Below are 144,179 nucleotides of genomic sequence, written 5' to 3'. Positions count from 1 at the left end.
ACACACATGGCTTGGAAAAATGTTAAAAACCTTTTCTAAACTTAAAAACACATTGTTTTGCATCCTATAATTAGCACATATTTAAATAGAATTTCAATAGAAAATAAATGAAGAAGGGCGGTTAGTTGGCGTAGCGGAGATTGCGTTTGTCACCAACCCCGGAGCTGTGAGCTGGATCACAGCTCCGGGGTTGTCACCAGCTTGGCTGGCCGTTCACACTAATACAATTGGCTGTATTAGAGGGTGGGAGAAGCTGGCGGGGTGGGTCCGGGTCGTTGTAAACAGCGACTCCTACAGTTCGGTCGGGGCGCCTGCTAAGCGCGGATAGGACCTGAGGGGGATAGTGTGATCCTTCCACACGCTACGCCCTCTCAGGGAGGATCCGCGTTGCCAGGTGAAAAGAAGCGGTTGATTGGCTGGACGTGTGTCGGAGGAAGCACGTGATAGCCTCCACTCTCCCAGATGATCTGACTGTGGGGGGTAAGTGCGCAGCGACCAGGAAGGGATTGGGAATTGGCATACGACTAACATTGGGATGGGAGAAAATCGGAGGAAAATGGAGGGGGAAAAGATCAATAAAAAAATTATAATAATAATAAATGAAGAATAAAATACAGTGGTGGAAGAAGTACCTGTACACAGTTCCTTTACTTAAGTAAAAGTAGAAATACTCAGATAAATTAGTACTCTGGTAAAAAAAACAGTCCTCCATTCAAATTCTACTTAAGTAAAAGTTCAGAAGTATTTGCTATTGAATGTCCTTAAGTATCTCAAGTAAAAGTACACATTCTACATGACGTGTGTGTATCCATTGACCTCTATAGGTTATGTTAAAGTGGTATGTGGTCCAGTTATGTTTCTCTGATTACATCATCTTGAAGTTGACAAGCTTCAAATGTGAAAGTATATAATCTTCATACATTTTTTATTTTGTATATATTATGTTTTCTATTGCAAAATCCTTTTCTTCAAAGTAACTAGTAACTGATGGGTTCAGATGAATGTAGTGGAGTAAAAAGTACAATATTTTCCTTGAAATGTAGTGGAGTAAAAGTGGAAAGTTCCCTAAAATGAAAATACTCACATAAAGTACTGTATAAGTAGCTAAAATGTACTTAGAATAGAATAGAATCTTTATTGTCATTGTTGGTACAACGAAATTTTGTTTGGAACATCATCCACTGGCATACAAACATAAAATATAGCATGTGCAAAATAATAATGTCAATAATAATAATAATAAAGTATCAATGTCCCAATGTCCTCAATAATAATAATATACCATCAATGTCCCAAGTGCATTTAGTGCTAGTGCTATAAATAAATATTTCAGTGACAGTCCAGTGAGTTAATGGAAGGAGGGGGGGGGGGGCGTTGAATGGATGAAATAGTGTATAGTGCAGCATTGCAGTTATTGTTGTAATAATGGAGAAGTGGGAGTTATGGCACCGGAGGTTGGGGACGGGGGGTGCAAGGGGGACGGGGGGGGTGGTGGTGTGCGGGGGGGGGGGGGGGGGGCAAGTTGATGTTGATCGTTGAGCAGCCTGACAGCCCGTGGATAGAGGCTGTTGGTCAGTCTGCTAGTTCCGGACTGGATGGATCTATACCTTCGACCAGAGGGCAGCAGTTGAAAAAGATGGTGTGCTGGGTGGTACTGGTGTTACGGATGTGTTGGCAGAGAGCCCAAGCGCAAACAGATACGAGGGAGAGGTAGATATGGATTGTCAAAAGTGAGCACTGCTCCTTTAATCTTGAACACTTCGAGCCAGGGGTGAAGTGTAACAAAATAATCCAATTCAAACAGAGGGCAGCAACAAAGATATTTACAAAAATACGTCCAAAGGCAGCAGCAAAAATACAAAAACAAAGAATAGCACAGCTGAAGAACTGGCAGAGGGCTAAATACGAAAAACAAATAATAATCTCATAAAGAGAGCAAGTCCAAAAGGCACAAACAAAACACTGCAAGGCAGGCTAGGAAAAACATTAACAACTGACTACAAATTAAAACCCTAACAAACAAAATGAACATTCCACGAAAAACAACGAAGGGAGGAACAAACAAAATAAACACTAGGAACACTTACTACAAAAATACTGGAAGGAGTAACAGGATCACAGGAACAGAGGAACTAGACAGCAAACACTAGTAGGGAATCCAAACAATGAACCGACAAAGAGAGAATGGCAAACGAGGCAGATATACACACACTGATTGACACAAGAGGGTAATTGGGAACGAGACACACCTGATGGGGAAAGCTGAACTAACACACAGGGGTAAGGAAAACAAAAGGCCAAACACACACTGGGGAATAAACTAGACTAGAATCAAATTTACAATTAAAGAGAGAACACCATACAAGGGACAAATAAAACAATTACAAAGGGAATGAGACTAAAGACAAAACAAAGTTAAAATACACGGGAGACAATACAAACGCCAAGAGTACAAGAATGTCCAAAGGTGGGGGCTGGTGAAGAGTAGAGGAGAAAAGTCCTCGCAAGGGTGGGGGCTGTTGAGGAGAGGAGACAGGGAAAAAAGGTCCAGGGACAGGCGAACCCTCACAACTGGTCCTGTAAGATGTTATTTACACGACGTAGGCAGCGGGAGGTGAAGACTGTGGAGATATCTGGGAGGCTAGCTCCAGTTATCCTCCTTGCAGCCTTGACCAGCTCTGTGGAGGGCCTCCTTCTCTGCCCTGGTGCAGCTGGAAAACCACACCAGTAGTCCGTACGTGAGTACACTCTCTACTGCGCAGTGGTAGAAGTTGGCCATCAGTCCCTGTGGGAGTTTAGTCCATTTAAGCTTCCTCAGATAGAAAAGGCGCTGCTGTGCTTTCCCCACAGCAGAGGTAATGTTGATCCCCCAGGACAGGTCATCAGACATCGTCACGCCAAGAAACTTACATTTTGAAACCCTCTCCACCTCCTCATTTCCAATGAGGAGTGGAGAGTGGCTGAGGTCACCAGTCCTGCGGAAATCAATGATCATCTCCTTGGTCTTCGTGGGGTTGAGAGCAAGGTTATGACCATCGCACCACTCCACTAGTCGCTCAACCTCCCTCCTGTATGAGGTCTCATCATTTCCTCTGATGAGGCCAAGTACTGTTGTGTCGTCTTAAGTACAGTACTTGTACAGTACTTGAGTAAAAATACTTAGTTACTTTCCACCAGACACCTTTTGACTGAGGGTAACAGGACAGGTGCTCTGTGTGTTGCACGTGCCTTGGTTTCACAGCAGAGACAAAGACATGGATTGACACTCTATATACCGCAGACTGGATTTCACGTAACTTAAGAGGTTATTTACGTAAAGCTCGTATGGCTATGGGAACAAAGCATGTGTTAAAACAACCCTTTCTGCATGTAGGGAGTCTATATGGCCAGAAGGAAGAGGAACAAAGTGCTGGTAGAGTGGGTGGTCTGGGTCATGTATGATTGTATGAGTGCTTTGTGGATCAGGGATGAGGTGACAGAATCAGATACGTTGGGCGTGGGAATAAACCAAAGGGTTTGAAGTGAGTTATCTTTTAAGAGCACAAGTTGTCGCTCTTGAACATTTGATTCAATTTGAAACCTTTATTTATTTTCTAAAAGGGACATTGAGGTAGGAAGGTTAGTGATCGTGTTTTAAATTAAAAACAGTTACACACTGACTGAGGTAGGGGGTTTGTGATCATGGTTTTAAAAAGAAAACTTTAAAAAACAGGTACATACTGAGGTAGGGAGGTTAGTGATCATGTTTTACATTAAAAAAAAAAAAAAAAGGTACATACTGAGGTAGGGAGGTGATCATGTTTTAAATAAAAAACAGGTAGGCCTATAATATTGAGGTAGGGAGGTTTGTGATCATGTTTTAAATTAGAAACAGTTAGATACTGAGGTAGGGAGGTTTGTGATCATGTTCTTAAATTGTCCATAGGATAGTGGAGTATTGATTTTTAGTGTATTTTAGAGTTGAAAATCATTCCAGGAATGGTCAATTATCCAAAGCGCTTTAGAACTTATGCCTCACATCACATTCACCCACTCCCTCACTGGTGGCAGAGGTGCCAACCTGCACATCGGGAACAGTTAGGGGTTAAGTGTCTTGGACACTTCGACACGCTACCAGACGTGCGCACTACCTCCTGAGCCACTGTCTCCACATACCAGGAAGCTGGTGCATCAAAACAAAAGGCTAGACCTACCAAGTTCAGACTGAACTCGTGGGACCTCAAGTGTAAGTCAATCATTTGAGCGGGTCAGATAAGGTCCCAAGGGAACTATGAAAATGTTCTGTCTTTTGTCTTTTCTAGGAGCTTTCAGAGGCCTATGAAGCTGAAAGTGGAGGCAACGGGAACAACCGTTTGATCCTCTCAGCTGCCGTGGCAGCAAAGCAGAAGACCATCGAGAGGGGATACGAAATCGCTGAGATGTCCAAGTAAGACTCACCTTTATATCTGATCAAACTGTAGAGGATTTCCTCATTGGTCGATTGCATGCTGATCTAGTGACACGCTACGGCACGGTGGTGCAGTGGTTTTAACACTGTCGCCTCACAGCAAGAAGGTCCTGGGTTCGATTCCCACTTGGGGACCGGGTTGCCGGGTTGCCGGGTACCCAGGTGGGGTATCTCCCGGGGCTTTCTGTGTGGAGTTTGCATGTTATCCCCCCCGTGCTCGCAAGGGTTTCCCCTCCAGAAAAAGAGATAAACCCATGCCCATCTTGCATGTGTGTGTTCGCTGCATGACAATGTAGCAATGTGTGTCTTCTTCATACATCTTCATGTCCAGTTTCACATGTGTGTGTGTGTGTGTGTGTCTAGGTACCTGGACTTCATAACTGTTAAGACCTTTGACCTGCATGGTGATCAGTATGAACTTACAGTGCACCACAGCCCGCTGTACCAGGGAAGACTCGTCAGTGGACACACGGCTAACATAGTAAGGAAATGCTACATTTTACATTAAAGGAAACCTATTGGGAAAATTGCATTGTTTTTACAGAACAAAGGATTGTCCCAACATGGAGAACATGTTAAATATGTGCATTGTGCCTATTCTCCTGTGAACCCTCCCTCTGGAAACGAGCCATTCAGAATTGCAGCTACAATCGCCGTGGTTAATAACGTGCGTGTGAAGACATCTTCATAAAATGTGTGTTTACAAGATGGTGGCTCACCAGTGTAAATTTTCAAACAACATTGCCTCAAAGATTCCAGATATTATTTATCACTGAGAGATTTGAGTTAATATGCGCTTGTTATCAGAAACGAGTACCACGATATCAACACATCATAGAACTTCATCATGACGTCATCCCATTGAAAGACAAGCAATGATAATATTGGATTATTGCCAAGCCCTACATCCACATGATAACAAATATATCCACTTGTCTGTCTACAACACTTTGCTATGAGATTGTTGCATCGCGAGATAAGACCTAATTGTATTATGATCACGTCATGCCAACACTGTAGACCTACTACCATGCAGGGACGTAATAGAAGTGGGGGGAAAAGTGGAACCGACAACCCAGGACCCTGAGCTGGGGGGGGGGGCTCAGAAATGTGTGCATGTGTTGTGGCTGGGGGGAGGGCAGAGACACATGCTGTGCAGAGGGCCCAGAATCTCTTGCTACGTCCCCTGCTTACTGTCAAGTTAAACAAATGGTAATAAATACTCTACTCTTCCTCCCCTGCCCTCCAGGACTATGTCATGCGATACTGGCGTGACCGCGGGGCCCCCGCAGGAAAGCTGTTGGTGGGCTTCCCCACCCATGGGCGTCCCTTCACACTCTCCACAGCAGAGACGGGCCTGGGCGCTCCCATCAGCGGCCCTGCCCTGCCTGGACCTTACACCCAGGAGATAGGCCTCTGGTCCTACTATGAGGTAAGGGGATGTGACAGTGGGGGCAACAGTGGCTCGGGACTAGGTCTGGTAATTCGGAGGTTCCCGGTTAGATTCCGGCTCCTCCCAGGCAGCGTGTTGAAGTGTCCTTGAGCAAGACACTTAACCCCTAACTGCTCCTGATGAGCATGTTGCCACCTTGCATGGTGTGTGAATGTGTGAGTGAAAAGCACTATATAAATACGGTACCTTCCTCGGTTTTGAAGTCAAGGTTCGATACGGGTTTTCGGTACAGTGGGGGAAAGTAACTAATTGTACTTGTAGGGCTGTCAACGAATATTCTATATTGAAATTAATAATCGACTTGTAAATTTTCTTTTTTAATAATAATTATATTAGATTGTGAAAAAAAACAGCCCCCGGTGGGCGGTCGTTAGTGGTTAACATACCGTTGTATTCGTTCGGTACACTACACAGCCGTTCGGTACGGTACGGTGCACACTGAAACGGTTCGGTTCGGTACGGATATGTACCTTTACACCCCTAGAACCCACCAATCGGTGATGTAACTGGGATGTAAAATCTGGGGCTCAAATCTGCTCAATCGACAACTCTATGAGACCATACAATGTTTGTGTGAGCTCATAAGGTAAGATAAGATATTCCTTTATTGATCCCCTTGTCGGAATTCGTGCATCATATAGCAGCATGGGGGAGGGGGGTACAGGTATGAGCAGGGAAATAGAAAATACATAAATATAGGCAATAAAGTTAAATCTGAATATAAAAATATGAGAAGAATGAATAATTATTGGATACAATATACATGACAATATATTTTATTACTAGAAATGTTATGAGGGCGGGGTGGGGGGTAATGAATCTGTGGCTCAACGTGGCCCTCGTCTTGGCTAGCTCCTCATTACGCCCAAAGTAGTTTTGTATTCTAGTACTGCTAGGTCTGAATCAGAATGAAAACCTAATTTGGGTGTAAGAGCTCACACAAACATTTTATGGCTTCATACATTCAGAGCCCCATTCATTGTCTCTAGTCTAGACTCTATGGAGTCTGAGTAGCCCCAGATTTCCATCCCAGGAAGGCTACATCACCGATTGGAGGGTTCTCCCCATAGATGGGTTTGTAAACACAATGTGTTCAAGCCAATCAGCAATACCCTCTGAATCATGTGACTGGGTTGCCCCCTACATATCTGCGTTGAGCTGCGGCACTAAACATTTACTATGGAGAAACCGTGGCACTCTACTGACTAAAAGTTGTTTCAAACAAAAAAACGTCTGAATGTCATTTAGCCAATGACAGCATGGCTATGCCGGTGAGTCTTTCACCTTATACATATCTAGCTTTGGCATGGATTGATTGTTTAGATCGCTAGCATGGCTAACAAATGTAAATATATTGTAGTCTGCCCCATTGTTCTAACCAGGATTATGTTCCTTTTTGCCTCCTTGATGTGTCTGATGTCGATGAGAGATGTCTCTGCTTTCTCGCTTTACGAGAGAGTAGTGCATGTTCACAAACATTGACTGAACATTTGTGAACTCTTCAAATGGCTGGCATTGCCCTTAAAATAACCTCTAACATTTTCATGAGATATTTATTAAAACCCGCCTCTAGGGAGATACACTGATACTGATACAAGATATCTAGTGAATACCAGGCTTAAATAGGATATTGGTGTCATAGAATTTGTAATACCAGCAATACTAAAACCATTATCAAGGGCTACATGATACCGCAGGCAGAACCTGATGTTCTACCTATTTCACAAATCTCTATTATGGAGAACAATGGAATATGTTTATCTAAATAGTGTTTGTCCAATGAGCCTAAACTTAAAGGAACATGCCAACAGAAGGGAGTTTCACAAGGGCAACCTTATTGTTCACAAGTCTAGAAGAGAATTATCTGGCTTGGCAATTGACCAATCCCACAAGCAACACAATGCAGTCATCAAAGGTGATGAAGGAGCCATTGAATTGACAGAAGACCCGGTAGCACTTCGTAGACGGATGGTAGCTGAACCCGAAGTGAGTCGTCTACTGGATAGTGAAAGATGTGAACAATAGCAGCAGACATCATGAGCAGACACTGAGTGCCCAGAGCTCTGTCTTTGAGAAGGTGAAAGTGCTCTCTGTAGTGTTGCAGGAGATGGGCAACCCATTCCAAGAAGAGTCAGCTGACCTACTAGCACTAGACACGAAGAACGTTGCAGACCCAGCTCTTGAAATTAGAGAGTAAAGATGAAAGTTAATTCTATCATCCAATCAAGAAGAACACAGTTTATATACAGTTTTAGTACTGCCATCCTTACAGGACTTGGTCTTGAGAACATGTAGATTGTCTTTGGCCAAGGAGCAAATGCACGATGGATTCCGGTCCATGAGGTAGTTCCTGCAATAGCGCCTGAGAAAGCCAGTGCAATTATATACTTTCATGCGTTCACTGGATGTGATGTCATGTCTGCCTTCCGCAGTAAAGGGAAGAAGACTTGGAACATCTGTGATGAGGTTTCTGAAACCTTCACCAATCTCAGCCAGCATCCAACATCAGTTAGTGATCTTGACCTGAAACGGCTGGAGAGATTTGTTGTCCTCATGTATGTCAAGATCAAGTGCATCCACTGGTGTGGACAAAGCAAGACTGGATCTCTTTGCCCCGCAAGTAGAGGCTCTCAATTTCCCCAACACAGGCAGCCCTCAGACAGCACACCAAGCATGCTGCTTATCACACTGGGATCATCTGGGACCAGGCTACCATCTCCAGGCCAGACACCAGCAGTCCTGCTGACTGGGGGTGGACACAGGAAGGAGAGACACAGCACTGCAGATATATTATGTTGGTCAACATTACCCCCAATTGCAGCCAGCTGTCAGGAAGTGACCAAGTGTTCCTGTAAGAAAGGTTGCAACTACTTTGAAGGGCCAATTTAGTGGCCATCTTGGAAAATGGCCACCATATTGGATTTTTAAGCCCTGGAGAACAACCAAGCCAAATGTAATGCTTGTATCATATTTTGCACCATCTGTATCATATTTTGCAGTCCACCATCTATCTGTTATCCGCTCCACTATAACGGGTGGGATCTGTACTTGATATCGGCTGATACTTTAAGACACCGAATCAGTATCGGCAGTGGCGGCGACAAGGTTGAAAACATCCCAATCAAACAAGCATAAAGTCATATTTACACCTCTCCCCTCCCCTTTAGACCTGCTCCTTCCTGAGCGGCACCTCTGCCCAGTGGATCGATGGACAGAGCGTCCTGTATGCCGTCAAGGGAGACGTGTGGGTGGGCTTTGACAACCAGAGGAGCTACGCTGCCAAGGTACTGAAAGACGTCCTTTAAAATCCCTCTTTCTAAATGAACTGAGTGTAAAGGTAATGGAATCAATCCCATCAATCCAATCAATCCCATCCTATTTCTATCTATCTCAACAAGTGATCGCCGGATTGCCATGCAATTTGCTGTGCACATTCATGACCCCGAGAGGAAGAAACATCTTGGTTTCGGTGACCCTGTGACCTTTTCCTCTAGTGCCACCCTCAGGGCAAATATTTCAAATGAACCCATTTGTCACACAGTCACAAAATGTATCGTGAGCATTCATGACCCCTAGAGGAAGACCCCTATTGATGTTGGTGACCCCATGACCTTTTCTGTATAGCTTAACAATCTCCACACTTCTCACTGTTACTTTCAACCTTAAAGGTGCTATAGATAACATTCAGCCACTAAAGCACCAGCATGTCATTGATCCAACCAGGTGCGTTCCACATGGGGAAAAGAGACCCTCTTTTTTAAATGATAAATTATGGGGTAAACCTAGGTAAATGGAATATTATATATATGGAATATATATATCCACTTCTACAAGGTCCATTAGCATATTCTAGGTATCTAGGGACATCTATGGACCTCAGTGAATGTATTCCCAGTGTCAGAAATATTGTGTCTATTACTAGGCTTGCTTAAATTGTGATGAAACAGAGGAGAATATGAATTATGATTTTTGTTTGCATATTTGACAGTGAATAACACCATGCTAATAATGACCAAACATTAAAAACTGCCACTGATCTCGTTCAGTACCTTCTTGACATCATGTGTACAAAAAATCGAATAAAGGGAAGATGATTAAACAGAAGGTTCTGTAGATACAGTACTGAATTCTCCCATCCGGACCAATGCAATTTGAAATATTATTATAGAATAGCAGGCTTATAAATTACCTTATTATAGCCAATTCGCACATTTATATATATACATATATTATCTTTCAAATGCCCGAGTTCAATTTGGATTTAGTATCACCAGGCGTGCATAAGAACAGATAATGAAATCTACTGTAAATACAGTAGCTTTTTTATTTTGATTAGGGTGCAACCGTTTTGAAACTAATTCCAGATCTAATTGTTGCTACATGCTAACAATAGGGAAGAGAAACTAACTACGTTTCAATATTTGTCATAAACGTTACCTTTTGTGGTAGAATTATCCCGAATAATAGCAGTTATTGAAATAATTCATAAAGTACTATGAACCTTGAACCCAATATAATCTTCCAGGAAGTGTAGTTTAAAAAAAAATCAACACAGAACCAGACCTGTGGAAGTCCGCTACAAAATGGCAGCAAAAAAACAACAATTCCCATTCTCCCGGTTTTACAAAATGGTCGCCTCTCGCGGATTATACAGACATTCCAAAGAGGAAAATCTATCTATATAACATTTTAACCTATTCCTAAACTAACGTATTGATGATAATATACATTCTAAATGCTGTTGTGACATGTTTATGATGTTTATACTTGAATACGTTTGAAATTTAAATCGCTAGTTTTTATAGAACAGTCTGAAAAATATTGATTTATGACCAGATGTCATTGGGTGGAAGCAGGGGCGTTTTTAGGGTTAGAAAACATTGGGGGCTTCAGCCCGGGGAGCGGAAATACGCAATTTTAGAGTAATTAGAGACGAATACTGAAGAACTAGATTCAAGTTTTTTAAAGTGAGGTCCAGGTCCATGAGAGGGATCTGGGCAGTCCCCATAGAAAAGTCTAAGTTAACAGGACCAAATCATCAGTTTCTTATTTATTTATTTAACCTTTAATTAGCCAGATAAAACATTGATATGATCCAAGAGGCCCCAACGAGGGTACAAATATACATATACATACATACATACATACATACATACATACATACATACATACATACATACATACATACATACATACATACATACATACATACATACATACATACATACATACATATATATACATATACATACATACACACATACACCAATAACAAAATAAAAACACAGTTAAGAATCATACACATAAGCAAATAAACAAACAAACATTATGCACAGCCTATGTACAAAAGAAATAAACAGTTAATCTCTAGTCTTTACAGTTTTCTTTGATTGCATAAACACTCAAATCAAAAGTATTACACAATTATCAAAACCTTACACCCAAGGAGCAAAACATATAGGCCCAGATTTGCACCCCTATAAGCACAAAGTTAGCCTCACACTTTTTGCAAAACAATACACACAGTGATTTGCAAAACACTAAACACACTTGCATTACATTACACATAGAATGTCAAATTACCACACATATGAGCCAATTGGTTAAACACAGCAATCAGATGCCCAAACACACCATTGCTTAATTGTAGATACACCAATCAAGTTTAAGCACTATAAAAATGCAGCAGGTGAGTTCACCTGCCTTCAACCAAAATGGAAGGAGAGTGAAGTAATGTACACAGAGAATGTGAAAATATACAATACCTTCACCAAACACTACACAAGACAACCAATGATGCAGACTGATGAAAATATAAATTTTCTCTCCATATACCCAAATCAGTCAACATGTCAACATGGAGAATCACAACAAAATAATCTCTTGCCAGATCCAGCTAGGCAAAGAGATAATGTCTCGTATTTTCTGTACTCTATTTAATCTTTTTCTATTTTTGTTTTTGTTTTACTGTAATTTTAACCTGTACTGGATACAGTATTTTATGTTTGTCTGATATTTGCTGAGCTTACTGTGTTATGCACACTGTAGTAGCATGAAAACTGGGACATGTTTTGTTGTGATTCTCCATGTTGAAATGTTGACTGATTTGGTTATATGGAGAGACATTTTTTATTTTCATCAGTCTGCATCATTGATTTGGGTATATGAAGATAAATAAATTATATTTTCATCAGTCTACAGCATTGGTCTTGTGTAGTGTTTGGTGAATTTATTGTATATTTGCACATTCTCTGTGTACTTCACTTACAGTACTCTAATCACTGAGAAGTAGAATTGCTAAATGTGTTTTAGGTTAAGCACAGCAGTGTGTAACTGGTTCAAACAGAATTAAGTCATATGAAACGTGTGTTTCATATGGTAACAAAATGTAGTTTTTATAAATTAGTGTATAGTTTTCTGTTTAATTTAGCAAAGGATCTGAGGTGTTCTGATAATTGTGTGTGTGGTTGTGCTAATTGTGTGTAGTGTTTTGAAACACCGGGCCCTGTTTTCAAAATCGTGCTTAAGCAATCGGAAAAATTATATACATAATGTTTCAGTCTTCTCATAAAAAAAACATTAGATTTTGGGGTATTTTCCTGCCTTTGGTCCGCTTTGCATTCACATCTCAAATGAACCGCAGCAGGGTTCACTTGCAAGAGTGAATGAGCTTTCACACCACCCCAAACCAACCGGACTATCCGAGGAAATGAACCAGGGTTAGATTAAAGCTTATTATAGTTTATCACAGTATCATGAGCATGTCTTTGTCAGTGGACACTGGACATGGGTATGGATGGCTCCAGGTGCTGCTGCGTTAAAGTGCACATCTTCAATACCTATCTGTACTATTTAAAAGCACAGTGCAGGACACACTCAAAGGTTATCGCACCTCAGAGATGGCAGTGGACATGTATGACAGGACAAAGGCCATATGTAATGGCCTTGGGATTGAGGAATATACTACCAGCCAAAGGAGGAAGCAGAAAAGGATGGATGAGTATGTAGTTGAGTCATCTTGTTGCCCCTTTAATGAAGTAAGGTCCACAATTTCAACAAAGATAAACACAAAAAGTCTTCACACCTTGTCATCAGGTGAGCTACCTGAAGAGAATGCAGTTTGGAGGAGCAGCTGTGTGGACTCTGGACATGGACGACTTCTCTGGAATGTTCTGTGGACAAGGCAGATACCCACTGACATCGTACCTGAGAACCCATCTAAATATAGGTCAGGCTGACAGCAATGTATGTGTTGAATAATTTTTGGTCACATTGCTCCCAGACAAATTCAAATATATTGAGAGTTGATTTAGAGTTTTGTACACCACTTTCTAACAATACCTTTATTGTTTCTCTACACCTAATATAAAACCAGCTGTGTTCCCTTGCTAAATCACGTGTTTACAAAACATTTCTTCAGAGTTAGGTTTAAGTTAGACTTCATTATCCCCTTGGGGAAATTCACCCGGAACAGCGGTGGAGAGAGACAAACCGCACCACAAGGATGCTCACTTCTAAATCTCTTCACAGCCACGTTACATGTGCACAAAATGTAAAGAATAACATAATTTTTTTATCCGCCAACATTATTTTAATGATAAATTCATTAATCAATCAATTCTTGGGGGTAAAAGCAATACTTTTATTCCACACCTTTCTAAAAGCTTTGTGGATGTATTCTTTATGATTATTATACATAGAAATCTATAGAAATCTATCTATAGCACCGTTAAAGTCATAATCTCAAACATTTGCATATAAATAATAATAATAATGTCTATTTTGCCACTCTCTATCGCCAACTGATATTACAATAGTGATTCTACCTATAACAAGTTCATGAAGGTTTTTACATTGGTTGTTCTAAACACTGTTGTCTGGTAGGACATTCCTGGGGAAATCATCACCAGCAGTTTATCTGGAAGATAAGATTGTTGTTGCATTTTCAAGATGGAAAGCAAGTCAATAGGCTGCAGTGCAAAACTACAACAGCAATGACAGTTTATCACCACTAGATGTCACTAAAATAAACTAAAATGAGGATCTTAACATTGTGATTTCCGACTGAAAGTGATCAGACATTCACATCACATCACAGACATTATCATTACTCCACATTTAAATCAATGTTAGATCAATTAATCATAATAATTCAAACGGTTTTGACTGGATATGTGGTTAGAACTACATTTACATTTAAATTTTGTCATTTAGCTGACACTTTTATCCAAAGCGACTTACAAGTTCTGTACGACAAGTCAGCAGGAAGGGTACAACTCTTAGAATATACAGAACACCTTTAGAGGGATAGACCACCGCAACACTTCCGGTATTCTGAAATCATGGGAGAGAGAGCGGGGGGAGAAAATGAATGAATGTGAATGAGAGCCTTGACATTAAGTGGTTGTAGCTATGGCTGTGGGAGTGCTGGAGACATGATCCAATAGACTGTTATACGCCTGAGTCTCCTGAACATGGAGCAACCAATCCCAAGTCGATCTGCACTTTCCTGGCCGAGCTATAGTCACTTTTCCGCACCTACTCCCAAACTCTGCATGCGCAGATTGCCCACGGAGTCTCTCTGGATTGTCCAGAGATCTAGATCTGTGCATGCGTAGTTCGGGGGAGTAGGTGCGTGAAAGTGACTCGGCAGAGAAAGTGCCGATCGACTTTGGATTGGTCGCTCCGTGTTCAGGGGACTCAGGCGTATAAAAGTATATTGGATCTCTCGTCCATGAACGCAATGTAACGCGGAAGTGCAGTGTACAGGTTTTATCTTTGGAGAAAAGATATTGACTTCATTGTCCCGCATATTCCTTCTCAGACTGGACGTCGTCATCCCAGCAGACGGCGCACGCTGTGACTGTCCTTGCGAACTCCAGCGCTCTGGAACGTCTCCGACCCACACAAGCCTCCTCCGAGGCCAACACCACTGCGGGACCCGGAGACCGCTGCACCAAAAGCATCACCATGGTCTACCCCGACGACAGCTTCTGCGCCCACAAACCCGACGGGCTGTACGTGAGATCGGAACAGCCTCGAAACTCCTACCGGTGTGTGCACGGCCAAATGCGCGTGACGATGTGCCAGCTCCCCGGGGCAGAGGGCAGCGGTGGAGAGAGACACACCGCACCGCGAGGACGCTCACTTCTAGCGGATCTCTTCACGGCCACGTTACTGCATCTCTCGTGCGTGTGGAGTAACAGGTGACGGCCTCGTGCGTCTTACTACGGACACTCGCGCGGAGGACGGACAGGAGACGGGATGGTATGGGAAAACATATTTGAAGACCAAGTGCCAATGCGGTTTGATACAGCAGATCAGGGTTCGAGTTATGGGGGGGCCAATGGGGGCTTAGCCACCATAGATAGAGTCTGGGCCCCCATAGTCAACAACACCTGTGGGGGTCTCTCTCAAAAAATATGTGTTGATAGATACTATTTTTCTAAAAGAACCGAGTAATTAATGTTGTGGAATAGTCAGAGGTGAGTAAGAAAATTAACAAATATTGATGGTTAAGAATGAGACTGAATAATGACATCACACAATAGTCTAATGATTAGACTGTTGTGTGATGTCATTACTCATTAGTATTAGACTCTAAACCTAATGAGATATTTATCTAAATATGACTAAATATGACTTCGAAAACGGCCACAATTTCCGGAAAAATGTGTCAAATATATTTCCGGCGGTGTGCGGTTTCGGGGGGCCCCCATAGCTCTCAGGTTATAACTCGAACCCTGCAGCAGATCTATCACTCAGGTTTAACAGCGGACGAGCACGGTATTGGAGACTTACCGTACGCTCTGATACAACGCAAAGAGAAATATTGTCTCGCTTTATTCAAGTCGGTTTGACAGGTGATAACTTGAAAAAACGACGCGTCTCAATCGTGGCATTGTTGACGTTTAGAAAAACGAGACCGTTACTAAATGTGACCTATTCAATATCTACAGGCTACAGAGCATTCATAGCAGTCTATTTCCTATCCATTGTTAGATATACCTATAGATGGGTTTCTTGTTTATAAACGTGTTCGAGCCAATCAGCATTACCCGCTGAATCACGTGACCAAGTTACCCCCTACATGTGTTTTGAGAATCCATGGCACTCCCCTGACTAAAAGTATAATGGAGCTCTATGGAGAAACCATGACACTCCCCTGACAAAAAGTTGTCTCAAATGAAAACGGCAGGATGTCATTTTGCCAAATCAGCATGGCTGTGAGTGTGAGAGGATGAGAGTCTTTGACCTTTTACATACTGTATCTAGTATCTAGCTTTGGCATGGGTTGAATGTTTAGATCGCTAGCATCGCTAACAAATGCAAATATATTGTAGTAAGTCTGCCCCGTTGTTATGATCAGGATTACGTTCCTTTTTGCCTCCTTAACACATCCTGCGCCAAAAACATTGTACAACGTGTTTCAAGATCATGCTAATTCTGCCATTCCACGGCATACGACGTTATTGAGATCATATTTAATTTTTTCGCCATGGTATTCAGAATGCCCTCACCCAGCCTCGGCTGATACAGTGGGAGCCTGCACAACTCTGCAATGCTTCAATACTGCCGCCTGGTGGTGATCGGGCGAGTTACAACCGGAAATGGATCTCTGGTGATCTCAGTGTACCGGGGAAATGCGTCCGGCACTCACATATTGTTGCAGGACTCTAGACACACATCGTACATATGGATCGCTGCCATAACTCAATAATCGATATGATTTGGGCGTTTATTATTATTATACAAACCGGAAATGGATCTAGTCGGGCCACGTCAAATAAGTGGGATATTTTTCCTCCAGTCTCATCGGCGAACGGTAAGAGGACGCTGACGTCATTTTCAGTGTGAGTGTTTATTATTATTATTGCAAACTGCTCTGATCAATATATCACCCATACTACATAAAGCATTTACTGACGATCACGGAATTATAAACGACCCCCCCCCCCGGTTCATCCGCGCATGATCAGTCATAACGTTTAGGATCATGTACAGTTGAAATTTTTTATATAGCGTGTATTGGCAACAAACGGCAGTTGATAATCTATATATGCGTTTATCCTACATCCTGAACGATAGATAATCGATGTTGAATGGGCCATAGTAATGTCAATTTAGCAATACAATTTAAAAAGTTATAGCCCTGCAAAGAAGGTGAACATCTCCATAGACTTACAGTGCTGGCAGAGAGTGGTATGAGACGGGCAAACGCTGTGGCAGTTAATGTGTTAATGCCGGCGTATACTGAGTCTGAGGCAGATGAGAAACCTGTCTATATTAGCTCCATCACACCTGGCAAATTTCTTGCTCAAGTTGAAATATCTTCAACTCAAGCGAACACCGGTCGCACCGCCTAGAGTGAAGCTGCGTCTGTTGACACCACCTCAACATTTAGCTTCATGTTGTATTTGAACATACCATTAGGCTGATAAGTCGTCACTTTCATAAGTCATTTTCTCTACGGACTCCTTTTACACAAAGAGCTAAAGCAGGATCACTTGGGCATGAGTTCAACCAATGGCCATCTCGAATTTCAATTGGCCAGCAAATATAAACCTTGGAGGTAAATACAATCTATATTGCATTGACTGTGGCAAGTGAATATGTGTTGCATGTGTGGCAGCCGTGTCTTACTGAATGCATAGTAGACTACTGCCCTGTCCTGCAACGAGAGAGGGGGCGAGGCGAGTGCATTTTCTGGCGACACGTGAGACATTTGCAAGTTCAACAACAATCACAAAGCCCTGTTGCGGTCCAGTTTTATATAGGTCTGTGGTTGTGGTAGACTACAGTAAACAGACGTCCCCTTTATACGAACCCATTACTAATGTTAACAAAGAAGGGGGACAAAACGTTGAAGCAGCAGTACTAGCAAAGGAAACAGAAAACAAAATCGATATTTCAGTGAGGCAACCGGTATTAAGTACACAGGACAATCTACACTACTTTATGTTAATGTAACGTTAACAGTATATTAACATGAGACTGTCCGAAGGAGTCCGTCTGCCAACAAAGATAATTGTTAATTTTGTTATATCAGCGAATGAATATATTCACAAAATAGATCACCGTTCAACGTTGTTGAAGATTCCTGCCTGTGACGGTACTTATGATTAACGTTACATTGATCCATTGTGTCCGTCTGTCTACGTCGGTTTTTAATTGATTTTCAATGAGGAGCATCCGTCTGTTGAAGCTGTGTCAGTTTCCGCCAGATTTATGTCCGTTTTGACAGAGAGACAAGTTCAGAGAGGATGAACTTTAGGAACTGACGGATACGTTACGAACAAACGGACAGTAATACCTTACGTCAAACTTCTGTCCGTTCAGTGACGGATCAGCGTAGCCACAGCCTAACAGTGTTTTAATGCATTTCTCTATGATCGCACGTGTGTTACATGATTTGGCCGTTCGATTTTATACTTGGCCGGTAAATTAGAATACCGTCTGCCACTTCGGCCGGCCAAAATAATTGCTAGTGGAAACCCTGCCGCACACAAAACAATATAAAAAGTTGTCACCGATTTGTCTGCACACAATAACACCCAATGGCCACACAAGTAAAGATTTGAAGTGGAAAAACACCATCCACCAATGGGACACTGTCGATACCTACTCACGCTCTTAATTTATAAGCCATTCGCACAGTACTGCTGCTAGGATCATGAATGGTGTCTAAAATACACTACGCCTACCTGGTGAAATCCACCTAACTAAAAACGAATATGGGATGGGGGAATTTGGAAAGAGACAAATGTGGAGAGACAGCTGATGAGGGGGGAAGGGGAAAAAAGAAAATGGGTGCACGTTAAAGATGCTACAGATAACATTCAGCCACTAGATGTCGCACTAGAGCACCAGTGTGTAATTTATCCAATCAGGTGTATTCCACATGGGGGAAATGGGAAATAGGGAGGGGATAAACGGCTGCAACATGTAAACAACAACATTCATTTTGAACCTGCAAATTTTTTTGATCATGATAAATTCATTATTCAATCATTGTTTTGGCGGAAAAGCTATATAGTTTTATTCCACACCATTCTAAAAGCTCTGTGGATTATTATTTTTTTATGATTACTCTACATAAAATGGTATCTATAGCACCTGTAAGGACAGTTAGTCCTGTCAACCTGTGACACTAACACGCCACTATATCAGTCCCAAGTCGATCTGCACTTTCTCGGCCTAGCTATAGTCACTTTTCCGCACCTACTCCCGAACTACGCATGTGCAGATTGATGAATCTAGATCTCTGGACAATCCAGAGAGACTCTGTGGGCAATCTGCGCATGATGCGCGAGTTCGGGTGTAGGTGCGGAAAAGTGACTATAGCTCGGCCGAGAAAGTGCCGATCGACTTAAGTAGGTGCGCAAAAGTGACTATAACTCGGCAGAGAAAGTGCAGATCGACTTGGGATTGGTCTCTCCGTGTTCAGGAGACTCAGGTGTATAAAAGTTTATTGGATCATGTCTCCCGCACCCCCACAGCCGTAGCTACAACCACTTAATGTCAAGGCTCTCACCCACATTCATTAATTTTCTCCCCCCGCTCTCTCCTTCATGAGCTCAATGTAACGCAGAAGTGCAGTGGTCTATAGCCTCTGATGGTCTGGTGCAACCAGCTTGGTCAGCCAATCATGGAAGGGAATCTCTTTGGGGCCCAGGGCCCTCATCACCATGGGCCTGGGCGTAGTACATCCCCTGGATTTACAGCCCTGGCGCCTCTGACTGACCTAACTAACCTATCCAGCAAGTCACTGGTATGCATTAAAAGATAAATCAGAAAGCTATAGCCCACAGTATTATGTTTGCAAGTTTCTTAGTTAACTAGCTTGCTAACACATAGCTAACATTAGCTTGCTAACAGCTAACTTGCCCCATTGTAATTTCAGTTCAAAACTATTTTAGCCATAAACATATTGACAGTATATGAGATATTGACAGTATATTGTTTGTCAATATACCTTGCTCTCTGGTAGACACAGGGTGCTACAATAATCCTTGAAGGTGCTGATATTTTATGTTTTTAACTATGTGACTCATTGCGCTGTCTATACTTTCCAAAGCAGTGTCGCCATTAGTTTGCTCGCTCACATCCTGTCACGAATAAGGATGCATATTTTCTCAAGCATGTACGTTTTGTCTGTGTTTATTGTTGTGGTGGGTTGACAAGACATTCTACTTAAAACGTACCATTATCTTTATCAGGTGTGAAGGGGGCTTTAATGTTTGGATGTTGATTATTCAATTGCATCCACCTGTAACTTGTTCAATTTTGACTGTGTAGCCGCTGTTGGTGTTTGTCTGGGTATTCCTGACAGCTCTTTGCGGTGTAATTATGCATCATACCAGTAGATGGCACAGTATGGTCAAGGAATAAAAAGGGGGATGCTCCAAGTAGAGCCTCAGGCTCACACAAGCTATGCGATTATTGTATACAATGGTGAATCTTGTTTCTTTTGTATTTATTTTGTATTTTTATATAAATGTGGCAATGGATTTCCTACTAAATATAAATAAGTTTCAAATTGTCATTCCTTTTCCCCCAGACAGATCAGTCCATTTAGTTGGCATGCACCACAAATGACAGGCCTAAGTCAGAGAGAGAGAGAGAGAGAGAGAGACCGTTCAATGTAAATAACATTGAATCAACGTTGACATTTATTTGGAATTGGGGGTGTCTCATAATTATTGTAAACCCGGTTCTTATAGGGATGTCCGATATTATCGGCCTACCGATATTGGCATTAAAATGTGATATCGGAAATTATCGGTATCGGTTTTCAAAAAATATATATTTTTTATTTCTATATTTTTTTTAACATTTATTTAACCTTTATTTACCCAGGCAAGCAAGTAAGAACAAATTCAGATTTTATTTATTGTCAAAAGTATGCATAATGTTGTGTTAATTCCACGACAAGAGATATGTAATGTTAATTACCTGAAATTATTCAGTTATATCGGTTTCGGTTGATATCGGTTGATATCGGTATAGGAAATTAAGAGCTGGACAATATCGGTAAAAAAGCCAATATCGAACATCCCTCGTTCGAGTCGTTGGGTCAGCCTGTATACCACCAAACTCTTGCCTAATAAAGATATCCTGTCTGTATACCGTCAACCTGTGTATTTCATTTGTTTGCGGTAGGTGGAGCCTCCATGAGACATTATGCATTTGGTTGTGTCTGTGAGTGAGTGAGTGAGTGAGTGCGTGAGTGAGTGAGTGAGTGAGTGAGTGAGTGAGTGAGTGTGAGTGGGTGAATCCGCACAATATCTCGCAAACTATAGGGTCAATCAGGCTGTGCTTTGGTGCAGAAAGTTACAGAGGCACAAGAGTTGAGTGTGTGGGAATTGATTTCCAGCATTCTCCATTGACGTGTTGGTTGTAGTACACCTTTCTACCGCCAGAGGGCAACAACAGCAGCTTCAAATGCTGCCACAGAGACTACTGCAGGGGCAGTACAGATTGATTGATTGATTGATTGAAAAGTTTATTAACAGATTGCAGAATGGGTACAGTACAGTACAGCTCAATACATACAATTGTTAAGGGGATGCAGACCAGAGAAAGATTTTCGTCTTGTTTACATCAGGGTCCCCCATTTTCAATTCATCGTAACATATATGACATACATGACATACAGATAGACAGTACTGCTACATCTATACATTTATGACATACCAGATTTGCAAATACAGTACTCAAGTTCAAGTTCAAGTTCAAGTTTCTTTTATTGCCACACGGCCAGGCCGGTGGAATTTGAGCACGGTGCAGGTGGTAGCTGCGACAATACACCACATGGATGATGGAACACAACATAACATCAACAACAACATAACATAACATGCCTAACATAACATAAACAGCAGGGGGTGAAATTAGGATGAGTTGGAGTTGAGTAATTGTATGGCCTTGGGGAAGAAACTGTTGTTGAACCTAACCGTGCGACTACCTAGTGACCTAAACCTTCTACCAGAGGGGAGCAGTTGGAAGAGGTGATGAGCTGGGTGCAGGGGGTCACTGATGATTTTGTGTGCGCGTGTGATGGTGTGATGTTTGTGTATGGAGTCCAGGGTGGGGAGTGTGCAGTTAATGATTTTGGATGCCCTAATGATGATCCTGTCTAGTCTGTGTAGTGTGTGTTTGGGTGTGTTGCCGTACCAAACAGTGATGGAGAGTGAAATGATGTTTTGTATGATGGCTGTGTAAAATTGAATCATTAACGTCTTCCTGACCTTGTACTTCCTGAGTTGTCTTAAATGAAATAATCTTTGGTTGGCTGTTTTAAGTAAATGAGTGGTGTGATGATCCCAGTTGAGTTTGTTGCTGATGTGTGTTCCTAAGTATTTAAATGTGTCTGTGGCTGAAATGGGTTGGTTATTGATGAGCATGGGTGTTTTGGTGGGTGTGATTTTGCGAAAGTCAATAATGAGTTCCACGGTCTTGCTTTCATTGAGTATCAGGTTATGTTCTTTGCACCATGTGAGTGTTCGCTCCACCTCCAGCCGGTAGTCATCCTCCTTGTTGTTGGAGATCAACCCTAGGATGGTGGTGTCGTCCGCGTATTTAAGGGTTTTGACTGAGGGGGATGCTGAACGGAGGTTGTTAGTGTAGAGGGAAAAAAGCCATGGGGAGAGAACACACCCCTGTGGTACCCCAATGTTGGTGGTCAGAGGGAGAGAGGTGAGGTTGTTGTAGCGGACTACCTGTTTGCGGCCCTTCAGTGTGTCCAGCAACCAGAAACAGAGGGAGGGGGCAATGTTCATGTTGGTCAGGGTTTGGAACAGTATGAGGGGGTCGATGGTGTTGAAGGCACTGCTGAAGTCAATCAAGAGTATCCGGGCGTAACTGTTTTTGGTCTCCAGATGCTGGAGGGTGTAGTGCAGGGCCAGGTTGACTGCATCATCAGTAGACCGGTTTGTGCGATAGGCGAATTGTAGAGGGTCCATCAGGGGAGATGTGAGTGTTTTTAAAACTGACAGGACTATGCGTTCCAGCACCTTCATGGCTACTGCCGTCAAGGCCACGGGTCTATAGTCATTAAGGCTAGATATTTTTCCTTTCTTGGGTATGGGGATGATGATGGATTGTTTGAAGAGGGCTGGGATCTGCATTTGCTGGAGTGAGGTGGTGAAAATGCCAGTGTAGACTGGTGCTAGCTGGTCAGAACAATAGCTGAGGCAGGCAGGTGAGATGTTATCCGGGCCTGCTGCCTTGCCCTTATCCAGCCTCCGGAAGAGGTTCCTCACTGTATCTATATCAATGGTGAGTGGGGTGGATAGGTGAGGGGGTGGGGTGGGCCAGCTGTCTTTAAGAGGCTTCTCAAACCTGGCAAAGAAGGTGTTCAGCTTGTCTGGGAGGTGGGGGTCTGCGTCGGGGGGGGGGGGGGATTTCTTTTTGTAATTGGTTAGTTCATTGAGAGTTTTCCAGACTGCCCTAGTGTTGTTTGAATCAAATTTATCCTCCAGTATAGTGGCATAGGTTAAGGTTAAGGTTAATACCCTGTTTGTGATACAAAAAGAGTCCAGAAAAAAAAGTATATACATTTGACGTAGAAACTGTACATTGGATTGGGTAGGTGGGGGGGTGGGGGGACTGTACATTGGAGGTGGTTGGGTGGGTGGGGGGGGGGGGGGAGGTTGGGTAGGAGTGGGGTACACTGTACAAACAAAACTGTACATTGGAATATTGACAAGACCATACTTGGTAATTTACTGTACATTGGAGGGGGTTGTGTTCGGACATTTACAGTGGCCAGTTTCGAATTGCAGTCTCCCTTAGGTGTTTTTTGAGAGTGTTTTTGAAAGTGGGTAGTGATTCACATTCCTTTACAGCTTTGGGTAGGGCGTTCCACATTGATGTGGCATAATTGCGAAACGTATTTAGTCCCTTGTTTGAGCCGAATCTGGGTTTAACATGATTTGTGGAGCTCCCTCTGGTGTTGTGATCGTGGTATTCACTGACCTTTGGGAAGTATTTTGACATGTACATGGGTACCTTGGTCGTGTAGTGTATCTTGTAGACCAGGCCCATTGCAAGTTGCTGTACTCTGTCGTCTACTCTAAGCCATCCTAGGTTGTCAAAGTGGGCAGGGGTGAGGTGGGTTCTAGGAGTAAGGTCAAGCAGTAGTCTGACCAGTTTGTTTTGTTTGTAATTTTGTTTTTAGCGCCTTTGAGGTGCTTTGGTACCTAAGGTACAAGCATAGATACAGCGCAATACTAGAGGCACTTGGCCAGAGGATCAGCACAGAATAGATATTAACTATATTAAAACAAACACAAATAAAAACAAGATAGTGAGAGCACACAAATATATATATAATATATATTTTTTAAATGTCTTCACATTTAAAATAAAACAGACAATATATAAAAGGTGTCCAATGTTGTCTTTAAAACGAGGGAATCTAGTTTCAAATAAAAATGCCATGAGAGACGACATAAAACGTATGGCATAATACGTCCTTCATTAATTGGAGGGAACTAATTGATGACCCACTCCACACAGACAGGCCCAGGAGATACCCCACCTGGGTACCTGGCAACACGGTCTCCAAGTGGGAATCGAAACCCAGGGCCATAGCTGTGAGGCGACAGTGTTAAACACCACCTCAAAGTCTTTGGCCAGTACAGGTATGGAACCCACGACCTTCGCGTTATTAGCACAACGCTCTAACCAACTGAGCTAACCGGCCACATGTACTGATTAGATTAGATTAAAATGTATTGTCATTATACAGCACAAGTACGTAAATATGTTTGGCATCCAAATAGGGATGTCCGATATTATCGGCCTACCGATATTATCGGCCGATATTGGCATAAAAATGTGATATCGGAAAATATCGGTATCGGTTTACATTTTTTTTTCTTTTTTTTTTACATTTATTTAACCTTTATTTACCCAGGCAAGCAAGTAAGAACAAATTAGTATTTTATTTATTGTCAAAGTATGCATAATGTTGTGTTAATTACACGACAAGAGATATGTAATGTTAATTACCTGAAATGATTCTGTTTTTTGGGGGGGGGGGAACCCTACATATATCGGTATCGGTTGATATCGGTATCGGAAATTAAGAGTTGGACAATATCGGTATATCGGTATCGGTAAAAAAGCCAATATCGAGCATCCCTACATCCAAACCAATGTAACAGTAAAGTGCAATAGTGCGGACTTCCGGTATGCCGTTAGAGGGCACAGACGCATAGAAGACCGCTCTCCCGGGCGGAAGATAATTCTTCCACTTCAAGAATTCAATGAACACAAATATCTAAATCAAACGGTAGATGAGTGGAAGAAGGAAAGGGAAGGACTGAAAAAGAAGGGAAAAAACTTTTAAAAACTCGAAAAACGAGACCACAAAGGAGTTCAACATCGAAGCTAACGTGGTCGCTAGCTTAAATAAAATGTGGCAAGGAGACAACGTGCCGACAAGTCACGAGAAGAGCATGGAACACGAATATACAACCAAGGAGCTGGTGCCGAGAGAAGCATGCATTAAAAAAGCACTGAAGATAAAAGGAACCCGCTTCCAGACCCCACACTCCAACATGAAGATTCAAAGAAGTACTGGAAGGAGGCGAGGAGGGAACCGGGGCCTCAGGCGCCTCGGAACGCGAGAGACGGGATGAGCCGACGGCACCAGCACCAGGCAGACAGAGGGGCCGCTGCACTGAGAGCGAGAGAGAGGCTCAGCGAGTACACACATCCTTAAAAAACAATGAGAAAGAAACCATAGGACCAATGTTTACTAAGTGCCCGGGAAGGGTACGGTCATTTTATTAGCGTAGGTTTTCTTTAGCAGCCAACGTTGGACCAAGGGATGGAGGGGTTTTGGATAGACGCCTCGTCACACACCCTTAGGGCCCCCCCCTAACGAGGGGCTCTCCGTCGCACACCAACAGGGTTTATGCCAAGAGGAGCGGGTGTTTCCCCCCTCGCTTGGAGGTCGAATTCAATAACGTGTTAAATGTTATATGTTAAATGTTGGGAAGAAGGTAGAGTATGGGAGGCAGCTAACATATGCAATAACTGGGAAATGAATGTCAGGACCATAAACGGACCAGACCAAACAAGAACGAAAACGGCTATCCCTCATATACCAATGCCCTGTCCTGTGAGTCTTGTTTGTCTTGTGGTGGTGGTTGTCTTATTCTAGAAAAATTTGTAGATTGGCTATGTGTAGCAGGGTGGATTATCCCTGCTTCGTGGGAACGGTTGCTGGCAGTCACGAGGTAGCTGGACACAGTAGAACTCTGTCTGACTGCACCCTCGTCTTTGGGCCTGGGGCGTCGACTGGAGGCTGGTAGTGTGAGTGGATGGGGCCCGGGATTTACCAACCTGGTCTGGTACTCTGATCTTCCTTCCCTGCAGCAGGGCGGTCAGCAGTACTCCCCAACACGCTCCCACTCCCCCCAGTTGCTCCTTAAACCCTCCCACACCTCGGGACTGAATTGTACTTAAATACTCTGAGTTCCCCCCACAAGCAGTACCCTCCCTCAATGACCCTAGAAACCTTACAATGAAGAGGGAAAGGTGGAATAGGAAAGGGTTAATTATATTAACGTTACCCACACCAAAAGGATTGTCAACCGGCCCATGGATAGACACACACACAAATCTCCCATTCGATTCTTTAATGTTATGTACTGGTCAGTTACAATGATCTACTACTAGTGGCCAATTGGACGGAAGTCCCACTATAGTACCGTTGGTAACTCCATACCTCATAAACACGTATATTATACACCCACCTCTGGGTTAATATCAGGGATAATATACTTCACTGTGTTTGACTCATCACCCACGTCTGGGTCTTCACCCTGTATAATACCTCAAAAGGCTTTAATTATACGGCCAGAATAATACCTCTCTAGGCTTTAGTTATAATACACCAGGTCTGTAACTTCCCCACAGGGAAAGGGTTAATTGGATGGGAAAATATTATTAAACACACATGTTATCACACTCAAATGAAAGGAAAGAAAACAAACGTGTGGGCCCACTAATACCTTGCAAAAGCCCTATTCTAATGCCGGCATCTATTGTTTGGGGTTCCCCTTACGAACTATAATAGCAACGCTGCCTTCGCCCGCGGGCTGCACCACACTGTGTACGGTGTAAGTCTCCGGAGCATAGACGCTCGTTTATACTCATCCAAAATGGCCGCCTCGCCGCGCCACTGTTGTCCGGAAGGCAAGATGGCGTCGAGCACTCTCGGCGAGGACACTAGCAGGCGGAGCTGAGCAGGGAGGCAGTGCTGGCTGAGAGTGTGTGCTGGGCGATGACGACCTCTGCTGGACGGAGCGAACTCCCGTGCTGGCTGCTCCCAGCCGGTGCAGAGCTGATGCAGAACGCCGGTGAAGACAGCTGCTGACGGCTGGAGCAGACTGTTTGTAGGTCCCTGCACGTATCTGGGCTCGCACTCTATACCGGCACAGTAACTACTATAACCCGACTACTAAGGACTCAGATATGTTATTAGCCGCACGCTACTTATACCGCACACAGTAACTACTATAACCCGATACTGTTAGTGCTTTGTTCTGCACCGTTTGCTCACACACTATCGCTGGTACTTCTAGGATATCACGTCAACTAGCCAGTACTTCCTATCACCCGTCGCTATCCCACGGGGCCCTTCAACGTAACTTCTGCAACAGGGCTCGTCCAGAGCACACGCCTGTTGCGACCGTTCGTGGTCAAGTTCACTGCCGAAGAGGACGTCTCTCTCCTTCTGCTCCCATATATCTCCTTCCATCTCTCCCCGACACTCTCTGCCTGCCACCGCCCCCTGCTGGTCGCCCACTAGCTCCACAGGGAAAAGGACTGCAGAACAGAATCCAGTAATGCCGTTTATAATCCATATTCCAGCGATAGAAGAAGGAGGCGCTTGTGTCATTGTTCGTACGAATATCAATGAAACTAATTAGAATGTCTTGGTGCAGAGAGGGGAGATAAAAAGACAAGTCAGCAGCTCTGAATAATATACAATATTTTCAGGCTGCTACATATGCAAAAACGGAACATAATACTGTAAAGAAAAGAAAAGGTTGTTGTAAAATGTGAAGAGGTGATTTTGGAAAAGAAAAGGAAAATGTTTCAAATGTTTATGCAAACTTTCGTAACCACTGAAACAAAATTGTAAATTGTCTATGAAAAAGTGGAATTCATACTGTAAAGAAAAATTGTATATGTGAAAAAGTGACTTTGGAAAAGAAAAGGAAAATGTACATGCAAAAATGTAAAAAAAAAAGTTACTTTGGAAAATATGTGAAAAATTAACCAAAATAAAGAGTTATAAAAGAAAAAGTACAATAGTAATATTAATATAATATAATAATATACAGGTGATTAAACTGAGTGTAGTGCTAATCAGATGTATGTACAGAGTTGTAGTATTACAGTGATACAGGTATAAAGACACTATGGTAGTAGTATGTCGTACTGGCCAGTAGCGTACTGTAACTAGTAAGAGTAGGTGATGTAATAGGGTAATAGTGTACTAGTGTCATACTGTAACAGTGTGTAATAATGAAATATTGTCAAACTGTAATAGTGAAATATTGACAAACTGTAATAGTGTGTAATAGTGTCATACTGTAATAGTGTGTAATAGTGAAATATTGTCAAACTGTAATAGTGAAATATTGTCATACTGTGATAGTGTGTAATAGTGTGCAATAATGTCATACTGTAATAGTGTGTCATAGTGTAATAATAATAATGTTAATAATAATAATAATACATTTTATTTGTATTGCACTTTTCGTTCACTAGGATCCCAAAGTGCTACAGGGTTAACTCATTCAGTGCCAGACCCGAGGATAGTCGGGTTAACTCGCCAGCGGTTGAGCGCCATACCTGAGTATAGTCGGATTTTCATCGTTATTTCTTTTATTCGATTTTTTTATTCATTTCAGGTTCACGGACCTCAGTGTTACTATAGGAAATCATTCTGAGATCGCTAGAGTGCAATACCGGCCGCATCCTGCTAGGTGGCAGTATCGCCCACCCTTTGAAACCTTATTGCACACCGTGTGTTACATCTAAACCTCTCTGGGCGCAGAATTTTGGTTCAGGCAAGTCTAGTGGTTCACCCGATCACATTGAAACGCATCCAATGCCCCTCAATGCATGTGTTGTGCCGGATTATGTCGGGGACCCAATGGACACCAATACTGGAAATCACGATCAGACAATTGGAATATTCTTTTTGGGATACCTCCTAGTAAAGGTAAGGACTATATATATGACATCAAGCCTACTTTGATCCAACCATGATTTCACATCGATCGCAACGATCATATGTAACATACTCCAAAACGTATGCCGTTGCTGACGATAAAAGCATCAAAAAACGACCCCCCCCCCCCTCTTTTATGCATTCATGATGAAACATAATATACCTATTATATGCCTTTGAATTGGAAATAATAGTGTGTCCAGGCGAGCAACGCCAACGCTTTTAGAAAAATTCACGTATTGCTCCATAGTGCCGTTTTCAGGAATTAGCCAGGATCACTCTGAAACGATACAATATTCACCACGGTATAACACGCGAACGTATACATGAAAACATTTATTCTTTTTCACATGTTGAACGATGGATAGTTGATGTCAAATGAGCCATAGTATTGTCTCCATAGCTATAATATAGAATATAGATATAGCCCTGCAAACACCGCCACGCATCCCTATCTCTTAAAGCCGTGGCCCATTGAGTACAAGGATGGCTTACACCGCTGGCGTCCAAAGTGTTAAAACATAGTTAAAAAAAAGATTATTATTATTAATAATAATAGAATAAAATACAGAATACTTTTTTTTTAATAGAACATAGTTAAAAACATAGTATAAACTGAAAATTAAAGACAATAGCACAAGAAAAAAAACACAAGAAAACAAAAAGAGCTAGCAATCAAAGGCCTTTTGGAATAGATAGGTTTTCAGGCCTGCTTTAAAAGAGGCCAGGCTCTGTGGTGCCCTCTGCTGGATGGGGAGGCTGTTCCACAGGCGTGGTGCAGCCGAGCATGAGTGTAATAATGTTTAACAGTGTAAAAGTAGTGAAATAGTGTCATAGTGTAATAGCATTATAGTGTGCACACTCACAGTGCATAGTGTGTAATAGTGACGCCTACAAAATGCTGTTTCCGCCCGGTCTCGAACTGTGAAGTCAACTTCACTCGAATGGTGAAGGAATTACAACGGTTTCTACATGTGCCCCCCCCCCCAAGCAAAAATATTAGGTGTGGCCAAATTAACTGTTTGGTACATTCTTAAAAATAAAGGGGAGCCCCAGTGGCGAACCACATAACGCGCTGAGTCGCGGCACGGCCGACCCGGGTTCGATTCCCGGACCCGTCGTTATTTGCAGAATGTCTTCCCCCCACTCTGTCTCCCGTCCCTCCTCTCTCTCTCTCTACTGGACTGCCCAGTAGCAAAAAGCGATAAACGCAAAAGAAATAAATCTTTAAAAAAAAATTAAATAAAGAATGCACTGGTGAGCTCTACAACACCAAAAGACCCGGAAGACCATGGATATCAATTGTGGTGGATGAAGAATAATTATTCCCCTGGTGAAGAAAAACCCCTTCACAACAGTTGGCCAGATCAAGAACACTCTCCAGGAGGTAGGCAAAGTCAACAATCAAGAGAAGTCTTCCCCAGAGTGAATACAGAGGGTTCACCACAAGATAAGTAAACCACTGGTGAGCCTCAAAAACAGGAAGACCAGATTAGAGTTTTAAAAAAAAATCTAAAAGGCCTGTACAGTTCTGGAACAACATCCTATGGACAGATGAGATCAACTTATACCAGAATGATGGGAAGAGAGGAGTATGGAGAAGGAAAGGAACTGCTCATGATCCAAAGCATACCACCTCATCAGTGAATAGAATGATCTTTATTGTCATTGTTACAATGTTACAACGAAATAATGCAGCCCTAGGTGCTAGCCGTCACACAGTCCTAGATCATAAAAACACAGTCCTAAACACAGTATTGAATATAAAAACAAGAGTAAGGCATTAGGCATAACAGACATAACATAAACAAGATAATTGCACTATCCCTTAGTGTTGTGTGTGTGTGCGTGGGGGGGGGGGTGCAGGGGAGATTGTTGTTTTAAATTTTAGCTGAGTTTAGTGCACATATGGCCCTGGGATAAAAACAAAATTTCAGTCTGTTAGTCCGGGTGGGCATGACGCTGAAGTGCCTGCCTGAGCGCAGCCGTATGAGGTGTTTGTTGCCAGGGTGGTGTGGGTCCTTTAGTATTTTCACTGCTTTTTTAAGACAGCGGGAGTTATAGAGTTCTTCCAGTGAGGGGAGAGGGCATCCAATGATTTTTTGGGCAGAGTTGACGACCCTCTGGAGCGCCTTCCTCTCTGCGGCTGTGCAGCTGAGGAACCACACATTGATGCAGTAGGTGAGGATGCTTTCCACGGAGCAGCGGTAAAAGGACACAAGCAGGTCTTGTCTAAGGTGGTAATTCCTGAGTATTCTCAGGAAGTAGAGTCTCTGTTGTGCCTTCTTCACGATCGCCTTGGTGTTGGTTCTCCAGGTCAGGTCATCCTCCAGGTGGACGCCCAGGAATTTGATAACGAGACTCTCTCCACGCATCCCCCGTCGATGTACAGTGGCTGTATGTCGGTCTTCTTCCTCCTGTAGTCCACGATCATCTCCTGGGTTTTTAGCTTATTCAGCTGCAGGTTGTTATTTTTGCACAGGGCTGACGGCTGCTCTACCTCATCGCGGTACGCAGTCTCGTCACCTTTTGAAATACAGCCCACCACGGTGGTGTCGTCAGCGAACTTGATGATGGTGTTGCTGGGGTGGACTGCGGTGAAGTCGTGGGTGTAAATAGAGTAAAATAAGGGACTCAGCACGCAGCCCTGGGGTGATCCGGTGCTGAGGCTGATGGCTGTGGAGGTGTGGGGGCCTATCCTGACCCTCTGGGGGGCGGTCAGACAGGAAGTCCTTGGACCACCGACAGAGGGGATGGTTTAGTCCAAGATCCATGAGTTTGGGCACTAGTCGGTCAGCCAGGATGGTATTGAATGCAGAGCTAAAGTCCACGAAGAGCAGCCGTGCGTAGCCCCCCCCCCCCCCCTCTCCAGATGGGACAGGGTAGAGTGGAGAGTTGTGGCGATGGCATCCTCCGTGGACCTGTTGGCTCTGTAGGCGAACTGGTGGGGGTCTAGTCCGGGTGGGAGGCTAGAGATGATGTGGGGCTTGAGTGTCTTTTCAAAGACCTTCATGGGTATGGAGGTGAGTGCGACTGGACGGTAGTCGTTCAGGCAACTGATGGAGTTCTTCTTTGGGACCGGGATGATTATGGAGGTTTTCAGGCAGGGTGGGACGATGGCTTGGGACAGGGACTGGTTGAAGATCTTAGTGAAGACCCCCGTCAGATGGTCAGCACAGTCTTTCAGCACCCGTCCCACGACACCGTCCGGCCCCGCTGCTTTCCTTGGGTTCACTCCCTTCAGTGTGCGTCTCACCTCGTGCTCCGTGAGGATGATGCTGCTGAGGGCTGGTGAGCGTTGATGTGCAGTGTGGCTGTTTCCGTCGGCCTCGCTTCGAATCGTGCGAAGAAGGAGCTCAGCTCCTCTGCCAGCTGAGGGTCACCCTCGTTGGCTGAGGAGTGGCTGGGTTTGTAGTTGGTCATCTGTTGGACCCCCTGCCATACCTGTCTGGTGTTGTTGCTCTGGAAGCAGTCCTCAATCTTCCCCTTGTAGTCGGCCTTGGACCTCTTGATACCTCACTTCAGGTTGGCTCTGGCAGTGCTGTATAGCTCCTTATCACCAGACCTGAAGGCGGTGTCACTCTCTCTGAGCAGACGCTGCACCTCTCCCGTCATCCACTGCTTTGTATTGGGATAGACCCGGATACGTTTGTCCACGGTGACAGAGTCTATGCAGTGCTTGATGTATCCCAGCACTGATGAGGTGTACAGTTCCAGGTCTTCATGTTCAAAGACCTCCCAGATGGTGTTCTCAAAACAGTCCTGCAGCTGTGGGGTGGCGCTTACCGGCCAGGTTTTAACTGTCTTTGGTATGGCCGGGGCACTCTTTCTAATGGGGATGTAGGATGGGATTAAAAGCAGGGATACATGGTCTGACTGACCTAGATGGGCTAGTGCTTTGGCTCTGTAGCCCAGCTTAATATTAGAATAGACCTTGTCTAGTGTGTTATCTCCTCTTGTGGCACATTTTACGTGCTGATAAAATCTGGGAAGTACTCTCTTCAGGTCAGCGTGATTAAAGTCCCCCGCAATAATGTGAACAGCCTCAGGGTACGTATTTTGTTGGTTGCTAATGGTGCTATGTAGCTGACCTAGCGCTGCGCTAGCATTAGCATCTGGTGGAATGTACACTGCGGTTATCAGAACGGCATTAAATTCCCTTGGAAGGTAAATGGGTCGGCATTTGACAGTCAAATAGTCTATGTCGGGTGAACAGTGGCTACTCACAATGTTTGTGTTCGTCCCCCAGGAGTCTTTCGTGTAGATTAAAAGGCCACCACCACGCGATTTCCCCTTGCTCTCCTTCATTAGGTCTTGCCTGTGATGCATGCGCCCTTCTAGCTCGATAGCTAAGTCCGGAATGGATGAATGGAGCCAGGTTTCTGTGGTAATTAGCACACAGCTATCCTTCACAGTGTTGTTAGTTGCAACCTGTAGTCTCAGTTCGTCCATCTTGTTAGCGAGAGATTTGGCATGGTGGTGGTAATTTTAACGGTGTGAGCATGTATGGCTGCCAATGTAACTGGTTCCCTTGTATTTATTAATGTTGTGACTGCTGACAAAAGCAGCAGGATGAATTCTGAAGTGTTTCGGGCTATATTATCTGCTCATATTTACATTTTGTCATTTAGCTGACGCTTTTATCCAAAGCGACTTACAAGTTCTGTACAACAAGTTTAAGTTTATTTGGATCCCCATTGTGTGGCTATTCTTCCTGGGGTCCATACCACGTAAAATACAGTTACAGACTTTATACACTCACAGCATTCACATGGCATACAGACAATTAAAACAACAATAAATACTCTTTATACAATACAACAATACATATATTAGGAAATGTCAATTTCTTGAAAATGTTGTTTTACCAAGATTCTGAACCGACATTTACTATTCTCCCACTTAACATGTCTGGGAAGAGAGTTCCATTCCTGCATACCACGGAACATGACAGTTTGCTTCATTGCATTCAACCTCACTTTTGGAAGTGTAAAACCTCGTGCAGAAGCATGTCTGGTGGAATGGTTGTCTGTCAAGACTTATATATAAATTGTTATATAAAATTGAGGGGATCTTTGTAACAAGGATATTCCTAGTGAATACAAGGAGTGAGCAGAGTAACTTATGTTTGACAAGTAACCAAGTTAAACAACTGTGCATCGCTGCAACATTAGTTCTGTACTCACAGCGAAGTGCTATACGCCCTGCTTTGTTTTGTACCATTTGCATCAGTTTATTCGTCGTTACATTCGACCATACTGCAGGACAATAGTCAAGATTTGACAAAACCAGAGCTTGAATGACCTGTTTGATAGAATTTAGTGGTAACAAATGAGCACATCTTTTAACAACAGATATCCCTCTTCCCATTTTCACTACTACAGTATATTGTTTATATGGTGTGACCATGACAATTTACTGTCTAATGTTACTCCTAGGAGTTTAGTCTCCTGGACTTGATTAATTACCACATCACTTATCAAAAGTTTCAAGACTGGGTTCGAGTATGGTTTGAACCGAAAATGATGCTACTTGTCTTTGATATGTTTAGAACTAGTTTGTTATTCTTTATCCATTCCATCACTGACTGCAACTCTGCCTTTAGGACCGTATTTAATTCATTGGCTGTAGAGGCTGATGTGTAAATCGTTTAATCATCTGCATACATTGAAATATAGGACTTATTTAGGACAAGAGGCATGTCATTTGTAAATATGGTGTAGAGCAAAGGCCCAAGGCAACTTCCTTGGGGTACTCCACACCTTACCGTTTTAACTTCTGAGTAACTCCCATAAAAAATGTATTTGTTTCCGGTTTGCTAAATAAGTTTGAATCCAAGATAATGCAGATAAGGATAACCCGTAACATTCAAGTTTTTTAAGTAAGAATTTGTGATCAATGATGTCGAATGCTGCAGTAAAATCAAGCAAGACAGCGCCAACCATTTTCTTTTTATCTATCTCTTTCAGCCAATCATTAGTCAGTTTGGTTAAAGCAGTCGCTGTTGAATGTCCTTCACGATATGTTGAAAATCAGTGGTTAATGTGTTCAAAGAAAAATAGCATTTAATCTGTTCACTTACTATTCTTTCCATCAGTTTACTTAAAACTGGCAGTAAATTTATGGGACGACTATTAGATCCTGATAATGTCATCAGGAAGGGCACAACTCTTTCAGCTGAGTAACAATGTTCATCAAAGTGTTGAGTGCTACAGTGCAGGTTAGTATATTAGGACAAGTGCATGACAGTAAGGTTAGTTAGGGTTAGATTTTTTACCATTGACCGGAGGTAGGCGGGAGCGGTTCCCTTTGTTGGACGGTATGCCAGGTCGAGGGCCTTGAAGCGGATTTGTGTGGCAATGGGGAGCCAGTGCAGGTCCCTAAGAAGTGGGGTGACATGGGCTCACTTAGGGTAGGTTTGAGATTAGGCGGGCCGCTGCGTTCTGAATGAGTTAAAGAGGCTTGGTGGCAGTGGTTGGAAGGCCAGCAAGCAGTGCGTTGCAGTAGTCAAGGCAGGAGATGACTGTTGATTGGAGAAGGAGTTAGGTGGCTTCTTTTGTCAGGAAGGGGCGGATCCTTCTGATGTTGCTCAGGAGGAATCTACGGGTTCTGGTTGTCGCTGCGATGTGAGCGGAGAAGTTCAACTGGTCGTCGAGGACAACACCAAGGTTCTCGGCAGTTGGGGACGCTGTCACAGCTGCATTCTCGACTGTGATGGAAAGGTCGGTCAGGGGGGAGGATTTGGCCAGCAGGTGGAGCAAATCTGTTTTGCTTAGGTTCAGTTTGAGGCGGAGATGTCGGACAGACAGGCCGAGATTCGCTCAGAGACGTGGATATCTGAGGGAGGGAAGGAGAGGAAGAGTTGAGTATCTTCGGCATAACAATGATACGAGAAGGAATGAGGTGATAATATTCAGCTAAATGCTTCAGAACTCATTGGACGGAGCTTCACAGTGTAGATGGACAATGACCCGAAGCATACTGCGAAAGCAACCAAAGAGGTTTTTAACTCATTGACTGCCACGCTGTTTTCCCATCTTTACTCAATCATTTTTGCGATGTTTGTGGACCCATCGTGAGTTCTGTATTATAGCTATGGAGACAATAGTATGGCTCATTTGACAGGCATTGTTTATAGTCCAAATCGTTTGGGTTACCTGCCTGAAACCTATATTATTTCCAAATCAAAGGTATATACCATAGATGTTTCTTCACAAAATCATCAATCGTTGTCGCATGTCGTTTTACGAAGCTGCATCGTTACCAAAAGCATGTTTTAGGTTCGGTAAAAGACGACGCTGTGATCGACACAAAAGCATGTTTTAGGTTCGGTAAAATAGACATAGAATAGACCTTACCTTAGTCAGAAGGTACTCCAAAATGAATAATCCCATCGCGATCGCAATTATTTGTGTGCATTGGGTATGGCTATAATACGGGAAGCGATAGGTTCCAGGTGATAGAATAGCCCTGTTTTTCAATGTGTACATAATGTAAATATCTATTAGATGACATCATCTACTCTTAGATCTCAGATGAGGACAGTGCAGCCAGTGAGTGTGTGTGTTTTCACGGTAGAGAGTAGCAGCCAGCCGAGGCTGCATCAACAAAAGATAGTGGGTCTGCTAGGGAGGGGAGTTAATATCAACAGAGAAGCCGTTGCCATGGGGAAGAGATAGAGAGACCGAGAAATTTGGGTCGTAGGTCAGGAGACATAGCGGTTGCTATGGGCGGTCAGCCGTTGCTAAGGACTATAGTTTATAGCTGTGAGTTTCTTCCGGTGTAAGTTAGACTAAAAAACGAAGCTGAGACGTATAGACGTGGACAGGGAGACAGATCACTAGTTGGAGGGTGGGGGAGGGGCCTCCTGGGGGGCTAGCTTCGGCTAACAGGAAGGTTTTTGGCTAACGACGAGGCCTCAACCACCATCGGACTAATAGCAGAAGAGACAGTAGAGATAATGAATTCGATATATTTTTCAAGGACCTTTCAGAACTGTGTTTCCATTTTGTACAGAGTATGTTTATGAGAATAAACGTCAACACCAGGAGAGGTATCCTGTTTCCAGTGTCTCGTTAATTCTTTTGGAGATTAATGTACCAACGGGGAAGATATGGTGTATCAGCTAGTACGATGAGAAAGAGATAAACACAACGCAGAAACTTCACGATGGAGAGAGAGAGCCACCAGATGACAAGGTGATTACTGGCTGATATATACAAATCCAACACAGGCATTGTTGTGTGTGATTCACTTTGAGGGGGAAGGGATTCGTGCAGCCGGAGGTACCTCAGTACTGAAAGACAACTTAGATCCCCAGTTCAAAAGTTAGGCAATACTGCCACCTGGTGGGATTCGATCTGCATTGCAATTTTAACGTAGGCAGCGGTGCAAGGGAGACACAGGGAGGTCCGCGCGAGTGTTTAGAATGGGGATCAAAGGAAAAATATCAAAGGATCTAAACCCAAGAAATGTCGGTATGGCGCAGAAAGAGTTAAGGCAAAGTGGAATGTTATGCAATGGCCAAGTCATTCACCTGACCTGAATCCAATTGAGCAGGCATTTCACTTGCTGAAGACAAAACTGAAGGGAAAATGCCCCAAGAACAAGCAGGAACTGAATTGGAATACTGACAAAGCCATACTTGGTAATTTACTGTACAACTGGGTTAGGACATTTGTAGGGGCCAGTTTCGAATTGCAGTCTCCCGTAGGTGTTCTTTGAGAGTGTTTTTGAAAGTGGGTAGTGATTCACATTCCTTTACAGCTGTGGGTAGGGCGTTACACATTGATGTGGCATAATTGCGAAACGTGTTTAGTCCCTTGTTTGAGCCGAATCTGGGTTTAACATGATTTGTGGAGCTCCCTCTGGTGTTGTGGTCATGGTATTCACTGACCTTTGGGAAGTATTTTGACATGTACATCGGTACCTTGGTTGTGTAGTGTATCTATTGGTGTATCTATTGTGTATTGGTGTATCTATTGGTTCCAAACTTCAGGCTGTCATTGACTGCAAAGGATTTGCAACCAAGTATTCAAAGTGACCATTTGATTTATGCTTGTTAGTTTGTCCAATTACTTTTGGTCCCTTAAAAAAGGTGGGGTGGCACAGAAACTGTTGTAATTCCTACACTGTTCACCTGATTTGGATGTAAATATTCAAATGAAAGCCTGAAAGTCTGCATTTTTTATTGTTTCATTTCAAGTCAATTGTGGTGGTGTACAGAGCCAAGATTGTGTCAATGTCCAAATATTTATGGACCTCGCTGTTAGGGGTGTAACGATGCATTCATTAATCGAAATGCATCGATTCTAATGTGTCGATTCAACTGCATCGATTTGAAAATGTTAGAATCGATTATAATCTAAATTAATCGAAATAAAAAAAATCTTTTTTTTAATGTTTTTTTTGTGTGTATTGTTTTTATTGACCTATAGTCCATTCATGCTGAGTGAATCAGTTCCCCCAGCCACATTTGTGTATTCAAAAATGATTGGGGAATTAACTGAAACTGAAAATGTATCGAATGGAATCAAATCAAATCGTGGTCAAATTAAGAGATTTCATGATGCATTGAATCGTTGCCTGAATAATTGTAATCGAAATGTATCGTTGTGAGGTCACATCGTTACACCCCTACTGGCTGTACATCATGGTGCTTTGAAATTAATGTTGAAATCCAGCTGCATCTGCCTTTCTGATCTGTAAAATTCACAATACTCAAATATATATATATATTTTTTTAATAAATGCATTGGCTTATTTGGCTAACTCTAACCCTGGATCAGTAGCCATGCTGTACACAAGGCACCCACTCATTAACCCTAACCCTGATCCTGGATCAGTAGCCATGCTGTACACAAGACACCCACTCACTAACTCTAACCCTAATCCTGACCCTGGATCAGTAGCCATGCTGTACACAAGGCACTCACTCACTAACCCTAACACCATGACCCTGGATCAGTAGTCATTCTGTCCACAAGGCCCTGGTACTGCAGCATGAGGTCAGACACCTCAAGACGTAGCAATAACTACCATGCAATAACTGGTACCAGACATGTTAAAACGTCGTAGTTATTAATTTAAAATGTATTGGATGTGTTAGTTCTTGTTGTCCTGGTGTTTGTTGGGTCTACAATCATGGATCTTATACTTAGTCATGAAAAACCTGGAAAAGTCATGGCATTTTAAAACATAACCCTGGGTAATGCAAGTAGCGTTTGACGGTAGCCGGCTACAGTACCTTGGTGCACATGATGGTAAATGTGGGGGCGACTGTGGCTCAGGAGGTAGAGCAGTCGTCTGGTCATTGGAAGGTTCCTGCTTCGATTCCGGGCAGCGTGTCGAAGTGTCCTTGAGCAAGACACTTAACCCCCTAACACGTACAATGGAGATTATAGAACCAATATGAAGGATAGTCACAGTGTACAAGACAAAGGGTGGTTGAATAATACTTGTCAGGGAACTTGTTACAGATTGTTTTAGATATTTCTCATGATTTGATTTTTTATTTTTTTTTAAGAAAAGACACCTTATTATATTGATAGTTTATTTTGTTTTAACTGGATAAATGGAAAGGATTTTTGCACTAAAATATTTCAGCTAATTATGGATGGACATGTATTCATAATGGGTGACATGTATTCATAATGGGTTGACATATATCCAGAATGGTTTAAGAAATGTAACAAAAAGAAAAAGTAGTGTACTGTGGAAGAAAATGTATAAATATGTAAATGAATAAACATGTATTGGTAAGGTGAAATCTGATGTTTTATGTTTTAATTTAAAAGTATTTAATGTGACTACAGACAGAATTATTATGTGTCCTATTTGTGAACTCATTTACGTCTATGGAAAAACAAATGGCTTCTTGAGTCTACAGCTCCACCTGGTGACATAATGATATATTGCATGCCGCCGGGTACAAGGTTTCCGGTGTTATGGCGACCTGCAACATCAACGTTTCAGAGTCTGAACAAGAAGGTAAGCAGCACATATTTGGTACATTATATAATACACTTAGAATTACCCGTATTGCAGGCGTAATTTCATAATGAATGTTGAGGCGAGCGCGACATTTTCACAGTTGTTGTGTGATGATGGAATTCTTCCCTCCTTGAACCACTATCTTCCCTAGGGCTGATAGTCAGAGCGAAGTTAACGGTGCAGTTGTCACGATTGAAATGCTACATTGAGTTCTACTAGTAATGATATAATTTACTTATCTGGTGAAAAACTAAGCTACGCTCATTTCCAACCACACAGACATCGTCTTGCAACTTGACTTCTGCAAAGCAGTGCTGCAGACGTGTTTATAGTGTCCCGTTCCATCACTCACTTCAACATGTTAGTGGTTGGTATATTACATTGCTATGTGATGACCATCGTGTGCAGCAATTATTCATACAACGCCATGTTGTGTAGTAGTGCACAACCGGCTGGTTTATTTGATGGCTTTCAATGAGCGACAGGGACAAACTTGTAATGATGCTGCTAATACATTGGAGCTAATAGTCCATGCCCGTTACGCAATAAATGTCTCACTATGCATTGAAAATGGGGGACCCTGATGTAAACAAGACAAACGTCTTTCTCTGGTCTGCATCCAATTAACAATTGTATGTATTGAGCCGTACTGTATTGTACCCATTCTGCAATCTGTTGAATAAAGTTTTCAATCATTCATTCAGTCATTCATTCGTTCGTTCATTCATTCATTCATTCATTCATTCATTCATTCATTCATTCATTCATTCATTCATTCATTCATTCAAAGAGATGTGCGCGTGGTGCAACTTGCTCTGGTGAAATGTTCCCACACGCACTCAGAAGAAGCATGTCAAATATTTGTCTTCAAATACAGGATGGTAACTATATGAATAGCAGCTGCGTTCTAATGATTGGTTTGGAGTAGTGAATAAATGCTCTTGGCTCTTAATGACTCTGTCATTATAACTGAGCAATGTTTTCCCGAGTCATGCTATAAAACAATATGGATCACGGGGGGGAAATGACTGGGGTGTTATGCATTGAATGAATGAATGAATGAAAACTTTATTTAACAGATTGCAGAATGGGTACAATACAGTACGGCTCAATACACACAATTGTTAAGGGGATGCAGACCAGAGAAAGACGTTTGTCTTGTTTACATCAGGGTCAATTTTCAATTCATAGTGACATTTATGACATACACAACATACATGACATCATGACATTTATGGCATTTATTGACGCTGGATAACCACTAGTTTGCCCACCTGGACATGCGTGGGCCACGTCATAACAGGTCAGCAGTTACCCCCCCCCCATCCCATCTATGATGGCTCAAACAATGGAAGGAAACGGGTCACTAATATTTCCTGCAACAGGACCTCTCCTACATGCTGGTCTGAGACGGGTCGGTCCGGTTCCCACACACTTGATTGATTGATTGATTGAAAACTTTATTTAACAGATTGCAGAATGGGTACAGTACAGTATGGCTCAATACATACAATTGTTAAGGGGATGCAGACCAGAGAAAGACGTTGTCTTGTTTACATCAGGGTCCCCCATTTTCAATTCATCATAACATATATGACATACATGACATACAGATAGACAGTAGGCCTACTGCTACATCTATACATTTATGACATACCAGATTTGCAAATACAGTACTGTTTGTGATACAAAAAGAGTCTAAAAAAGAGAGTATATACATTTGACGTAGAAACTGTACATTGCAAATATGCAATACTCAGGTGGAACCAGATCCTTTGACTGCGCTATTTGGTGTTTCCTCACCCTTATTACAACTGACAAATACTAATAAAGAGGTCTTGGCTTTTGTTACTTTGTTAGCGAGACGGTTAATCCTACTTCAGTGGAAATCCTCCTAAACCCCCTTCTCATGCCCTTTGGATTAAATCTATTCTTAACTGTATTAAACTAGAAAAAATCCGACACACACTCCGAGGATCTACAGACAAGTTCTTTTCTATGTGGGCTCCCTTCTTTTCCTATGTTGAGAGGACCCACCTTCCCATAGTCCCAGACTGATACTCACTCACACAATACCCTTGGTACACTACTCACCCATCCCTCCCCTTCAAACTTTCTTCTTTGATGCACCAAATCAACACCAGAGTTGGTTGACCTATGAATCGCTGTACTCACTTTTTCAAAGGTATCTCCTTATTAAAAAAAAATTAAATTAAAAAATAAAAGATTTTTTTATTTATTATTTTTACTTTATTATTATTATTATTATTATTATTATTATTATTATTATTATTATTATTATTATTATTATTATTATTATTATTATTATTATTAATATTATTATTATTATTATTATTATTATTATTATTATTATTATTATTATTATTATTATTATTATTATTATTATTATTATTATTATTATATATTTTTTTATATTTCTTATTACCATTACTATAATCTCTCTCTGAAACTGTTTTTTTGTTTGTCTGCCTGTCACTTTGTCTTGATGTCTGCTGTTCTTTGTATTCTGTTTTTGTGTGGGGGAACTACATTGGAGGTGGTTGGGGTGGGGGGTTGGGTAGGCGGGGTGGGGGAAACTGTACAACTGTACAAGCAAAACTGTACATTGGAATATCGACGACACACTCTAGCCTGTACCCACATGCATGCAAACCGTGGTCTCCAGCTCTCAACCAAGATTATAGAGGGCAAGTCTGACTCTCTCGTCTCTCTCTCTTTTACTCTTTCACTCTATTACTCTTTCGCTCTCACTCCTACTCTTCTCTCTATTACTCTGTTTCTCTCTCTTACTATCTTATTCTCTCTCTCTTTCTCTATTACACTTTTATTCTCTCTCTGTTACCTGTGGCTCTGTCTCTCTCTCCCTCTCCAGACTATGCTGCTGCTGATAGCACTGGCCATCGTCTGTTCTTCCTCCGTGTTGGTTACTGCCGAGCAGGCTGAGAACACCGGCCACAACCCACCACGGGCAGCATCGCTCAGCTACCATCGCCTCTCCCTGCCGGCAGAACACGTCCCCTACTTCCTCAGGAACAACAAGAGGGTGGCCAAGCTCTGCAGCCGAGACACACTCTGCCCTTTTATAGTAAGATATGCACTTCTGTCTGTTTCGTTTTCTTTCTAGTCGAGATCGTGGTATTTCTAGTTGTGTAATATTCCTATTTCCACAAAACAAACAGAAGATGCTTGCATACGACGTGTTGATACGACAATCAGTGTAGTTTAAAGAGATGACATTTAGGATATAACCTTTAAATCTTGACTGCGGGGGCTGTCCTTGGGGGCAGGCTGAGGGTGAATTGGTCTGTTTGAATCTACCGAATTCTAGTTTAGTTTATGTGACGATTATTAAAATACATTACATGTTACAACAAGTCATGCATCCTAAAATTATCAAGGATAGCACACACAAAAGTCATACTGTACTTATTTCCATTGTGGTCCTTGGTCTCAGCAGCACATAGTATTTACATACACATTTATTACACATTATTATCAGCCTATTGCAAAACATTTAATAAAAAAAGTAAAATACAACTTTATTAATATACTTTATTATTAATGTACACAATGTACAGATCTCCTACACTAAAGCAGGACGTCTCCTGAGTTACTCTGGGTCATTTTCTAGGAGCCGTTTCCTAACGTTCACCTTGAAACTATACAGGTTCAAGCCCTGTTTGGTGGTCAAAGGCAACTCATTCCACTCCTGTGCTCCTGTGTGAGCAAATGAGCACTGTCCCATCTTTGTTCTACACCTTGGAGGATGCCGGTTTGCTGAGCTAGATCTGGTTCTGTGGCTGTGTGATTCCCTAACACTAGGAAAATAGTTACTAAAATATTTGGGGGCCCTGTAGCCAGTTGAGCTCCTGAAAATGACTCCTCCCAACATGTTCACAAGGGCCGCCCTAGGCCCAGTACAATGTACAACCCTGATCAGCTTATTCTGTGACACCTGTAGTTTCTTCTTTAATTAAATTGACAGTCCCCCATACCAGGCTACACTAGCATAATCAACTAGCATAATGACACTGCACTAGGCTGTTGGCTAGTAGTCTAAGGCGTTCCCTGTCGAGCAGATTGGCCTTTCTAGCCAAAAACTTTGTGCAGGCATTTACTTTACCCAGCACCTGTAAGGCCCCCCGCCCCCCAGACTGTCATCCAGCATACAGCCCAGGTACTTCACTGCTGTTCTGTATCGTATCGCTCTCGCTCGGCATCGCTCTCTGCACTATCTCGCATATGTGCACGCGCACTGAATAAAGACCACAATGTACCTTTAATCCCAATATTCGTCTGACCACACCCCTATCAGCTTACCCATATAAGCAGGGGTGGGGCCACCCACTCGCCTCCTTCTCGCTTTCACCACAAGGAAGAAGTGCCTCGGTAGATCCCCACACTTGACACCATGATGGAAGAAATTGGATTAGGAACAGCTTTGGGAAGCAAGGATACGTTGACATCATATCTTTATTTTCTCTCTCACTATTTTCGAGAAAATACGGCGATATTGTCTTCGTACTGGAGTGTCTGGAAGATGTTGATCATTCTAAAAATCCTCCACCGGTTTTCGTATTGGGAGCACGCCGCTGCATGCTTCTCAACTGCAGTTCCTTGCTGTGTTTGTTGGGGTGAAACCTGTCAGGCCACAGCTGAACTGTCGGACATGCCGCTGTTGTGAGAAGCGGTGCGTTCCAGGTTGGGTGAGTAGTGTTTTGCTGGCAGGCTCCACTTGTCTGTTAGTGCTATGGGGGCTACTTGACAATGTTTATGGAAACCGGCCCCAGGCTAGGGTCCTTTGTTCAGCCACCTAGGCGACAGAAGGCCTTGGTCTGAAGACCATTATAGTTTTAACTAGTGGGCCGCGACCATTAACACTGGTGGTCCCTGTGTGTTCTGGACGAGTGGATTCTCTCTGTCACCGTGTTAAGGCCCCATCTTTCATATCCAAATGAGAGTATTCCTTCACGAGGGGATATGTGCATGGATGTGCGATAGCGGCAGATCCATGTTCAAATCAGCTACACAGGCCAGTTTGGTATTGTGCTGATTCCGTCGGGTGTTGGTAAAATCACCGTTGTAAAGCAGTGTTGACATCTTGTTTCTCTGTTCTCTTAAACAGTGAGGAGAGGTTCAGAACGGCGGCCTGTCTGGGTGAGTGTTATGTCATTGTTTACATGTTCAGTTGATAGCTGCTTAGCTTACGGTTAGCCAGTCAGCTGTTAACTGCTGCGTTAGCCTGCTGGATCGCTGCATGGCCTGCTTAGGGCCTACTATTAGCCAGTCAGCTGTTAGCTGCGGGGCTAGCATGTCGTGGTCGCTAGGTAACGTTAGCTTGCTGCTATAGGCCGTGGCTGGCGCGGGGTAGCTTAGCTTCTCGCGCGCCGCCGTGAGCTCGCTTCTGATCGCGTGCGTCGTTAGCTCGGCGTCTCGCAAGCAGAAGCAGTAGCACCCGAACGGTTGGAGCGGCCGTTAGCTTGATGCTATTCTGTTGAACGTGCTTTGATTTTAACATGTTTTACACTCTTGACCGCGACGTCATCCTTGACAGGGGATGTTTCGTCGACCCTGCCCTGAGCCTGGACGGCAAGGTTGCATCAACGGGGGACTGTAGTACGGGTTGGGGCGGTGACGCTACCCAGTTCGGACAACACAGGAGCGGCTGTGTTCCTACGGTGTCTGTGACTGCACTTCGCTGATCTGCGTTCCGGGTAGGAACGGGGTTGACCAGACCTCATAACACGTCTTCTGGTTTTAGTTTGCTAAATGTATTGTGAATAACGGTGTTTTTTCCCAAAACGTGTGTTGTTGCAATGCATTTAGGATACGTTGCGGGTTATGTGTGAGCTGTTTTTTGTCACCGTGTACTCACAACTAAGGTAACTAACCTATGAAGCTATGCTTGGTGACAAGTGAGTAGAAGAATGTTCTTTCTCAGACTGTAATGACAATGAACAGTGTGTTCACACATTAACAGGTTTTCCTGTTTTAACTGGCCGTATTGAGGGTAAAATAGGAGGATTGTGTTTCCCCCCCGGTTCCCTGGGGACTTTTTCATCCTCCTATCAGACATGTTGTGCATTAATTGTGTCTTTTGTGTGGTAGGGATACGATGTAACTCTTAGCTTGATTGCTGAGGTTGTGCTGAATCTGCTGGAGAAACTTATTTCCTAAAGGGAAATTGGTTTGGTTGCTGTCATGTGTGCTTAGCAAGGCCTGTGGTCGATACTAATCGAGAATGATGTATTCTCTCATTGTGAAAAAAACGGCGTTCCTCTGTTGAGTGTTTTTGCCATTTTTTGTAGGTGATGATGGGTTGTGTGTGTCATGTGACCTACAACTGGGTTGTACTGGCCACAGAAGCACATGTGTATGTTGGACCGGGGTTCTTAGAGCCCTCTCTATTCTGTGTTTTTCCTTAGTAAAAATCAGATAGCAGGTTGGCTCATGCGCTGTGTGGAGCTGTGAAACGCTTCATAGAGCTGACTATGACTGTGTCATATTCTCTTTTTGTCGTTACATCGTATCATGGGTGTGGGGTCATAAAGGGGTGAACTGGTAACCTTTCCTCTCCCCATTGTTCTGTCGGTCAGGGGTACACCCCCTGTCCTTCAAGGTTCCCGTCACGTGGCGGTTCGGCACGTTACGGGGGGGGGGGGGGGGGGGGGGGGGGGGGAGGGAGTTCCTGGTCCCACGGCCTGGTATATTGGGCGTGTGCACCGCAGGAATTCCCCCGCCATAGAGTACGTCACCGTGCGCGTCTCTGTTGGTAGGACTTCCGTGTGCTGTTCAGGTCCATGTGATGGATCTGTTTTCAGGGGGGGTGGTCAGGGCTCCTCCTCACCAAGCGCCTATTCAGGCCTTCTGTGAGTTCGGACTCCTTCTTCCATGTGAGGAAGCCTCCATCAGAGTACAGAGCCTTCCTCCTCAGATTGTCAAAGTGAGTGGACCCTCTAGAAGGGTCCTTTTCTATTGTATGTATATTCGATTCAATTCGTTTATTGAGTGTGTATGGGTTCAGTGCCTCTTCCCCGGAGGCCCTAAAACCAGTTTTTTACATGGCTCAAGGTGCAATATATTCTTTTCAATCTGTACAGCTCGCATGGGAAGTCTCTCTGGGGATCCCCGTCTCTTTCCTATGGGAGGGTGGTGGGATGTAAAAATGTGAACATTTTTTACCCCGGCTGTGTAGACTGGGATACATACTGTTGATGCTTCCTTCTTTCTATTCCAGAAGTGTTGGAGTTAGGGAGTGTCACACCCCTCTTGTCGTTCCCCTGGGCGCCTTGGGGATTCAATGACAGGTCTAAATAGCCTGTTCATTGATGGGGGTGTGTCCCGACGCACGTATAGTGCTAGCTCGCTGTAGACAGGCGATTGACTGGCACGCCTTGGTTGCTTGTGGTTGAAACAGCGTTTTTATAAAGCAACTGAGATGGGGGTTTTTCCTCTTCCGACGACCACATCCCATGACCTGGGTGGGTTGTCGACGGATTCTCGTTCATGTCTGGGGGATGATGACGGGATGGATCTGAACATATGTGGTGGGGTCTCACGCCCTTGGGGTGGGCCACCAGGCGCGGTTCGTCCGAACATCTGGGTGGCGCCTTCTTTTCATGTTAAGATCAACACGCATATCTGCCCTTCTCCTGGAGTAGGCATGTCGGCGTGGTTAGGGCACGGGACTGGTTCTGGTCACGCTGGTCCAGATCAGTTGAACCCGTTGTCCGCCGGGGATGCAGATCTGCTGTTCTGGTACCCTGAGGGACTTGGGCTTTTTTTCAGGGGGAAAAATGCCAGGTCGGTCTGGGTGTCACAGGGTTAAGCGCTATGGAGACCCTGGTTGGGTATGTTTTTACTCAGCACTGTCGTCATGGCTTACAGCCATGCCATTCTGTACGCGCTCGATCTCGTCGGATCTCGGCCGCTACACAGGTTGGTCCTGGTTAGTACTTGGTTGGGAGACCGCCTGGGAATACCAAGTACGGTGTGCTTAGGGGCTGGTTCTCCATTATTTTTCGCTCCTCTCTCACGCATGGCGAAGAGGGGCCTGTGGGGGTGGTTTTTTGACCTCCTCTGGTGACCCTGTGCTTCCCGTACCGCCAGGCCCGGTCCGAAGTGATGTTTGCGACCCGTAGGCCTGGGTTAACCCTTTTTGGAAACTGAAACACTTGTACTGCGGTATAGCCGGTGTATACCCGCAGGTGTGTTTTGGAGTTTTTTCTTGAGGGGTTATGGGAACAACCACCGCATTGGGTAACACCGAGGTGGTTGATTCCCTGGTGTGTTGGTGCAGTGTCAACTCCCGGGTTCACCGTTTGAGGGTGCCCCTGCACGTTCATGACGTCTGCCAATCGTGTCAGCCTTCTCTGCCTCGACCCCTCTGGGTGGGGGTTTTTAAATGGAGGCTTGGTCATGCAACAACGCCAGCATACGCCCCTTCCGCCGGGGCGGCTGTGTTCAGCTGTCCCCTCTGGCGCCTGTCTCGTCCGCAGTCTCCAGGCTAGGGTTAACAGCCTGTTGCCTGGTTTTTCCCCGGTGCGCTGCCTGCTTCCGTTGGTTAACCTTTTTTGTGTGCTTACGGCCATGCTGACTGTCTGTTCTGCAGGGTCAGTGTGCCAGGCGGTGTACTGTTGGGGGGACGGGGCCCGCTCGGCTTACGGCCATACCGACCTGAACACGCCCGATCTCGTCCGATCTCGGAGCTAAGCAGGTTCTGGCCTGGTTAGTACTTGGATGGGTTTCCGCCTGGGAATACCAGGTGCAGTAACTGAGGGGCCTTTGTCCGAATACGCTGGCGATGTGGGGGGCGGGGCACTACGTGCCCACCTGGTGGGGTCTTGATGCTGGCATCATGGACTTCTCCGGGCCCCCATTCTAGGGAGTCCAGTCCTTTTGGTGGGTCTGGGTCTTCCTTCGTGCTCCGCTGCTACGGCCTTGCCATGGGGTTGGGTTTGCCCTTGACCCCGTGATTCTGGGGGCAGTAACGAGGTTGTTCCTCCGTTCGTTCCCGGGTGGCATGCGGGTTGTGCGTGTGTGTAGTCGTGGGGTCAAGCCACGGTCTGCTCACCCTGTGCGTTGAGTTGCTTGAGTGCCTCTTCGCACGGTCGGGTCCGTCGCCCTCCCGTGAAGCCCCTAATAGGGGGGGTGCCCGCCATTAGGGTGGGTCGGGGGGGCTCGGCCCTCCCTGTTCTGATGGTTTGTGGGGGGCTGTCAGCGGGGTGTATTTGTCGGCCGTTGGCTCTCGCTCGGCCTCCCTTGTGCAGAGAGCGATGCCGAGCGAGAGCGATACGATACAGAACGTTAGGTTATGACTATAACCAAGTTCTGTTAGTATAGCGACGCTCGGCATCCGACGCCGCTGCAGCCTTTGACCTCGCCTTGTGGCGAAAGCTTGGGAAGGAGGCGAGTGGGTGGCCCCACCCCTGCTTATATGGGTAAGCTGATAGGGGTGTGGTCAGACGAATATTGGGATTAAAGGTACATTGTGGTCTTTATTCAGTGCGCGTGCACATATGCGAGATAGTGCAGAGAGCGATGCCGAGCGTCGCTATACTAACAGAACTTGGTTATAGTCATAACCTAACGTTCTTGCTGCTATGACCTCTGACCCTAATTCTACCTTGAGTTCAGGAGCCTTTTTTTTTTTTTATCTTGGTTTAGATCCGAACAAAATAGACTCTGATTTGTGAAGTGAGAGCCTATATTGTCAGACAGCCAATTGTTAATCTTAGAGAGTTCCTCTCCTAGCATTCTGGAGCGTAATCAGATCCTTATGGGAGATGAGTAAAGCTGAATCATCTGCAAATAAGAATCAATTACAAGAATATGCATCTCTCATATCATTTATGTACAATAAAAATAGCAATGGTCCTAAAACACCTCCTTGCGGAACCCCACAAACTATTGGTTTAGCATTTGACATAAAGCCATTGACCTCTACCCTCTGGTCTCTGTCTGTCAGATATGAGGCAATCCACTTTACAGCTGTATCATTCAGTCCCAGAGCCTTCAGCTTATTAAGCAGTAGACCAGGGGTCAGCAACCTTTTTGACATGGAGTGCCTGTTTGAAATATAGTTGTAACTAGTGTGCCTCAACAATATTCCATGCATCGTATTTTTTTTTCTTCTCATAATCAGGTATTTTTAATGAAAATGTTTACATTATTACATCATTATTGTTATTGTTATTATTAACAATATTATTATGATGGTTGTATCAACCCTAAATCTGAGTTGGGGCGGGGGTGCAATGCAGACAAACAGTTTTGCTTTACTGAGCTCTGTTATCTGGGGGCTGTAGTTGGTCACTTTAAGCTGCACACCGGAGCATCTTTTAATCCAGCTGTTTGCTGTTCTCTGATATTTTCTGACATTTCGTTGATGCGTCGCTCGACACTTCAAGCTGACATGGGGATATATTTTATACTTGATTTGATTGTCTCTTTGTTTGGCAAGCCTTCAAACAAAACATCTGAGCCTCCTTGATATACTCGACTTACAAAAAAGAACCTGTGGGAGGATTTCAACAAGATAAATGCGACAACAGTGCAAAATATTTCACTATAATATTTCAAAGCAAAAAAAAAAAAAGTATAATTTTTTTAATTTGTTTTTAATGCTGCCCCCTGTGCCAATGAAAATGCCCCTGCGTGCCTATGCAGGCACGCGTGCCTAGGGTTTCTTACCCCTGCAGTAGACCATGATATACTGTGTCAAAGGCTTTTTGAAGATCAAGTAAGACCATTCCACACAGTTTCCCTTCATCCATCTCCTCTGTCTTTAAAAGAGTCATGACAGCTTGATTTGTCACAATACTGTAGGTGTGAAATAAAGTGTTAAGCCTCTTAAACCTCTCTCTCTCTCTCTCTCTCTCTCTCTCTCTCTCTCTCTCTCTCTCTCTCTCTCTCTCTCTCGGCATGCACACATTCCTCTCCTGTTTTTTTTTTTACAACAGGATGCTCTGCAGGATCTGTCAGCCTGTTGGGGTTATGAGAAGGACTGCTCCCCAGAGAAGCGGTTTGGCTCTCCTGTCTGTTCCAAGGCAGACTCTGGACGGTACAACATCAAACACAAGCATCTTTACATCACATTCTGTTTTCCACCGCAGAAGGCCGTTTGGCTGAGCCTATTTGGCTGCTTTTATTTATTACATTTATTTTTTTTATTGTATATCTCACTAGCCCTCCATCTTTTCTCAGATGCCAAATTTGCTTTATAAAGTGATGAACTATACACTGAGGATTATCTGTCAGAAGTAAACATTTGTCTCTAGTGATTCATTGAGAGCATGAGCCCTCCCGTTCTCTGGCTAAACAGATACGGTGAGTGAATCCTGTCATTTCTCAGGGCCGGCTCAGTGGAGGCAGCCCAGGACCTGTTCTGGAAGCAGGCCGACTTTGGCTACGTCCAGGAGCGTCGCTCGGAGATGAAGACTCTCTGCAAGGCCACCAAGCCTGTAAGTTCCCACGCTGATTCAACCAGAATAAACACTGCAGGCCTTTTGTAAATATATCCATTCGATTACAATGCCAAGTCCTAAGACCACTGCCCTGCATTTGATTCAATGATAACTGCAATGTTTGAATCTGTTTGCGCTACAGTATAGCTTTGTGCCACTGCCACTTTTGTCTAGAGATATCTCAAAAGGTTTGGATTTTTTATTGACCGTGTGACACCGGGGAAATGTAATAACTCTTCGAAATGTAATAATCTTTTCCTTTAGAAGGACTTTAAATTGTAATAACACCGGATAATGTAATAATTTGCTGGATAATGTAACATATATGGAATGGATAGTGTAACACCTTTTTCTGGATAATAACGTGATAACTTATTACATTATCCAGAGATTGTTGTTACATTATCCGGTGAGGATGTATAATGTAACATTACCGGATAATGTAATAACATGTAAAAATGGCTGTATTTATGTTTTATTTAAACAAGAATAGTTGAGGAGACACATTTTGCGCAGACAAACGTACATGTCTGTCACATGGACTTACATACACATGCCCCCCCCCCCCCCCCCTCTATCTCTTGTTCAGTTCAGTTCAATTCAATAATGCTTTATTGGCATGATTGCATTCGTTACAGTGTTGCCAAAGCAACAATTATTATTAAAACATTATCAATAATAATCAAGTTGGATCTGTGAGAGATTCTTTGTCTGTCAGTGACTGTTCAGTTAGTTTTATGAAGCTGTACAAAGCTGTCAGACGTGGCAGTGGTGAAATTAATCAGGGAACTTATTTCTAAAAGTAATTGATGGATGAAGGCCTGGATTGTGCTTAGACGCATATGGGCATATGGGAGGTGGTATATATATATATATATATATATATATATATATATATATATATATATATATATATATAAGGTAAAAGAAGGTAAAATAAATCTTTTGGAAGAGTGCTTTTTAGAAATGATAATGGATAGCCACAATTTAGCATGGATCCACTTGTTGAAATGTTGATTCCTTTAGATTTTCTCTAAGATGCACTACTTTTATTTGAATAAAAAATATTTTTTACAAAAAAAACATTTGACATTTAATGGTAACATTTAGTAGGTTGGTTGTTACATTATTGATTGTAATATTGTAAATTACCTTCAATTGCTACACATTGAAGGTAATAAAATGCATAGAGATATGGTTTGAAATACAACATCTGTTTACGATTAGGATTATGCTTAGACACACAGGATACAGGTGATATAAGATCAAATACATCTTAGACACAGGATACATGTGATATAAGATCAAAGACATCTTAGACACATAGATACAGGTGATATAAGATCAAAGACATCTTAGACACATAGGATACAGGTGATATAAGATCAAAGACGTCTTATACACATAGGATACAGGTGATAAGATCAAAGACGTCTTAGACACATAGGATACAGGTGATATAAGATCAAAGACGTCTTATACACATAGGATACAGGTGATATAAGATCAAAGACATCTTATACACATAGGATACAGGTGATATAAGATCAAAGACGTCTTAGACACAGGATACAGGTGATATAAGATCAAAGACATCTTAGACACATAGGATACAGGTGATATAAGATCAAAGACGTCTTAGACACAGGATACAGGTGATATAAAATCAAATACATCTTATACACATAGGATACAGGTGATATAAGATCAAATACATCTTATACACATAGGATACAGGTGATATAAGATCAAAGATGTCTTGGAAATAGAGTACACTATATACTTTTTTTAAATGAAAATGGGCAGCAACAGTTTTGTAAGTCAGTCTACTTTATGTTAATTAACTTTTTAGTAAGATGCAATCTTTTTATGTTTGGTGGTTGCAGACAATATAAGGTAAAATATAACCTTTGGGAATAAACTAGTGTGGGTGTGTGGTGGTCCAGCGAGCTAAGGCATTCTGGGAAGTATTTTTTTTAACTGCTAGGACTTCTTTATATTGCTATGGTGAGAACAAGTTTTTTGATAACAAGTTCATGTCCTCTATTGTGGTTTATTTAATTTTTATTTATTTATTGTATGTATTTACAATGACGATCTGGCGAGAGGACAAAAGTGACTCTCAAACGGTAAGGAGAAGGGGACAAAAAAAAACATAAAAATAAGTAAGGGATAATGTATAGCTACGAGGTAGGGATGCTCGATATTGGCTTTTTTACCGATACCGATATACCGATATTGTCCAACTCTTAATTTCCGATACCGATATCAACCGATATCAACCGATACCGATATATGCAGGGTTTCCCCCCTAAAAAAAATGTAATAGTTTCAGGTAATTAACATTACATAGCTCTTGTTGTGGAATTAACACAACATTATGCATACTTTTGACAATAAATAAAATCAGAATTTGTTCTTACTTGCTTGCCTGGATAAATAAAGGTTATAGAAATGTAAAAAAAATTATAATAATTTGAAAACCGATACCGATATTTTCCGATATCACATTTTAATGCCGATATCGGCCGATAATATCGGTAGGCCGATAATATCGGACATCCCTACTACAAGGTCATTGTCGCAAAATAATTGACCGACACGGCGTTCTGGAACACCGAGGCGCAGCTGAGGTGTTCTAAACGCAGTGAAGGTCAATTATTTTGCGACAATGACCGAGTATAGCTATACATTATCCCGCTTATTACAGGGCTAACTTACTAACAATATACGTGATTCATTTTACACCATCGACAAGACGAGATCAAATGCAGACGCAGTTGTTCTGTTGCTTCTCTGTCATCGGCAGGTGTGTGGACTTGATTATACCTGATGTAGTGCAGCTGTGCATAATGGTAAAGCTTAGCTTTCGTGACTGCGATCAAAATGCTTGATTGTGATTGGTCAATAGCGCTCTGTTGCCCCTAACAGCGGTCATTATTGCGCGTTGCCCATAGCAGCGGTGAATTATTGAGAAATAATTGACCGCTGCTAGGGGTAACCGAGCGCTATTGACCAATCACAATCAAGCATTTTGGCGAATGTTAAAACGCCATGTAATAACTCCAGATAAGACTACTGGACACAGGCGATACACAGAGGTATGGGAAATAATTTAAACACACAACCAAATAAAATGACAAGTCATACAAGACATTAATCAGAACAGACTATTTGAATGTCAGTTAAAAGGCTGGGTGACAGTTGCAGGTGTGTGTAAACAACTCTGCCATAGAGTCCTTAAAAGTAGTAATAGTAGTAATATTACATTTTAAAGTCCTTCTAAAGGAAAAAGTTATTACATTTTGAAAAGTTATTACATTTCCCGGTGTTGTTACATTTCCCGGTGTTACAGATCTATTTCAAACTCTGCCCTCTTTTCTTGATCCTCCAATCACAACTGTTGATTTACTCAGACAAACTGAAAGCAACAGTTGTGACTGGCGGATCAATAAAGAGGGCGGGTTTGAGGTAGTAGGTCCATTAACCCTTTCACTGCCACACGACAGAAGGTTAACCCTTTACTATCACACAACCGACGGCGATGCTCCATCAATGATGGAGCATCGACGTCAGTTGTGTGATAGTAAAGGGCTAACCTTCTGTATTGTCACAGTGAAAGGGTTAACCGGCTGTCGTGTGACAGTGAAAGGGTTAAAGGCCAGACTTTTATCTGCAGGGCGACTCGTATCTGAAATGCAGCAGCCACACTCGCTTCTGTAAGGCCACCAACCTCTACCTGGACCTGAGGAACCCTCGCAGAGGCCAAGAGAGGTCAGTACAGAGGTCAAGAGAGGTCAGTACAGAGGCCAAGAGAGGTCAGTAGACCTGATAGGGGTTGTGGGTACAGATACACAAATACTGATGAGGCATAAATACCAGCTCAAATAAGATAAGATATTCATTTATTGATCTCCTTGGGGGAATTTCAGGCGTCATAGTAGCACAGGGGAGGGGGGAGGGGAGGTACAGATATGGGCAGGGTACATTAAATGGTAAATGGTGCATTTATATAACAGCTTTTATCCAAAGTGCTTTACAATTTGTTCCTCTCATATTACCCATTCTCTCACACATTCACACACTGACGGTGGACGGTTGTTAGATATCTGTAATGGAATACAATGAATTATATCACAAACTGTTTGTCTAATGATCCTAAACTAATGGTCTACCGGTAGTCTATATTCTGCAGTAAAAATAAATGTGTTTGTGTTGTGTTGTCTTTAGTTGAATTGTGTTGTCTTTAGTTGAGTTGTGTTGTGTTGTTGTCTTTAGTTGTGTTCAGGGGCGTAATTTGCGGGGGGGTCCCCGGAAAATGTCCCCCGCATGATTTCAGAATGCAGTATTTGTCCCCCCCATGTTTTTACCCCCAAACTGCTGCAACTGCGCGGCCTGGCGGCCAGCACTGTGACTCGCTAGTCGCTACTACACAGTGCCGGCACTGCAGATTTACCCTACTCTTGGAATTCATTGCCAGATCCTCAAAGTCATACATAGGGGCGCTGTCTCGATAATGCAGTGTTATTAAAGCAGCGTGTAGCCGACGCATGAACCAGTTGGAAGCGTCAACGCGGAACTGGAAATCCGTTGGTAAAGAAATAGCGGCCTGGAATCATTTTTGGGAATATATCTGCGGTTTCCCTGGCGGATGGCGAACAAGCCACCCTGGACCCCCGACAGGTAAGGTAAGCGATTTTAGATGTATCACTTTAAGTGTGCGGCTGTTGTCCGAATACTAGTGAATATTGAAAAATAAAGGCATGACATTTAGAGACGTCCCCGTCGTAGCGTTCTGGTGCGGGGATATGGGTCTATCTGTGCGGGGGCGCAACAGCAACAGGTGGGGTAGGCTGGGCAGAGATGTATGCATCAAAACGATTACATTGTTTGTCTCGCATACATTCGATTTATAATGCGAGCACCTGCATTACAATCAAATGACTGATCTGTTATGTGTTATGGACCCGAGTCTCGAGAGGCACTTTATAATAGAAAAAAGACAGTGCAAACATGTATATGTCGCTTACAGTTTATTATGCCTATGCAGCTCGTTTATTTTGACAGAGTTAAACAAAATTCACTAGTATCATTATATTAAATTAGCGAACGTGCAGCTGGACAAGCCCTGGCTCCACGATGACCACTTCTTACAAGAGGCGCCACCGCCTGGCAAAATGCGTATTGCACACCTGGTATTAGAAAGAAAAAAATTGGAAGGGGGGGGCGCCCCCCCCTACCCCCCCCCTGCGACGTCACTGACCACGCCCCCTAATATGTCTCCCCCACCGCTAGGAACAAAGTTCCGCGCCTGGTTGTGTTGTGTTGTCTTTAGTTGAGTTGTGTTATGTTGTCTTTAGTTGTGTTGTCTTTAGTTGAGTTGTGTTGTGTTGTCTTTAGTTGAGTTGTGATGTCTTTAGTTGAGTTGTGTTGTGTTGTCTTTAGTTGAGTTGTGTTGTGTTGTCTTTAGTTGAGTTGTGTTATGTTGTCTTTAGTTGTGTTGTCTTTAGTTGAGTTGTGATGTCTTTAGTTGAGTTGTGTTGTGTTGTCTTTAGTTGAGTTGTGTTTTCTTTAGTTGAGTTGAGTTGAGTTGTGATGTCTTTAGTTTAGTTGAGTTGTGTTGTGTTGTCTTTAGTTGAGTTGAGTTGTGTTGTGTTGTCTTTAGTTGAGTTGTGTTGTGTTGTCTTTAGTTGAGTTGTGTTTTCTTTAGTTGAGTTGAGTTGAGTTGTGATGTCTTTAGTTTAGTTGAGTTGTGTTGTGTTGTCTTTAGTTGAGTTGAGTTGTGTTGTCTTTAGTTGAGTTGTGTTGTGTTGTCTTTAGTTGAGTTGTGTTTTCTTTAGTTGAGTTGAGTTGAGTTGTCTTTAGTTTAGTTGAGTTGTGTTGTGTTGTCTTTAGTTGAGTTGAGTTGTGTTTAGGGCTGTCTTAAATACTTCGAAGCTTCGTTCGATGGCACAAGCTTCGAACATTAAAAAAAAACCGAAGTTAAAAAAATATATATATATAAAAAAAGATTAAAAAAAAAATCACATTTTTTTTTCTTTTTTTTTTTTTACTTCGGTGTGTGTGTGTGTGTGTGTGTGCATGGGGCCATTGGGTGGGGCCGGGGGACAAATACACTGGAGGAAAGTAACCCAGCTCAGCACTGCCAAAATTATATCATCACTATTGCCTGTTTGAAGGATATCATCCTCAAACACATACACCACCTACACGCCTATTCTCAGTCCTTGCCCCACAATGGTGGAATGAACTACCCACCCCAGTTAGGACAGCCGAATCCCATCCAATCTTTCGCCGTCGACTAAAGACGCACTTCTTCAACCATTATCTGAATTTCTTTATTTAATTAAAATGTTCACGACAATACTCTGCCAGCATGTTTAATATCCATAATACTAAAGGTTTGACTAAGATTTGTATGAAATTTTATTATAAAAAAAAAAAAAAAAAATGTTTTTCTTTTTTTTTTACCACCATTTGCCTTTTCATGTCACGCACCACCTAGAGGGCGCTCGCGCACCACAAGGGGTGCGCGCACCACAGTTTGGGAACAACTGGCCTAGTCTATATTCTGCAGTAAAAAATAAATGTTTTTGTGTTGCGTTGTCTTTGGTTGAGTTGTGTTTTTGTTTAGTTGAGTTGTGTTGTGTGTTGAGTTGTGTTTTGTGTTGTCTTTAGTTGAGTTGTGTTGTTTTTAGTTGAGTTGTGTTGTCTTTAGTTGTGTTGTGTTGTTGTCTTTAGTTGTCTGTTGAGTTGTGTTGTGTTGTCTTTAGTTGAGTTGAGTTGTGTTATCTTTAGTTGTGTTGTCTTTAGTTGAGTTGAGTTGTGTTGTGTTGTCTTTAATTGAGTTGTGATGTCTTTAGTTGAGTTGTGTTGTCTTTAGTTGAGTTGTGTTTTCTTTAGTTGAGTTGAGTTGTGATGTCTTTAGTTTAGTTGAGTTCTGTTGTGTTGTCTTTAGTTGAGTTGAGTTGTGTTGTGTGGTCTTTAGTTGAGTTGTGTTTTCTTTAGTTGAGTTGAGTTGAGTTGTGATGTCTTTAGTTGAGTTGAGTTGTGTTGTGTGGTCTTTAGTTGAGTTGTGTTGTGTTGTCTTTAGTTGAGTTGTGTTGTGTTGTCTTTAGTTGAGTTGAGTTGTGTTGTCTTTAGTTGAGTTGAGTTGTGTTGTCTTTAGTTGAGTTGAGTTGTGTTGTCTTTAGTTGAGTTGTGTTGTCTTTAGTTGAGTTGAGTTGTGTTGTCTTTAGTTGAGTTGTGTTGTGTTGTCTTTAGTTGAGTTGAGTTGTGTTGTCTTTAATTGAGTTGTGATGTCTTTAGTTGAGTTGAGTTGTATGTAATCAATGTAATCAAAAAAGTCAACCAACGAACAAGATTCTTGTACCGGATCTCCTCTCTAGTAAACAAGAATACCTTAGACTCTAACAGGAGCACTCATTCAAGGATACTACGACTATGCTTGCACCTCATGGTACCAAAGCACCTCAAAGGCACTAAAAACAAGCTTACAAACATCACTAAACAAACTGGTCAGACTACTGCTTGTCTAATGACCCCAAACTAATGGCCTAGTCTATATTCTGCAGTAAAAAATAAATGTTTTTGTGTTGCGTTGTCTTTAGTTGAGTTGTGTTGTCTTTAGTTGAGTTGTGTTGTGTGTTGAGTTGTGTTGTGTTGTCTTTAGTTGAGTTGTGTTGTCTTTAGTTGAGTTGTGTTCTGTTGTGTTGTCTTTAGTTGAGTTGTGTTGTGTTGTCTTTAGTTGGGTTTTGTTGTGTTGTCTTTAGTTGAGTTGAGTTGAGTTGTGATGTCTTTAGTTGAGTTGAGTTGTATGTAATGAATGTAATAAAAAAAAGTCAACCAACGAACAAGATTCTTGTACCGGATCTCTTCTCTTGCACCTGCTTGCACCTCATGGTACCAAAGGCCCTTAAAACAAAGCTACAAACAAACAAAATAAACTGGTCAGACTACTGCTTGGCCTTACTCACACAAAAAAACCACCTTACCCCTGCACATTTTGACAACCTAGGATGGCTTAGAGTAGACGACAGAGTACACCTACTTGCAATGGGCCTGGGCCCTATTCCCCGTACCTGGTTCAACTAAGTCGATCAAAAGTCCCATTATCCAGATTCAATTAACCCGATGTTTGAATCCGGGCTTTCCCTGTTCCTCGAACGCTGATTCAGTCTCGTTAATTCAAACCAGACTTGATACTCAGGATAATTGCGCGCGGCCGCCTCACCTGAAAAGACAGCAGGTGTCGATCGCAGAAATCCTGATTTTCTAACGGCATTGGTTGATTGATTGAGGCGGCCGCACACAATTATCCTGAGTATAAAGTCTGGTTTGAATTAACGAGAGTGAATCAGCGTTCGAGGAACAGGGAAAGCCTGGTTTCAAACATCGGGTTAATTTAATCTGGCTAATGGGACTTTTGATCGACTTAGTTGAACCAGGTACAGTACAGGGAATAGGGCCCAGAACTCAACTCAACTAAAGACAACACAACTCAACACAACTAAAGACAACACAACTCAACTCCCCATCATACTGTATGTATATATTTTCTGTTAGGATATCAGGGTAACAGTACTGTATATTTGCATATAGTATATGTCACAAGTGTAACAGTACTATATACCTGTATGTCATGTATGTCTATGTCATAAATGTCATGTACTGTATGTTGTGTATGTCATAAATGTCACTATGAATTGAAAATGGGGGACCCTGATGTAAACAAGACAAACGTCTTTCTCTGTTGTCTTTAGTTGAGTTGTGTTTTCTTTAGTTGAGTTGTGTTGTTTTCTTTAGTTGAGTTGTGTTGTTTTCTTTAGTTGAGTTGAGTTGCGTTTTCTTTAGTTAAGTTGTGTTGTCTTTAGTTGAGTTGTGTTGTGTTTTCTTTAGTTGAGTAGAGTTGTGTTGTCTTTAGTTGAGGTGAGTTGTGTTGTCTTTAGTTGAGTTGAGTTCTGGGCCCTATTCCCTGTACTGTACCTGGTTCAATGTTGTAACTTGCCTGTGTTTGCCCTGCAGATATAAGGAGGATTTCATTAAGAAGGGGGAGATCGGGGGTCGCTGCAGTCTCAACAAGCGAGCGTTGGCTGCTGAGGGAGATCACAAGAGTCCCTTGCAATCTTGGTAAGGCAACACACTGACACACATCTCTACCAAGTTTTTGCATTTTGTACTTTAGTATATCTTGTATAGTGTTTGGTCTTTATTCTTTTAACTTTTTTTTACTGTAGGAAGCACAATCTCAGGAGACTCGTACAGAACCAAGCATTTCACTGTAATGTACCTTATATGTGACAAATAAAACAAAACTTGAAACTTGACGCATACGTATAAACGCATACGTTCCAAGGCAGGTCCTTACGACAATAGTTTTGAAATGGTGTTCTTTCAACAGTGTAAGTGTAAACACCAACTATCCAATGTCGAAGGTCTATCGATATAAACAGACTGTGTGACTTAAAAAGGCTGTTCCCTGACCGGGAATCGAACCCGGGCCGCGGCGGTGAGAGCGCCGAATCCTAACCACTAGACCACCAGGGAGCTGCTAGTTCAGTTGCCAAACGTGTTGCTTGGAATGCCCGGCATGTGGCAATTGGGAGAGAAATGTGCATCCCGCCCCACATCCACAACAGCATACGTTATACTTTAGCTGGAATTGGTTCAGCTGGCTGAGTTCATATGAATACTACCATTGGCTAGCTAAGGAAACCACACAAAGCTGCTCCTATCTTAAAGCATTGCAAAGATACATTTGGATTGTGGGGTACAGGTTGTCCAGAAACTCTCACCTTAATGAATCCTAGGCCGTCTTGTCATTAGGAGGCCAAAAAGGACATTCCCTGACCGGGAATCGAACCCGGGCCGCGGCGGTGAGAGCGCCGAATCCTAACCACTAGACCACCAGGGAGGTGTGAGTTTCCCTCCCCCCAAAATCCCAACTGGTCAAACTCCTGGGTCCTACGACAGGGACCAGGTCAGCCATTCATACACTATGACAGATTACCAACAGGGGGACCAGCTTGCTCCCCTCCCCCAGCAGTAGCTATCTAGTTTCCATAATGACTGGCTGGACATGTGGGCCAACTGTAAGGGCATCCATCTCATCAGAATCAGAAAGGTCTTTATTGCCAAGTAGTTTACACATCCAAGGATTTTTGTCATTTGGTGCGACACTAGCGGACAGACAATTACGGTAGAATAAAATAAAATTGAATATAAACTCAATTAAAATAGAAGTACAATAGAATAGAATAGAATTATAAAATAAAATAGGCCAGGGCTGTACAATTGTGCACAATGTGGTCGAGTATATACACTAATTAGAATAAAAAGGGTTGTGCAATTGAGCAGTAATGTGCAAAAAGAAAGAACAGTGACGTATTAACAAGTATGAAGAGTGTATATACAAATCTATAGTCTATAGTCCAAATCTTATCTTCTCGACAAGAGCTGCAGAGTTCTGGAACACCATACCATCACACATCCGCAGTACAAATACACTCAGGTCCTTCACACACACTCTGAATACACTGAGTAAACTAAACTAAGTAAGGGTGCGTTAATGTATCACAGTGGGGGATGTCAGTGGGGGTCCCAAGCCTTGTTGATGAGGCTCACTGCTCACTGTTGTTGAATTTTTGCCGCTCATCTAGAGGTTAGAATGATAGCCTGTACATCTACTCTTAACATCTTCACTCAATAAGAAACTTGTGCTCACCTTGCTTACCAAGTTACTGTTGGTAAAATGTCATTCATATTATGAAGAAATAACTTGTGCACACATACACATTCACATTAACATATTTAACAACATTCTACAGGAGTTGCAATAGCCGAAAATAAAGAGTGTAAGGGCCGATATGGCCGAGCCAACATAATGAATAAGTGAAAACACGCCTCTGACTTCGACAAGGAAGAAGTCTATGATAGAGAAGTGCTTGGAATGAAAGAGTCTTTTATTATGGAGAAAGTTATAGCTAAGCGGTTATTGAAGTGACATCAATCTCAGACGATGGTAACTATAGTCATACCTGGGACCAAACGGCTTGTTTTCAGACGATGGTAACTGTCTATAGTCATACCTTTTGATTCATTGATTGAACATTTTATTAACAGATTGCAGAATGGGTACAATACAGTACGGCTCAATACACACAATTGTTAAGGGGATGCAGACCAGAGAAAGACTTTCGTCTTGTTTACATCAGGGTCCCCCATTTTCAATTCATGACATTTATGAGAATACATACACAACATAGATATATATCATGGCATTTAAGACATACATGACATACAGATATACAGTACTGTTTCATTTATGACATACAAGATATACAAATATACAGTACTGTTTAAGAGAGATCCTAACAGAAACTATATACCTGTACATTCGAGGGGGAGGAAACTGCACATTAGTAGCAGGTTTGATGGGTGGGGGGTGGGGGGGTTTGGACATTTACGGGGGTCAGTTTCGAATTGCAGCAAAACTCTTCGGATCAATAACAAACTCAGCAAGACCGACGGCTTCTCAGTTACACAGGGTGACAATATTGTCACAAGGAAAGATGAAATTACATACCTGGGTTCCATCCTAGAGGCAATCTTTCCTGTGACAAAATGGCATCCAATGTAATCAAAAAAGTTAACCAACAAACTAGATTTGTGTACCGGATCTCCTCTCTGGTAAACAAGAATACCCTGAAGACTCTGGCAGGAGCACTCATTCAAGGGTACTACGACTATGCTTGCACCTCATGGTACCAAAGCACCTCAAAGGCGCTAAAAACAAGATTACAAACATCACAAAACAAACTGGTCAGACTACTACTTGACCTTACTCCTAGAACCCACCTCACCCCTGCCCACTTTGACAACCTAGGATGGCTTAGAGTAGACGACAGAGTACAGCAACTTGCAATGGGCCTGGTCTACAAGATACACTACACGACTAAGGTACCCATGTACATGTCAAAATACTTCCCAAAGGTCAGTGAATACCACGACCACAACACCAGAGGGAGCTCCACAAATCATGTTAAACCCAGATTCGGCTCAAACAAGGGACTAAACACGTTTCGCAATTATGCCACATCAATGTGGAATGCCCTACCCACAGCTGTAAAGGAATGTGAATCACTACCCACTTTCAAAACCACTCTCAAAGAGCACCTACGGGAGACTGCAATTCGAAACTGGCCCCTGTAAATGTCCTAACCCAACCCCCTCCAATGTACAGTAAATGTCCTAACCCAATAATACACAAGACCCTCTTCTTGGGACCAAGTAAGGTTTTGTCGATAATCCAATCGACGATCCAGTACAGTTACCCCCCACCCACCTCAAATGTAGTCCCCCCCCCCCCACCCCACCTACCCAACCTCCTCCAATGTACAGTTTCTTCGTCAAATGTATATACCGGTACTCTTTTTTAGACTATTTTTGTATCACAAACTACTATATTTGTAAATCTGGTATGTCATAAATGTATAGATGTAGCAGTACTGTCTATCTGCATGTTGTCATGTATGTCATATTATGTTATGATAAATTGAAAATGGGGGACCCTGATGTAAACAAGACGAAAGTATTTATCTGGTCTGCATCCCCTTAACAATTGTGTGTATTGAGCTGTACTGTATTGTACCCATTCTGCAATCTGTTAATACAATTTCCAATCAATTCAATCAATCAACCAGAGAGGAGATCCGGTATAAAAATCTTGTCCGTTGGTTGACTTTCTTTTATTACATTGGTTGCCATTTTGTCACAGGAAATATTTTCCTCCAGGATGGAACCCATGTATGTAATTTCATCTTTCCTTTTGACAATATTGTCACCCACTGTAGCAGAGAAGCCGTTGGCCTTGCTGAGTTATTTTATTTCTTTATTTCGCACCATTTCAGCAAAACAGTAAAAAACATTGACCATGACAGAAAGTGTATAAAGGTGCTGAGTAGAGGCAAGAGACCCAGATGCGCCTATACGGGGCCTCAACTCATTAAATCATTGGATACAACATTTTAAATAAAACACAAAAACTAAAGTAAAGTGAAATAAGTTCATAAAACAATTTTCATACTATTAAGATAATAATAAGATAACAATAATAATCAAAGTAATAATAATAATAATAATAATAATAATAATAATAATAATAATAATAATAATAATAATAATAATAATAATAATAATAATAATAATAATAATAATAATAATAATAATAATAATAACAACAAAAACAACAAATTAGTCTATACAAATTCACATGAAACTGTAAAACAAAGTGACATTAATGGTTTTATGAGATTGAAGCTATTCATTTAATAATGTATATTTAAGCTTGGATTTGTTTGTTATTTGATCCAAAGAGAATGGACTCTGTTTTACCCAGGTGTAATGATAGTTTGTTATCAGCGAGCCGGGTGCAGATTCTGCCCAGTTCAGAGCGGAGGGCTTTTTCAACCTGCAACATGGACCTAGGAGGACCAAACAGCTTGTTTTCAGACGATGGTAACTGTCTATAGATATACCTAGGACCAAACAGCTTGTTTTCAGGCGATGGTAACTGTCTATAGACATACCTAGGACCAAACAGCTTGTTTTCAGGCGATGGTAACTGTCTATAGACATACCTAGGACCAAACAGCTTGTTCTCAGGCGATGGTAACTGTCTATAGACATATAGGACCAAACAGCTTGTGGCAGTCTGTAACAGCTCACATCTTTTTTATTTGTAGTCAATTATACTTCAGCAGGAAGTGGAGCGCTTTTTTCAACACCCAAGCCTGTTTTGAGAGTGGGGGGAGGGGGGGTGATGGGGAGGGGGACGAGGCCCCCTGAGGGAAGCAGCCAGGCATGTGGTTTAGCACTTTGTGTCCCACAGTAGTCTTTTGTGTGGAAGCCGCAGCTGCTCAGCGGGCCAGTGGCGCAATGGATAACGCGTCTGACTACGGATCAGAAGATTCTAGGTTCGACTCCTGGCTGGCTCGTAGATCTTTTCCTCACACTGTCTAGAACCCAAGGCATCACCCAGGGAGTCCATAGGCTGTCAAAGTTAACGCGGTATTAACGCGTTATCGCCCGATTCTATTAACGCCACTATTTTTTTTAACTCACGATTAACTTTTAAGATTTTTTTATTAATTTGTTTAACTTTTTTTTTTTTTTTTTTTTTTACTAGACTTCACTCATGTGTATTATTGATGCTCTCATTGATACTATGCTTGTTTCTGAAGTGTGTGTGTGTGTGTGTGTGTGTGTGTGTGTGTGTGAGTGTGTGTGTGAGATACAGAGAGAGAGAGAGAGAGAGGGGGGTGAGAGACATGAGGAAGGGGCAAGAGGGAAAGAGAGCTGGAAGTGTGTGTGTGAGAGAGAGAGGGGGAGGTGTGTGATTACTCAGCTCTTGTGTGGGTGAATGTAACAAGTTCCTAACGTTTTCTTTCCCCTATTATTTCATGCACACTTTATTCATTGTTTTAAATTATTATTTTCTTTTAAGTTATTTTGTGCATCACTCTGTTTTGAATTTGATGCAAATTTGCAATGCATGAGGGTCATCCTTTTGTGTTAAATGGCTGCATAAAGCAAGCATTTGTTGACTCTCATGTTGATAAGAGTATTAAAACTTGGAACTTGAAAAATATCCGTTTAAGGTAGATACAATTTTTTTTAAATGCGATTAATTTGCGATTAATCGCGAGTTAACTATGGATTGATTGATTGAAAACTTTATTAACAGATTGCAGAATGGGTACAGTACAGCTCAATACATACAATTGTTAAGGGGATGCAGACCAGAGAAAGACTTTCGTCTTGTTCAGGTCATAGTGTATGAATGGCTGACCTGGTCCCTGTCGTAGGACCCAGGAGTTTGACCAGTTGGGATTTTGGGGGGAGGGAAACTCACACCTCCCTGGTGGTCTAGTGGTTAGGATTCGGCGCTCTCACCGCCGCGGCCCGGGTTCGATTCCCGGTCAGGGAATGTCCTTTTAGGCCTCCTAATGACAAGACAGCCTAGGACACTGTACAACTGTACAAGCAATACTGTACATTGGAATATTGACAAAACCATACTTGGTAATTTACTGTACATTGGAGGGGGTTGTGTTAGGACATTTACAGGGGCCAGTTTCGAATTGCAGTCTCCCGTAGGTGTTCTTTGAGAGTGTTTTTGAAAGTGGGTAGTGATTCACATTCCTTTACAGCTTTGGGTAGGGCGTTCCACATTGATGTGGCATAATTGCGAAACGTGTTTAGTCCCTTGTTTGAGCCGAATCTGGGTTTAACATGATTTGTGGAGCTCCCTCTGGTGTTGTGATCGTGGTATTCACTGACCTTTGGGAAATATTTTGGCATGTACATGGGTACCTTGGTCGTGTAGTGTATCTTGTAGACCAGGCCCATTGCAAGTTGCTGTACTCTGTCGTCTACTCTAAGCCATCCTAGGTTGTCAAAGTGGTCAGGGGTGAGGTGGGTTCTAGGAGTAAGGTCAAGCAGTAGTCTGACCAGTTTGTTTTGAGATGTTTGTAATTTAGTTTTTAGCGCCTTTGAGGTGCTTTGGTACCATGAGGTGCAAGCATAGTCGTAGTACCCTTGAATGAGTGCTCCTGTCAGAGTCTTCAGGGTATTCTTGTTTACCAGTGAGGAGATCCGGTACAAGAATCGAGTTCGTTGGTTGACTTTTTTTTATTACATTGGATGCCATTTTGTCACAGGAAAGAGTTGCCTCTAGGATGGAACCCAGGTAGGTAATTTCTTCTTTCCTTGTGACAATATTGTCACCCACTGTAACTCAGAAGCCGTCGGTCTTGCTGAGTTTGTTATTTGAACCGAAGAGAATGGACTCTGTTTTGCCCAAGTGTAATGATAATTTGTTATCAGCGAGCCATATGCAGATTTTGCCTAGTTCTGAGCTGAGGGTTTTTTCAACCTGTAACTTGTTCTTGTCAGAGACCAGCAGGGCTGAGTCGTCCGCAAACAGGAACAAGTTGCAGTCACAAGCTGACGACATGTCATTTGCATAAATTAGGTAGCGGTCCTAGTATGCTTCCTTGTGGAACACCACAGCTCACTGTGAGGGGCGGGGATAGGGTACCGTTTACCTCCACCATCTGTTCTCTCCCCTCCAGGTAGGATTGCATCCAGCTCACTGATAGACTATCAAAACCAATTGCTTTTAGCTTGTCAATCAGAATGGTGTGATTGACAGTGTCGAAGGCCTTTTGTAGGTCCAGCATGACCATGCCGCAGTATTTGCCCGCGTCCACCTCTTGTTTGATGTGGTCGTTTAAATAGAGAAGGCATGTGTCAGTGGTGTGGGATGTTCTGAAGCCAGATTGGAATTCGTAGATTAGATTTTTTCCGCCAGGTATTTTTCGACCTGTTCGTATACAATTTTTTCCATGACTTTCGAGATGGAGGTAAGGATAGAAACAGGGCGGTAGTTGCCTGGGTCTAATTTACTGACTTTTTTGTGCAGGGGTGTTACTCTCGCAATTTTGAAGTTCTTGGGGACGTGTCCCTGTTTTATGGAGAGGTTTATTATGTGTGTGATGACTGGGGTGATGGCGGCTGCTGAGTCTCTGAGGAATTTGGAGGGGATGTTGTCATGGCCAGTGGCCTTGTTAGGTTGGAGGGCGCTCAGTTTTTTGAGTACCTCATCTGTTGTTACCATTTCCAGTTTGAAGTCATCTTTGTGGACCCCTAGGTTCTTGTAGTATGCTACTATGTCTTCTACCCCATAATGCCCTGAGTGGGAGGGTAGTTTGTTTACCAGTGTTGTGGCTATGTTTGTGAAGAAAATCTTTAAGTAATTTAATTGGCTACATCCAGCTTGTCTGTGATGAGCGTGTTGTCCGTCTTTATGCTTATGTTTGAGAATCTGGTTTTAAGTTTTTTACTGCAGCTCAGTTGATTATTGAGTAATTTCCAAAGTTCACGTGGTTTGTTTTTGTTTTCCTCAGTTTTGTCATTGATGACATTTTTTTTTGCTGATTTGATCATGGAGTTTACGTCATTTCCTAGTCTGTTTCTTTCCAGTTTGAGTTCAGTCACGTGGGCTTGGAGTTCACTGCTCGTGCTTTTGGTAAGCTTTGACTGACTTTTACGAAACTCAGAGCATTTTTTGTCTCTGGTTTTCATAGCGGTCAGTATTTCAGTGTGCATCCACAGCGCGATTTTTTACCCTGGTGGTTCTTAGGGGGGCCATGTTGTTTAGTATTGTTGAAAATTTGGTTTTGAAACCATGCCATGTTTCTTCAACCAGTGTACTCATCTGACCAGTCCAGACTCTCCAGTTCAAGTTTTATTTTTTTTATCCACTTTTTCTCCCATTTTCTATTTTTCTCCCATCCCAATTTTCATATCGTCCAATTCAACCCTCCCCTGTCTTCGAACGTTGTTTCTTGCCTCCCACAAGCCGGCTGCAATGTGGACTAAGTCATACATAGCACGAGTCCCCTCCGATACTCGAGGTAACAGCCGTCGCATCTTTTCACCTGCGCGGCTCGATCTTTCAGCGTCAGGGGTCTGGGCTTTGGAGGGGCCCCGCCCCCGTCGCTTCTCGATTCTACTGCGCAGACGCACCAACCGACCTGTAGGAGTCGCTGTCCACAACGCCCGATCCCCACCCTTCAGTTTCCCTCCCCGTAATACGGCCAATGTGTATTACTTCTGGACGACCAGCTAAAATGAAAGCAAGGTGGAGAGCGGGGCTCGAACAGGAGGCATCCTGTTCGAGCCCTGTCTCCAGCATTCGTTGCGAGCGCCTTGCCCACTGCGCCACGTAGCCACACTCTCCAGTTCAAGGTTAAAGGCCTCGCTAGAGTAGGTTTGTGACAGCCAGCCTTTTGTTTTAGCATTTTTTTTGGACAATCATGCGATTAAATATTTTAATCGATTGACAGCACTAGAACCTGTTATTTTTTTATTGTTTGTGTTTTTGTTATCATACCAGTGTCACTGAGTGCCTCAGAAGTGCATCCAAAACATTCTCTAGAGTCCTAATAATAATATATAATATAAGTTATATGTGATTTTGATGTTTTTGTGTTGAATACCGGAATTTGTTTGAGGAATTGTAATTTTCCAGGGCGTTGGGTGAACCTGGCTGCACGTGGTGTTGGTTTGGCCATGTCTGGTACTGTGAGGAGAACCTAATCCCACATGGTGTTGGTTTGGCCATGTCTGGTACTGTGAGGAGAACCTAATCCCACGTGGTGTTGGTTTGGCCATGTCTGGTACTGTGAGGAGAACCTAATCCCACGTGGTGTTGGTTTGGCCATGTCTGGTACTGTGAGGAGAACCTAATCCCATGTGGTGTTGGTTTGGCCATGTCTGGTACTGTGAGGAGAACCTAATCCCACGCGGTGTTGGTTTGGCCATGTCTGGTACTGTGAGGAGAACCTAATCCCACGTGGTGTTGGTTTGGCCATGTCTGGTACTGTGAGGAGAACCTAATCCCATGCCCGACAAACGACTGTAACCCTTCCCCTCCCCTTGTGAGACATCTTTTCCATTAACACTTGTGAGTGGCCATGTTATTAAACACCCACAACAGACTGATTGATTGATTGATTGATTGATTGAAAACTTTATTAACAGATTGCAGAATGGGTACAATACAGTACAGCTCAATACACACAATTGTTAAGGGGATGCAGACCAGAGAAAGACTTTCGTCTTGTTTACATCAGGGTCCCCCATTTTCAATTCATCAGGACATATATGACATACATGACATACAGATAGTCAGTACTGCTACATCTATACATTTATGACATACCAGATTTGCAAATACAGTACTGTTTGTGATACAGAAGGAGTCAGGAAAAGGGAGTATATACATTTGACGTAGAAACTGTACATTGGAGGAGGTTGGGTGGGGGGGGTTGGGTACACTGGGATATTGACAACCATACTGGGTAATCTACATTGGAGGTGGTTGGGGGGGGGGGGCACACTGTATATACAAGCAAAACTGTACATTGAGGGGGGGGGGGGACACTGTACAAACAAACAAAATTGTACATTGGACTATTGACAAAACCATACTAGGTAAATGACTGTACATTGGAGGGGGTTGGGTTAGGATATTTACAGGGGCCAGTGTTGAATTGCAGTCTCCCGTAGGTGTCCCTTGAGAGAGGTTTTGAAAGTGGGTAGTGATCCACATTCCTTTACAGCTTTGGGTAGGGCGTTCCACATTGATGTGGCATAATTGCGAAACGTGTTTAGTCCCTTATTTGAGCCAAATCTGGGTTTAACATGATTTGTGGAGCTCCCTCAGTGTTCTCACTACCGACCAGCGTTACTCAGGAAGTGTAATTGGTTAATTATGACTGATTACTCCAAAATTACTTTACTGATTACTTTGTATCAAAGTAATTAGTTACGTAACTAGTTACATTACTCATTACTTTGCCTGACCCTTCCCCCCCTCTGACAATGTACAACATGTGTATCTTCTGTTGTTAGCTGTCCAGATGGCAGCTGTGGTGGAAACAAAGTCAACCTCTGAGTGTGGCCTTCAAATTAGCTTCTTATCACAACAGCTGTGATTGGAGGGTCAATAAAGAGGTTGGGGGTTTGAGATCAGAGGTCAATTCTGACAAGAATTGTTGGCATTCTGTACAAAACAAGGGAGCTGTTAAACCAGAAATGTTTGCATGTTTGCATATTTTTCACTTGTTGTGCCATACATGTCATATTGTGTTGAAGTCTGGGGGAATGTTTATCAAACAAATATAGATCCTATTATTAAACTACAGAAAAGAGCTATTAGAATAATAAATAAAGCTAGTTACCTTGAATCGACAAATCCATTATTCATAAAGTGCTGCGCATTAAAATGTGTAGATATGGTTTACATAAAAACCTTGGAGATCATTTTTCGTGCTAAGAGTAAGAACCTACCAGATTGTATTCAATGTCTCTTTCAACCAAGAGAAGGAAAGTATAATTTAAGAGGGTTGTGTATTCTTAAAACATATAAAAAGGTAAGAACTAATGTAAAAGCTAGATGTGTTTCAATTTTGGGAGTTAAATTGTGGAATAGTCTTACTGACGGGTTGAAGTTGTGTACTTCTCAGGGGAGATTTAAAAGGGCCCTGAAGGATAAAAGAATTCAGGAGTACAGTTTTGAGTAAACATCAAACATTTATTTTTCTCTTTTTTTTCTCTTAAAGAAAAAGATTTTTTTTATATATCTTGCAGCATATTTTAAGTTGTCTTTCTTATATTAAAGTATATTTAGTTTTTAAGAATTGTAAAGGATAGGCAAACATAAGCATGTGCTTCAGCCTATTCCTTTTTTCGGTCATTGAGTTTGGATTTTGTGTGTGAGCTTACTTTGAATATGTACATTTGTGATTTTTTTTCTTTTTTTCTTTTCCTTTTGAAAGTCCACACATGTGTGTTTTTGATTTATCTGTAAACAAAGACCGAAAATAAACTATTCATCATCATCATCATCATCATCATCAATAATCAGCCAACACCCCTACTTCTATCAAGTTCAAGTTTCAAGTTAAAGTTTATTTTTCACATATACAGTACATGTACATTACAGTGAAATGCTTTGTTCTGTATGAACCCCCTGATAATGTGCTTCATACAGTAAAAAAGTTCAAAGAATAAAGTCCAAACACTATACAAAATATACAATATACAAAGTACAACCTAAAGTGCAAACATTTTAAAATACTAAATGCAAAATGTAGATCACTTCTACTGATCACTCCACTGATTACTCTACTGATCACTCTACTGATTACTTTACTGATCATGATCACTCTACTGATTACTCTACTGATCACTCTACTGATTACTCTATTGATACACTCTACTGATCACTCTACTGATCACTCCACTGATTACTCTACTGATCACTCTACTGATACACTCTACTGATCACTACTGATCACTCTACTGATCATGATCTCTCTACTGATACGCTCTACTGATCACTCTACTGATACACTCTACTGATCACTACTGATCACTCTACTGATCATGATCACTCTACTGATACGCTCTACTGATCACTCTACTGATGCCAGCGTGTGTCGTACTGTAGGTATGCTGAGCTGCAGACCTACTCCGAGCTGGACTTCCTCCCCAGCAGAGAGGAGGGACACTGTGACCTCGTCGTTGACAAACCTACTGTCTTCATGAAGATGGATGCCGGTAAGGAAGGAGGAACCACTGGTCCTGGAACACAGTGACAGTAATACAATTAAATCATCTTTCTCTATATTAGATTAGATTAAAATGTACAGCACGAGTACTACACCACGACAATAAGTGGGCATCTAACCAGTGCAAGGTGACAGTAAAGTGCATAATGTACAGTGTAACAAGTTATTAAATGGAATATATATAACAAAGCTACTGAGTAAATAAGCTAATCTAATGTATATACAGTGTTATTATGTACAGTGATACAGTGAAGTATAAATACATTATGGTAGTAAGCCATACTAATCAGTGGTATAACTAATAAGAGTAGGTATGGGATCTATACAGATATAGATAAATTATATGGTCTACCGCATGTGCAGTGCACAGAGTGGGTATGTAAACAGGAATATATGCAGATATATACATAGATACATGTATATACAGTGTTATTGTGCATGGCTATCATACAGAGTTATATGGATAGACTATAGGTTGAGGTAGATAGTTATGATTAGTGTAAGACCATTGTAGGCAGTGAAGGCAGTAGATAGGTATAGATTGAGTATAGGCAACAGCAGTTAATTCGATATGTGTGCAATTAAAACCAGTTGTGCCTATGGTGACAACATAAAGGCAATGAGACACGCGTTCACACATGTTCAACAGATGATCATCATATAGGTGCAGTCTTTGTGGATACTACTCTACGGTTCCCACAGTCATAGGAAGATATAGGTTAACCTGGACGAGTCAGTTAACCTGGAAAATTATATGAAAATAATATCTTGAGGTTCGAGCCCAGCTCTCTGCGTTGCTACCGGCTGGCCGGTCGTTCATACTAACACAATTGGCAAGTGTTAGAGGGTGGGAAAGCCGGTGGGTGGGGATTGGACGTTGTGGACAGCGACTCCTACAGGTCGGTTTGGTGACGCCGGTGCGGTGGAAACAGGAAGTAGCGGGGGCAGCGTGAGCCTCCCACACGTTACTCCTCGCCACTGAGAGTTCGAGCTGCTGCGGGGAAAAGATGCGACAGGCTGCCTCCTCGTGTACCGGAGGGGACATGTGATGCAAGGCTTCTGTCCTCACTACAACCGACCAGTGGTAGGCATAGTCTAGCAACGTTTAAGACAGGGGAGGGAAGAATTGGATAATACGAAAATTGGGATGGGGAGAAAAAAATTGAAAATGGGGAGAAAAAGTGGATAAAAGAAATTATAATAATAATATCTTGAAACAGAAAAGTTGGGGAAATGGTCATGTTTACCTATCTAAGAGAATCCAAATCCAAAAAAATCCAAAAATGTTCTAAGCATAACATAAACTAAATAAATAAATACCTGCACATAGTCCTTTACTATATCTATATCTGTACATATCCTACTCCAGCTGTACATTGCATATTGCTGTTGCACTCTGGTTGGATGCCAAACCCTTTTTTCGTTGTACTGTACTTGTGCTGTATAAGATACATTTTAATCTAATCTAATCTAATTGTTGGTGGAATTGCCCAGCCGCAGTTCCCGAAGATGTTGACGTGTCAGTGTGTGGTCCTTTCAACAGGGGTGAACATGTACCACCACTTCTGTGACTTCGTCAACCTGTACATCTCCCAGCACATCAACAACTCCTTCAGCTCAGATGTCAACATCCTCATGTGGGACACGGTGGGTCCTCCAATCCAATCCAATCCACTTTATTTATAGAGCACATTTAAAAACAACAAAGTTGACCAAAGTGCTGTACAAGTCCCACAACATAAGATACAAATATAAAAATATAAAAGCACACAATAAAAACAAATTACAACATGTCACGTAAAAAATGCAGGTCTCTCAAACTGTTTAACCAAAAGCCAAAGCAAATAGATGGGTTTTGAGGCGTGATTTAAACACCTGCAGAGTGGGGGCCTGCCTAAGGGGGCTTTCACACTAGCCATTCGGGGTCAAATCAGAGCACGATCGCACCGAAATAGAGTGTGATGAGAACGCTCCCCCCCGTCACCGGGGACGCTGATTCGGTCCAAGACGGCACCGCTGGAATAGGTGGTTTGGTTTCGGGTGCGCGCCAGTGTCCCCGACGATGGAGCGGGGCGTGGTGTGCAAGCAAACCTGTAATGCTTTCATGCTTGCTTGAATTTTGGGCAGATAAAAACATACAGCAACAACTGGACAATACCCACAAAAACTATATTTATGGGCAATTTGGCGAGTTCAGACCTCAACCAAACAAGCTCAGTGGATCGATGAAAACGTCTAGATGAAGCCACACAAGCCCAAGACTTCCCTGGCTCGCATACAGTTACTTGCCATACAAATTGCCATTGCTATACATTGGTTTCTTGTTCGAATGCATTTATTTAGACTGATGTATTTTTCTTTCACGAAAAAAAGGAGCCTCTAAATAATTATTGCCCAAAACGTAAGCTGTAAAAAATAAGCTAAAACGCATACAATGCCACTTATTCTGAGATGATAATTCATGTACTGTATCTGGATAACCAATGCACGGATTTTGACGAGGCAGGTAGCGTTATTTCGGGAAAATTGATATCTATAGTCTGGTTTATTTTTCGTCCACGAAAAATGGAGGCTGTAATAATAATTATTAGGGATGCACTGAATATTCGGCCACCGAAAATTATCAGCCGAAAATGGTTAAAAAAGGCACTTTCGGCTTTCGCCCGAAAGGGTTTTAGCACCGAAAAAATATCACCGAATGTCAAAGAACAGGGTAACCTACCTAACGTGTTGTTATGATGATGTAATTAAAATGCGGCTTCAGTCATTACATGTGCAACGTGAGCTGAGCTCTTCAGTCCTGCATTCTGCAGCCTGTGATAACTCCTCTTGGGACTCGGGAGTTGCGCTGTTTCTATGTAAACTCCCCGAGCAACGTGTCCAATAAATGAGTCTTTAACATGCTTTATATCCTCGCCATTACTATATGCCTGTCGCGGTTAAAACCCTGTTTAACTAACGTTAGCGTTAAGCTAGCTAACAACGCTTCCATTCATCACTTCCACCAGTCTCTCCTAAGCTACGTCATCCCCCGCTAAGAGTCACGGGAGATGTAGTAAATACAACAGTCCTTCCATGTAGGCTAGAACGCCGTGAATTATATACAGTAGCCACTACAGTAACATCATTAAGTCTGCTATAAGCTATTCTCCCTCTCGTGTGTGTGTCTTTATGCAGATCTTTATGCAGTTTTAAAGCACCTTGGCTTTGTTCTGAATGCACTTTGTTGTAGTTATCCTACAGAGAAAATGCACATTTTGTTGTATGCAAAGAGAAAATGTTTAAATTGTACAATCTTTCAGCAGTCAGTCTGGAATGAATGTATGCATTCAAAAGTGCTGAATAAATGTTTTATGGACCCATAATAGTGATTATTAATATTATTTAAATAATTTTTGTGCCATAATCATGTATTTTGTCATAATCAGGTAGCTAAAAAAAAAAGAAAAATACATTATATATATATTTCTATTAATCATTTTCGGGCATTCGGTTTTCGGCCAACTGTTTCCTATTGGTTTTCGGCCAACTGTTTCCTATTTTCGGTATCGGTTTCGGCCAAGAATTTCCCATTCGGTGCATCCCTAATTGTGACGGCCGGGGATCCACTCCACTGGTCGAATTACTTACTTGTGAGTAGTACGCTCGTTGATAAAGAAAAGCAATGTCCACAGTGTAAAGTAAAGATATCCAAATGGTTTATTTGCAAAGTCTCTCTTTACAGAAGTGGTCCTAAATCTACTTTCCTAAATATTCCTGTCAATACTACTACAAGGTAAGAAAACTGTATTTTCCCAGTCTCCAAAATCACCGCCGACTCGACACATGAAAATTCCTTCGCAATGTGGAAACCGCAAATCCTCTGGTGGGCTTCTGGCTTCAGTCTTCTGTTCGGTCCTCTCCAGTCTGGTCGAAGATGCAAAAAGGCTCTTTCTTCTTCTTCTTCTTCTTCTTTAGAATTTCCGGCAGTGTAGACGCATCGTGGCGTATTACTGCCCTCCGCAATTCTTTTGATGAGCTCTTCTTCTTCTTCTTCTTCTTCTTCTTTCTTCTTTTGAATTTCCCGCAGGCGTATTACTGCCCTCCTCAGTTCTTATACTACGCTAGTGGTGTGCCATAGTTAGGCCTCTGGTAAACCAACTTTTGATTGTTTACCCTCTTCTTCTTCTCATCTTCAAAACACACTATCTCCTTCTTCTCTGCTCCTCTTGCCTGTCCAATACTAATAAATACAATAACGCTATATCCTATGGTACAACTCTGAAGCATGCAGAAATGTCAGCACTGCCTCTGTGATCAGCTGGTGGTTCTCATTATCCATGCCAAAGAAAGATTTAAGAGAGAAGGAAGAGACTCCCAACTCTACCAGACTTTTATAAAAGATTTCCCTCTCTTTCCTATACCTTTCACATTTTAGGAAGACATGCCTGACAGTTTCAGTCTCTCCACATTCACACCCCCCATCTGGATGTTTTCCCACAATGCACAAGGTACTGTTCAACCCACAGTGTCCCAGCCTCAATCTACACATCTTCACCCTATCACTCCTCGACCCATATCCATCCACCTTGATTTTGACCCGAGGCTGCAGAGAGAAATAGTGCCTTCCCTTGGTCCCCCTTTCCCACTCAGCCTGCCACTCAGCCTCAACTCCTTTCTTTATCTTCTCTCTGAGTTCTACTCTTCCCATTGAAATGCCTATCTCTTCCTCCCTTCCCAGGCTCTGTTTGGCAAGGGAGTCAGCCATCTCATTTCCCGCAATCCCAGCGTGCCCCGGGACCCAACAAAACTCCACTGACCAGCCTGCCTTCGCAATCCTATATAAAACCAACATTATTTCCTGAATGAGATCAGGGCGAGCTTTAGACCAACCTGCACTCAGAGCCATCAGTGCAGCAGCCGAGTCAGAGCATATAATCACCTGGCTTGGTCCCACTTCCTCCACCCACCACAATGCCCAGAGGATGGCAAGCAACTCTGTCACAAATACAGAGCTGCCATCAGATATTCTTTGTCCCTTACCGATCCCTAACCGAGGCACACACCACCCAAAGCCTGCCCTCCCACTTTCAGGATCCACAGAGCCATCAGTGAAAACCTCCAGAGACCCTGAGTCCAGAAGGAACCTCTATTTCTCCCACAATCTCGCCCTTATCATCCTCCATCAAGAACCTAAGTTCAATGACTCGATCAGGCACTAGCCAAGATGGCACTGACAGCCAACGAGTGTGCTCCGCAACCCCCCCCTGATGCAATCTCAACTTCCTGGCCCACTGATCAATACTGGCCAAAAAAGGCTTATACTTATCCCCATCTCCTGAAAGTAAACACCTAACTGGGAAGGACAGACTTGTCCCACCCAATTTTGCCCAGTACTGTAGCCCTAACTTTACTCTCCTCAGGTTTAAGGACAACTCCCCCATTTCCACCAATAGTGCTGAAGCTGGGGTGGTCTTAAAAGCTCCACAGCAGCCTTGCACTGAAGCACATCCAGCTTTCGTAAATTAGACTTGGCCGCAGAGCCGTACACATAACAGCCATAGAAGGAACGCCCGATTATATAGGAACCCAAAGGTTCTAGAATGTTCGGTTTATGACCTTATTCGGAGCCCTGACGAAGGTTCCAGAAGGCTCTATTATGACAAATACGACGGTTCAATGACTTTATCTAAATCCAATCAATATTAAACATTCATATAATACAACAACCGAAATATATAGCTTTGGCTCTTACACTAATTATTATTGCTCGAGAGTTGCTGTCGTGGCTTCCTTCCATTGTCAATCAATCAATCAATCAATCAGTATTTCCATCAAGCCACTAGACGCTTTAAACAGACAGTTCTAACTCGTTTCTTTCTTTAAATTACTCACAGTTCGAAGTGTTGCTTGGCCTCCGATGGTTTCGATGATGTTGCGATGTGTTTGCTCAAAATAAAGTACCAAACATTTGCACATGCAACAAAGAAAATAGGCCTTTACAATATTCAAAAGAAAATAGGCAGAACTCAAAGAAAATAACAAACAACTTAGGTATTCTTTCTTTCTTGATAATGCTTATATAACTTTATAACTTAAAGGGTATTTGTACGATTTGTATGTACGTGTAATACAATACGGTACGTTATGAAAAGGGTAGGAAAATGTATGAAAAGGTTAAAAACTGTTTCTCAACATGTTGCCTTCATTGCGGCTTTAGCGCAAGGCGCCGTGGGATTTGTAGTCCTTTATAGTGCGTTGACTACAGACATCACAATTAAGTGGCTTTTCTTATAAAAATCGAAATACTGGCTCTAACAGTCGCTATGAATAATAATAATTAGAGCCTCCATTTTTCGTGGACGAAAAATATACCAGACCAGTGTTTCCCATTAATTACCTATCTGTTAATAAAATGTTCATTCAATCAATCAATCTGCACGGTGATTGATTGAATGAAAATTGTATTAACAGATTGCAGAATGGGTACAATACAGTACGGCTCAATACACACAATTGTTAAGGGGATGCAGACTAGAGAAAGACTTTCGTCTTGTTTACATCAGGGTCCCCCATTTTCAATTCATAATGAATTTTAAGTAAGGGTGCAACTTGCTCCGTGCAATCCATTCTTTGTGGATTTAGCCCACAGTGTGTCTACAACTAATCCAATACAGGAGCAGAGTAGAAACAGTACAGAAATAAAATATGTAAAAACACAGACAGTATAAAAGGACAAATGCTAAAGTTGATATCAACATCCCCTAAAAGTGCATAATGCATAGAGGCACAATTTACAGTAAAAGTGCATATAATCAAAGTGCATGATGCACAGACACACAAAAACAGCACTTCCACAACCTGACTAATAACACACCAAAACAAAATAGGATAATATACAAATCTAGCCTTTGGAGTTATCCAGGCTGCGCACAGCACTGGGGAAGAAACTCTTAGTAAACCGAGAGGTAGAGCATGTGATAGAGCGGTAGCGTCTGCCCGAGGGGAAGGGGACAAAGAGGCCTGCGGCTGGGTGACCAGATCACTTCTAGAGCTGGCAGGCTAACCCCGATTATCTTGCGTGCAAGACGCACAATTCTGTTCAGAGATTTCTTATCCTGGTCTGTAATGTTACCAAACCATATAGTACAGGAGGAAGTAAGAACGCTCTCAATCACACAGCGATAGAAGTTGTGTAGAATCACCCTGTTATTTGTGAACTCTTTCCTAAGAAAGAAAAGACGTTGCTGGGACTTTTTAACAATGGTTCTGGTATTGGAGTGCCAGCTCAGGTCATTTGAAATAGTGACCCCAAGAAATTTAAAACTGCTCACCATCTCCACCTCTGAGCCATTTACGGTAATGGGGAGATGGGATACCTTACTACGTCTAAAATCGATGACTAGCTCCTTCGTTTTGGAAGCATTCAGGGTGAGGTTATTGGTCTCACTCCACCTACTGCAACTAGGTTCTGCACCTCTGATCTGTAAAATGACTCGTCATTTGAGTTTATACGCCCAATGACCGTGGTATCATCAGCGTACTTTACTATCAGATTGTTATCATAGGAAGCAGTACAGTCACTCATGAGTGCAGAGAGAGAACAGTAAAGGGCTGAGAATGCAGCCTTGTGGCGAACCAGTACTTAAAACAATTTCATCAGACATATTGTTTCCAATCCTGACTATTTGAGGTCTCAAAATTAAAAAGCTAAGAATCCATTCACAGACAGCGTCACATAGACCCAGATACTGAAGTTTGTGGATCAGATTAGATGGAATAAGCGTATTAAAAGCAGAGCTATAATCGATAAAAAGCATTCTAACAGGAGTTTTTCTAATCTAAGTGTTCATACACAGGATTAAGAGCTAAGGAAATAGCATCATCTACTGATCTATTTTTCTTGTAGGCCAACTGCCAGGGATCAAGACAGGTAGGAATCTGACCTTTTATATAATTCAGCACTAGCCGCTCTAAACATTTCATTAAAACTGAGGTTAGAGCAATAGGTCTGTAATCATTAAGACAAGTCACGGGTGATTTATTGGGCACCGGAATGATAGTAGATTCCTTGAAGCTCCTTGGAACAAGGCGGCGCTCCAGTGACATGTTGAAAAGGTCTGTGTACCTTATATGTGACAAATAAAACAATACTTGAACTTGAACATTCCAATTTTCTCCCGTGTCCTTCCAGAGTTACTACGGCTACGGGGATCTGTTTAATGAAACGTGGAGGGCCTTCACTGATCATGACATCATCCACTTGAAGACCTACGACTCTAAAAGAGTAGGTGTATGGTGCATGTGGTCCAAAGCTCACGCCAAACACTTCAGCCTTCTTGCCTCCATCAAGAGGCCCGCAACACTAATTGGTATGAGAAACCAACTCATGGCCAATCAGCTGACTTACCGGGTCCCATGGTCGGAGTTCAGGCCGCGTTCCCTCAGTTTGCTCAGGCTGTGTTCAAGCAGCGTTCAGGTAGAGTTCAGGCAGTGTTCAGGTAGAGTTCAGGTAGAGTTCAGGTAGAGTTCAGGCAGAGTTCAAGCAGCTCAGGCTGTGTTCAGGCAGCGTTCAAGCTGCATTCAGGCAGAGTTCAGGCAGCGTTCAGGTAGAGTTCAGGCAGCGTTCAGGCAGAGTTCAGGCAGAGTTCAGGTAGAGTTCAGGCAGAGTTCAGGTAGAGTTCAGGCAGCGTTCAGGCAGAGTTCAGGCAGAGTTCAGGTAGAGTTCAGGCAGCGTTCAAGCTGCATTCAGGCAGAGTTCAGGCAGCGTTCAGGTAGAGTTCAGGCAGCGTTCAGGCAGAGTTCAGGCAGAGTTCAGGTAGAGTTCAGGCAGAGTTCAGGTAGAGTTCAGGCAGCGTTCAGGCAGAGTTCAGGCAGAGTTCAGGTAGAGTTCAGGCAGAGTTCAGGTAGAGTTCAGGTAGAGTTCAGGCAGCGTTCAGGTAGAGTTCAGGTAGAGTTCAGGCAGAGTTCAGGTAGAGTTCAGGCAGCGTTCAGGCAGAGTTCAGGCAGCGATCAGGCAGCGTTCAGGCAGAGTTCAGGCAGCTTTCAGGCAGAGTTCAGGCAGTGTTCAAGAAGTTCAGGCAGAGTTCAGGTAGGGATCAGGCAGCGATCAGGCAGAGTTCAGGCAGCGTTCAGGCAGCGTTCAGGCAGTGTTTAAGCAGTGTTCAAGCAGTTCAGGTAGAGTTCAGGTAGGATTCAGGCAGCGTTCAGGCAGCGTTCAGGCAGTGTTTAAGCAGTGTTCAAGCAGTGTTTAAGCAGTGTTCAAGCAGTGTTTAAGCAGTGTTTAAGCAGCGTTTAGGCAGCGTTCAGGCAGTGTTTAAGCAGTGTTCAAGCAGTGTTTAAGCAGTGTTTAAGCAGCGTTTAGGCAGCGTTCAGGCAGCGTTCAGGCAGCGTTCAGGCAGTGTTTAAGCAGTGTTCAAGCAGTTCAGGTAGAGTTCAGGTAGGATTCAGGCAGCGTTCAGGCAGCGTTCAGGCAGTGTTTAAGCAGTGTTCAAGCAGTGTTTAAGCAGTGTTTAAGCAGCGTTTAGGCAGCGTTCAGGCAGCGTTCAGGCAGCGTTCAGGCAGCGTTCAGGCAGCGTTCAGGCAGCGTTCAGGCAGAGTTCAGGCAGCGTTCAGGCAGAGTTCAGGCAGATTTCAGGCAGCATTCAGGCAGAGTTCAAGCAGTTCAGGCAGAGTTCAGGCAGTGTTCAGGCAGTTCAGGCAGTGTTCAAGCAGTTCAGGCAGAGTTCAGGCAGTGTTCAAGCAGCATTCAGGCAGCGTTCAGGCAGTGTTCAAGCAGTTCAGGCAGAGTTCAGGCAGCGTTCAGGCAGCATTCAGGCAGTGTTCAAGCAGTTCAGGCAGTGTTCAAGCAGTACAGGCAGAGTTCAGGCAGCGTTCAAGCAGTTCAAGCAGCGTTCAGGCAGTGTTCAAGCAGTTCAGGCAGAGTTCAAGCAGTTCAGCCAGCGTTCAGGCACCGCTCAGGCAGAGTTCAAGCAGCATTCAGGCAGAGTTTAGGCAGCACACAGCGACCGTTAAATACATTTTAAGTCAAAACAGAATACAACTTGTATATACAATCAATACTCTTCATACTTTACTGTTCATTCTTTTTGCACATTACTGCTCAATTGCACTGTCCTGTTAAATATTCCATCCCACTATATTGTTCTTTTTATTCTAATTACTGTATATATACATCGTGCACAATTGTACAGCCCTGGCCTATTTGATTTTACAATTATATTCTATTATATTGTACTTTAGTTTATATTCCATTTTATCTTTATTCAACCGTAATTGTCTGTCCCTTAAAATAGATTCCTTGGCAATAAAGACCTTTCTGATTCTGAACAGAATACAACACAGCCTTCACCTATTTCCGATTCTTGATTCTTCTCTCCCATACTATATACCGATACTATACTGTATCTTGAAACCATTTTGTTCCTGGAAGAACGCCAGTGTATTACTAGGCACTAGGGCCATTCATGCATCTCGTGGCCCATAGATAGCATTGGACAGCTCGATCCCACCGTGTGCGCAGAGTGACTTTGCGAGGCTACGTTTCTGCTATGTCACCAGACAAGTGGCTGGTCAGATGGCCTGTCACCATCGATGACTGTCAGAGCGTCTGCCGAACCACTCAGCCGTTTGGCAACTAGTCTTTGAGACAGTCTGTGAGTTCCCCATTTGGTGAGAAGATCACGCAGATCGAGTCGTCGGGTGCCAAAAGTGGGCTGAAGTGTTTAATTTGAGGTTGGGCCCATGACGTGCACACGTGTACATGTGTGTTCGTACACGTCTATGCTCCACGCACACGTGTACACGTGTGTTCGTACACGTCTATGTATATGTATTTGATTCTCTGTGGTCTATGTGGAAAAGGAGAAGCACATCTCTGGTGAAGCACTAGATTTAAAAAGGTTCTTCTGCATGACTGTATGTGGAAAACACAATTTCAACGATTAAATCGACAAATGGACGAGTTGTCCTATGACTATGCGTTGAGGACAGTGCTAGGTGCTAGAACACAAACACATCCAGACGGCACGCTGTCCTGTGTTAACATGCACCACCTTCATTCAGGTGTGTTTCAAAGACGCCTTCTTCTCTCTGCTCCCGAGGATGAGATATGGTCTGTTTTACAACACTCCTTTGGTAAGTTATCTGTGTGTGTGTGCGCGTGTGTGTGTCTTTGTGTGTGTGGAATTGGTGTGCTCATATTCTCCATATTTTCTTTGAATACCATAACGGTATTATTGTTATTGTTTATTTATATTTTTTATCCGTGTGTGTGTGTTTGTGTGCATGCGTGTGTGTGTTTGTGTGTGCATGCGTGTGTGTGTCTGTGTGTGTTTGTGTGTGTGCGTCCATCTGTCTGTGTGTGTGTGTGTGTGCATCTGTCTGCGTGTGTGTGTGTGTGTGTGCATCTGTCTGCGTGCGTGTGTGTGCGTGCGTGTGTGTCCTCTTATTGATATGCCCGTATGCTGCATATTCTCTTTGAACGCCGTGCGACTTAGCCACCTTTTTACTGTTATGCCGTATGTGATAAACTATTTACATAAATACATAAGCAAACAACATGTCAGCCATTTATTCCTCTACTCTCCATCCTCAGGTTCACTTATATCCTGCTTAGCCATAACATGCAATTTGGGTCAGATATTTATGTGTTCAGCAGCGTGGCTCCTGCGTCATTTAAATGATAATTTCAAGGAGATTTGTGTGAAGATGGTATCATTTAAATGCGTGTTTGGCTCACAGTGCCGCTGGAGCTGTGAAATATTGATAGCCTCATATCTGATGCTTTTGATTACACCCCCATTGCTTATATCCTGTATATATTCATGTGCTTATATTTACGGAATCCGTTGACCTACAGTATATGGGGGATTCACAACAGGAAATATGTGTATGGAATATGTTTCCAACAGGCCAATTTCCATTGTATATATTTCATACTGTGGATGAGCTGTACTGCAAGTGTGTGTGTGTGTGTGTGTGTGTGTGTGTGTGTGTGTGTGTGTGTGTGTGTGTGTGTGTGTGTGTGTGTGTGTGTGTGCATGTGCGTGTGCTTGTGTGTGTGTGTGTGTGTGTGTGTGCAGAATTCCTATGCAGGTTTGGAAAGCATGAAAAAGATTACTTTAGTACAGAAGTACAACAATGCATGAAAAGTATTCAAGAATCATGAGAAAGAGACTAAAGTTTACCCCTGTACGTATACCACTGTGTGTACTACTGACGTCTTAGTAACTTTATTAGCTTATTGTTAAAGACATTAACAATAAATTATGAATCTGCTCTCCATTGTCTATGTACAAGTATGGAATATTTTAATGGAAAAGGTATAGGAACTGTGTGTGGCTGTGTGTTTCTGTGTGTGTGTCTTGTGTGTGTGTGTGTGTGTGTGTGTGTGTGTGTGTGTGTGTGTGTGTGTGTGTGTAGGTGTGTGTGTGTAGGTGTGTGTGTGTGTGTGTGTGTGTGTCTCTCTGTCTGTGAGGGTCGAGATACTGTATCTGACTGCTACAGTGAAGGGATGTTGTTCTGTGGTGTGTTTGCTCCAGATATCTGACTGCTACAGTGAAGGGATGTTCAGGGCCTTCTCTCAGCACGTCCTCCATCGACTCAACATCCCACAGGAAGGACCCAAGGTAGGAGCAACCTACTGTACCTCACCGTCTGTCTCCTTAGCGCTGAGGCCGAAATAGACCTCCACCTTGGCTCTTTGTCTGCGGTGATTGTGTGGGTATGAGTGTTCATAGTTCCACACGACCTTTCTGCTCACCTCTCCTCCACATGAGAGCGAGGTCAATGCACCGGTCAAGGCAAGCGGGCTGATCACAGCGTTTGTGGTTCTAGGTTGCCCTGCGGTTCTGGGTCACCTTATGCCACCGTTTCAAATCCCAATCAACAGTGTTGAAATGGCAATAACGTTTCTATCTATCTATCTATCTTCATTTTGCCGAGAGGTGCACGTAGAATGGTAGCCCTCCGGTATAAACGGATAATTGGATCCTTTTCAGACAGTGGAATGGATAAGACCGTGGTGTTTAACATATGTGGTCAAATGGTGCTGGTCAGCGGAGGGTTCGCGTTGCAGGGCTGTCGAAGGACAGGTGCAGAGTGCGAAGGAATCTAGTGATCACGTTACACATGTAGTGCACGATGTGGGGACTTCAGAATGGGGGGAAATGTCAGGTCATGTCTGTCTGACTTGCTAATAGCTTGTCAATAATGTAAACAGGGCAGCTGCCCACAGTGCAATCCAAACTGTTGACACAGGTAGCATATACACACACACGCATGCACACACACACACACACACACACACACACACACACACACACACACACACACACACACACACACACACACACCTACACACACACACACACACACACAGACCTTCTCATTTCCTTGTCAATAATGTAAACTGAAGCGTTCAGCGTATTCCAATCCCTCCACTAAGGACATTTACTTTTTTGGAAATCAGGGGTCATGCTTTACACACATTCATCATGATAATTTACAGGACCCTGGGTGCTCTTTTTCAAACAGTTGATTTCATCAGAAAACAAGCAGCCATCATAATTAATACATTATTTAATACTTATTTTAATAGTTTTGTTTTTGCTTAATGGATAAATGATATGATTCTGTGAAGAAATCCAGGGCTGCATGAACATCAGAGACATTTGATGGCAGATACAGTGAGGCACCATAAAGCAGTGTTCCCTGACCGGGAATCGAACCCGGGCCGCGGCGGTGAGAGCGCCGAATCCTAACCACTAGACCACCAGGGAGGTGATGAATCCTAACCAGCTAGACCGCGAGGGAGCTGTGTGCTGCTATTCCTGGTCAGAAGGCTCCTGTCGGGGAGTGTATGTCTCATATGACAGAGGGAGGGGTTACCTATCCCTCCATGTTATACAAGGCTGGCAAAAGGACAAACATGTTTCAACAAACATGTTTCGCTGAAATTCTTCTTGGCAGATGATGAATCCTAACCACTAGACCACCAGGAGGTGATGAATCCTAACCACTAGACCACCAGGAGGTGATGAATCCTAACCACTAGACCAGCAGGAGGTGATGAATCCTAACCACTAGACCACCAGGAGGTGATGAATCCTAACCACTAGACCAGCAGGAGGTGATGAATCCTAACCACTAGACCAGCAGGAGGTGATGAATCCTAACCACTAGACCACCAGGAGGTGATGAATCCTAACCACTAGACCACCAGGAGGTGATGAATCCTAACCACTAGACCAGCAGGAGGTGATGAATCCTAACCACTAGACCACCAGAAGGTGATGAATCCTAACCACTAGACCACCAGAAGGTGATGAATCCTAACCACTAGACCACCAGGAGGTGATGAATCCTAACCACTAGACCAGCAGGAGGTGATGAATCCTAACCACTAGACAAGCTGTGGACCTTGTTTGCCTTAAAAGCAGCTCTCGAGGAACATGGCAGAAGCAGCCTAGGAGCAGCAAGCCATTCATATTCATACAGTAGAAGGCTGCCAACACAAACAAACACACACACACACACACACACACACACACACACACACACACACACACACACACACACACACACACACACACACACACACACACACACACGCACACACACGCCTTCTCTTCTGCCCTCACTTGGCCTCCATTCTTACCCAGCCTGTCCTGTCCTGTTTAAAAAAAAAAAATGTATCTACTTTTTCTCCCCATTTTTTAGTTTTTCTCCCATCCCCAATTTCGTATTGTCCAATTCTACCCTCCCCTGTCTTGAACGCTGTTAGACCATGCCTCCCACAAGCCGGCTGCAATGTGGACGAAGCCTTGCATCACGTGTCCCCTCCGGTACACGAGGAGGCAGCCGTCGCATCTTTTCACCTGCACAGCGCGATCTCTCAGCGGCGGGGGTCTGCGTGGGAGGGACACGCCGCCCCCGTTGCTTCCTGATTCTGCTGCGCAGGCGCACCAACCGACCTGTAGGAGTCGCTGTTCACAACGTCCGATCCCCACCCACCAGCTTCCCACCCCCTAATACTGCCAATTGTGTTAGTATGAACGACCAGCCAAGCTGGTAGCAATGCCGAGAGCTGGGCTCGAACCCAGCGTCTCTGTCCTGTTGTTTTTGACTTACAGTATTTACTACACAGTGTTGGTAAGACTGGCACTGGAAGTCATTAATTCTAATTGGACAATGATTGACATATTTCAATACAATTTCAATTAAACTTTATTCCACACATAGGAAGGTCCACTTAGGAAGGTCCATAGAACAAATAAAACATAGCACAACGATGCAATACAAAACATATAAAACTGTAAAAACAAAAATACACAGTCAAAATACATAGAGGCTCTTTCGCCAATGTTGCCACAAGATAGAGTTGAACCTGTTGTTACTTTTGGCAGGATTAATTAAGGCCACAACAACATACAGTAAAAGAGTAGCAAAATCAGTGATGGAATAGTCAAGTCAAGAGTTTTATTTGTCACGGCATACAAGCATACAGTGAAATGCGGGGGGTCATGCCCGCAGCGATGTGCAACACAAGTAATAAGACAGGAATAGGACATTTGTGCAATCATACAATGTGCAATAATACAATGCAATAATACAAGTAATAATAATAACAACAACAGGTATATGTAAAGTTTACAAGAGCATGGTAAGACATGCTAAGGTCCTGCGATAGTGCATACACAGTTAGCTACGGATGAGGCACTGGGTCTTATGTACACTACTATACATGCTATACTATACAATCTACAGTTATACTATGTGTCCTTATGCTAGCTTGCTATATCCTTCTGTTTACTATACAAGAACCTCTCCCGTTCTTATTTTTTAAAGTGACCTTTTCCATTGTGTAAGGTGACCGTTGAGTGTGGACGTGTGCAGCATGTGTGTGTGTGTGTGTGTTCATGCTAAAGTGACTGCTTAGTGTGTGAGCGTATACAGTGTGTGTGTTGTGTGTGTGCTCATGTGTGCGTGTGTGTGTGGAGAGTTTAGTGTTCAAGAATCTGATGGCCTGGGGGAAGAAGCTGAGCCAAAGTCTCTCTGTCCTAATAACTGAATGTTATTTTTTTAGTAACACATCACAATACCCGTCCTATTTAATAATAGTTTTATGACTGGAGTTTTGGGCCATTTTCAAAGGCACAGTATTGCCCTTCTGCAAAACTTGTTCGTCCCTGGGTGGGCTTGAACCACCAACCTTTCGGTTAACAGCCGAACGCGCTAACCAATTGCGCCACAGAGACTTGTATCAATGGGATGTTTTTGGGTGCGACTTAAGATTGTTTACGCATCAACTGTGGAGGGTTATTACGAACCACTTCATCAGTTTCAAAAAGCATAATGCGACTCCCTGTCGGGGAATTGAACCCCGGTCTAAGGGACCCTACACGGCACGGGGGCCAGCCGTGTATAGGTGTAACAGTGACAGCCAATGAAATGGGTGCATTTCTCACGCTGTCCAAGGTGCTGAACTGCTCTCTCGTGTTTGAATCCTGCTCGGGGCAAAAGCCTGTCATACATTATCAAAGATAAACAGCTATGTTGAATCAATAAACATTAATATCACTTTGTTGCACATATTTAGATTATCATTAGATTGTTGCGGCAGATGTTTTTGTCAACTTAAATCATGTTTCTTCATTTAGGCTGTCCTGGCCTTCCCACATAAAGGCAGAAATGAAAGCTATGTAAACCTGTTGTGTGAACGTCAAGTGAATGACTCAAGTCATTGAAGGCCTACCACTTAAATAACCTAATTCCAACAGGGTTACCTGTATTTAAAAACTGTTGCCACTTGAATCATCCGATTGAGCAAGACAATGGAAGCTAAATCTAGTCAGGAAATGAATTAACACCTTTGTTTCAAATCAGCCATCATAATATAAGCCAGTTCAAGTCAAATCCTGTATATATGAATATTGGACTTAACCTTTGTAGCTAGAAATGATGTTATAACTACTGGTGTTGGTTCACAGTGTCATATTGCACTATGACACACTATTACAGTATGACACTAGTGGTAGGCCATCTGGGAGAGACATAAGAGCCGATAGTCATCTCAAGTCACGCAATGTATTTAGCAATCGTGTGTTCTAGCTCTGATGCATGATGATATGTATCCATACATATGGTAAATAAATAAATATACTTACATAAATACTTTGACCTGAGGTTTTGTTACACATCAGGTCAAAACAGAAATATATATAATATTAGAGACAGGAAAAGAGTTCAAACAATATGTATTGTATTTATTGAACAATAATAATGACGAAAATAATGGCGTCTTTGTGGACCAATCCAATACGAGACACCTGTGCGTTTTCCCACATGGACAGGGTTCTCATGGATGTATGTAACAAGGAAATGCACAGGTGTCTGGCCTTGGACAACCATGCCACTAACCAGAGGAGGGAAAAAAGGGCCTCTTCAGCCTTGGACTAAAACACACTCAATGTTATATTTAAAAACCGACCTAAATAATGTCCCCAATTATATAAGGTATAATATATATTAAAACCCAACGTCAACTGAACATTCTCAAGCCTGAAAATATTCCCACAGTCCCGCTCAAGAAATATAGCTAATATGAGACACCATCTCAACCTTGCAGACGTGCTGCTGTCAGTGGCTCCTGGCTAGCCTTGCCCAAAGTAATGCAGCCATTGTATAGGTATTCAGTTTGTGTCAGCAGGTACCTGAATATTGTCTTTTCCAGTTATAAATAAAGACATTTCCACCATAGATTGATGCAGAAAATGCACAAATTGGTGCATACAAGTACATCAGAATGCAGTGTTTGAGCTAAAAAAAAATCTAATTTCAAGGGGGAGGCTTTCAAAATGTAGACTGGTAAAAAACACAATTTCCCATGTCTACCTCCTGAGCCACCGCACGCCAGGAGCATTGATCTATTAGTAGATCAACATACATTAACATTACATACTTATGTAATGTTAAACTTAAAGAGAAGACGGAGGTCTCTGTGTGCCCAGTTGAGGTCTGGCACCCTGCCATTGGCTGTGGAAGTGGGTAGATTCCAGGGTAAACCTGAGGAGGAGCGGTTGTGTGTTCTGTGTGATCTGGGAGTGGTGGAGGATGAATATCATTTAGTTTTTTATTGCCCTTTGTACACCGCTTTGAGGAGGGCTTTATTTGAGAAAATTCCAATTGTAAATCCAGATTTGTTTTAGCAGTCTGAGAGTTGTATGTTAAGTTGTTTTTTTGTGGAGGACATCTTTGGTTTTGCAGGATTTTTGGAGAAGGCATGGCACTTGAGACAAAACACACTGTATCCTATATAATTGTATTTGAATTCATCTTGTTTTTCTGTTTATTTACATTGAGTACAGCTTGTGTTATATTACGTTTTCTTGTATTTTCTTGTATTTTCTTATGGCCATCTTGGTCTATATGTCATTTGTTAAGTAATTGGTAAAGTATATTATTATATACTTATTGTTATGTGTCTTGTAAGCCCATATGGCCTGGGCATACATCTGTATGTAAGACACGAAAATAAAAAATATCAAATCAAATCAAATCAAAAAGTAGTTATGGATGAAATGGTTAAACTGATATGGTTATGAATCTGTTTGCATCTTTTAAATTTACAAACGTTACAAAAATGTATAGAAAATTAAACACCCACACCACAACTGATCAGTATATTTCCGTTTAGATGGATCTCTTGGAGAACGATACTTTTAGTAAATAAAATCAAATGGTAAATAAGTAGGTTAACACATTAGCTATAGAGATGCATAGTGAGGAGTTCAATGGTTGTGATGGCGGAGTTGGTGTCAGGTTCCTTCACCTCACTAAGTGATCTTTGTACAGGAGGATGTGGCTCCTACAGTCCCAGCCTCTCTGTCTCTCTCTCTCCCCTTTTTCAGTACCTTTTCCTTTTTCAGTAGCCCACCTCTGTTTTTCTGCCTCATAAAAGGCAGACAACTTGAACTCCTTCCAGCTAATTTTTCTCTCCATCCCCTGTGCCTGGTACAGTGAAAGCACCTTGGCAGGACAGTAAACATATGTCCCTGTCACCCCAGGGAAGCCAGTGTGGAGGTGGGGGCTGTTGGGTCCCTGGTTCAGGGGGTTGTGGCAGAACTTGCGGCCATCCCTGAGGTACCGGGACTTGGCTGACCACAGGCGAGGCAGTTGCGTGTTCTCTTGGGGAGCTGCTGCTGTTGTTGCTGCTGCTGCATGGCTCCCTGCTGCTTCTCCAGCATCTCCCTCACTATCTTCTCCACTGCAGCCTGGGACACAGGGGGCTCCTGGAGGCAGCCCTCAGCCAATGGTGTGGCTGGAGCTGGTGGATTCACCAGGGCTGGCAGAAAAGTGGTGACAGGGACACTGACCGTTTGACTGCCTGCACAAACATAAACAAATTAAATACAAATATTTTAAAAATCAATTGTTGTTGAGAGAAAGTAAACTGGTGAAAAATAGACAACAAGTGATGTGTGGGAGAGATGTCAACTACTAACTAACAGTTAGACAACAAGTGATGTGTGGGAGAGATGTCAACTACTAACTAACAGTTAGACAACAAGTGATGTGTGGGAGAGATGTCAACTACTAACTAACAGTTATTTGTAGACATATGTCTGACTTCATTATAATTAGAATGACCTGTGTCCATAAAAGAGCCAACATCACTTTGCAGGCCAGTTTGTGCTGCTGTCGGGGCCAAGCCAGGGAAGAGCTCACTGATGTCACAGCTCTCCTGGAAAACACACCAAATTGCTATTAGCGATTAGCTGGTAAACAGCTGGACAACACTGTTAGACAACAGGAATGTGTAAAAATCAAGTTGAATGAAGATTACCTGTGAGGTGTCTCCCTTTCTATTATCTGATGTGTGGTGGGCATGGGGGAAGTGAAATGCCACAGGAGGGATAGACCGTGGCTGGACGGAGGGCTGCTCTGCTTTTACAGCAACAGGGGGAGGAGGAGGAGGAGGAGGAGGAGGAGGAGGAGGAGGAGGAGGAGGAGGGGTTGACTTTAGGGACTTGTGTTGGTCCCAGTCCAGTGGAACTGGACCACAGCCTGGTTCAAGGTACTGCAGTCCAAACCTCTCCCCCGTGTCCCTGACAGAGAGGTGGAGCGCTGGGTATTTGATTAGCCATCACCATCTCCTCCATCAGTGCTGCAGACTTGTCTTGCAAGGAGGGATTGTCTTTGATGCTCCTTGCCTTTTGAGAGGGGTCCTGCCGTAGATGGCCCGATGGACCCTTCCTGAAAGAGACATCCATCCTTCCAGGGAAGAAGTTGAACTTCTTCATTATTTCCTGTACAAAGCAAAACACCATGCATATTATAATTAAAATGACAGAATTACATTCATAATAACTAGGTAATATCATTTTATATGACATATCTTTATATTACACAGACACGCTGCAGCGTTCTGGAACACCATCCCATCCAGGGCCGCGGGAAGTCCGCGGGAAGTGGGGGTGCTGAGATATTGATCGTTTTTGATTAAATCTTTTTTTATTTTATATAATTTTTTTTTATAATAAAATATATATATTATATAATTATACCTGTAGTTGTATTGTCTGCGAGACATCGCCACCACGCAACAAGTCAAAATGCTCGCTATCTGCAAACAGCTCCACTGTCTGTGTGTATACTCTGCTTTGGTCAAATCACATTCAGCGTGGGTGGGGCCTGAGAGTGCTGAGGCTGACGTTCTGCAGATGGATACAATATTGAGTCAGAGCGTTCAACAGGGTCTGAAACGTGTTATGAGGGGGTGCTGAGATAAGTGATATAATAATAACGTCATTGGTTTACCACTCTGGTAAACCTCTCGTTCACTAGAGGAGACCACTGCACTGCCCAACTCCGCGCTCTCACGCTCAGCTCTGCGGGGCGTGCGAGACAAACATGTAACCGTTTTGATGCACACATCACAGCCCAGCTTACCCCACCTGTCGCGCCCTCCCTCTGCAATTCGTTCCCCGCATACATGATCGCCGACATGCAAAAGGTCTTCGACCACCCTCCCGGGGGCTCGGATAGTTCTGCTGGCTTGTTCATATATTCCTTTACTGCAAATTCAGCGTCCCAAAACGATTCCAGGCTGCGTCTATTTTTTTTACCAACGGATTTCCAGTTCCGCGTTGACGCTTCCAGGCCGCGTCTATTCGAATCCCAACCGGTTCATGCGTCGGCTACACGCTGTTAATAATACTGCATTATCGAGACAGCGCCCCTATGACGATCTGGCAATGAATTCCAAGAGTAGGGTAAATCTGCAGTGCCGCTCCGCTCTGTGACATTGAGTAGCCTCGGTTACAAATTTGGAATAAAAGCCAAAACAACCTTGCAGTTGCAGTTACACTCCCCGCCAGCAGGGGGTGCTGCAGCCCCCGCCGCACCCCCAGTTGCCGCGTCCCTGATCCCATCACACTCAAATGTCTGTGACCATTAGCAAGTCACATCGCAGTCCAGCTGCCCAACCCCTATACTTGCCCACTAGCCTGACTGTCCTGATTATGATTATGTATATGTGTGTCTGCCTGCCTGCCTATACAGTGCTTATACATGTATGGGCTTTGATTTGTCCCTGTACACTGTTTTTTTTTTTTTTTTTTATAGATGCATGAATGCCTAGTGAGTACAGAATATGTTTTAAATTGTTTTTATATTAGCTTTAATGTCCTTCTATTTTTCTGTTTCTTTCTGGCTTAAACATCTAGCCCAGGGACTACAACTGAAAACTAGCAACCCTGCTAATGTTGGCATATTTACAGTTTTTAATTTGTATTCATTTATAAATGTATAACTGTTGATTGATATGCCCTGATCAAATAAACTGAGTAAAAGATAAAAGCATAGCAGATAGATAGTGATATATATAGATAGGAGGACACAATGTATTAATGTAACAGCTAATCAAATGTAAACTTTGCAAACTCCCATCTTACATGTAACGTTATTATATGATAGATCTGCTGTAGCAGAAAAAAACGCGACTCAGTCAACTTCACTGAGTAAATCCAAATGTTGAAACAGTGCCAACAAAAACCCCAAAACACTTTAACCTATTGGTAAACAAACGTATTGTTGAAAATATACACTATGCCTGCTGTTGTGACATTGTTTAAGAAATGATTGACTAGTTTACATTTGAAAAAGAAACGTGCTCCTAAATGTGGAAACAGCGGCGCGGCACCACAAACTCGAGACAGCGCCACTCTGTGGCCAACATAATACCTGGTAGATGGTAGTCTAAGGGCCCGTGTTTTTTTTTTTTTTTTTTTTTTTCTCCATTTTCCTCCGATTTTCTCCCATCCCAATGTTAGTCGTATGCCAATTCCCAGTCCCTTCCTGGTCGCTGCGCACCTACCCCCCACAGTCAGATCATCTGGGAGAGTGGAGGCTATCACGTGCTTCCTCCGACACACGTCCAGCCAATCACCGCTTCTTTTCACCTGGCAGCGCGGATTCTCATCGAGAGGGCGTAGCGTGTGGGAGGACCACACTATCCCCCTCAAGTCCTATCCGCGCTTAGCAGGCGCCCCGACCGAACTGTAGGAGTCGCTGTTTACAACGACCCGGACCCACCCCGCCAGCTTCTCCCACCCTCTAATACAGCCAATTGTATTAGTGCAGACGGCCAGCCAAGCTGGTGACAACCCCGGAGCTGTGAGCTGGATTCGAACAGGCGAATCCAGCTCACAGCTCCGGGGTTGGTGACGAACGCAATCTCCGCTCGGCCACCTAACCGCCGACCAGGGACGTTTTATGAGTTGTCAGCTCCTTTCTGTCATTAATTTCTATGCTACAGACGCGACACGCACGCTCCTTTTCCCAGCGCCGCGCCTCGCGTTTTAGCGCTCTCGGCGGCCAGCGTTTTTGGGCGGAGCGCTCCCAGCGCCTAAAGTTGAAACTAGGTAAACTTTTGGAGAGGAGCGGCGCTCATCAAGGTAACTTTTTTCGACCGACCAATCAACATCGAGCAAGTGGCGGAGCCGCGGCAGTCGCGAGACTCAGGAAAACGCTCTGAGCATGCATATTTTTGCTTTTCAAAGCGGTCCGCCTTGAAAAAAAACGTCCCCGGTGGACACAAAGCCTAAGGAGAGATTGTAGATGGTAGTCTAAGGAGGGTAACATTGTAGTCTAAGGGTAACTATACCAGGGTCCCGGCTCCGGGAGACCGGGGTTCAATTCCCCGGGGCGTGAGAGCTCTGAATCCTAACCACTAGATGACCATAGAGAGCACAATATATATATTTTTTAGGGATGCTCGATATTGGCTTTTTTACCGATACCGATATACCGATATTGTCCAACTCTTAATTTCCGATACCGATATCAACCGATATCAACCGATATCAACCGATACCGATATATGCAGGGTTTACCCCCCCCAAAAAAATTATTTCAGGTAATTAACATTACATATCTCTTGTTGTGGAATTAACACAACATTATGCATACTTTTGACAATAAATAAAATCAGAATTTGTTCTTACTTGCTTGCCTGGGTAAATAAATGTTATAGAAATGTAAAAAAAAAAAGAAAAAAAATCTTTTTTTGAAAACCGATACCGATATTTTCCGATATCACATTTTAATGCCGATATCGGCCGATAATATCGGTAGGCCGATAATATCGGACATCCCTAATATTTTTTCTTTATTTATAGACAATGTGCATTTACATTAATCATTGTTACATGAAAATATGTTTGCACCAGATTTAGCAGAAGCAAATTTCCATCTGTAGTCTTTCCAAAACACATGAAATACAAACAGTGCAAGAGTTCAAAATATATATATACACGTAAAATGCCAGACAACATACACAGGACATACAGCATAAAGAGTGCAAAATACATACACATGGAAATGCAACATAACATGCACATACACATAGCACAGTGCCAAACATAATGATCTATTCTTGACACTTAAGATACAAGACAAGTTCAAAAGTGCAAAGTAAAAGTGACTGAGTCTCTTGTGTAATCATCTATTATACACAAGGAAGTCAGACAGCACCACCTAGTGTTGGCAACATTGGTGACTCAATAGCCATTTTTTGTGACAGAGCAAAAGTGATCATAGTTTATATTATTTTTTATGTCACTAGGAAGCCTGTTCCACTCTTTGATGGGCTTGAAGGAGAAGGCGGATTGGGCAGAAGCAGAGTTTCTTAGAGGGACCTTGCAGTCACCTCTTGATGCAGATCTTGAAGCCCTTGTTCTCAGCTCAGAACACGATAGGACAAAATGTTTCAATGGAGGAGGGGCACCGCAGTATTATTAATTATTTTATGAACTAGAGTGGGGTTCCCAAACTTTTCAGGCCAGGGCCCAGAAAATAAGGCGTCAGAGAGCCGCGGCCCAATGCACATCATCGTTTTTTTTTTTTTTCTTTTTTTTTTTGCCAGGCGACCGATTTTTTAAGCCAAATATCACTTCAATCCTATTAAGTTAGTTCAAGTTAGTTATTCATTTATATGTGCTATTTATGAGAGGGCTAATTGTTGCAAAATAATAATGATAATAATAATAGCCTCATTAAAATACTATTGTTGCTTCGGTTGTTTTCAGCGTTTTATGTGCATAATCTGTTATTTAGTTTGAAATGTTCGTTGAAATAAGTAGATTTTTCATTTTTTTTTATTTATTAAGTTAATATAAAACCATATAGTCACATTTTAGAATACAATAGAATTTTAGAATACAACTAGAAACACTGTCCTGGCCTGCGTCTAAGTTCAGTGGCCTGAAAAAAAAAAAAAAATATAATAATAAAAAAAAAAAAAAAAAAAAACAGTTTTATTTTTTTATTTTTTTTTATATTTTTTTTAAATCATCTCGTGGCCCACCCGTGGCTGCTCGCGGCCCACCTTTGGGTCGCGACCCCGACTTTGGGAACCACTAGACGAATGTATGAGATGCACACTACTGCACAATACTGCACAATTGCACAGCCCTGCTATTCCACTGTATTTGTATTCTAATTTAGTGTATGTACTCTACTAGATCCTGCCCAATTGTACAGAAATCCTAGTCCTATATTCTATTGTACTTTTATTTTAATTTAGTTTATATATTCCATTTTATTCTACCTTAATTGTCTGTTAATGTTGATGGACCAGATGGCCAAAACAAATTCCTTGTATGTGCAAACCTACTTGGCAATAAAGACCATTCTGATTCTGAGTTGTGTAGTGCTTGTGGCTGCAGCAGCTGTCTAGGAATACATGGCTCATATGACAGGGGGGGGGGGGGGGGGGGGGGGGGGGGGCATTTTCAAAGGTGAAGGGCACTGCAAAAGCAGGCCGTCCCTGGGTGGGCTTGAACCACCAACCTTCCGGTTAACAGCCGAACGCGCTAACCAATTGCGCCACAGAGACTGACAAGTTTTATAAGCTTGTGGGCCTGCTTTACTTTACTGTTTCTACTATGTTTTTAACTATGTTTTAACCATGTAGCACTTTGGGATCTTAGGGAACGGAACGTGCGCTACAAATACAATTTATTATTATTATTATTATTATTATTATTATTATTATTATTATTATTATTATTATTATTATTATTATTATTATTATTATTATTATTATTATTATTATTATTATTATATCAATGTATGTGTGGCAAATGGCAATGTAGCCAAAAAGAACCAGGAGGTTTGAACAAGTTTATAAACTATCATTTCTACCAAAGAGTACTCTGCAAAGAAAACCAAAAGTCCAGAATAAATGCATTTTTACCAGAACTATTTATTATTATAATTAAATGTGGAAATAAGTCAAGGGGGTGAGTACTTCTTTGAGTGACTGTCTGAGCCCAACAGGGTGCATCTGCAGTGCCGGACAACCCCACCTACCGATGGTTCCAACCACCATATGGTTTTGGGCTAGTCTGCATGCGCCAGGGACGAATTTGGGTTGCCACTTGCCAGATATGCGGATGGATCGCACTTGCGGCTTACAGCTACAGATTGCAGAATGGGTACGTACAATACAGTACGGCTCAATACAAACAATTGTTAAGAGGATGCAGACCAGGAAAATACGTTTGTCTTGTTTACATCAGGGTCCCCCATTTTCAATTAATCAAGACATTTATGACATACAGATATACAGTACTGTTTCATCAAGATATTTATGACATACAAATATACAGTACTGTTTAACATACTACATACTATGTCCTTCTGTATGTATTAGTTCGCATATATACATTTATTCATCAACTAACATTCAAAGATATACATTCATGGGCGGCTGGGTGGCGCAGCGGTCTAAGCGCTCGTCACCAACTCGTGAGACACCGGTATCGAATCCGGCTGTTAGCGTTGCCTCCGGCTTGGGCCGGCCGTCATACTGACTCAATTGGCAGAGTCAGCGGGAGGGGAGTAGGTGGTAATCTGGTCGTTGTAAACAGCGACTCCTACAGGTCGGTCAGGGCGCCTGCACAGCAAGGACAGAAGATGTCGAGGGTAGTTTCTCAAGTTTCAAGTTTCTTTAATAGTTGTCATACAGAAGTACACAATACTTTTATACAAAATGCTTCTTACTGTTACGCTCCAGAGACTGTGCAAGACAAGATAAGTATGAAATAAAATAACATAGTAAAATTAGAAGTAAAAAAAATGAGGTCACAGTGTTCAGTTTAGACATATGTACAATGTTCGATGCAGAATAGACGTAACTGAGTTACCATATAATATACAATACTGTGCAGTGTACTAATATACAATACTATATAGTGCAAGGCAGAAATTAGCCTGTGTGAGCCTCCCACACGTTACACCTCGCCAATGAGAGTCCGCGCTGGCAGGTGAAAAGATGTGGCTGGCTGACTCTGCATGTATCGGAGGGGACATGCGATAGATTCTTCAACCCTCCCTACGACTGACCAGTGGGGGGCACATGGGAGCAAAGATCAGGGGAGGGGGGAATTGGCATGACTAAATTGGGATAGGAGAAAAAAAACGAAAAAGGAGAAAAAGTGGAGCAAAAAAAAAAATATATATATACATTCATAAATTATTAATACATTATTTTATTTATTTAACATTTATTTATCCAGTGGAAACTCATTGAGACCAAGGTCTCATTTACAATGGTGCCAAACAAATGTCACAAGCAGCAATGATACAGAAGGTAGTAACTATACTCAAGGTAGCCTACACAAGGCACACAGTACTGAACATAGCAACAGTCATATTGTGCAAATATACAAGGGGGCATTTTCAAAGGTGAAGGGCACTGCAAAAGCAGGCCGTCCCTGGGTGGGCTTGAACCACCAACCTTCCGGTTAACAGCCGAACGCGCTAACCAATTGCGCCACAGAGACTGACAAGTTTTATAAGCTTGTGGGCCTGCTTTACTTTACTGTTTCTACTATGTTTTTAACTATGTTTTAACCATGTAGCACTTTGGGATCTTAGGGAACGGAACGTGCGCTACAAATACAATTTATTATTATTATTATTATTATTATTATTTATTATTATTATTATTATTATTATTATTATTATTATTATTATTATTATTATTATTATTATATCAATGTATGTGTGGCAAATGGCAATGTAGCCAAAAAGAACCAGGAGGTTTGAACAAGTTTATAAACTATCATTTCTACCAAAGAGTACTCTGCAAAGAAAACCAAAAGTCCAGAATAAATGCATTTTTACCAGAACTATTTATTATTATAATTAAATGTGGAAATAAGTCAAGGGGGTGAGTACTTCTTTGAGTGACTGTCTGAGCCCAACAGGGTGCATCTGCAGTGCCGGACAACCCCACCTACCGATGGTTCCAACCACCATATGGTTTTGGGCTAGTCTGCATGCGCCAGGGACGAATTTGGGTTGCCACTTGCCAGATATGCGGATGGATCGCACTTGCGGCTTACAGCTACAGATTGCAGAATGGGTACGTACAATACAGTACGGCTCAATACAAACAATTGTTAAGAGGATGCAGACCAGGAAAATACGTTTGTCTTGTTTACATCAGGGTCCCCCATTTTCAATTAATCAAGACATTTATGACATACAGATATACAGTACTGTTTCATCAAGATATTTATGACATACAAATATACAGTACTGTTTAACATACTACATACTATGTCCTTCTGTATGTATTAGTTCGCATATATACATTTATTCATCAACTAACATTCAAAGATATACATTCATGGGCGGCTGGGTGGCGCAGCGGTCTAAGCGCTCGTCACCAACTCGTGAGACACCGGTATCGAATCCGGCTGTTAGCGTTGCCTCCGGCTTGGGCCGGCCGTCATACTGACTCAATTGGCAGAGTCAGCGGGAGGGGAGTAGGTGGTAATCTGGTCGTTGTAAACAGCGACTCCTACAGGTCGGTCAGGGCGCCTGCACAGCAAGGACAGAAGATGTCGAGGGTAGTTTCTCAAGTTTCAAGTTTCTTTAATAGTTGTCATACAGAAGTACACAATACTTTTATACAAAATGCTTCTTACTGTTACGCTCCAGAGACTGTGCAAGACAAGATAAGTATGAAATAAAATAACATAGTAAAATTAGAAGTAAAAAAAATGAGGTCACAGTGTTCAGTTTAGACATATGTACAATGTTCGATGCAGAATAGACGTAACTGAGTTACCATATAATATACAATACTGTGCAGTGTACTAATATACAATACTATATAGTGCAAGGCAGAAATTAGCCTGTGTGAGCCTCCCACACGTTACACCTCGCCAATGAGAGTCCGCGCTGGCAGGTGAAAAGATGTGGCTGGCTGACTCTGCATGTATCGGAGGGGACATGCGATAGATTCTTCAACCCTCCCTACGACTGACCAGTGGGGGGCACATGGGAGCAACGATCAGGGGAGGGGGGAATTGGCATGACTAAATTGGGATAGGAGAAAAAAAACGAAAAAGGAGAAAAAGTGGAGCAAAAAAAAAAATATATATATACATTCATAAATTATTAATACATTATTTTATTTATTTAACATTTATTTATCCAGTGGAAACTCATTGAGACCAAGGTCTCATTTACAATGGTGCCAAACAAATGTCACAAGCAGCAATGATACAGAAGGTAGTAACTATACTCAAGGTAGCCTACACAAGGCACACAGTACTGAACATAGCAACAGTCATATTGTGCAAATATACAAGGGGGCATTTTCAAAGGTGAAGGGCACTGCAAAAGCTGGCCGTCCCTGGGTGGGCTTGAACCACCAACCTTCCGGTTAACAGCCGAACGCGCTAACCAATTGCGCCACAGAGACTGACAAGATTTATAAGCTTGTGGGCCTGCTTTACTTTTCTGTTTATACTATGTTTTTAACTATGTTTTAACCCTGTAGCACTTTGGGATCTTAGGGAACAGAACGTGCGCTACAAATACAATTTATTATTATTATTATTATTATTATTATTATTATTATTATTATTATTATTATTATTATTATTATTATTATTATTATTATTATTATTATTATATCAATGTATGTGTGGCAAATGGCAATGTAGCCAAAAAAAAACAGGAGGTTTGAACAAGTTTATAAACTATCATTTCTACCAAAGAGTACTCTGCAAAGAAAACCAAAAGTCCAGAATAAATGCATTTTTACCAGAACTATTTATTATTATAATTAAATGTGGAAATAAGTCAAGGGGGTGAGTACTTCTTTGAGTGACTGTCTGAGCCCAACAGGGTGCATCTGCAGTGCCGGACAACCCCACCTACCGATGGTTCCAACCACCATATGGTTTTGGGCTAGTGTGCATGCGCCAGGGACGAATTTTGGTTGCAACTTGCCAGATATGCGGATGGACCGCATTTGCGGCTTACAGCTACAGATTGCAGAATGGGTACGTACAATACAGTACGGCTCAATACAAACAATTGTTAAGAGGATGCAGACCAGGAAAATACGTTTGTCTTGTTTACATCAGGGTCCCCCATTTTCAATTAATCAAGACATTTATGACATACAGATATACAGTACTGTTTCATCAAGATATTTATGACATACAAATATACAGTACTGTTTAAAATACTACATACTATGTCCTTCTGTATGTATTAGTTTGCATATATACATTTATTCATCAACTAACATTCAAAGATATACATTCATGGGCGGCTGGGTGGCGCAGCGGTCTAAGCGCTCGTCACCAACTCGTGAGACACCGGTATCGAATCCGGCTGTTAGCGTTGCCTCCGGCTTGGGCCGGCCGTCATACTGACTCAATTGGCAGAGTCAGCGGGAGGGGAGTAGGTGGTAATCTGGTCGTTGTAAACAGCGACTCCTACAGGTCGGTCAGGGCGCCTGCACAGCAAGGACAGGAGATGTCGAGGGTAGTGTGAGCCTCCCACACGTTACACCTCTCCAATGAGAGTCCGTGCTGGCAGGTGAAAAGATGTGGCTGGCTGACTCTGCATGTATCGGAGGGGACATGCGATAGATTCTTCAACCCTCCCTACGACTGACCAGTGGGGGGCACATGGGAGCAACAATCAGGGGAGGGGGGAATTGGCATGACTAAATTGGGATAGGAGAAAAAAAACGAAAAAGGAGAAGAAGTGGAGCAAAAGAATATATATATATATACATTCATAAATTATTAATACATTATTTTATTTATTTAACATTTATTTATCCAGTGGAAACTCATTGAGACCAAGGTCTCATTTACAATGGTGCCAAACAAATGTCACAAGCAGCAATGATACAGAAGGTAGTAACTATACTCAAGGTAGCCTACACAAGGCACACAGTACTGAACATAGCAACAGTCATATGGTGCAAATATACAAGGGGGCATTTTCAAAGGTGAAGGGCACTGCAAACGCAGGCCGTCCCTGGGTGGGCTTGAACCACCAACCTTCCGGTTAACAGCCGAACGCGCTAACCAATTGCGCCACAGAGACTGACAAGATTTATAAGCTTGTGGGCCTGCTTTACTTTTCTGTTTATACTATGTTTTTAACTATGTTTTAACCCTGTAGCACTTTGGGATCTTAGGGAACGGAACGTGCGCTACAAATACAATTTATTATTATTATTATTATTATTATTATTATTATTATTATTATTATTATTATTATTATTATTATTATTATTATTATTATTATTATTATTATTATTATTATTATTATTATATCAATGTATGTGTGGCAAATGGCAATGTAGCCAAAAAGAACCAGGAGGTTTGAACAAGTTTATAAACTATCATTTCTACCAAAGAGTACTCTGCAAAGAAAACCAAAAGTCCAGAATAAATGCATTTTTACCAGAACTATTTATTATTATAATTAAATGTGGAAATAAGTCAAGGGGGTGAGTACTTCTTTGAGTGACTGTCTGAGCCCAACAGGGTGCATCTGCAGTGCCGGATAACCCCACCTACCGATGGTTCCAACCACCATATGGTTTTGGGCTAGTGTGCATGCGCCAGGGACGAATTTGGGTTGCCACTTGCCAGATATGCGGATGGACCGCATTTGCGGCTTACAGCTACAGATTGCAGAATGGGTACGTACAATACAGTACGGCTCAATACAAACAATTGTTAAGAGGATGCAGACCAGGAAAATACGTTTGTCTTGTTTACATCAGGGTCCCCCATTTTCAATTAATCAAGACATTTATGACATACAGATATACAGTACTGTTTCATCAAGATATTTATGACATACAAATATACAGTACTGTTTAAAATACTACATACTATGTCCTTCTGTATGTATTAGTTGGCATATATACATTTATTCATCAACTAACATTCAAAGATATACATTCATGGGCGGCTGGGTGGCGCAGCGGTCTAAGCGCTCGTCACCAACTCGTGAGACACCGGTATCGAATCCGGCTGTCAGCGTTGCCTCCGGCTTGGACCGGCCGTCATACTGACTCAATTGGCAGAGTCAGCGGGAGGGGAGTAGGTGGTAATCTGGTCGTTGTAAACAGCGACTCCAACAGGTCGGTCAGGGCGCCTGCACAGCAAGGACAGGAGATGTCGAGGGTAGTGTGAGCCTCCCACACGTTACACCTCGCCAATGAGAGTCCGCGCTGGCAGGTGAAAAGATGTGGCTGGCTGACTCTGCATGTATCGGAGGGGACATGCGATAGATTCTTCAACCCTCCCTACGACTGACCAGTGGGGGGCACGATGGGAGCAACGATCAGGGGAGGGGGGAATTGGCATGACTAAATTGGGATAGGAGAAAAAAAACGAAAAAGAAGAAAAAGTGGAGCAAAAAAAATATATACCGTACTTTTCGGACTATAAGCCGCGGCTTTTTCCCCCATTTTTCGACCCTGCGGCTTATATAACGGTGCGGCTTATATGTGACTCGACGTGACCAAACCCGAAAATGTAAAAATCTAAATATTGCTTTTTTGACTGCATTGAAATGTTATTTATCTGTTCCCTTATTTGCTAAACTTAATACAACTTGTAAATGAGTTAATTCTTGTTATTTGTCAGACAGTATTGTGTCCCAATGCTAATTACATATGGTAATTAAACATTAAAACACCTGCGGCTTATAGTCCAGTGCGGCTTATAGTGCGAAAAGTACGGTATATACATTCATAAATTATTAATACATTATTTTATTTATTTAACATTTATTTATCCAGTGGAAACTCATTGAGACCAAGGTCTCATTTAAAATGGTGCCAAACAAATGTCACAAGCAGCAATGATACAGAAGGTAGTAACTATACTCAAGGTAGCCTACACAAGGCACACAGTACTGAACATAGCAACAGTCATATGGTGCAAATATACAAGGGGGCATTTTCAAAGGTGAAGGGCACGGAAAAAGCAGGCCGTCCCTGGGTGGGCTTGAACCACCAACCTTCCGGTTAACAGCCGAACGCGCTAACCAATTGCGCCACAGAGACTGACAAGCTTTATAAGCTTGTGGGCCTGTTTTACTTTTCTGTTTATACTATGTTTTTAACTATGTTTTAACCCTGTAGCACTTTGGGATCTTAGGGAACGGAACGTGCGCTACAAATACAATTTATTATTATTATTATTATTATTATTATTATTTTATTATTATTATTATTATTATTATTATTATTATTATTATTATTATTATTATTATATCAATGTATGTGTGGCAAATGGCAATGTAGCCAAAAAGAACCAGGAGGTTTGAACAAGTTTATAAACTATCATTTCTACCAAAGAGTACTCTGCCAAGAAAACCAAAAGTCCAGAATAAATGCATTTTTACCAGAACTATTTATTATTATAATTAAATGTGGAAATAAGTCAAGGGGTGGTGAGTACTTCTTTGAGTGACTGTCTGAGCCCAACAGGGTGCATCTGCAGTGCCGGACAACCCCACCTACCGATGGTTCCAACCACCATATGGTTTTGGGCTAGTGTGCATGCGCCAGGGACGAATTTGGGTTGCCACTTGCCAGATATGCGGATGGACCGCATTTGCGGCTTACAGCTACAGATTGCAGAATGGGTACGTACAATACAGTACGGCTCAATACAAACAATTGTTAAGAGGATGCAGACCAGCAAAATACTTTTGTCTTGTTTACATCAGGGTCCCCCATTTTCAATTAATCAAGACATTTATGACATACAGATATACAGTACTGTTTCATCAAGATATTTATGACATACAAATATACAGTACTGTTTAACATACTACATACTATGTCCTTCTGTATGTATTAGTTGGCATATATACATTTATTCATCAACTAACATTCAAAGATATACATTCATGGGCGGCTGGGTGGCGCAGCGGTCTAAGCGCTCGTCACCAACTCGTGAGACACCGGTATCGAATCCGGCTGTTAGCGTTGCCTCCGGCTTGGGCCGGCCGTCATACTGACTCAATTGGCAGAGTCAGCGGGAGGGGAGTAGGTGGTAATCTGGTCGTTGTAAACAGCGACTCCTACAGGTCGGTCAGGGCGCCTGCACAGCAAGGACAGGAGATGTCGAGGGTAGTGTGAGCCTCCCACACGTTACACCTCGCCAATGAGAGTCCACGCTGGCAGGTGAAAAGATGTGGCTGGCTGACTCTGCATGTATCGGAGGGGACATGCGATAGATTCTTCAACCCTCCCTACGACTGACCAGTGGGGGGCACATGGGAGCAACGATCAGGGGAGGGGGGAATTGGCATGACTAAATTGGGATAGGAGAAAAAAAACGAAAAAGGAGAAAAAGTGGAGCAAAAAAAAATATATACCTAACTTTTCGGACTATAAGCCGCAGCTTTTTCCCCCATTTTTCGACCCTGCGGCTTATATAACGGTGCGGCTTATATGTGACTCGACGTGACCAAACCCGAAAATGTAAAAATCTAAATATTGCTTTTTTGACTGCATTGAAATGTTATTTATCTGTTCCCTTATTTGCTAAACTTAATACAACTTGTAAATGAGTTAATTCTTGTTATTTGTCCGACAGTATTGTGTCCCAATGCTAATTACATATGGTAATTAAACATTAAAACACCTGCGGCTTATAGTACAGTGTGGCTTATAGTGCGAAAAGTACGGTATATACATTCATAAATTATTAATACATTATTTTATTTATTTAACATTTATTTATCCAGTGGAAACTCATTGAGACCAAGGTCTCATTTACAATGGTGCCAAACAAATGTCACAAGCAGCAATGATACAGAAGGTAGTAACTATACTCAAGGTAGCCTACACAAGGCACACAGTACTGAACATAGCAACAGTCATATGGTGCAAATATACAAGGGGGCATTTTCAAAGGTGAAGGGCACTGCAAAAGCAGGCCGTCCCTGGGTGGGCTTGAACCACCAACCTTCCGGTTAACAGCCGAACGCGCTAACCAATTGCGCCACAGAGACTGACAACATTTATAAGCTTGTGGGCCTGCTTTACTTTTCTGTTTATACTATGTTTTTAACTATGTTTTAACCCTGTAGCACTTTGGGATCTTAGGGAACGGAACGTGCGCTACAAATACAATTTATTATTATTATTATTATTATTATTATTATTATTATTATTATTATTATTATTATTATTATTATTATTATTATTATTATTATTATTATTATTATTATTATTATTATTATTATTATTATTATTATTATTATTATTATTATTATTATTATTATTATTATTATTATTATTATTATTATTATTATTATTATTATTATTATTATTATTATTATTATTATTATTATATCAATGTATGTGTGGCAAATGGCAATGTAGCCAAAAAGAACCAGGAGGTTTGAACAAGTTTATAAACAAGTTTACATTCATGGGCGGCTGGGTGGCGCAGCGGTCTAAGCGCTCGTCACCAACTCGTGAGACACCGGTATCGAATCCGGCTGTCAGCGTTGCCTCCGGCTTGGGCCGGCCGTCATACTGACTCAATTCCAACCAACTCGTGATTGGCAGAGTCAGCGGGAGGGGAGTAGGTGGTAATCTGGTCGTTGTAAACAGCGACTCCTACAGGTTGGTCAGGGCGCCTGCACAGCAAGGACAGGAGATGTCGAGGGTAGTGTGAGCCTCCCACACGTTACACCTCGCCAATGAGAGTCAAGTCAAGTCAAGAGTTTTAATTGTCACGGCATACAGGTATACAATGAAATGCGGGTGGTCTCGCCCGCAACGATGTGCAATACAGTGGTACAACATATAATAGAATCAAAAAATAAAAAAACAACATTGTGCAGTGAACAGGTAACAGGTAACATGGAGTGACATCTCGGTATCTATAGTTATTTACAGAGCATATGGGACATGCTAGTTAGCTTTGGTAGTGCAATACACTGTTCCTGTTATTCTAATTTAAAGTGTCCTTTCCTTTTGGCCATAAGTGTGCGTGTGTGCGACATGAGTGTGTGCCCGCTCATGTTAAAGTGTTAAGTGGCTGCTCGTGTGTGAGCGTGCACAGCGTGCGTGTCGTGTGTGTGTTCATGTGTGCTTGTGTGTGGATAGTTCAATGTTCTGAGCACTCAATGTTCATTGTTCAGGGCTCTGATGGCCTGGGGGAAGAAGCTGAGCCTAAGCCGCTCTGTCCTAGTAGCTGGGGTTCGCAGGCGTCTGCCTGACCTCAGCAGCTGGAACAGGCTGTTATTGGGGTGGTGAGGGTCTTTCATTATTCTGCAGGCTCTGGATTTGCACCTCTTGTTGTATAGAACCTGCAGGGGGGGTAGTGCAATACCCGTGGTACGCTCGGCTGAGCGCACCACTCTCTGTAGGGCCTTCTTGTCCTGTGCCGTGCTGTTTCCATACCAGGCAGTGATGTTTCCGGTCAGGATGCTCTCTACAGCTCCTGAGTAGAAGGACTGGAGTATCTTCCCCGATACTCTGTACTTCCTTAACTGTCTCAGGTGGTAGAGGCACTGTTTCGCCTTCTTTACTACTGTGTCTATGTGTGTTGACCATGTCAGGTCCTCTGAGATGTGGACCCCCAGGTACTTAAAGCTGCTCACCCTGTCCACGGTAGCCCCGTTAATCATCAGTGGTGTGTGCGTCTCCTGCTGTCCTCTCCTATAATCCACGATCAGCTCCTTGGTTTTACCAATGTTCAGGAGCAGGCTGTTGTCCTGGCACCAGCGTTCCAGTACCTCAACCTCCTCCCGGTAGGCCTTCTCGTCGTTGTCCGAGATCAGCCCCACCACCACCGTGTCGTCTGCGAACTTCACTATGGAGTTGGAGCTGAACTTGGCCACACAATCGTGTGTGTAGAGTGAGTACAGCAGGGGGCTCAGAACACAGCCCTGAGGGGACCCGATGCTCAGGGTGATGGTGTTGGAGGTCTGACCCCCCACCCTGACCGCCTGGGGTCTTTCGCTCAGAAAGTCCAGTACCCAGGCGCTCAGGGCGGAGCTCAGACCTAGCTCGATCAGCTTGTCCACCAGTCTGGTGGGGACTATGGTGTTGAACGCTGAGCTGTAGTCAATGAACAACAGTCTCACATAGCCCCCCTTCTGACGGTCAAGGTGCGAGAGGGTGCTGTGCAGTACCTGGGAGACCGCGTCGTCTGTGGACCTGTTTGTCCTGTATGCAAATTGCATAGGGTCCATATCACTGGGGAGGGAGGCACAAATGTGGTCCTTGACCAGCCTCTCGAAACATTTCATGACCACAGAGGTGAGTGCCACCGGTCTGTAGTCATTTGGACATGTTGGGGAGGGTTTCTTCGGTACAGGGATGATGGTAGACATCTTGAAGCAGGCAGGCACCACTGACTCCGCCAGGGATTGATTAAATATGGCGGTGAACACTGGGGCCAGCTGGTTGGCACAGGACTTGAGTATGCGTCCTGTTATGCCATCTGGGCCAGCAGCCTTCCTGGTGTTCACCTGCATAAATGCTCTTCTCACACTGTGTTCCGACAACGAGAGAGCGTCCCCGCCCCCCCGCTGTTGCCCCCCCCCCCCCTCCACAACAGCCGGCGCGCCAGTGACGTCACTAGCCGGAGAGCCAGCAGCGCCACTGTCTACACCAAACCGAGCATAGAAGGTGTTGAGCTTGTCTGCGAGGGAGGCGTCGTCGCTCCCCATTGAGGGGGCGCTGACTTTATAGTCAGTTATTGTTTTCAGTCCCTGCCATAATCCTCTTGTGTCGTTTTGTGCCATTTGTGTCTCCAGTTTGTCAGCATATGTCCTCTTAGCAAGTTTAACAGCCTTGCGTAGAGTATAGACTGAAGCCTTATACTCCTCCATGTTTCCTGACTCTCTACCCAGGTTGTAGGCGGTGGTGCGAGAGTTCAGAGCTGCTCTAATAGTGCTGTCCACCCACGGTTTCTGGTTTGGGAAAACCCGCACCGTTTTCCTGGGGACAATACCATCAGCTATTGTTATTATGTAGCTCACCACTGTGTCTGCGAGCTCGCTGACGTCACTGGCGCTTCCTTTGAACATATCCCAATCCGTATCTGTAAACACGTCCTGGAGCGTGGCCTCTGATTCGTCGGTCCACTTCTTTGTCTCACGTGACACGACGGCGTCACGTGATCTTTGCTGATATGCCGGAAATAGCAAGATGGAGTCGTGATCGCTCGAGCTTGAGGACCCCGTTAATGGCGGAGCGGCTACTGCCTTGTAGCCGGCTCTGAACGGGGAATAACAGTGGTCGAGTGTGTTTTTCCCTCTGGTGGAGCAAGCGATGTGCTGAAAAAAGGACGGCATCACTTTCTTCAGGTTTGCCTGGTTGAAATCGCCGGCCACTACCATCGCTGCGTCTGGATGTTTTATTTGGTGTCTGTTCAGGTGATCATGTAGTTCGCCCAGCGTTTTGCCCGTATTCGCGTGTGGGGGAATATATACGGCGGTCATGATGACCGCGGTGAACTCCCTCGGGAGGTGAAACGGACGACACAGGATAGAAAGGTGCTCCATGTCCGGGGAACACGAGTTCGAGAGAACTTGCACCCCTTCGGGATTAACCCAGGAATTGTTTGTGAGTCCGCGCTGGCAGGTGAAAAGAAGTGGCTGGCTGACTCTGCATGTATCGGAGGGGACATGCGATAGATTCTTCAACCCTGGAACAGTGTTAAATTCAAAGTGTTGTATTAACCAAAAAGAGGATCAAAATAAATGGGGCACCCCATAGCAACGTATGGTATGACAAAAATCATCTCAAACCAATAAGAACGGTCCTGTCAGCTTTACAGTCCATTAGCCCCAACATAAATGTTACCATGTATAATGTACCGTGTATAATGTTACCCTGTATGTTTACCATGTACAATGTTACCATATATAATGTACCGTGTATAATGTTACAATGTATGTTACCAAGTTTCAAGTTTCAAGTTTCTTGAATGTTTACCATGTACAATGTTACCATGTATAATGTACCGTGTATAATGTTACCATGTATAATGTACCGTGTATAATGTTACCATGTGTGTTACCATGTATGTTTACCATGTACAATGTTACCATATATAATGTACCGTGTATAATGTTACCATGTGTGTTGTGTTACCATGTATGTTTACCATGTACAATGTTACCATATATAATGTACCGTGTATAATGTTACCATGTGTGTTACCATGTATAATGTTCAGGCCTACCAGACCATGCAGCCTGCATGGTAGAGTTAGTAGTGTCCAACAACACTCAAACCTTTGAGTGTCCAAAAGGTGATAAGTCCTGGGTTGATCCACATCTTAGAAAAGGAAAGGAAAAAGAAGTAATCCACTGGGAAAAACCACTGTAGCTGAACTGTCCTTGGTTACTGGAGAATCTTTTAGGAGGCCTGGAAAAATCCCCCCTTCCTCTCACAATAGCAGTAAGCAAACAAAACTCCATGAGGCCATGATTCCAATCCAAGATGGCCCCCTGATGGCTGGGACCGCCCCTAACCACACCCATACCTGGAATCTTAAAGGTCAAGTGACCCAAATATGCTGACATTGGCATATCCTAACATATTGGGCCCACACTTCATTTATCAACACATTGACATCTTCTTCATAAAGTAACGCATGTTACACAGTCTCCGCCGTCGTGTTAAGACACTTCCTGTTTACATTTTCGAACGTGACATCATTGCCTACGGCAAGCGTAAACGCTCAAAAGGCAAACCGTAAACAGAACCCGGAGCGAACCAAGACTGCAGTGTGTACACAAACTAGAGGGGGGAGAGGGAGGGGGGAAGTTCGCATTAGATCTCGGAACGGGCTAGAACGGAATGGAATGGAAACGAATAGGTGAGTGAGAAAGGCCCCTTAAGTACCTCGGAGTCCACATATCCGAGGACTTGACATGGACCACGCACATTGACAGTGTTAACAAGAAAGCACGACAACGCCTCTACTTCCTTAGGCGCCTAAGGAAGTTCAAAGTGAGCCAGAAGATCCTCAAGAACTTCTACTCATGCACAATAGAGAGCATCCTGACTGGCAATATCACCTCCTGGTTTGGGAATAGCACTGCACAAGACCGTAGCAGACTACAGAGAGTGGCCCGTTCAGCCGAACGCACAATTGGAGGGGGGCTTCCCACTCTCCAAGACATTTACAACAAGCGCTACATGGGTAAGGCTAAGAGAATAATCAAAGACCCCAGCCACCCAAACAACTGCCTCTTTGAACTGCTGCGGTCAGGCAAGCGATACTGGAGTCTCATGGCAAGCACAGAGAGACTCAGAAGGAGCTTCTATCCCCAGGCCATCAGGATGCTCAATGAACAATAACAGACCATCAAATACACCCACAACACACACATCCACACGCACACACCCACTTTAAATAAACAACACACTGTAGCACCCATTTTACCCACTTTAGACACTAACACACTTTATATTGATTGACATCAATCTCATGCACCTCATTGCACCTCACCACCACAAGGTGGCACCACAAGCTAAGCTATACCTCACCATTTCTACACTGTACTGTATCTGCATTGTATAGACTGTACATATACTGTATATATGTATATTGAACTTTTTTTGTTTTGTTTACACTTGTTTATGTACTTGACTTTCTATTTTATACTTATATTATAGTATTTTATACTATCTTGTTATTTTATCTAGCACACTCTCAGGAGCAAAACAGAAAGAAGCATTTCATGCAAAAGTATTCTGTATTTCTGTATGACAACTAATAAAGAAACTTGAAACTTGAACTTATCCCAAAGAGACCTCAACGTGAGTGAAACAATTGAAAAAGGGTTATTTAACAGATTGGAAAATGGGCATAAAAGCCCAATATACACAACCGTTAAAAGAAAGCAGAGCAGAAGGACAAAAGCCTTGACTGCATCGCGTTACCTCCCATTTACAATGTCGGTGGTCTGCAGTGCAGGTCCTGTAACTCACAGATACATCCTTCGGCCAATAAGAAAACGCGAAGCCTGTGACGTCTTCAATGGCCAGGGATCCCCCAGTAGTTTTGATAGTCTATCAGTGAGCTGGATGCAATCCTACCTTGAGGGGAGAGACAGATGGTGGAGGTAAACGGTACTCTATCCCACCCCCCCTCACAGTGAGCTGTGGTGTTCCACAAGGAAGCATACTAGGACCGCTACTGTTCCTAATTTATGCAAATGACATGTCGTCAGCTTGTGACTGCAACTTGTTCTTGTTCACGGACGACTCAGCCCTGCTGGTCTCTGACAAGAACAAGTTACAGGTTGAAAAAACCCTCAGCTCAGAACTCGGCAGGATCTGCACCTGGCTTGCTGATAACAAACTATCATTACACCTGGGTAAAATAGAGTCCATTCTCTTATCAAATAAACAAACAAACAAGGCTTCTCAGTTACAGTGGGTGACAATATTGTCACAAGGAAAGATGAAATTACATACCTAGGTTCCATCCTAGAGGCAAATCTTTCCTGTGACAAAATGGCATCCAATGTAATCAAAAAACTAGATTCTTGTACCGGATCTCCTCCCTGGTAAACAAGAATACCCTGAAGACTCTGGCAGGAGCACTCATTCAAGGGTACTACGACTATGCTTGCACCTCATGGTACCAAAGCACCTCAAAGGCGCTAAAAACAAGATTATAAACATCACAAAACAAACTGGTCAGACTACTACTTGACCTTACTCCTAGAACCCACCTCACCCCAGCCCACTTTGACTACCTAGGATGGCTTAGAGTAGACGACAGAGTACAGCAACTTGCAGTGGGCCTGGTCTACAAGATACACTACATGACTAAAGTACCCATGTACATGTCAAAATACTTCCCAAAGGTCAGTGAACACCACGACCACAACACCAGAGGGAGCTCCACAAATCATGTTAAACCCAGATTCGGCTCAAACAAGGGACTAAACACGTTTTGCAATGTGGAACGCCCTACCCAAAGCTGTAAAGGAATGTGAATCACTACCCATTTTCAAAACCACTCTCAAAGAGCACCTACGAGAGACTGCAATTCGAAACTGGCCCCTGTAAATGGGGGGCAGGAGGGGAGAAACAACCGAGTGTTAATATACAGCCAGAGCCTCGCGTAAAATACAAATGTATGAGGCCTCTTTTTTGGAAGCACGAAGCGGCGCTTAATAGCCGCGAGTTGCGTTTTACAATGAAAAGATATCATGAACGAACATAGCAGCCAGCAACCGTGAGCACAGAAAATTGCACCTGTTCAAGAGGCGTGTTTCCCGAAGCCCCACGTTCTCCGTGTCACCAGCGAAAGACTTCATGCCATGTCGAGTCATGCCATTTCACATTGACACGTGAAAAAATACACAGACTGAATGAAAAAGAGAGGGGCAATGCAAGCTAACATAAATAGCAATGTCAATTGCGAACTCAGAGCATACGCCTGTTTTAAAAGGTGTGTTCTCAATGAATCCCAAACTTTCTCACACACAAGAGAACGGCATCCGTCAATTTGCGCTGTTATCAACAGAAAAAAACAACGGGCCCTCATTACTTATTTCATACGAGAGCTACTTCAAAATACAGTGAATAAACACATGCACGTTAAAAACTTGTCCCTCCTTTAGAGAGGGACCTTTCTCATTTTAACGTATAGTATTTCGAGGGCAGAACAGAGAGAGAGAGATGAAAGAACCTGCTGCTGCAGTGACAGTACCAGGACGGTGAAACACCATAAGGCGCCGGCGCCGGCCCTTACCTGAACACGGCTCAGTTCGCCTACTGAGTGCCGTGCGACGTTTCACCAGTCTACCGTCACAAACTCTGAAGAAAAGTCCAGCAGCGTCTCTCCCCATGATTACACCCGCGTCCACTTCATGCAACATCTGTGATGTGCTGGTAAGAGATGCAGGGCCTCAGCATTTTCCGCAGAGACCGGGGGACCTGAACCCCGTGGTCCGCGCGTACCCTTCCTCCTACTGCTGACCACCTCACTCGTCGGGGGGTCCGTTTGATGTTGACGCCGGAGGCGATGGCTTCTGAGCAGTACCACACTCATGGCGAACGGCGGAGGCTGGGAGAAGGAAATGCTGGTGAAAACCACCCGATCACCAGTCACAGCTGCTCACCGAATGACGGGAGCAAGCAGCGACGGGGAGCTTGCGCCGTAAGTCAACCCCCGGAGGGGACACCGGAGTCGGAGAGCCTCTCACTGAAGAGGGGCGCTCAACGGCCGCTGGTGCGCACCCAGCTCTGAACGCCGCCGAAGCCTACCCTCTCACCACGAAGTTGAGTCAGGGAACTTCCGCGGCCCACAGAGGAGGTTGGTGGTGATGTCGTCTTAACTTTTTCTTTAAAGGCAAAAAGAAAAAGACAGCAACATGAATGACTAACTAACTAACTAACTAACTAACTAACTAACTAACTAACTAACTAACTAACTAACTAACTAACTAACTAATCTCAATAGCTGAAGAAGGTGCACGTCACGGACTTCCGTGTGTTGAAAGAAGGGAAGGAGCTGGAGTGCGGCCATGCCCCGTGCTTATATTCGTGGGTGGATGTGGGCGTGGCCGGACGGATGTGGGTGCATGGTTGCTGAAAGTTTTCAAAATCATATATGATATAGGGGAACATTCCATAAGTGAGCGGAGCATGAACCAATACGCTATATAACCGCATCCGATAGCGGGGGTCGGTACACAGGGATCGGTGCTCATACGGGCAGGGGCTGATCCGGGAGCAGAGACGCAGGGGTCGACTCGATACCAAAGCGGGTTCTCAGACAATCGAAGGGTTGGACACACAGAGCGGGGATCTCCTTCCAAAAAGTCTCCTCGGACTTCCTAATATGGGCATATGCCCCAGTGCTTTGGCCGAGATATAGCGGCCTCCAGAACTACGCCAGCTGGTCTGCCACAGCCCACAGTACAGTGTGCCTATATGAGGTATATACAGCACTGTTGTACATGCTATCATACAGAGTATATGGGTAGACTATATAGTATGAGGTGGGTAGTTAAGATTATTATGATTACTATGATTACACTGTAGGGCAGTTGTAGACAGTGAAAGCAGGAGGTAGGTATAAATTGAGGATAGGCATTCAGAGTCGTACAGTATGAGTAACAGAGCTTAGGGTGTAGGCAATGGAGTCAGAGTTCAGAGTTTATGGTATGGGGGGGGGGGAGGTGTCAACGTGGCACAGAGATCAGGGAGATGACAGCTGAGGGAAAGAAGCTGTGCCTGAGTCTGCTTGACTTGGAGCGGAGGCTCCTGTAGCGTCTCCTGGAGGGGAGGAGGGCAAATAGTCTGTGATTGGGATGAGAGGTGTCCTTGATAATGCCGCGTGCCTTCCTCAAGACATCTGAGCACACCTGGTGACATTGACCAAGATCAGTCGATGGCAGATTGCAATAGCATGGATTTAACCGTGATATAGCGGTTTTAATTGTGTTTAATGAAATCATTTGGATCTCAAAGGTCCACACTCCACCAAAAATGTTTGCTTATTATTTATGCTGATAATCGCACGCATATCCCCAAATAAAGATTGATGCTGTGCATGTGATGGCACATCTGTTCTCGGATTGGCATTCGCTCTTCCCAGAGGGGGGAGAGAGGTGAAAAAGTTGTAAGACTAGTCTACTTTTTTGAGTGACACAGGGATTTCACTTACTCTAGCTGCTCTCTGCTGCTCCTTGCTCTCTGCAGATTTTTTTGTGTGCTTATTCCCTTTTTTTTGTCATCACCAATGGGTGCTGCTATCGCTGCTAGTTCCCATAATGCACAAGCCTCTCAGTTTGTGCACATGCTGTCGTGCCTCCAAAAAAAGCATGTAGGAACTCTTTCAGGCACAAGGGGGCAGTATAGGAATATGCATGATGGTGTTGTGTCTTTGTTCAACCCCATCAACTGCAGTGGATTGTACCACATCAAACACAGTAAACTTTCCTCTACCGTGAGGATGTATGCTGCTTATTATTAGGACTATTATCATGAGAGAGACTGTATGCTGCTTAGTATTTGGACTATTATCATGAGAGAGACTATGCTGCTTATTATTAGGACTATTATCATGAGAGAGACTGTATGCTGCTTAGTATTATGACTATTATCATGAGAGAGACTGTATGCTGCTTAGTATTTGGACTATTATCATGAGAGAGACTATGCTGCTTAGTATTAGGACTATTAACACGAGAGAGACTGTATGTTGCTTAGTATTAGGACTATTAACACGAGAGAGACTGTATGTTGCTTAGTATTAGGACTATTAACATGAGAGAGACTATGCTGCTTAGTATTAGGACTTGATTATTGGCTGCTTCTCTGTTTACAGGAGGGGCGAGTTCGTGTCACGCTGTTGGTTCGTAGCACAGAATATAGACGGATACTAAACCAAGTAGAGGTGAGTTCAGCACTTCTCTCTCTCTCTCTCTCTCTCTCTCTCTCTCTCTCTCTCTCTCTCTCTCTCTCTCACTATCTCTTACTTACCTACTCTTTCTCTCTATTACTCTCTTTTTCTCTCTTACTCTCTTATTATATCTCTCTGTTACCTCTCCCTCCCTCTCGCTCTCCCTTCCTCCTCATCTTCATTCGTTCCATCCTCTTGCCCTCCTCCTCCTCTCTAATACCCCCCCCCCCCTCACCTGCTTTACCATTGATCTACTACCCGCCTGTCTTAAGTGCCCATTTAAAATCTTATTTTCTATAAACCGCAGGAGTGAAAAAGGCCTGTGATTTATATGCGTTTGGTCTCATTGATCCGAGAATACGTTTCTTTTCATGTTCCTCCAGCTGGTGAACACTCTCAAAACTGTGCCTCTACTGGAGGTCAGCGCCGTGGACTACAAGTACAAGTGAGTAGAACAACACTAAACTAAAGCACTGGTCCTGTTGCTTCAGAGGGGCGTTTCAATCAAACCAACAGCCTCCACCACCCAAACACCTACTGCAAACCAACAGCCTACACCACCCAAACACCTACTGCAAACCAACAGCATCCACCACCCAAACACCTACTGCAAACCAACAGCCTCCACCACCCAAACACCTACTGCAAACCAACAGCCTCCACCACCCAAACACCTACTGCAAACCAACAGCTTCCACCACCCAAACACCTACTGCAAACCAACAGCCTCCACCACCCAAACACCTACTGCAAACCAACAGCCTCCACCACCCAAACACCTACTGCAAACCAACAGCCTCCACCACCCAAACCAACAGCCTCCACCACCCAAACACATACTGCAAACCAACAGCCTCCACCACCCAAACACATACTGCAAACCAACAGCCTCCACCACCCAAACACCTACTGCAAACCAACAGCCTCCACCACCCAAACACCTACTGCAAACCAACAGCCTCCACCACCCAAACACCTACTGCAAACCAACAGCATCCACCACCCAAACACCTACTGCAAACCAACAGCCTCCACCACCCAAACACCTACTGCAAACCAACAGCATCCACCACCCAAACACCTACTGCAAACCAACAGCCTCCACCACCCAAACACCTACTGCAAACCAACAGCCTCCACCACCCAAACACCTACTGCAAACCAACAGCCTCCACCACCCAAACACCTACTGCAAACCAACGGCCTCCACCACCCAAACACCTACTGCGCTATATGAATGCACCATTTACCATTGACTATGTTGTTTGTTGAAACGAGAGTTTGAGCTAATTCCACTGTTGCACTTGTTGTGAGAGTCACTCTGGATGAATATCAGCATCTCCTAAATGCCTTAAATATAATGTCATGTAAAGACAACAACTACCTGGGCAGCATGGTTAACAAGCAAGGTGGAACAGATGCTGATGTGAGAGCCAGGTTTGGCAAGGCCAGAGGAGCCTTTCTCTAACTAAAAAACATCTGGAGCTCAAGAGACTTTTCCATCACAAGCAAGATCAGGATCTTTAACACCAACGTGAAGTCAGTCCTACTCTATGGCGCTGAGACCTGGAGGACCACTGTCACCACAACCAATAAACTACAAGTTTTCTTAAACACCTGTCTGTGCCGAATCCTCCAGATTCGCTGGCCTAACACCATCAGCAACAAAGACCTGTGGCAACGAACACAACAACAGCCAGCAGAGAAATAGAATCTCCAGCGGCGTTGGAGATGGATTGGCCATACACTCCGTAAACCATCCCTGAGCATCACAAGACAATCTCTCAGGTGGAACCCCCAAGGGAAAAAGAAAGAGAGGCCAACCACGAAACACCTGGCGCAGAGACTTGGAAGATGATGCCAAGAAGATGGGACACACCTGGGGCCAGCTGGAGAGGTTGGCTCAGGATCGGGATGCTTGGAGAACCCAAAGTAAGTAAAGACAACAAGATTTCAAAGCACGTCTAGGTAGTGATGGTCCCACAAAGCCTTGGTCCAGCGACCACAGTCAGCTGCTGGGCTGGACCTGACTGTTTCCTGGTTGTATATGTACCGATACACTTTGCTACTGTAGCTTCATATCACAGCTGGGCAAATTAACTTTAGATCTCCCGGGCGATGGTATATCATGTAATTTAACTTTATTCACTCAGAAGCATTTTATATTACCTAAACATTATTTGTCAAATACTTTGTTGTTGAAAGCTGTTGAAATGGTCCAACTTCTCAAAATGTATACGGAGAGTCTGTCTGTTTACTGGAAGCTTACATCTTGATTAAAATGTGTTATTTTCACTCCCAAGTCACATTCAATTCATCATGGCAGCCCGAAGTAAACAGAAATACTCTCTGTAGAAACTTTAAGAAGGGTAAGTGTTTAGTGGGTAAGTGGCCTGGATTTCATGTTCTTCCACCCATGCGGTACCGGACCACAAATCATTCTCTCTAGACAGTATGACATAATGTTCGTTTTCCCCCCAAATGTATCCAACAGTAAACATCCTAACCATGTCACAACAGCAGTCATAGTGTATATTTTCAGCAATACGTTTGTTTACCAATAGGTTAAAGTGTTATTAATGAAATATGAGTTTAGGAATTGTATTCAATAGATCGCGAATTTCGACCAGAAATAAATCTGAGCGGCCATTTTGCTGTAGTCATTATGATGAAGGAAAGATAGGGCTTTCAATGAGCGTTGCAATTTCGAAAAACTACATCTCCTAGGGTTCTCCAGCTTTCTGGGAGCAAATTACTTCCTAATTATTATTTTTTATTTCTCTTATTTCTCTGGATTATATTATATACCACAAAACTGAACGTTATTGGCATAGTTTGGAGCGCAGTTAGTTTGTCTCCCTTCTGTGAACATTTAGCAACAATCCACGTTCCAAACGGATTCAAAATGGCGGACCTGTCGCAAAAATAAAAAGCTGACTGTATTTACAGTAGATTTCATTCTCGGTTCTTCATGCACGCCTGGTGATACTAAATCCAAATTGAATTGGAACAAGTAGATTTGGCCCGATCCATAGATGTGCAACATCGCTATAATAAGGTCATTTATAGGCCTGCTATTCTATATTCTATAATAATATTTCAAATGGCATGAGTCCGGATGGCAGAATTCAGTACTGTATCTACAAAACCTTCTGTTTAATCATCTTCCCTTTATTCCTTCCCTTAGATTTTTTGTACACATGATCTCAAGAAGGTACTGAACGAACTCAGTGGCATGTCTGGTCTGGTCATTTTTAGCATGGTGTTATTCACTGTCAAATATGCAAAGAAAAACCATAATTCATATTCTCCTTTGTTTCATCACAATTTAAGCAAGCCTAGTTATAGACACACTATTTCTGACACTGGTAATTCCCTGAGGTCCATAGATGTCCCTAGATACCAAGAACATGCCAATGGACCTTGTAGAAGTGGAGCAATCTTCCATTTACTTAGGTGTGTATTTTTAGGCGGATTTTCAAAATAATTCTCATGGCCTCTCCACACCGGAGAATTGCATTAGTGAAAGTAGATTTAATGAACCCTTCCATGCTTTGCAGGTATAAACGGGTATCCAGAGACAGTTGCACTGGGTACCTGTGAACTTCAGAAGTTCTCTACATATCTGTAGGACTAGTTATCCAAAAGCAGTACCTATCTTTGCCATGTCAATTTATTTGTATCAATTTATTTGTCAGGCAGCGTGGCTACATGAGTAGAGCTCCGGTCTCATGATCGGAAGATCACCGGTTCGAGCCCCGGTCAAGGCCGTTGTCCAAAGTGGTGTTGTTGTCCAGCAGGGGGCACTCTGTCCTCTGGACTAGTCAGTAACAATGCCCCTGTTACAGTGATAGGGACACCGTACAGCTGCGAGTGCCGTCCTTCGGATGAGACGCTAAACCGAGGTCCTGACTGAATTCGGTCGTTAAAGAACCCAGGGAGCTTATCGTAAAGAGCAGGGGGTTCCCTGATGTTCCTGGCCTAATTCCCAATCAGGTCTCTGACATCAAGGCCACCTATTCATCCCTTCCCCTTAATTGGCTGATATCAATCCCTGTCTCCTGAGCCGTTCAGCCATTGTGTAGTGTGATGTGTGCCTGGTACCAGTGTATATGGCAGCCATTGAGCCTGCGTAGCCCAAGGTTGGGTGCTACCAGTGGTCGTGAAGGAGGCAATTTCCACTGTAGATTGTGGGGATCGCTTTGAGTGTCTAGAAAAGCACTATATAAATGTAATGAATTATTATTATTATTAGTATTGATATAAAGGCATCAGAACAAATGGAATCTAACTGCTTCACGTATTGTACATACAGATTCTATTATCTCCATGAGAACTCCAGTTGTATTCTAGTTTACCCTTTTTCCTGTTTATTGAGGAAATCAATGAGAAGTTTTTTTTAAAGCAGATCACAAATAAGGACCAATCCAAGTGCTCCTGTCCGTCTTCGTCAAGGACGCCACAGCGTTAGCGATCTTGTTGTTGTGCATGTTTTTCCATTGGGTTTATCTTATCGGGGGGGAAACCCTTGCGAGCACGGGGAGAACATGCAAACTCCACACAGAAAGGCCTGGGAGATACCCCACCTGGGTAACTGGCATCATGGAAACGGTGGTGTAGTGGTTAACACTGTCGCCTCACAGCAAGAAGGTCCAGGGTTCGATTCCCGCTTGGGGACCGGTTTCCATGATGCCAGTTACCCAGGTGGGGTATCTCCCAGGCCTCTCTGTGTGGAGTTTGCATGTTCTCCCCGTGCTCGCAAGGGTTTCCCCCCCGATAAGATAAACCCAATGGAAAAACATGCACAACAACAAGATCGCTAACGCTGTGGCGTCCTTGACGAAGACGGACAGGAGCACTTGGATTGGTCCCCTGGCACGGCTCACGTTGACGCCTGTCTGCTCCCGGCTGCCCTTGGGGGGGAAGGACGACGGGATGGGTTAATCGCAGATACGAATTGCATGCATGCATCGCATGTGTGCCAATTGATGACCTCGGAGCAGGTCCTAAATTATAAATTATTAAATGTTAAACATAAAATAAATGTGCCTGCTTTCATTTACATACAGGATCACATGGGAATAAGTATAGTTTTAGAACTGGGATTGGATTTGAAGTTATCAGCTCATTTCTATTATACAATGGAATGCAAATTTCTTGATTCTGATTGGCTGAAACAGTGAAGTTACCGGTTGTTATTTCGTATAACACACTCCACGTGACCCCGGAACCCGTCCACAACCTAATTACTTTTTTTTCTTGAATGAATCCGCCGTTCATTCTTTTCCGAATGAAACCAAGATGGCGGACAATAATCTTTATGAATGGATGTATTGATTTCGTTATAACGACTCATTCAAAAAAAGATACAGTCACCTGGAATATGTTAGTTGTTTACACAATGTTGGATTATGTAATTGGTTTGTCATGGCCCATTGTAAAACAAAATATAAATCGCGGGGGGGGGGGTTCTGAGGGGAGTGGCCACTGGCTGAGTTATATAGTCGTACTGGCGAATTGCGTCTCGCTCTTTCGTCATATCGAGATATACCTCATCTCCAGTACCTACTGTACTTCATTAACGAAAACAAAGCATCCATGCACTTGACCAGGCCCCGCCCCAGTGTCCCCCTATAAGGCACCAGGCATGGTCACACTCGCCCTTCCTCGGGAAAAAGTTTTCCATCAAGAAAAACCCCACCAAGGGACCTCAGGGCGCGCTAAGAGCGAGACGCTCAGCCAGTACTCATATAACTAGGTTATATACATAACCTATCGTTATATAGTCGTACTGGCGAATCGCGTCTCGCTCTTTCGCCATATTGAGATATGGGACAGAGCAGACGCGTGGCCTGACAAATGTACCCCCTGAGGACCCGCAAGCCCTACCACCAGGGGGGAGGGGAGTCCTGTCACCCCCCCTTCCTAGTGAAGAGGGGGCGGCAGTCAACTCCACCAAAGTGCGAAAAAGAGGGAACTTGAGACCCCTAAAAACGCACAGCACAGGCGGGACCACGTGTGACACATCACCTCGTGGCACACACCCACACACCCCTGCTAACCCACCGAAGGGCGGGACGCAGGGGAGGAGACCTCAGAACCACCTGGGAGACAGAACCCCCAGTCATGTCCATGAGGTAAAACCTAACAAAGGGACCCGGGGAGGACCAGGAGGCCGCAGCACAGATGTCCTCCACGAGGCCCCCCCTAACAAGGCAGCAGAGGCCGCCACCCCACAAGTGGAGTGCGCCCTGACACCCCCAGGGGGGGCCAGCCCAGCCAACGTGTAGCAAAGGGCAATGCCCTCGCACAACCAATGTGACAGGCGCTGTTTCGACAGTGCCTTACCAGCGCGAGAGCCACTGTAACAAACAAAGAGCTGATCGGTAGCCCTGAGGTCCTGAGTCAGGCTGAGGTAAACCCCCAAAGCCCGGACTGGACATGACAGGTGAAGACTCGCCTCTAACTCACCAGCATGAGGAGGCGGATGAAACGCCTGAACCACAATATCCCTGGAGCGAAAAGAACTCCGGATATTTTTTGGCACGAAGACTGGATTAGGCCTCAGAGTCGCACCGATATTGACACGAATAGACAAGCACTCAGGCCGCACCGAGAGAGCACAAAGCTCACCCACGCGCTTAGCGGAGGTGATGGCCAGCAGGAAAGCAGTCTTGAAAGAGGCTCAAACGGGGCCTCGGACAACCAGCCGAGGACCAGTTGGAGGTCCCAACTCGGAGACAGAGAACGTTCCACCGGCTTAAGTGCTGATGGTAATTCACCTTGCATGGTTGCCTCCGCCATCAGTCTGTGAATGTAGTGAGTGAATGGGTGAATGTGAGGGACGAATGGAAAAAGCGCTATATAAATGCACCATTTACCATTTTAACCCTTTCAATACCACACTACACATGGTTAACCTTTCACTACCACACTACAGACAGTTAACAGTCTGTAGTGTGGTAGTGAAAGGGTTACACCTTCTGTAGTGTGGTTGTGAAAGGGCCCTTTGTCGTGTGGCAGTGAAAGGGTTAACCCTTGTGGTTCTGGTAAACTGTGTATCACATGGCCAACATGTTTACACAAGGTAACCGCGGTGATGTGTACTGTAGACTAATGAGATCCCCTCTGTGCCAACATTAGAGAGCAACATGTGTAAATTGGTTTGGGAAAAACCTCTGTGTTTGAACAGACAGCTGTTTCCCGATCCCTTCTAATCACCTTGAAGAAGAGCGTCAGGGTTTGAATAGTTTTATTTTGCCTCCATGCGCCCAGAAGGTGACATCACCAATGATGTTTCTGTGTTCCTGTTAACACATTGGGCGCCAGTAAAGTCGGGTTATCTCGCCATACCCGAGTATAGTCTAGTAGTATAGTTTTGGCAGTTTTTTATTTTATTTTATTCTGTAAGGACTATATGACATCATTCCTACTTTGATCCAACAATAATTTCACATCGATCGCAACGATCATATGTAACGTACTCCAAAATGTATGCCGTTGCTGACGATCAAAGCATCAAAAAACGACCCCCCCCCCCCCCCTTTCATGCATTCATGATGAAACATAATACCTATTATATACCTTTGATTTGGAAATAGTAGCGTGTCCAGGCGAGCAACGCGAATGCTTTTAGCAAAATTCACATATCGCTCCATAGCACAGTTACCAGGAATTAGCCAGGATCACTCTGAAACTATACAATATTCACCACGGTATAAAACGTGAACGTATACATGAAACATTTTATTCTTTTTCACATGTTGAACGAGGGATAGTTAATGTCAAATGAGCCATAGTATTGTCTCCATAGCTAGAATATAGAATATAGATATAGCCCTGCAAACACCGCAACGCACAGTGAAAATCCCTATATCTTACAGCGGTGGCGCATGAGTACAAGGATGGCTTAAACGGCTGGTGCTGAAAGTGTTAAATATCACAAAGGGTGGAATCTGTTGACTTGACTTGTTGGCCATTCTTTTCAATAGTGTGACAGAATGGAATGCTTGTCTTTCTGTCTCTGCAGGGACATTCCGTTCTTGGAGCAATTAAAGATCACCCACAACTCGGATATCTTCATAGGCATGCACGGGGCGGGACTCACGCACCTGCTCTTCCTCCCTGATTGGGCTGTCATCTTTGAGCTGTGAGTGACACTTCCTCTCTGCCTCACTCTGTTCTCACATCCCCTGTGACCCACGCACACATTTTAAAACCAAGGTTACTCATGTGGTGAGATGTGTGTGTGTGTGTGTGTGTGTGTGTGTGTGTGTGTGTGTGTGTGTGTGTGTGTGTGTGTGTGTGTGTGTGTGTGTGTGTGTGTGTGTGTGTGTGTGTGTGTGTGTGTGTGTGTGTGTGTGTGTGTGTGTGTGTGTGTGTGTGTGTGTGTGTGTGTGTGTGTGTGTGTGTGTGTATGATTGTACGTGTGTTTGAGAGAGAGAGAGGAGAGGAGAGAGAGAGAGAGAGGAGAGAGAGAGAGAGAGAGAGAGAGAGAGAGAGAGAGAGAGAGAGAGAGAGAGAGAGAGAGAGAGAAGCTTGGCTGCATGCTGCGCTCTGCTGTCTCTCAGCCACTTGGTGCGTGACTGTGAAATACGGTCTAATTAACTAAGCATTCATCACACCTGGCTACTGTGTGTGTGTGTGTGTGTGTGTGTGTGTGTGTGTGTGTGTGTGTGTGTGTGTGTGTGTGTGTGTGTGTGTGTGTGTGTGTGTGTGTGTGTGTGTGTGTGTGTGTGTGTGTGTGTGTGTGTGTGTGTGTGTGTGTGTGTGTGTGTGTGTGTGTGTGTGTGTGTGTGTGTGTGTGTGTGCACTTATGTATGTATTATGTCTGTAAGAGAGAGGTTTGTCTGTGCACACCTCGGTGTACATGAGTGGACATAGAGAGACAGAGAAGGTGGGAGAGAGAGACAGAAAGGGAGGGAGAGAATGAGACAGAGACAGTGACAACACGGCGATAAAGAATGAGAGAGAGAGAGAGAGAGAGAGAGAGAGAGAGAGAGAGAGAGAGAGAGGAGAGATACAGAGCGAGGAGAGAGAATGAGACAGAGAGGGAGAGAGACAGAGAGAGGAGAGAGAGAATGAGACGCAGAGGGAGGGACAGAGAATGAGAGAAGGAATGAGACAAAGATAGAGAGAGGGAGGGAGGGAGGGACAGAGAGGGAGAGCGAGAGAGACAGAACAAGGAGGGAGATAACATGTGTACCTTTTGTCTCCTCCAGATATAATTGTCAGGATGAGAGCTGCTATAGAGACCTAGCCCGGCTGCGGGGCATCCGCTACGTGACGTGGCAGAAGGGGGACAAAGTGTTCCCCCAGGACAAGGTAGGAGGCCCGGCCCGCATGCCCTCTGCACCATGTCATACTTTTAGTCTACTGTGCTGCTGACCCGATACACTGATTATGATGTGCCGGTGTCCTGGTGATGTGTGTCTGTTGTACAACTTTGTGAGTTGTTGTTGTCTTTGTGCAGTCAAGACAAATTCCTGTGCATTCATTGTCTTTGGTTGATACATTGTTTATTATTGTGATTCTAGAGGTCAATCACTCATGTTATTGATCTACCTCTCCACATAACCATGATCCAAAACTGAGTGGACAGCTGAACACACATGCACGCACGCACGCACGCACGCACGCACGCACGCACACACACACACACACACACACACACACACACACACACGCACACACACACACACAAAGACACACACTGTATATTGTGACGAGCCTGGTGGGGTCCAGACTCACCACGGTTCAAATACAAACTAATTCAAATGTCTACACAAGAGCAATATCAATCAATAAGAATATTTATTGAATTAAGGCAGAATCCAGTTTGATAGTGTTAGATCCTGATCAATCTGGCCAGTATCACGTCTTCGTCTGTTTGGCTCTCCATCCACTCCTCTGCGTTGTGTAATGTTAATGGTCCTGACGTCTCAGATACTGGCTGATATAATCCTTATCTCTCCCCGTTAGTGTGATCCGCAAACCATAATAATTCTCCACCTTCGTAAGAATTCGACACTTCGACAACGTACTACCTGTTACAAAGAATGAAATCAGGAATGTCCAATCGTTGCTTTTCTTTTGAATTATAATTCAGTTCAGTTCGTTTTCTTCCAGTTCAGTTCAGTTCAATTCAAAGTCTCTTTACATTATTTCAGTTCAGTTCAGTTCAAAGTCCTATTACATTTCATTACATACTGTGTGCTCGAAGAGCACGCCACATATATCACAGCTGGTTCCAATGACAATCAAAACAATTCAGCACAGCTGCAGTGTTTAGGCACACGTTGGCAGGAGCTGTCCACTCTTGCGTGGTGCTGAAAGACAAACTGTGTTAGTTTTGTTGGCGAACAAGCATTGCACTTTCATTGTCATTAAAGAAAATGAAACAAATAAGACAAAACGTTATCACCAATTAACTATGTGTGTGTATTATATTTTACTTTATGAGTCTGAAAGAAAATGTATATTATTTATAATAATAGTTGCAACACTACCTTACAAGGAAAAGCGTTGTTTATTTCTATAAACAGAAGCCTCAGCTCAGATGTTAACAGATTGTATTGTCCTTGAAAAGTCTATTCTCAAGTTCAAGTTCAAGTTTCTTTATTAGTTGACATGCAAAGATACAGAATACCTTCACATGGAATGCTTTTTCTGTTATGCTCCTATGAGGATCATAGGACGCTTGGATCATACACATACAGCTCATTACAGTAATATTCCACAATTATTACATTTTAGATAGTAATAATGGTACAGAGCCTTGAGACAAACATATGCATATTCACCACCGCAAACAGACTGGCAGCCGTCATAGGCAGCGCCATTTACGGAAGGAGGGGGGAGTGGGTTGGGGTTGTTACAGGGCTGTAGGGGGGGGGGGGGGGGGGGGTGGGAGGGGGGGGGAAGGTGGGGGGGAGTGCACAAGCCAAGTCCTGGGTGGGGGAGGTCTCCCTCACACGAGGCAGCCGACAGTGCAGCGCCAATGCAGAGGAAGGGGGGGGGGATTCTAATGATCTTTCGGTGTGTTCAGTCTATCGTCCTCCTGCTATTCAGTCCAATGGTGGCCAGGCCTGGTCTTTAGCCTAAACCCTCCTCGCGTTAGCCGAAGCTAATGATGTTGTGTCATTCTCCCCCCCCCCCCCCCCCCCCCTCCGTGATGAGAGGAGAGAGTCTCTTGGTCTCTTCCCTCCTGTGGGATTTGTTTCTTTGGTCTGCCTTACACCCGGAAAACACTGTTCGACTTATAGATCTTCGTCATAGTAACGACGGCCCCCTCCCCTCTCCTGGTTGTCATGCGACGCTGTCATGACAACTGCTAATAACCTTTCACACATTTCAAAACGTTTCATTCAGATGAACCTCTCTCCGCCCCCCTGCTCTCTGGGCCCACACTCGCTCTTATCAATGTTGTGTCTTAGATCGGAATTCAAAACATTCGGCCCTGCTCAGTGTGGTGCTCACAATCACCCTGCTCTACTGAACCACCGTCTCCTGCTTCCACCGTCAGCATGCACTTCGACCTCTCTGGCACCGTTACATAATAATAATAATAATGGATTGGATTTATATAGCGCTCTTCATGACACCCCAGTGACCCCAGAGCGCTTACAGAGTCCATTATTCGTTCATACACAGTCATACCGGTGGTGGTAAGCTGCAATTGCAGCCAGAGCTGCCCTGAGGCAGACTCACATGCTACCATCTCCCCCCAATCTATACATCACATACATTGAATAACCCCGTTTTCTCTCAATAGGCAAGATAATGGTCGTAATACAATCACAGAAAAAGGGATTGTTCAATACTCAGGATAGTCGTCCGGTCCAGGGTCAGTACAAAGTTATGAAATCATATGGCAATATTAGAAGAATTTCTTCTCTTGTGAATCGCTCCTGTCTTTTGACACTTTATTATAGTTTGATATACCCATATTTATCGTATTGTAATATTATTTGGGCCAGTACTTTTCCTACTTCTCTTCATAAACTTTTTATATTGCAAAATAAATTCATAAGGCTTGCCACTACTTCTAATCACCTTGAACCATCTGCTCCTCTTTTTAAGCAACTTAAAATACTATCAATCTTTGATATTAATGTATACCAGATATGTATTTTTATGTTTAACTGCACTTTTAATTTAGATTTATTTCCTATTGTTTTCCATAATTTTTTCATATCAAACTCCAGTATTCATTCATATCCAACAAGGCAATCAAACAATATTCATCGTAATTTCTTCCGCACAAGTTCAGTTCACTTAACTTTTGTTTTTGTGTTTTATTTTTTTTATCCAATGATTTAATGAGTAGAGGCCCCGTATAGGCACATCTGGGTCTCTTGCCTCTACTCAACACCCTTTTTTTTTGGTCCACTTTTTCTCCCATTTTCTATTTTTCTCCCATCCCAATTTTCATATCGTCCAATTCAACCCTCCCCTGTGTTCGAACGTTGTTTCTTGCCTCCCACAAGCCGGCTGCAATGTGGACTAAGTCATACATAGCACGAGTCCCCTCCGATACTCGAGGTAACAGCCGTCGCAATTTTTCACCTTTTTTTTTCATATATTCATATAACTAGGGTTATATGATAACCTTCGTTTTAAGATTCGCTTTCTCTTTTGCGCCAGAGAAACATTTGGATGTAATTACTGCAGCGCGCAGAGAGAACTCAGGGGACAAGTTCAACTCGATTGGTTGTGTTGGAATATAGCCAGTTGGCGAACGTTTTAATTAGTTCTTGGGATGTATGTAGCCGGTTTTGTTAACGGTGTTCAACGCGTTGCTGACGTCTGGTGAGTGATGTTTACTATTTGCTGGGTCGCGACTGCTACTTGTTTTGTTGTGATTTTCATTACGTTGCTCTGCTCTAAATCTGATTTCTGTTTTCTGTTTGTTTGTTTGACTGAGTAGGCTATTGTGTGTCGTGTGTGTGTGTGTGTGCGTGTGTCAAAGAAGATTCTATAGAAGTTCAATACGTTTTACGAGGCTGATGTGTGACAGTGTGAGTCAGTCTATATAAGCGAGCACTGGGAGAGACGGCATTGCGAAACGGGCTATGTAAATGCTTCTTAGTTTTGTTTATTTATTACGTTCATATAAAACCGTGTTTCGAATATTTAAAACAAATACAAAAAAAAATATATTTTAATAATAATAATAATAATAATAATTTTTTTCGGGTTTTCACGCGGGCTAGGGCTTAAAATATTATTTACAGTCGGGCTTATTTTCGGGCAGGGCCTGAAGTTCAAGGGCTCGGGCAGGGCTCGGGCTTTATTTCAAGGCCCTTGCAGACCACTAGTAGGAGTCGCTGTCCACAACGCCCGACCCTTCAGTTTCCCTCCCCGTAATACGGCCAATGTGTATTACTGTGGACGACCAGCTAAACTGAAAGCAATGTGGAGAGCGGGGCTCGAACAGGAGGCATCCTGTTCGAGCCTAGTCTCCAGCATTCATTGCGAGCGCCTTGCCCACTGCGCCACGTAGCCACCCTCTACTCAGCACCTTTATACACTTTCTGTCATGGTCAATGTTTTTACTAGGTGAGTTCATACCGATGGAATATCTTGCCATTGAACTCAAAACCGAATCAACTATAATCGTCACAATATACCGCCCGCCTAGACACTCACCAATATTTATACAAGAGTTCTCTGAACTGATTTCACTATGTGTTACCAGATACGATAAGGTGATCCTAAATGGAGACTTGAACATTCATTGTAATAAGAAAACAGACTCCAAAACTATAGAGCTAAAAAATCTACTAGATAGCTTTGATCTAACACAGAATATAACAAATGCAACTCACCGGCTTGGAAATACATTAGACTTAGTCATAACAACAACTGGGCTAAGCATAAAACATTTCTCAATAACTGAATTACCTCTCTCCGACCATCAATGTATATTCTTTGATGCTCAAATAACCCTTACTAAAATGAAAAAAAAAATCATAGTTCAAAAGAGGCTCCTAAATGACAAGGCTGAATCAAAGTTAATTAATCTTATCAGACTACATGAACCACACAATCATGCCAGCTCTCTAAATGAAATGGTAGAAAATCTCAATGATGCACTGTCATCTGTATTAAATTCTGTCGCCCCACTAAAAATGAAAAAGAAGAAAACCAGAGCCTTCCCCTGGTTGAACTATAATGCGGTCAACAAAGAAAAACGGAAATGTCGTGCAGCTGAGCGAAAAATGGAGAAAAACAAAAACCACTATCTGAATAGAATGGTCATAATACAGTCCGGTGGTCAAAACACAAAAACAGGCTCTCGTACAAAAAAGGGATTGTCGTCGTCCGGTCCAGGGTCAGTACACAAGGGGGTTTCTCAGCCAATCTAGGGTCCAGTACACAATGAACACCTTCTCGCCTTCACCTCTCCTCTCACTACCTCTCACCTTGCAAAACTCTGTACACAAACAATCTCTCTCTCAATACAACAACTCCTACCTCACCTCCTCTCAACTCACCTCTCTCTAACCTAGTGTATTTGTAGTGTGTGTGTCTGGGGTGTGTGCGTGTGAGATGCGGGTGAACTAATGATGCACAGGTGTGTTCTATCAGTACTAATTAGCTACCTAATTGTTTCCACTCCTTCCGTGGCAGTAATATCTCCCATCCTTCACATATCCATGAGAGGGGGGGTGATATCTGCCATAATATATATATATAAATATGCACACACACACATGTTCCCTGCTCCTGCCTCTCCGGTCACCACGGGTCTGCTCATCATCGCTCGCTGTCTCTCTCTTTCTAACCCAACACAGGGTCACCACCCCACCCTGGGCGACCACCCCAAGTTCACCAACTACTCCTTCCAGGTGGACGAGTTCATGCGACTGGTGCTGGAGGCAGCCGACTACATCACGCACCACCCTGAGTGGCTCCGACCGAGACTCCGACCTGGCCACGGCGAACTCTAGGGACATGGGCAGCGAAGAAGCCTCATGTCAAGCTTCAACACAGGACTGAAGGAACACATGTTGTTTATTTATCACAACACTGAAACAACACATGTTGTTTATTTATCACAGCACTGAAACAACACAGGACTGAAACAACACATGTTGTTTATTTAACACAGCACTGAAACAACACATGTTGTTTATTTATCACAGCACTGAAACAACACAGGACTGAAACAACACATGTTGTTTATTTATCACAGCACTGAAACAACACATGGTGTTTATTTATCACAGGACTGAAACAACACAGGACTGAAACAACACATGTTGTTTATTTAACACAGCACTGAAACAACACATGGTGTTTATTTATCACAGGACTGAAACAACACAGGACTGAAACAACACATGTTGTTTATTTATCACAGCACTGAAACAACACATGGTGTTTATTTATCACAGCACTGAAACAACACATGGTGTTTATTTATCACAGCACTGAAACAACACATGGTGTTTATTTATCACAGGACTGAAACAACACAGGACTGAAACAACACATGTTGTTTATTTATCACAACACTGAAACAACACATGTTGTTTATTTATCACAGGACTGAAACAACACATGACTGAAACAACACATGTTTATTTATCACAGGACTGAAACAACACAGGTTGTTTATTTAACACAGGACTGAAACAACACAGGTTGTTTATTTAACAAAACAACCTTTAACAAAACACACAGGACTGAAACAACACAGGGCTGAAACACACAGGACTGAAACACACAGGACTGAAACAACACAGGACTGAAACACACAGGACTGAAACAACACAGGGCTGAAACACACAGGACTGAAACAACACAGGGCTGAAACACACAGGACTGAAACAACACAGGGCTGAAACACACAGGACTGAAACACACAGGACTGAAACAACACAGGGCTGAAACACACAGGACTGAAACAACACAGGGCTGAAACACAGCCATCTGTAGGACTGAGTCTGACAAACTGTTATTGAACAGGAGGTGTTTTGACATCGAAGTGATAGTGAAGTGTGAAGTGATAGAAGGTCTCAGTTTTATTCTGTTTTATTTCTTCCTGAGCTGCTGCTACATCTGAGAATTCTGGTAGAGTGATCTTTTCAAAAATGAGAATATACAAGCTGAAAGTGGGTATTACAGGTTTCAAGTCTGCTAGAAATGTAAAGCTGCCACAGGTCAAGAGCTGCGTTGAAATATCTCAAACACATTCTGTCTCATGGGAATTTGAGCAAACCCGTTTTGAAGCTTGGAAACGGGAGGATGGGAGCAAGGAAGGAAAACCCAGCAATCTTAAGATATTTTATTAAAGGGGCAGTTCACCCAAAATAAAAATGTAAGGGGCGACAGTGGCTCAGGAAGTAGAGCAATCGTCTGGTAATCTGGAGGTTCCCGGTTTGATTCCCGCTCCTCCTGGGCAGCGTGTCGAAGTGTCCTTGAGCAAGACACTTAACCCCTAATTGCTTCCGATGAGCAGGTTGGCTCCTTGCATGGTTGCCTCCGCCGTCGGTGTGTGAATGGGTGAATGTGACGGATTTTTTTTTAAAGCACTTTGGATAAAAGTTGGTATATAAATGCCCATTCACCATTGAATTTACCCGGAGTGCTATCTATCTACTTACCCGTAAAACTCCAAGGAAATAGATTTGAAAAACTCAAAGAAATCATGACCTGTTTTCTTTAGGAGCTATTTTCTACTGAACTACAGCGCTTCATAATATGAATGGAACATGAAACTGCTCACAACAACTTCTGTGTATTATCTTGAGTGACCGGGTCATGATCTCTGGAAAGAGACATCGCTTTTGAGCTTTTCAAATGTATTCCTTTGGTGTTTTGAGTGCCACAAACTGAGTGCCATTCAGCTCCCTTGCACTGGAGTGACGGCAGATATCTATACGGGAGATTAGATTAGATTAAAATGTATTGTCATCATACAGCACAAGCACAGTACAACGAAAATACGTTTGGCATCCAACCAGAGTGCAAATGTAGCAGTAAAGTGCAACAGATATAGTAGTAGTAGTTGTAGTAGTAGTAGTAGTAGTAGTAGTAGTAGTAGTAGTAGTAGTAGTAGTAGTAGTAGTAGTAGTACTAGTAGTAGTTTATTCAGTCATCATCTCACACAATACAATATACACCATCATTTAACAATATTTGATTTTACAGTGACTGAAAAGGTACAGACTGAAGCATAATGCTTATATGCCTGTCCTATATTCTTAACAAAAATTAAGACTCCAAAAACAGTATTCTAAAAGAAAATAGCAAAAAGAATTGTATTATTCACCCTTGTAGTTTTCAAAAATAGCTTTACAAACCATTTTCTTAAAAACCAAAAGCGAATTACTCATTCTTAATAGAAATACACCTCCTTTTAATCCCTTTCTTAGCTTTTTGAACAGTAAATGTACAAATATCTCTCAAATCATATTTTTTTTCATGTATTGAAAAACACCTTTGCACCCCGTCGGGGAGTAAGTTTGCTTTAGCTCTGTACATTATTTGCATAGTTTTATAATAAACCAAATCATTACATTTCATAATATGAGACTTTATAAACAATGGATTTGTGTGTTCATAGTAACCAGCATTGAAGAGGTTCCGAATGGCCCTATTTTCACATCACATCTTTTTAACTCGATATCCCCCTCTATTTATTTTCGATTACCAAAAACCATAAATTTAGTTTTCTTAATATTGAGAGACAATTTATTAACATCAAACCAAGTTTTGAGAATTGCAAGCTCTCTTTCAATATCAAACAAAAGTTCCTTTAAATTACTTCCTGAGCAATATAAATTTGTATCATCTGCAAAAATAACAAACTTTAACAGCTCGGCAACATTGCACATATCATTAATATAAAGTATAAAAAGTGTTGGACCTATCACAGATCCCTGGGGTACTCCACAGGTGACCTTCCTAAATCCTGACACAATGTCATTAATTTGCACACATTGCTGTCTGTTTTCCAAGTAGCTCTTCAGCCAAGAGTTAGCTATACCTCGTATCCCATACTTCTCCAGTTTTCTCACTAATATGCTGTGATCTATTCCTATTGTATCAAAAGCCTTCATATACAATGTACAGGATATTAAACTGGGTACAAAATATACAAATTAGTACTACTGTACTGGGTAGATAGTAGATACTGTATCTCCAAAACTAGACGGATCACACCACAACCTTCTGGATGGATAGATACGTAGCACTCAAGGTCAATTCTCATTTTGGGTGAACTGCCCCTATTTTCATTTTATATATTGAGCAATGATCACCAGGTAACTAATGGATATATTCAATTAATCTGGGAATTAAACCCTTGAATCCTGCCTTTCTTCCACTGCTGGATTATGGATTAAAGAAAGCATTTGAATGGCTTCCTCCAGTTTGCCTAGTGTGTCACATTGGTTAAAGGATAGGACGCATATAGACAAAGCATCTGGCTAATATTGAGACGTGTCCTATGTTTCTTCATTAAAGGCTTCATCCTATTCCGGCGTAGTTAGTTAACGAGCAGCTGTTGCAACGTTGGCTTCATCAAACGAAGGTCTCACTGGCTGGCTACTGTACACCTTGTCATACTTGATCAGCGTCACCTTGAAAGAAGCCTCTTTAGAGGCGCTGACAGTCAGACAGGCTATACTCTGTAAAAAATAAATGTTTTTTCACAGGAAATTCACTGTATTAGTTTACAGATTACTTTGTTTTTCTACTTTAAGTGTACATGCCATAAAAATACAGTAAATTACCTTTTATCAAAATATTAACGATTAAATAAAGGTTGTAATCTGTAAATGTATTTGATTTGACTGTGATTTGACAGTAAGTATTTGGCAACCATTGATGCCAGACATTTACCGTTTTCTTGCAGCTTTTTTTCTTACAATGTACCCTGAGTCTCATGAAGGCTGTGTCCCAAATTCAGTTATAGTACGGAACATGCTGAATCACCCGTAGATCATACATACTCTCGCAGCTTACGGCAGTGTCTGTGGACTTGTTTGTGAAACCAGAAGAAGAAAAGAGAACCGCTCACAGCTGTTATCCATAGCTGTGCCGGAGGACATACAGTCAGTTTTACCCCCAAAACACACAGTGATGCTTCAGTGGCCAGAATGTTGTTTTTTATGTTTGTTTTGGGAGATGTTTACTGACCAAGAACTGGAACAAATTGCGTACAATATTTACATACTAACAGATCTGATACTGAGAATTGGATACAAATAGTATACAGCATGGAGAGATTGGATGCAGCCATAGTCTTTAACGCGCATAATTAACAACAGTAACATAATTACCATTAGTCCTCTTACCATTACAGGAGCTAGTCAGATTTGTACAGAAGTCTAACATTGAACATATGAGCTTTGTCAGCGAGGCAACACATTATGTAAAGGACTTGAGTCTCATATATAGTCTCATACAGCTCAGTACTCATATGGTACATACATATGACATACTCAGATATACTGACAGTACATACACATGTAGCTATTGCAGAAGTCCCATTGAATTGTTGCAGAGGGTGATATAATATTTGTAAATGCAGTTCCTTTTGACCAGTAAGGAAGCACAAGGAAAGATCTGTCATCATTTGAGCGACGCCTGTTTGCTTTGCTATGAAACCATTCAGTTTTTGATGCAGGGGCTACAGTGGGCCTTTTGACTAAAACTAATCTCATCAAACAAACACTCCTAAAATTTTCAAATCATTAACATTTTCAGGTGAGATCTCAGATTTCACATGTCACATGTCAAAGAATGACACCCGTTTCACTTTCAAATACAAACAAAAAGACTTGAAATGCAAATATACCTTCTACTGTCTGTTACACAACTGAGTCCAACCAAGTCCATCTACACGCCTCACATGCCTGAATTAATGTCTTGTTGAGATACTGTGTGTAGACATTGACCTACCTCAAGCAATGTCCTCTTTTGTCGATCGTCCAATCACAACTGTTGCATTGAGGAAAGCAACAGTTGTGATTGGACCATCAGGAATAAAGAGGGCGGGGGTCTGAGATAGGTAAATTGTTAGTGATTATCTCTCCCCCAACAGAAAATTACGTCGATTTTTTTTATTATTGTTTGAACTGTGTCACTATATCATGAACAAGTAAAATACCTTTAATTCAAGTGAAAACCGTTAATAGCTTTAATTGTAATTATGAGGGCAACAGCAACTAGTCATATGTATATCTATTTTCTGTTTCTGTACGAATGTATTCTCCCATTGAACAGAGGAGATGGAGTCTGCTACTAACTGTGAGGCAGCTGCTACCAACTCAGAAAACTTTGAAGGTCTGTACTTTTTGTGCTACGGAAATGTCAGAAAGGGAATGAGCACAGAATTGCATGTTGTGAGAGATCAGAGGATCATTTTCTCACCCTCTCCAGCTTGATGTTTTATTTAGGAATGGGAACAGAAGTTATGAACTGAGTCAGACCTTTTCTTGGTCAGTGTTTTGCAGACTTGTGGGTCCATTTATATTTGAAAGCCACAGAGCATTTCGAAATAAATAATTTCTAAAAGTGCTGAGGCAAGGCTTTGTGTCTCTTTTCGCTATGTTAGGCGGCAGGCATTTGATTTATCTTTATTTTAATCAATCATCTTCTGAAGTGTGACCTTGGTGTTGGTGGTGGGAGGATTGGGCCCTCGGTCTGGCCAGTTCACATCTTGATGATGCCAGACAGCTCTTTGCTGGGGCTTTCATTATTTCAGACCTGAAGAGGGAAAGGGCTCTCCGCAAAAGGGCACTGGTTCAGTTGCTACTGTCACACCAATAAATCTGGGTGACCTCAAAAACTGAGAATGAGTTGACAACGACGAGTCATGGCCACTGGGTGGCAGTGTAATACCACGCATGAGATGGAATCACAGCAAGGGACATACCCCTAAACGAGACAGTCGCATCCCACAGACATTCAATATATCCCTCGTGAAGATTACTACAAAATATGTCCACCGGCTCGTAGTCGTAGGATGACAAATATCGCCTTTGGTGTGCAAGTAAAGCTTCCGCACGCAATACCCAAAGTTACGTTGTGTCAGCAGACGTGGCCCCAACTTCTCTTTGCAGATGTTGTGGCTGAACTTTCTGAGTATATTGACAGGAACCGAGCCTGTCTGGGATGGACACTATTTATGGCCCTGCTCGGGTTACTGCCAGCGACCTGAAATGAAGAGTCTCCGCGCAAGGCATCAAAAGCAGGGGGACCAAGATGTCTGCTCTCGTTAACCTTCACGGCGGCACCAAATCAATGCCAAGCCATGTTTTCATGCACGCCCCCCCCCCAGCCTTCCTTCTTTATTAAGTAACCAGAATGGACAGTCAGGCGTAGCATTGCTACTCTCTGGATTTGTGTGTGTGTAGGGGGGGGGAAGTACTCCACCACCCTAGGATACAGGGAGAGGGGAGGACTCTTTATTGCTTAAGTACAGAACGGATCTCCCTCTGTGTGTAGTCTTGTTGTGTATGTCATAAATGTCACTATGAATTGAAAATGGGGGACCCTGATGTAAACAAGACAAACGTCGTTCCCTGGTCTGCATCCCCTTAACAATTGTTTGTATTGAGCCGTACTGTATTGTACCCATTCTGCAATCTGTTAAATAAAGTTTTCATTCATTCATTCATTCATTCATTCATTCATTCATTCATTCATTCATTCATTCATTCATTCATTCATTCATTCATTCATTCATTCATTTATTCAGTCTTTGACAATGGAAGGAGGGGGCCAGGGGGGAGCTGAGAGAGACTATGCTCTAACCCTCGGTGGTCCATATTGGTCGCCAAGACGCTGCGTAATTAGTGCATGGCGCCCCCTGTGAGTGATAGTCGCACTGCGCAGGAAGCTCTCTCACACCGCTCATTAACCAACGGCCTACACATTATTACTGCTTATGACAGCGGTTTTGGGGTCTTTTCTCGAGGTCCCGCGCCACGCATCGGGGACAGGGCTGCATGGGTGGCCTTATTTTGTCGTGGCAGAAGTAATAGCCTGCATGTGCCTCCCTCCCCCAGAAGTGTTGAATAGCCTCCCTGTCGCCCTTAATATGGGCCACGTGGGCTGAAGAAAGGCCCCTCCGCTGCCGACGACAGGCAAAAAAAACTGCTAAGTGGAGCTTTTTAAAAAAAATATGTTTTTATTATTTTGCTCAGTCTGTTGGTGGGAACACTTTTTCCCAATTTGAATTACATTTGCGCAGCTCTGACTGTTACCTATTGTTGTATATTGTTTACTTGGATATCAGTGACATAATTATAGTGACAAGCCGTCTTCTTTTTTTTCAGTTGGTGTTTTTGCTCCATGAGCCTATATCCATTTTTATTCTGTGTTATCAGTCGAGCCTAATCTGAGTTCACTCAGAAGGCAAATGTTTCGAACCACTGAACACAGGAATCACCAGCTCGTCTTACTCTGCCCACCCAGTGCCCACTTATCCAGGCGTCCCGTTATATCTTTCGGTCGGATGAATGTAGAAATATTGACCGACTGAGAAAGGTCCCTCGAGTCATGACCAGGTATTCCATTGATGTCCTGAAGTTATGACCACATATTTTTCCCTACTGTTTTTTCTTGAGAAATGTTCAAGTTATGACCAGACTTCCCTGTTCTCCCCTGGGCAACGGTCTATGTACACATGGTCCCAGAGCGTATCCTATAGGCCTCTGTCTGATATGCAACACGAGACAATCTCCGACCCATTCTGCATTACGACGAGAGGACGATTCTGCAACCCTCGACATACATGCGCCATTTTAGGGCAGAAATGTAAAACAACACTGAAACATATCACGGAAATTATGAGGTCTCCATCCTATACTGCTGGAAATGTGAATGTGTTGACTGTTCAGTGCACCGAGGAACGTTATGGCTCAATTTAATTTCACACCATTTAACCTCACACCTTAATGCCCAGCAAAGTGGGTTTACCCCCACTTGATCCGGTTTGCTTGCTCAGCCATTTGTGAAGGAGGGCGGATAAGTGCTTTTGAAAAATAATATTATAGCCAAATGAGAAAACTGCATGAACCTGCACCAATTACCTGCCACACTAAACCAAAAAGCCTCACATCGACAGGGGGTCGACAATAGCCACTTGCACAGGTGTATCTCGTGCCTATGTATACCTGAGAAATTCTCACAGCCTTTGACCATGGCGTCACAATGATGTCGTGTGTGTGTGTGTGTGTGTGTGTGTGTATATGTGTGTGTGTGTGTATATGTGTGTGTGTGTGTGTGTGTGTGTGTGTGTGTGTGTGTGTGTGTGTGTGTGTGTGTGTGTGTGTGTGTGTGTGTGTGTGTGTGTGTGTGAGAGAGAGAGAGAGAGAGAGAGAGAGAGAGAGAGATAGAGGAGAGAGAGGAGAGAGAGAGAGATAGAGAGAGAGAGAGAGAGAGAGAGAGAGAGAGAGAGAGAGAGAGAGAGAGAGAGAGAGAGAGAGAGAGAGAGAGAGAGAGAGAGAGAGAGGGAGAGAGAGAGAGAGAGAGACAGAGAGAGAGAGAGAGAGAGAGAGAGAGAGAGAGAGAGAGAGAGAGAGAGAGAGAGAGAGAGAGAGAGAGAGAGAGAGAGAGAGAGAGAGAGAGAGAGAAGAGAGAGAGAGAGAGAGAGAAAGTGAGAGAGAGAGAGAGAGAGAGAGAGAGAGAGAGAGAGAGAGAGAGAGAGAGAGAGAGAGAGGAGAGAGAGAGAGAGAGAGAGAGAGAGAGATACAAAATCGTGGCAGTGGAAGGTCGAGAGGACTGCGGTGCTTGGCGCTGTCCAGTGCTGAAGTTATAGGGCGCGCAGCGGGCCCTGTCCATGGTCCTGTTCTTGCCTATAGCGCACCTCACCGGAGGAAATAAACTGCGAAAGATGGAGGAAATCTGAAACTATACGGTCCTTCGTGGTCAGCTGATACAAAAGTAACAAACACAGCATCATTATATTAATTTCGATTTAGTTCAAAGCTACAGTGTGTCAGTTCTAATGGACCCGGCCGCGACTAATAGCCTGCTCATAACTTCATCAGTTCAAAGCACACTAATCTCAAACATACGGCGCACGGGCATGAAGGGACACGTCGAGCATTATGTCTGAAGACATGTGCAGCGTTGAAAGCTGAGCTGTGCACAGCAGGGGGCCTTGCACCCCGTGTAGCCGCAGACTCGCCTGCAGCTCCCCTCGACATGAGTCAGAAGGAGTCGAGGATGGAGCATCGTGCTGTTGTTATGTGTGGTTAATATTTTATTAGATACATGTCTAGAGCCGAGGAAGTGTGTTCCATATATTGCAGAATCGCCTAGAGCAATGCAATGAAAGGCATATCATGTAGACTATTGCATTTCAGTAGGAATGCCAGTGTCTAGATTGTTTCCCCCTTCAAATCCGCCCTATAACCAAAAGCCAATTAACTCAGACTTGTTTTAATGAATGTAATTTTCTCAAAAGCCTGCTTTCCAGACCTGTGCGGAGAGAGAGACTATCCAGCGAAGTATAATATCCAACGAAAACCACGCGGGGCCACTCTCCCCGTATATCTCTGACATGGGAAGCGCACCTGAAGGTATCGATCAACTTGGGTCGTTACTGAATATCGACCCCCCCCCCCTAAATCGTAATGACGGCAAATAAGGCGAAAAGTAATCAATCGTCATCACCCTCCCTATAGAATATCCCAGGGATGAATTGATGAATTGATAGGCCATCATCTCCCGATGCGCAGCAACGAGCTGGCTGGTGATTACATTCTGTTTAACATCTCTGTGGGGGTTTAGATTTACACACCTCTGCGCTTAATATACAGCTGGGCACGGAATCAAGTATCGATAACTACACCATTTGTAACATGATCGAAGACTGGAAGAAGAGAGAGGGGGACTATTATGTGATACTGAGTGTCATCGATTCGTACAGTTTGACAGCACCTGCCAATCTGTCAAAAGCCATATCTGTCATTTATTAGACTAGAGGACCATCATTTGGGTAGGCTATGGTCATTGTGCCCCCATCGCCTCTCCTCTCCTCTCCTCTCCTCGGACTTCAGTGGTTATATACCGTCATCAGAGCGATCCTTCTCTCCTGGCCACTTGTAAACTATGACATCACTGAGCGTGCACTTGAGCGATGGGCAAATGGGGCGGGCGCGCTGGCGCAACGTGTTCGGAATGTGGGGAAGACAGCCAGCCAGCATCGCATTTCTCTCATGTCAAATCGATCCCTGTTCGGGAGGAGCGCGCGGGGAGCGCCGCAACTATCATCTCGCCATCACTCTCGCATCTCTCCAGCGGCTACAACGCATCTGTCTGACGCACGGCCGCGCGCGGCGGCGGGGGGACCTATAGTTTGTCAATAGCGCAGAGAACTTATTATGGGGACATTCCCAAAACATTAGTCCACTACTAACGCCGTTGGGATTTATTATGCACTTTTTTTTTATGACTTTCTTTTCCGTATACGGAGCGTAATAGTAGTCCGTCTATTCATCTCGTTTCCTCGCTTTGGCTTCTTTGAGGTGATAATAATAATACGGTGGTGACATGACGAGAGAGAGGCAGCAGCAGGACCCTGGCGCTGCCCGGCTGTGTGAGATCTCTCACCCGGCTCCGGAGCGATGGTACCCGGCTCGGCAGCAGCAGCAGCAGCCCTCCTCCTCCCCCTCACTGTGTGTCCGAGTTCCGAGAGATACACTACTGGAAGCTGGACGGATTCCCCTGTAGCCGGGAAAAGGGAATCGGTGGAGTGAAGCAGAAAGTTGGAAACAGCTGCGAAAACCTTCTATAATCCCGGATATTTACAATTCCTATAATGATTATGCCATCGGGTTTATAGATTTGGGTAAGGTGGTGCCTTTTCATTCTAATTCAGCGCATTAATTCGTATAGATGTCTGTTTGTGCGCAGTCAATGGGGGACTAATGGAACAGGCTATAGGGTCAGCCGGGAGACTTTGACCGTAGAATGTAGACATTCCGCGGAGAGCGAGGACCAAGGGGCGGTGACTGGCTGGCTGACTGACCAGCTAGAACTGCTGATGTGAACATAACTTTGATGTTCTTGGTCGGCTTAGAGAGCGCAACAGACACTGCCTAGTGATCGAACGCTTTGCCGAATAG

General features: G+C 43.2%; 2 protein-coding genes across 2 annotated transcripts in view; both read left to right on the top strand.

The window, feature by feature from the left end:
* The window catches only part of LOC311229732 (acidic mammalian chitinase-like), a gene marked incomplete at both ends in the record, with an annotated part of 18,437 nt that extends 3,327 nt beyond the window's left edge, over positions 1-15,110 (top strand). The window contains 6 exons of the mRNA XM_084315810.1: positions 4,302-4,426; positions 4,811-4,928; positions 5,697-5,879; positions 9,068-9,184; positions 12,996-13,128; positions 14,725-15,110. Of these exons, the coding sequence (XP_084171936.1) occupies positions 4,302-4,426; positions 4,811-4,928; positions 5,697-5,879; positions 9,068-9,184; positions 12,996-13,128; positions 14,725-15,110 (1,062 nt within the window). The remainder of the gene's footprint in view (positions 1-4,301; positions 4,427-4,810; positions 4,929-5,696; positions 5,880-9,067; positions 9,185-12,995; positions 13,129-14,724) is intronic.
* Positions 15,111-43,051: 27,941 nt separating this feature from the next.
* On the top strand, positions 43,052-133,037 carry eogt (EGF domain-specific O-linked N-acetylglucosamine (GlcNAc) transferase; the record flags this gene model as incomplete). The annotated part of the gene is made up of 15 exons (XM_084315809.1): positions 43,052-43,261; positions 51,138-51,238; positions 51,530-51,638; positions 55,321-55,415; positions 60,666-60,770; positions 72,721-72,830; positions 74,385-74,488; positions 81,015-81,107; positions 83,885-83,956; positions 85,363-85,449; positions 118,009-118,077; positions 118,467-118,528; positions 126,113-126,232; positions 127,305-127,407; positions 132,882-133,037. 15 exons carry the CDS (start codon positions 43,052-43,054, stop codon positions 133,035-133,037), a joined length of 1,596 nt encoding a protein of 531 aa, XP_084171935.1.
* Between the last annotated feature and the right edge of the window lie 11,142 nt (positions 133,038-144,179).

The sequence above is a fragment of the Notolepis coatsorum genome, assembly GCF_963971535.1.
Source record: "Notolepis coatsorum genome assembly, chromosome: 6".
NCBI classification, from domain to species: Eukaryota; Metazoa; Chordata; class Actinopteri; order Aulopiformes; family Paralepididae; genus Notolepis; species Notolepis coatsorum.
The sequence above is the reverse complement of the archived record's forward strand: the minus strand, read 5'-3'. Positions and strand labels throughout refer to the sequence as shown.